A 120,056-nucleotide genomic window follows, 5' to 3' on the forward strand; every position below is an offset into this window, starting at 1 on the left:
TGTCTGTTAAGCTTCAGCTAAAGGTGTTTACTGTTAGTTATATTTTTATTGTTTTTCGTAAATTTATAATTATTATTCCACATTCTTAAATATTCCAGAAATTTCAAGAGTACGGGTCAGTTACTTTTCAATACATCGTGCGGACAGATGAATATACAGACGAATAAAGAGAAATAAATATTTTCCAGCCCCTTGAGTGAGGCTTCACTAACGCTGCTTCAGTAACTACTAGTTATTTCAGAAGTTCAATAACCCAATTTTAAGTTTCTACAACAAATTGTACAAATGGTTCTAATGAATTATTGTTTATTTTCAATAAATTAGACAACTACAATATTGGATTTTTGGAGTGCCGACTTTTGAATTGAAACTTGAGGAGAACATCTTTGAGTCTCGTCAAACTCACCACTCGAGCGAAAGAGAGTTGGTTTTTTGCAACCTCACCCCACTTGGGATAACGGGACTGACAGGGGCAACATCGAGCGACACGTTCCATAACCGGTTCTGTCACAAGGGTGGAGGGTGGAGCTGTGAGAGTAGGCCTAAGACCTTGACACCGTTGCCAATTCTCATTGCTGCAGTGTTGTCAATTCGTTGCTGCCTCTCACTCAGTCCGCGCACCTTGGTTCGGTAAAGCACTGCTCCCTCTTTGCCATTATTCGTTCACACTGCTAAATGAGCATATAGAGTACTGCCCAACATGCGGGCGAAGTAAGATTAACTAACTAATAAATAGTTAAATAATCTGTGAAGGAAACAGGATTTTTCCGGACATTTGCCATCGTTAAGTGAAACAAGAAAACAGTAACACTGTGTTACTGTTTTCTTGTTTCACTTAACGATGGCAAATGTCCGGAAAAATCCTGTTTCCTTCACAATCCTTCCATCGTCGAAAATAACCTTCAAATAATTAATCTGCTTAATGATTAATATAAGAAGACATTTGTGACAAATACTAGTGCTAATTATGTTACAAAAATTAGGATTTTAAAATTGCATAAATGTGCTACTTTTATACTTAAATTATTAAAATTAAACAACCTATAAATTCTGAAATGAAATAAAACCTATTAAGTGACGGATCACGTTAGACGGATTTCCATACTCAGAGGTTTTTTCAAAGGTATTCGGAACGGATTCGAATGGCAGTTTAGAGATCAGTTAGTATAACATCTTCATAAAAACAACACCTTAAGTGAGTGTCAGTATGGATTGAGAAGAAATAAAAATATAAACGATGTCTTATTTAAATGAACAAATTAATGTCTGCATTCAGAAAGCGTTTTATGCTTAATTTTCTCGATCTTAAGAAAGCATTTAGGCCCATGTATGCCTTCCGTGATTGTATTATACTCGTATTATAATATTATTGTTTATATTGTGTAAAGATGTATACATTACGTATTGTCTGTGGAGTTATGAATAGCCTATTTCAAAGAAATGAAATTAAATAAATGAAATGAAATATGCCTTTATTCAAGAGGCGGAGTTAGGGCTATTTAGCCCTCTCTACCACTCAACCTCACAAAAATTACTTGTTGGAAAAGTTGACATTACTCATACATACATTTACAGTGTTTTTGCTTCACTAACATAAATAATATTTATTTTAGGAGGTGCTTGAAAGAGTTAAGCTATTGGGGACGGTCATTGTTTATTTCGGGCAATGAGTATAGCGTTGTGGGGTACACAACATAGGCACGCGGCAGTCAGGACAGGCATAGTGAACTACGTAGTAACAAACTGGCAGCATTACTATGAGAGAATACAATATACGCTTGGAGAAGAATTTAACTCTCCTCTAAAATATACAAACCTAATGGGAAATGTTCAGAAGCGAATATATGGATCGGAATTTGAAATTACAGTTTTTTTGCGAGGTTTACAAGAGAAATGGGACTGTATACAGAGAAAGAGATGTTAAACAAAGGATTTGTGGGAAATATACAATATTTAAGGTTGCTAATTTTAATATCAATCAAGTGTATAAAACATACGATTTTGTATTTCAAGGAATAGAAAAAGGTCAAGAGTCAGAGGGCCATTATGATCTACTAATAAAAAGAGATTTACTTGGGTTGGAAGTCTCCGATGAACCCCACAAATCTAACAGCAGACATGATACGACCATTGATAAAAGTGGCATCGCAGAAAACAGTTACATTTCGTCTAGTCAACCAGAAATGTAGAAAAAACACATTACAGAGTCTGCAACTGAAAGAGAAATCGTTGAGTAGTTCAACATATCCTGATGTGTTACAGAAATTGATTGAGTTTTTAGATAAGAAAGGATGCTGTAACCAAAAATTAAAAAAAACGTAGCAAGGAAAGACACGCATTATTCAAAGAGGCTGCTTTGTTGATATTTGGGGACTGCAGTAACAAACACATGTTATTGCTTAATAAATTGTATGAAAAAACGTTTCAAATGCGGAATTAGCAAACAGTGTTTTGAACACGCTCGGTGATGAAATAACAAAAGGAGAACTTATGGAAAAGGAAAAGATTGTTTATCATAAAGTGTACAATTACTATTGTCAGAAGGTAGGATGGAAAGTGAGTAATAAAAATAATGCAAGGAAATTCAAGCATGTTTGGAATAAGTTTCTAACACAATTAGCTGTGTGAGATATTAGAATAAAGCAAATAGCAGGAAAAGGAGAAACATTCGCTGATCGATTAACAGCAGAGGTCACCAGGACTTACAATTATCAAGGAAAACAGAAATCTTTATTAACAATACAATTCATAGCACTGTTATTTTGTGGGGAAATGAGTGTAAAAAGATCAGAGATTTGAACATTTAGTCAAAGAGTTTATTAGCTGTCATCGTAGGGTCGGTGGAATGTGAACGTGGACAGATTTTGATGACATTTATAAATATAAAGAACATTTCAAACAAATCGGATCTGTTAAATAACCCGTGATTCTAGTTTTTTTTTTTTTTTTAGTGCTTGTATAAGTTTTGCGACAATGAAATGATCGTACACTTAAGTACAGTTGGGGACGAATTAAAAATTGAAATAAGAGAATAAGAAAGAGGTAGTGACAACTACGACATCTGTGGACATTACCAGTATTATGAAGATAAAAAAAATACCCTTTTGATAGAATGGACGACATTTTATATCGAGATAGAATATGGATGTCAGTATTCGATAGTTCAAAAGATGTGTACAATGAATACACCAATTAGACTGACAATATGAATGTGGAAATATTACGTCAAAATATAAAAATTAATGTGTCGGATAATTGTTCAGATAATGAGGAAGACCTAAACAAAAAAAATTAAAAATATTGCAGAAAAATCAGGAAAATCATACATAGCAGTACCTAAAAGGAAACTTTCCTCGTCGTGCAAAGAGTTTAGATTTGAAGTTGAAATAACTGATACTGTTGATGTAAGAATAACAAGCAGCGGTATATCTGTCCCGATTGATACTGGAAAGAAAAGGTCTTACCAACTGAGATGAGAAGAACGTAAAATATACAAAAAGAAGTTGTTACTAGATCAAGCAAAAACTGTACAGAATGAAGACATGAAACATATAAGTATAGATGATGCTATTGATCTTAATATGCAGTCTGTCAGAACATTAATGACGCATTCATTGCGGGCACTTGTTTGGTTAGTCTCAGGAGTGACTTTTATTCGAGAACGCCCGTCTAACGGTGCATTTAATTTAGACGATAGGACCTCTGACTGCCGACTCCACCTTTTTGACGTTTGCATATTAAAATTCAGGTTATTGAGCACCTGTGCACAAAGTTTCATTGTGGGCGTTTGGTTTAGTCCCAGGAGTGACTTTTAGTAGAGAACGCCCATTTAATGATACATTTTCTACGGCTGAGTTATTATATTTAGGATTTTTATTTATTGTACATTTAACGGGAAACCTTTGTGGAAAATAATAAATACGAAAAACTGTGTAGATTTTGTGTAAAGTCTCTTTTTAATAATTAGTTTTATAAAATATATATCAGTTTTAAGAATTTTTGTGAGCGCCTTCAGATTGATAACTGCAACATTGATGCACGGATACAAACGGACGATAACTTCACGGTCTGGACGATAAAGTGACGTTAACTTCACGGTGGTTCAAAAAAGGACCAATTTTTTCTGCCTCGCCATTTGGCCAGTCTTAAATACTTTAAAATGGGGCCTCGATGTACACGTTCTTTACTTTTGTTTTTTTTTGTACTTTTATTTATCAATTTAATTTATTAACCCGGCAGTGGTCGCTGTGGGTCATAGTGACCCGCACGTGACTTTTGTCATCTGTCCTGAATATAACAAAAATATTAATTTTTTCCGGCCTTTCGCATACCTTCCTGCCTCCCCACCCACTACAACTCAGGACAGTTGTGTTCAGTTTAAAGCGAGACTGGTGTCCGGGATAGACACGTGTGGGTCACCGTGACCCCGCAGCGGACCGTTTTCATTGTCAAAGTGTCTTACATCAAATTATTTTTTGAACAGTGTTTTTTAGCGTTTATGTTGTTTTTATTAACATTTTATAGCATATAATATTTTATTTTATGTTATTGTCCCAAAAACTAAGTGAAATGGCTGAAGGCTCAAGTACAAGTGCTCCCTTTAGAGCGTCAGAGCGTGTAGTGTTGGATGAAAACAGAATTCTCCAGGCCCTGCAAGAAGATGTTGAATCCGATGTTGAAACTGGAGCTGAAACTGATGTTGGAAGCATGGGCGTCATTTCAGCTTTTTAACTGGGGTGGCAAGATCTACTGGGGGGTATGGAATACCCCCCAGGTGGAGGGGGGTCCGGGCCCTCCCCCCGGAAAATTGTAAGAAACTGGCTTTAAATTTGTTAGTATTTTAAGCTTTTTCAAGCTATTTTTACAAAAATTTTACTGCTAACAAACTTAGCCTAAAACAATAATTTTTAATGAATTGAGTTATTAACTAAAACCACAAGGTCCACAAGTGAGGTAATTATTGTTCACACACAACAACTCAAAAGTGTGCCCAATTTTAATTTATGTGTGCCCAGCCCGTTTTGTTTTTTATAAAAGGAAAAAATCAAGTAAACATGATCAAACAATTTCACTTTATTCTATGTAACCAGACTGCATCCACAAGTTAGTTTTAAACAAAATGAAGCCTTCTCTTCTGGCTTGAATTGAAGTCATCAATTACTTTTGAAAATGTCTATTTCTACACTCCTTTCAATAGCCAAAAGGGCTAACGAAGACAACCTCTCCTGGCCAATAGAGTTTCTAGTATATGTCTTTAAACCGCCGTAAGCATGAAAAGGATCTCTCACACGATGCGAGTTCATTGGAATTGTATAGTACAAACGAAAAAGTTCAAAAAGCATAGGGAACACACTTTTCAAAGATGTTTGTACAAAAACGTCAGCTCTTTCTTGGATACTTTTGCTTCTTGATTCCTCCGTTCTGTTAAAACAGTTTAGTTCAGACAGAAGAATGTCATAGTCTAAACTATAGTATTTACACACATACTGTACACTGGCTGTGTCTATATCACTTTCCACCTTAGAACTTTGCCTTAAGTGGTTAAGTACATCTAGGTTGTTTTCTTGAAGCCTGGCCTCTATCTCCTCGCTTAGGATATCAATAACTGGCCAGTGGATTGAAACTTTGTAAGTACTGTTGTACAGATTCAAATGGAGCTTTACTCCCACCCCCGATTTTTGAGGGAATTTTGCCCTTTCTTGGCAACTCGGCAGCTCTAAACCCGCACGTGTCAGCAATTTCTGTGCAGTGATTGAACAAACTTGGTGAAAAAACTCATCTGTTCTGAAGGATTGCAAAACTTCAAGTGTGCTGTTTTTTTACAGATTTCACAAACTTCATAGGTCACACTGCTTGACTGAAGGGTCTTTGACAGTATGTCACATTGTGTTAGAACTCTCCTGAGTAATAGAAGGTCAAATACAAAGTTGAAGTCCTCCATATTTTTCAACAAAGCATTGGCTTGTCCACCACTGTCAGGGTCTGTTTCAGAAATCTCTCGTAGTGTCGTAAGAGTGGCATCAAAATTATCTAACAAAGAACGCACTGCTTCGACACGGCAAGCCCATCTGGTATCACTCAAAGACTTCAATGTTGCTGTTCCACCACTAAAGCTTTTTGCACTTTTTTGAATGTTTTCAAAAACAGCATGTCTTTTAGTTGATTTCTCAATGAAGTTGTAAAGACTTTGAAGCACAAAGAAGGTGTTTCTTATTGAATTCACGCTTGTGCAACAGCTTACAATGCACAAGTTTCAATATTAATGTGCATTGCAGTGAATGTACATTGCCATGGGGGCTTCTTGTATAATTCTAGCTGCCACTCCTTTGTAGGGACCCCTCATGTTCGAAGCCCCATCATAGCACTGAGCACGCAGATGTTTAATATTCAAGTCCAGTGAAATCAAAAACGTCCTTAAGTACATTTGCCAGTGTATCGCCATCAGTTCTTCTAGCACGGTAAAAACCCCACAAACGACTCATGAACTTCTAGTTTATCATTAACATGTCTCAAGACAATAGCTACTTGCTCGTGCTTTGCTATGTCTTGGGTCTCATCAGCTATAAATGGCAAAAACATTTGCATCTTTAACTTCTTTGGCAATGTGCAACTTTAATTTGTTCCCCAATTATGGACAGAAGCTCATTCTGGAAAGTCGCTGAAGTATATTGAAAATTTTTGCGATGCTCTACAAAGAATTTGTTTACTAAACTATTATCTTTGGAACGAAGCCTCATCAGCTCCAAAAAAGTTTCCTCTGTTTTTTGAATCTGTAGATTCGTCATGACCTCTTAGAGCAATAGATTGTCTCCCACAAAATATCAGGGATTCACACAAAGCCTCTAAGTACAATCTGTTTTCTTGTACTTCTTCTGAATACTTTTGATTTACTTTTTCAATAACAGTGCCACTTTTGTCGGCTTCTCTTAAAGAACTGAGTTTAGTGTTACTACTTCGATGCGAGTTACTCTTTTCATGATTCTCAAATACTTTTACAGCTTTCTTCCATTTGGAAAACCCACTGAGTGTAAATACATTTTCTGCATTTTTTTCTTCTGGGCTGTAAAACGAAACGGCAGGCAAAACAGAACGCTTTGTCAGTTAGAGGACTGTATTCCAGCCAAGGATACAGTTTATACCACTCTGGCCTAAATTTCCTACCATCCGTTTTAGGGAAATTTAATTCTCGTGGTTGGAATGAGCCTTCCCTAAAAAACGCCTTAGCCAAACCTGGGCCATGAGCAGGATCACGTTTATTAATTACAGTGATTGTCAATTGGTCAGATGAACTAGAGGAACAGCTAGGACTCTGCAACTTCATCTGTAGGAGTAGTTGTGGTATCTTCATTTGTAGTTGTGGTTGTTAACTGAGCGATGACGAATCTAAAACGTCTACTACAGCCGGTTCTGGTTCATGTTCCAAAACAACTCCTTCTGGTAGTTCATCTTCTAACCGTTTCTTTTTGTTTGCTGGGCCTGAGCTAAAGTAGGACAGCAACGAACTCTGCCCTTTTTTGTTCTTCTGAGCCTGAAAAAACCCCATTAAGAATAGCAAAAGAACATTTAAATAATGGCAAAATGCTACAAGAACACAGAGTCCTAAACCTAAAATTAATACAAGTCTAATATAACATGCATAGGCTTTGCACAATTTTTTTTGATTTTGGGCGCTATTGTGTGTGACACTATTTCTCATCTCTTTGTTTTGACATCGTACCATTTGATAGGGGATTGAAAAGGGCAACAAAAAAGATGCCCTGACATTTGACTTCAAGTTTATGGTTTTCATACAATTTAGGTTAAGAAATTTTAAATGGCAATCATTTTGAAACTAATGATTGAATTAAATTGGTAATTCTTCTGAATATGGATATTGTATTAGATAAAAACCATGCCAAGTTTGAGTTAAATCGGTCAAAACATTCTCGAGATATAAATAAAAATTTAATAAAAACAAAATGGTAGATATCTCAAAAACGGTGTTTTTAAGAAAAACCATTATTCTTCATTTTTACTTTATTTTGATTTATCTACCAAAGTTTTGTTTTGTAATTTTGGGAAATTTTGTGTAAAATTTTGTATCGGAATAAACACAGCCTAACAGCCAATGAGTAAAAACAGTCATACTTTTTATTTGCATACTGTAAACTGTACTTAAGAAGCTGTAGGCGTACACGAAAACCCAAGTCTGCCTACATTACCAGGTTTCGAAATAGTTTAAAAATTTGCTATTAATCTGGTATTTTTATTACACATAATCTTTTTTTGCCTAAAGATAAAGTTCATTTAGTGCCTTACTCTACGAGTTGATTGTAAAACATGTATTTTAAATAATTGCAAGACCATAAAAGATCTGGATGTTTACTAATTATTTTGTATGACCTTTTTAGTCATTGGCTCTTCGACACAAACGTCTGCAGCCTGACAGCCACGGCATTGCAAAAAACAGCTGTCAAACACAGGAAGGCGGGAGTTATTAAAATGACAGTAACATAACCTAATTAGAGGTATAAGCTGAAATTACTTAATTTCAGGTGATTGGATGGTATCGTTGTTATTTTTTACATATATAGGTTAAAGTAGTAGTTGCGTTAAATGTGAGGTTATATGACATCGGTAAAAGCATTTAGGTGGCCAAACAAACAAAAATAAACCTTAGTATTCCATACCGTACTATAAAACAAGCTACTTCCCTTATATATGCAAAAACTTCTCCTATACCAACCAATTACACCTATAAAATGTTTAAACAACTAAAACCATAACCGTAACAATGCAGAACTAACTGGCAGAACTAATAAAGTTAGAAGTTGAGGTTATGTTTTTTGGGGGCCATTTATTGAAATCTAGTCAGTAAAAAGATTTTCTATTTTTTCAGCATTAGGCCTAGTTGGATGTAAACAAAGATGGGGAAACTCCAGAAACTGACCAACACCTAAGTTTTAACCTACGAAATAAGAAATAACTGAACTAAACTTACCATCTCTTAGTCCATGCAATCATACGACGGTTCACTTGAAATGTAATTCACATCGTACTGCAACTGCACTAATCGAATACATCTACTGAGGAGTAAGGTTAAAGTAGGCAGGCGACACGACAGACGTTGTCTGCTTCTAGCTGTAAAGACAAATATACTACAAACAGGTGCCCTGTTGCCAAATCTCCCTCGCCAAACTGTGTATTACAGAGTTGCCGTTTCCAGACGGCAGACGAGAAGCAGCCTACATTGCTCATTCTCGCTCTTCACGCATTTAATGTTCCTTATTTCATTTCGTAAATTCTACTACACCAATATTTCATTTTAAGTTTATGATTTACAAGTTTTTAAAAGACGTGCTATCTTTCTGTGCTAAAACTAAGCAAAATTAATGGAGAATTGATAAAGTTTAAAAGGTTCCCTATTGGTAGACTTGTATTTTCCAGTTTTAAGTAAGTTATATGTAAATTATTTAGACATTTACTTCAAAAATTCTGGGGTGGCAAAATACCGGGCTCCACAATTCTGGGGTGGCAACTGCCACCCCTTGCCACCCCCAAATTACGCCTATGGTTGGAAGTGACGTAGATGAAATAGAAGAAAGAGAGGACGATGCCTGCAGAAATTCAGATACAGAGCAGAGTGACGAAGATTCGGAAAATGATGGACCTGTGTCGGATGATGAAATTCCTCTTGCGTATAGAGGACATTACCTAGGATTACCTCATATTGTTTACTCATGTAATATAATTTTATTATAATAACAAGTTAAAGAGAAAATCTTTAAACTTTAAGTTTTATGAAAAATGTAATTTATTTTCAGGTCTCAATGAAGAGTGCGTACCCGACTTGTTTTACTTCAAACATTTTTCTCAAGATAATATTTTAAGAATAGTGATAAGTTTTGATTATTTTAAGATGTAGTTATTATAAAATTAATTATATGCAATATTAGGTAAGGTTTAAAATACTTCATAGTTGTTTTAATATTTTACTTAATAATTTTCTACTTAGGTTTTTAGTTTTTATTTTATTAAATTTGACAGGAGAATTTCCTAAAAATATTTCAAAATAATGTATGTGTTTTAAATTTTATTTTAGGTATTTTTGTATCTTAAACCAATAAATACAATCATTAAAATTTAAATATTTTGTAACTAGATTTTTATACAGACATTAGAAAATTAGTCAACACAAACTGCTAAGATTTGTGACATACATTTCATAATTTTAAAACAACATGTAAATAAATAAAAATGTTTCCGAAACATGTTAAATTCTATTAACTAGCTCCAAAATTAACATATATGTAATATTAATTAAATAAGTAATAGAGCTTTCAGATATAACAAGGTTTTAATTTGCGGGTCACCTAGACCCACGGCGACCGGATTCAGGTGCGACATAGGCGCGACCACTCCCGGGTTAATTGGCTGCCTTGTAACATTAAATTAAATTGTTAAATTTTTGTATTATTGTAGACACATACAGAGTGGGTTACCTTGTAGACAGTTTACCGGTCATACCAATAACAGGGCGTAATAAAAAGGGTGGTTAGGATTTGTATTTCTTCGTTAGTGGTTTTTTTGCAATTCACTGAAATAATGTTTCCCAGACTTGTTATGATATGGTTCTTTTTCCTCTGTTTAAAAATCTATTTATTGTTTTATAATTTTTAGTTCTTTGAGATTATGACTGTATTAAAATCCGTCGTTAGCTAACCGACTGAATAGGTTTTTGACTGCTATTTCAGAATGACAATGACTGTAATGTGGACATAAATACATAAAAAGGTTCCTACACAGAAACTGGGATACGAAAAGCAAATTGAAGTAAATTATTACATTAATAATTATGAACTATTACTTTAATTGAACTTGGTTTTATTAACGATAAATTTCTATTTAGCAGTATTGGATATGCCTATAAATAGTATTCTAATTATAATAAAGAATAAATAGTTTAATATAATTATTTACGATATATTAATTGACAAAACTTGTTGTCTGTCTTTGTTTATAACGAAATTTAAACCAGAGTCTATCAAGAATTATACGTTTCTTAAACAAAACACTGCAGGGACATTTGAAATGCATAACATCGTGATTTAGCTTCAATAAACACGATCAAGTTGGGACTAGAAAAAATCACAGACTTTTGAATACGAAGACGGTAGCCTTTCCAACCAAGATTTCTGATTGCAGTTCAAGTTATTAATTAGATCAGTTATTTCTAGTTGCATGATAAAACATTTATTCCCAAACATTTGTTTTTAGAACCACAATATTACTTACTATATAGAAAACTGAAAATTGTATAGAATTACAGTTTTTTCCATTTCAGTTGTCGTTGAAGATACGATTTTTAATTTGTGATGCCAATGTCGGTACTTTTCATCGCAACACAAATTAGTAATGGTTCTCAAATGTTCCTAGGTAAAAAGTACTATTGATATATCACAATCCCGTTTATTGACGTATAATAATATGTACATGAAATCATTAAAATATGAACATTATTTGAAAAGTGAAATTTCTAACACCTAAATCAATCAAGAAGAACCTATCGATACCTGAAGACCTCTGAATACTTAAAGAATATCGATGCAAATTGCAGTTACCGAATCCAACGTATCGATATTCCCACCCAGGTTTGACGATATAGCTGACAAGAACAATTCTGTTTGCAGTCGTATTCACGTAAATAATAAAGTAAACACATAATCGAGTTCTGAATCCATTGAAGTTTGTTAACATCTTTTAATTTCCTCAATCCTGTATCTATTACGTATTCAAATAGCACGTTGAACGACTTAAATAACACAGATAAATAATAAGAAAATTTATATCTTATAAATGAAGAGCCACGTTCTGGCATGTGCGATTATTTTATTGTATCTTTCTTGATTCTTCCTTATTTCTATAAAAAACTAAATATCAAACTGTGAATATGAAATATTATATTAATTGTGTACAGATTAAATTTATCTAATGAAAGTTAATGGATTTTAGTTACGAAATGTTCTTATCGAAAATAAGAGCTTTTCTAATGCCTAATCCCACCGATTTCAAACTTAAAACAAATTATTTGTTCAGAACATTTCGGTATAATAAAACATACAATCGAAACGCCCCGAAGGATTCCACCAATTCAGACAATCGATAAGAACATTTCACAATCGTTCACGTTAATCGTATATCGTATCCACAACAAGTCGACATAGTTACGGTTACGGCTAGGTACTAGTTCCATTCTACGAGTAGTTCTTTTTAGTACTTGTTCTGACGAGTAACCCATTCCTATTTAACGACGAGCTCCTCGTGGGCCACCTGCATGGACTGATCATACACCTAGGAGAGAAAGAGTAGGGTTGGAGGGGCCCCTCCTCCCAACTACTGATAGCCCGTGTATTGGAATAGTGGAATGAGAAGTCCCAGGCGTTCTCGCTCTATACTATTCTGGAATTTATGTAGTTCAGTAACCGGCAAATCTATAAAATGTACCATTCTGTTTTTAGCTTATACTCTGAGTTGAACACCTTTCAGTAGTTTGATACAGCATACATATATTTCAATTAAATTTTCAAGCCGAATGTGCAGGATGCAGCACAGTTACATTTATTTCATTATACCTTGATTTTACAACATAATTAATATTCATAGCATTAGAGATCAGTAGTACTAAAATATTTTCTTCATATGTATTACATAGATATTTCTACGCAACCATAGAAATGGTGTTTAAAATTGTAAACGATATTTATACTCGTATATGATCTTAAACTGAATTTGTCAGTTACATTACTATAATCTAATTAGAAAAATGTATTTATTAACGATGGCAAGTGCTATCTTAAGTATTTAAGTTAGGTAGTTGTGATCGATTTTGTCATATTTCTATATTTATGTTTTTGTTGAACATTTGCTCACAAGTTTCTTATTTAATCTAATTAATTTCCAGTTCTTAAAACACCTACTGTGATAACTCTTTATTACAGCTTTTGAAGCGTAATTATTAATTTATGTGCTACCAATATCTTAGTTAATTCCTTAATGTTAGAGTCCTTACTCTATATTAAAATATGTTGCAGTTATGCTTATGAATGTGTTGCTTTGCCCTATTAATTTTAATCGCTTTCCAATGAAATAAAAATAGATGTACTGTCTTTTTAAGCCTATATGCAAAATAAAATGAAATTATGACACTTTATTTGTTGCGGACCATCTCACATTTTGTCAAGTGTCTTTGGATGTATAAAGAAAGTTAAATATTAATACGTTTAATTGAATAAACATTATTGTAGTATACGTTCTATATAATTTATATATTTTTCAGATATGTTCGCATATAAAACGACTCACTAATTCGTAATAGATATAAAAATCAAAATCGTTCCGAACTGAGGTAGCTGATCAGCCGTATGTTCGGTAATTGTCGGTACTGCTCGGCTCTACCCCACTCTTCCACTCCTAGTTTTATGATCAGTCTATGCAAGTGGCTCTTGAGAAGCGTGTTTTTACAACGAAGCGAAGTAAAGTTGCGCGTTAGGTCAGGTAACAGTTTGGCTTGGTTGTGTGTTGAATTTGAGATTTGTACTATAATTTTAATAATTATTGTGAATTCTCTTTGTCCTGATGGAAGGTGAATAGATATATTTTTATTTTTAATACTGTCACTTTCACACTCGGTTGACCTACATTTCTTTAATTGAGTCGTATCAATTATTTTCAGCATTTTATTTGTTTAAATGAAATGAGTTTACTCATAAGTTCAGTGCAAAAAACTGGGAATGCTGATTCAAGCAGACGGGATTCTTCAAAAATGTCTCCATCAGTGGAAAATCATGGTAAGTTAAAAATATTACTTTTTACGTTATAATTTTATGGAATGACAGGTTTTTGTTTCACACTATTTTACAGGATAAATTGTGACACAATTTAAGTACCTAGACAGTTAGTTAACAGGTTTAATACCTGAAGCGAGTTTCTTTAGCTTGCTGCATAGTTTTGTCATATAGCCATATGTCACTATACAAACTTATTATGAATATAACCACACTCAAAAGTATGCTCTTTGGTTAGTTTCAGTAGCCCAGTTAATGTGCAATACTGGCATTGTACTACTACTACTACACTTTATATGTCTATGAGTTTTTTTTTGTTTTAGTCCTACCTTATTATACAAACTTATTATGAATATAATCACACTCAAAAGTAAGCACTTTGGTTAGTTTCAGTAGCCCAGTTAATTTGCAATATTGGCATTGTACTATTACTACATTTTGGTTGTCTATGAGTTTTTTTTTGTTTTAGTCCTCAGTTATTCTAGAAAGAACATTTAGATGAGGTCTTTGTACTGTGAACATAAAGTTCAGTGAAGCTTGTTAACCAATTCACATTTTGTGTGTAATAATATTGTATTAAATAAAAAGATAATCAGTATAAGTGAATAAAATACTTCTGATATGGCAGAAGGTGATATTAATCCTAACATGGACCGCCAAGGTAATATGACTTTGTTTATTAAAAGCATTGTCTTCTACATTTTGTCAGTGTATAGGTATTAGACTACATTTTGTCAGTGTATAGGAATTAGACAAATAGTGTAACAAAATAGCATTGCTTCGTTACACAATCAAATTTCATGATAACATGCACACTTATTCTACTATGTAGATAAAATGAACAGAAAATTATAGCCTAATATAAATTATGGAAGTAGGCTATATAGCCTGTTACTCTTTTATGGCTAAGTGAAAAATATCCAAAAAGGTAATCAAAAACCACCTTGAACAGATGGTTATATTGTTTTACCTATTTGTTATTCAATAGCTATACTTGTTTTTATTATGTTCCAGGAAGAAAGTTTGCAGTAATTGTGAACTTAACGGCTCAAGCATCAGAATACGAGTTGCGCGTTATTAACTTATTGCTATCATCCTCCTGAGCAAAACTTCAATGCGTGGAAATGACGAATAATGAAGTTTTATAGTATTAAACGTTGAACTACTTTTCTCATGCGTAATAATATTTTATTGTTCTATGGGCGTCACATGGTCTTTTTACGTTCTTTGTTTAAAGTTTGTTATTGACGATAGAAGGGTTGAAAGGATAACTGGATTTCGGACATTTGCCATCGTTACAGATTATAAAAGGTATAACACAATGTTTCGAGGATTGGACGATTCCAATCCTCGAAACGTTGTGTCATACTTTTTATAACTTATTACGATGGCAAATGTCCAAAATCCTGTTAATTTTTTATGATCGTAAGTGAACCTCCTATTGGTTGTTGTTGATGTCAGCCGTTACGCTATCTTTGGGTGCGTAAAATAAATTTTCTTCCGGCCATCAGCATGGCCTGCGGTCATAGCAACGAAACGAAAACATCCCTTGAGATAGTGTCTGATACTAATAGATCAAATTCTAGCGGGTCTGAATACAAATGCCTCCGGCCATTACTGCTACCTAGGAAATGTAACTTTACAAGTTAGCAAACAAATATTGTAAATTCAACTCACTAATATGTTGCAAGAAAAGTAGTTCCACTTTTATTGTTCTAAATTCATTAGGTCTATTTGTCATTTTTGTCTCCTAAAAACATATACTGTTTTTTCAGGCGGACGATTTTAAGAGGTTAATAATGCGAATCTTGTTATCGATTTTGATGAAACTAAATTTAAAAATAATGCAAACTAATTTAGTCATATTTTCTACAAATGAATAAATGTGTAAAAAATGTAATCCTTCTCATACTGTAAACGGATACACAAGGTATGTTCAAAAAGTATTGCAAATTTTGTGTATTTCCAAAAATTATTTATTTATTCGTGAATATCTATTTTGTCCCCTTCAAAGTAATCCCCCTGGGATATTATACACTTGTGCCAACGTTTTTTCCAATCATCGAAGCACTTCAAAAAATCATTTTTTTGTATCTTGTTCAGCTCCTCCTTCGATGCCGTCTCTATCTCGTCAATCGTGGCGTAGCGTCGTCCTTTCATGGGCCTCTTCAGTTTCGGGAACAAGAAAAAGTCTGGGGTACGGTGGCTGCGATATCATTAGTGTGTTGTTTTTGGCCAACAAGTCAAGTACAAGCAGCGATGTGTGAGCAGGGGCGTTATCATGGTGCAAAAGCCAATTTTGTTTTTCCACAAATTCGGGCGTTTCTGGCGGATTACTCCGCGCAAATTGCGCATAACTTGCAGGTAATATTCCTTATTCACCGTTATACCTTGTGGCAAGAACTCATGATGCACCACGCCCCTGCAATCAAAGAAAACTGTAAGCAAAACTTTCACATTCGACCGAACTTGGCGTGCTTTTTTCAGTTTTGGTTCGTGCAGCAGCTTCCATTGAGATGATTGAGCTTTGGTTTCCACGTCATAACCATAAACCTACGATTCGTCACCAGTTATGACCCTCTGGAGCAAATTCGGGTTGTTGCGGACAGATTCCAACATCTCATTAGCAATGTTCATGCGATGCTGTTTTTTATCAAAATTGAGCAATTTTGGTACGAATTTTGTGGCGACCCGTCTCATGCCTAAATTATCGATTAAAATCGAATGGCACAAGCCAATCGATATGCCTAGGTCCTCGGCAATTTCTCTAACGGTGATTCGACGATTGGCCAATACCATTTTCTTCACGTTATCAATTTTTTCGTCTGTTGTTGAAGTGCTCGGGCGTCCAGCACGTTCTTCGTCGTTCACATATTCTCAGCCTTCTGAAAACATTTTGTACCACTGATAAACGTTGCTTTTGTCCAAAGTAGCTTCTCCGTATGCCACAGTCAACATTCGGAATGCATCCGCGCACTTAATTTCGTTTTTCACACAAAATTTGGTACAGATAAAAATCGAAGACGAACCAAAACACGTGCAAGCAAAGCAGCTGTCAACAATTAACTGAACATTTAAAATGGCCGAAATTGTCAACATAAGTGAGAGACATATGTACCAACATAACGCCACAAAAAAAAATCGAAATTCGAATATACGTAACCCGAGAAAATTCAAAATTCGCGATACTTTTTGAACACACCTCGTATTCCAATTTGACCAAAACGCTAAAAACGGTTATATCTGAAATTATACATTGTGTCTCTTAGAGAGTTCTTTAGTTCACAAAAAGCCTTCGCAATGGCAGGCACATACTCCGTGTTTATCGTTGTTACTAAGAAGTATTTTTAGATGACCTACATTCCGTGGCAGGTGGCGCCCTTTATCTAGCTTCGTTAACCTGCTCGTCTGTTTGTTGCGTCCTATAGATCCATAACCATACATATCTGTTGTCTGCCAGATAATAGAATTTGCTCTAATAATTAGTAGTTTGTATAACTTTTCGGTTTTTTAATATTATACCATGAGTTTAAATTTACATCAAATTAACAATATTGAAAATTGTTATTTTTAGATTTTTATTAATAAATATGATAATTGCCACTAAAATTCTCTGTTTTATATTTTTGCGTTTATCTCTCATAGAATATTTACAATAAACATTAGCTTTGAACTTAAAGAAAAATATATTTTATAAATGTTTTGGCGTTAAAGGTAGATTATTGAATTCATTAGCGGGGTGTGAAGGGTAAATAAATGAGCAAAACTAATGAAAATATTACTTCTTAATTTTGTATTTATGTTCAATCTGCTTATAAACCACCTGATAACTCCAATTACATAAAATATATTTTCTTGATTTAAAAATAACACAAGATTACATGGCGAACTCATTCTCTCATTCTGAAAAAATACAATGACCTATTAAAAAGGAAGAAATTAATTTCCTATTATTTAACTGCTCACTTAATCTACACTCAACATATAAATTGCTTTCAAAACTAATTGGTGCTATTAGAGATAATATGTTGCGGTAGATGAGTAATGGACGTCATGGTTATCCACGAGGCAATGAAGACTACTGCACGGGGACGGTTGTTGGTGATATATTAAGCTGTTCTAACCACAGAACACTCGGATCAGGCTCAGTTAACACTGAAGATCGTAGATAATAAGAACTACAGTACACAAATATAACAACAAAAATACATTTTCATTTTAGTAATAAAAAATAGTTATTTGTGATTTTTACCTCCTTATATCATATATATAGTTTTGTTGAGGAGGAAAAGTAGAATACGTTAATAACGTTGAAATTTTGATTGGCGATTCCGGCCGTGAACTTTACCGATACCTCATATTGAGATAGGCCTATGTTACTCACAATGTGTTTCTAAAAGTAAACATGAATAAAGTCGAGTTATTTGTAGATTACCAATGATAACAATCCGTATAGCTATTTTAATTACATGCAATCTTGGCATTTAAATCGGTTATGTGAATTTGTATTAGTTTTTAGCTCTCAAGCATTCGTGACCAGACCCTCTAGAATTTTGATATTTTTCTGATAATACTATCTCGAGAGATTTTTTTTTATTATTACTGTCAGCCCATTCAACTAATAGTTTGTTTTACAAAAAGAAAATGTTTAGAAACTGAATGAGCCAAAAACATTATATTACAATAACATTTAGGAAAAGCCAAAAATTTTAAATAAATATCGCAAAAGGAGTTTTTATTTTAAATGGGCAGCTTGGGTACTATCCCTTACTGACGGCGGTGAATGAAAAACTGAAGATGATACCTACCTACCTAGATTGGTAAAATATCAAAATTCTAGAGGTTATGGTTAGGATCCCAACCATGAACCAATTATATCTTTTGTAGCTACATTCCCACTATCCAATTTACATATACATGAGAGAAGAACATTATGTTCTGTATAATAATTGTTACACTACATATTTTGGTTTTCTTTGTATTTCTGAGTTTTTATTGTATCCAACCGTCATTTTAAGAATTCTTTTGTTTATGTGGACAGTCAAAGAGGAATAAACATATTAAACTACAGTATATTAATTAGCTCAATTTCTTAATGTGAATAGTTGATCCTCTTATCATGAGATCCTCAGAATTAATATACTGCAAAATGATGTGCTTGTTTCTTGAACGAGTGTGTGCCCTATATAATTCAAGCATATGATAAGGTAATAATTGTTATGTAAAATTTTATTTCATTAATTTATAGAAAAAAGGAATTCACTGTGGAAAATTACATTATTATAAAAAAAATCTTTATTTGAGTTACTGTGAAAATGGCATGTCACGATAATCGGATCTGGTTTTCTGCCTCCCAAAAGGATATCCATGATGTGTGCAAGAAGGAGGTCACTCTGTCCCTATCTACTTTTTGTTATTAGGCTGTACATTAGGTAAATAAATAGTACATTTTATAAATATAAAAAGTTAACAAATGCTTGCGTGGTCTGAGCTTGAACTTGACTCTTCCGAGGTCAGGTCACGTCGGATGAAGTCGGGAAAGCACAGATCGGAAATGCCCCTGCCCATCAGTGCGGGCTTTAGTGCCGTCTTTGGCTTCATCCCACACTTCTGGCAATTAGAGAAAAAAATCAAGCTCAGATGACGTGAGCATTCGTAAAAGTTAACTTATGTTAACAGTTTGTGTTAGATACTCTAATAACAAACAGTAGATAGGGACAGAGTAGCTTACTTCTCGCTACCTTTTAGAAGGCTGAAAACAAGAACCAATCGTCATAATGACATGTAATTTGCACATTAAGTAAAATAAATTCTGTTGTTTCTAATGATGTAGTTTTTTTCGGTCCCTCGTAAGAAAAACTTACAAATATAATGGCTTCTGAATAATACCAAAGTACCAAACTCTTTAACTGGCAGCATGTTGTAGGTGCTTCACACAGATGTTTTCACATACAGAGGGAATGATTATTCATAAATTAATTAATTTATCGTAAATAGTAAGCAGACCATGTGAATGCTTCTGAAATTAGTAATGGTAATTGCACACAGTTGGAAGCCTGTAAATGTTCTCTGCTTATTCACTGTTTCTGGTTTGGAAGTGTCGATCTAAAGAAAATCTACTCCGCAAGATTCACCCAGGGCTTTAAAATTAATGTAGGTTGTTCAGAATAATATCTATTAATATAATAAACTTTGTTGAGAATGAGTAACTTTATAAAAAAAAGATAAAACCGTTCATTTGAAAAACACCATTTTGACTAGTAATGTTAAAATGTTTCCATAATTAGTTGTTTTTGCAGCCAGCTTTTTAAACTTTGAACTGAGATTGACATTTAAATAGGTCATATTGCTTATCAGATTAATTGGAATGTTTCATGTTTTAATTTGATCTACAGTTTATTGAATATTAACGATTAGTAAATGCATTAAACCGGTTACACTTACTTTTGTATATATATATATATATATATATATATATATATATATATATATATATATATATGGTAGCTAAATTAAAGGAACATATATTGGATAATAATACATTCCTTTATGTTGTATTTTTTGTTAGTTTTACTATTTAAATGCACAAAGGTCAGTATAGCAACATGTCGATGTGGCTGTTGGCTTGGCGGCAGTCAGTCAGGCGTCCTGTTGTCGAGCAAATTGGATACAGTGTTATTGTGTTTTGTCAAGCACTGGAAATTGGCTCCCAGGTAGGGTTGTTAGTTCTTGAGTAAGGCAATATGCCCTCATTTAAGGTGGTTGGCTCTCAGTTAGGGTTGTTAGTTCTTGAGTAAGGCAATATGCCCTCATTTAAGGTGGTTGGCTCTCAGTTAGGGTTGTTAGTTCTTGAGTAAGGCAATATGCCCTCATTTAAGGTGGTTGGCTCTCAGTTAGGGTTGTTAGTTCTTGAGTAAGGCAATATGCTCTCATTTAAGGTGGTTGGCTCTCAGTTAGGGTTGTTAGTTCTTGAGTAAGGCAATATGCCCTCATTTAAGGTGGTTGGCTCTCAGTTAGGGTTGTTAGTTCTTGAGTAAGGCAATATGCCCTCATTTAAGGTGGTTGGCTCTCAGTTAGGGTCGGTTGAACGTGTGCTTGACAGTCAGGTTGTTAGGTTAGGTCCGATACAAAACAATTGGTTCTACTGTCCTTGCTGGTTTTCTTTAGGTCATGTTTAACATAGTCCCCAACAATGGAGAGGGTGGAGGTGATTTTTATTCCTAACGCTGGCCCCTGCCCCTTGGGTGAGCCTAAATCTTATCGCTCCATTAGTTGAAAATCTTTTATACTTAAAACTATGGGAAGGATTGTTGGTCATTACATTAGGAAAGAAGTTCTTGTTAACTCTCCTCTTTGTCCAGAATGGTATGCCTTTAAAGCTTGGAAGTCTAAACTCAGTTGCTTAGTTTTTAGGATTGAGAGGTGATTTGTGGATAAAAAAATTGGCTCGTGCATTTTTGGGTATAGAGGGTGCCTTTGAAAACGCTTCTATAGACTCAATGTACGAAGTGGCACTTGGAAGGACCTTGTCAATCTTCAGTGGATCAGGTCGATGTTGTCCAGCTGTAGAGTAACGGCTAGGTTTGGTGGTGACAAGTTCGTTACTATGAACGCAGTTAAAGGTTGTCTTTTAGAAGGTGTCCATCACCCCTTCTGTAGTGATGGTTTATTGACTGGGCTCAGCAAATGAAGGCTACTTTGAGAAAAGAGTTACGCAGATGGCCTTGTAATCATAGTAAGGGGTAGACATGAAGTTTTATTCATTGAATGTATGCAGGAAGCCTCGTTTATGGTATGGAGTGGTGTGTGGAGGAGGGAGTATGTGTCCAACCCCTCCAAAACCCCTATAGTTCCATTTATCCAATGGAAAAGGCTTAATTTACAGCATTTGTCCTTCCCCTAGCCTTCTCCAGTACGGTTAAATATGTGTGGAACTTGATAAAGCAGTGGTCCCTCTAATATCAACAAACAGTTCTGTACTAGAACCTGGGGTATGAGATCCAAAATGGTTGTCTTGCTCTACAAAACCTTTGTGAGGTGGCAGTGATCACCTGTAGCTGTCTTGTTTGGAGACCAAAGGTGGATGAAAAACATCAACAGCTGGTCATCAGGGTATGTTCAGTGCCTAGCTTGTCTATTATTGTATTGGTGGAGACATACGCTACAGTCCCATAGTAATCCTAGAAGCCTGGTATGAACTGCCTCCCCTCCATGTCTCATGTTTGAATCAGTGTTTGGTTTCACTTATGAATATTACTAGTTTGAATTCAAAATATTTATTGTTTTGACTAATATTAAAAATTTTTTCAGAAGTCACGGAAGAGCAACTTCTTCAGAAAGAGTTCATCACTCCGGAAGATGTGTTATCACTTCCAAAAATAACTGAAGGTGAGATTTTAGTATTTTCTAAGTAGAATAGATTTTATGAATACAGTCAATTGCCAATCCATTTGGGTGGATCAGTTATGCTCGTGGTCAACCGGGTTTGCCCAATAACATGAAAAAATTATTAAAGTCCCATTACACAAAGTACCGAAAATTGTATATGTAAAACAAAAAGTGAAATAAAGATTAGCCTATCTATACTTTTGGGAGAGATCAATCTGTTACAAGAAATCAGTCTGTTACAATTAGTAATAGTTGACATTTCTGGTACTCATCTTTTCAATTAATTTTGTGCCAGATTTTTTTATTTGGCAGCAAACAATTACAGTATTTATGAAAGACCCCAGGTGAATACTTGTATTAAAAGAGGACTTTTTCTCTTTTTTGACTTCTTTACTCACAGTCTCCATATAATTAGGGTTTCATTATATGTTGTTGAGATGTAGTCCCTGTGTTTATTATGCATTCAGAGCGAGTCAGATGTTAGAAATGTTTGAAGCTTGTATTTTAAAATTGCTATTTGAACAGTTATTTCATCCAGATGGTGGTAATATTGTCTGGCTTTTTTGCTATTATTGCTGGTTTGGTATTTGTAGTCAACCTAAGTGATCTTACTCAGGCATTGCAAACATTTTGGCAGACAGGTTGTACAAAAATAATGTAATTAATAATAATGGTGCCTACATGGGGTTTAAACTTTCTGTCTAAAGAAACTGGACATTTTATTTCATAGTTTCATCGTGTACTAACTCTAATGTAAAAATTTCATTGTTAAAATTTTAAAGTAAATTATTTTGGCAGATTATTTTTGCCAATTTTAACTGTTTAATATGATATAAATGGTAGAAATGAAACTAATTCAACAGACCTTTAAATTTTATGCTTTAAAAATCTGTTTTAGTTTTGTTAAAATCACAGGTGTATTTCAAAACACTGAAGCATTAATTACTTTAAGTAAAAAAGTATCCATAATATTTACAGACACAATATTAATAAACCACATTCATCTGATACACAACCAGTGCCTAATACAGACTTTAAATAAACCCAATAACTTGGTTTGTTGTAGCCTCATGTTTCATCATAAGTTTGGCATCTTCTTTTAAATTTCTAATATAATCTTAATTTTGACTACAGTATACATTACATTGATGGAATAAAAATGTAGGCAACCATAACAATTTTAATTTAAAACTATAAAATTTCCGTGCAATGATACAAATTCTTGCCATTACAATTTAAAAATAATTTTGATTAAGTCAATCCCGTATATCATTTTACAACTCTGTAGAGACCTCTAGTTGTGGATACTATAGTGTATAATATCTTTTAGAATAATATATATTATTTATAATTAATATTACACTCAGACAATCTCATATTGTCTAAATAATGATTCATTGAATTCCAACATGTCATTGCATTGTTTTAGAATACCTGTGCTTACCTGAAGCAAACATCTATGATATCGACTTCGTGAGGTTCAAGATCAGGGACTGGGAGTCCGGAACAGTTCTCTTTGAGATCGCTAAGCCAACCGTGCCTCCAGGTTTGTTTTATATTTAGTTTAATTGCCGAAGTTATTTGTCCTTAACATTTGTGATTGTTAAAGTAAGTTCAATTCCAATTTTCTTTATTAACTATTTGTAAAGAAATGTAAAATGTTATCAAAATATGCATTTGGAAAATTGCATCTGTGTTTATGCATACTAAGCACTACGTGTCCATCTGTCTACCGTCGCCGCTCCCACACCGACAAACACTTCTCTTTTGCTCTCCCGTCTTACTTCATTGCAACCGGCTATATGGTTTCTTTTCATTACCAATTGCAACTTGCACTACAAATTTTACTAGTATTTATAGCTTTGTTAAGTGTTGTATTATTTATTCAATATAACTTACATTTTATATTTTAATTAAATAGTAAATTATTCAGAATAGTGTTCAGAACAGAACGGTTGGACAGTATTCAAATTGTTCAAATCAAATAGTCCAACATATATGAAGAGCCTCACATCATGTTGGAAGGTAGTCCATGAATATAATCTAATGAATACATTATTGCTTGAACCACAGTTTTTCTTGTATTATCTTAAAGAGCAGATACAAAATATTTAAGAGCTTGTATTTGATAACATTAATTGTGCTCATATTCCGGGGGCAACTATGAAATGTTCTGTTCTCTACTGGTGTTTGCTCATTCTACAGATCGCAAATTAACTGCACTTTGATGATTTCTGTAGCAGTAACTTTCTGATGCATTTTTCATATATTGACCGGCAGTGAGATATATTCGGAATCACGATACTTTTGCGAGAATGTAACCAAGGCTACCACCAACAATGATTAACTGCAAAACGTGAATTATGAATGCATTTCAAGCTCCGGGAAAATATGCTAGGATTATGCATGATTTTTTTATAATGTCCTTGGAACTTTTACAAGGGATGGATCGATTCCAATACTCAATACCGCGGCTTTTTCACTCGAGTCCGACACCAACAGAAGTGCTGAAAATACGCTTTTAAAATTATGATTTCACAATATTGCATCGAGTGATGTGTGGAAGCTGAATCTCAAATCCAGTTAGTCTATCCGCAGACTACAGCTGATCAGCAGTATATTACCAATTATAAAATATTACCTAAAACATGTTTTTGTAGTTCTTTGTGTATACAAACTATTTATAAACATACAGTAATAAAATAACGTGATGTATAAATAACATTTTAATTGAAGTTCCTATTTTCTATGTCTGTATTTGTTAACACCAGCGTGTCTGCTGGTTCTGTGTGCGGACGTTAGCTGCTCTGCGTTAGACAGACAGTCGCTAATTTTTATTTTATGTTAACGCTGTACTTCGTGTAGTTGTCTTGAAATATATTCTCTATAAATACATATCAATATATTTTTACGTAAATGGAATATATTCTGGAATCTCATTTTTAAGTTAACATTTCTATGATTTAAAAGGAGAAGGTAGAGGATATGACCTGTAGTTTTAAAAATATATTCATTTCCCTGAATCTCTGCAAATCCTTTTTAAATAGCGTAGCATTCTTAGGCTTGTTTTTCCTAAACGGACAAAGTTAAAAGTAGAGTTCATGTGAGAGTATTTGGTTAATTTGTCGGCTGTACCGAACCGACCTGGTGTACCAGCAAAATCGTCTTGTACTGAAAGTTCCTGCACCGCAGACCTCTGAACCACAATGCTGGACTGCAGGCTGACCCACAGTAGAACTCTGTTGGTAATTGTTTGTTCTCGTTAATTTTCCAGATTAAATACATGTATTTGAAAGAAAGTTATTAGGTATATACGACGTTGACACATTGAAAGACAGAGAGATAAAAATTAAGGAGCTTAAAATAGGTGGTAGCGATGAATCGTCACAGAATTTTTCGCTTATTGGTAGCGACGAAACTTGCTAATCACCTCAACTTCATGGCAGTTCCTGATAAACCCTTACCTTTCCACTCGGTGTGAGGGTTAAATACAGTATTGCAGTTGTTTATTTGGTTTGAAAATAGACTAGAGAATTGGGAATTTTAAACTGGGAAAAGCGGAGAAAACTGGGAATTCAAAAAGAGGTTTTGAGTGGTCACCCTGTAAAGATAGATGAAATTCTAATAACATAATATGATTTAAGTACTAGTAACATGTATTATTTTAAATACATATTCAAAAGTACTTAATATATAGAAAAGCAGATTCACTGACAAACTTTGTGTGTAGAATGTTTGATTTGATTACATTCAGTCAATTAGGTCTATTATTAAAATTAAATTGGTTTTACTTCTTAAGAGTTTACATTTGGCTCCCTTTTCTTTCCTGTTTTTCATTTTTATCATGAATGGCTTCCAAAATGTCCACAGTGTTTCTGAGTCTCCTATAGTCAGTTCCAAATTCACCATGTAGTACAGGTCTGATGAGACACACTCTTGTTCATATATGTTTTATTTATCTGTGATGTTTGTATCACCTAAAGTTTATAAAAATATAGGTGTGAAAGGAACTTTTAATTTATTATGAAACAATATGTAAATTAATTCATATCAAATTGGTTTAAATACTGAAACATTAAAATAGTATGATAGTGTTTAAGAGATAAGTTTTATTGCAGTGAAAGTAAAAAAATTGTAGCTTTTGCACGTGCAAATATAGATAAAAATATGATGTATTTTTATTTATATTGTACAGTTTATCCAATTCACTCTATTTTTAAACTTACATTGCAAGATGTCATGGTTCTGAACAGAGTAAAGGCAGGACAGAAAAGGATCTGTTATCTTATCTGGGACAGAGTGGTTTATGTATATATTATTAGATTTCATCAACCAAAACACAACAATAACAAACAGATCATTGCAAATAAGACGGCTTTTAAACAAAGTCAAAATCAAAGTATTCATCAGTTTGGTGGACGTGCTTTGCATAGGCCTAAGCTTGAGTACAGTGTTCAGGGAAAATATTTTTTTTAGTTTATTGTGTTTATGACCTAATTACATAGTGTAAAATATTTTAATACTTTTTCTTCTCAGTATTGCTGTGTTAGAGTAAATCAAGCAAGACAATCAACATAACATGTCATATATAAAATAATACAAAAATAAAATAAAATAAAAAATATATATATATAAACTGCCATTATCAATTTATGTAAATAAATATGTTTGTAGTTAAATAATTTGTAGTTATGCTAATATAGTAGTAACTATGATAATAATTTATCACAGTAATTTCATTTAACTGAAAAATTATGTAAATTGTTAAGTGTAAGTAGCCTATACCTGGAACAAAAAACCTGCTTCTTGAAAAATTCGTTGTCTAAATTCAAGAAACAAGTTTCAGATGGACAAAATTTGATTATGACCGAAATAATGTATTTAATCCAATGTGTTTATGGAGTGTGGCCCGGAGAGTCGATGTCTTGAGGACGGCTAGTACTACGAGAACTGCCATTTGGATAACATGACTTATGGTTAAATCGTACTGCATGGTAAACGTGTAATCGAGTATAGCATCAACCAATTCTGGAAGAATGCAATTTTTATTAAACTGTCCATCCTGATTTTCAGTAGCTTTATTGGGTGTAGTGATAAGTGAAATATCTAACAATAATACTAAATTTCAGTATAGTTATTGATAAAAATTGCATAATAACTTGTAATTTGTTTGAGTTTTTTGTGTAGCCCATCTGTTTGTCTTCAAATCCTTTTTTTTATTTACTTTATTTAAAATGTTTACAGTGCATTCTGAAAACCTTTTAAACACGTTTTATTTTTTTTCTTACTAAATCGATGAACATTGTATGAGATTACGTAGATTTCTTATATAAATCTCTAAACAACGTATTATAGAAGAAGTAAGAAACACGTATTATACATTTTCCTTTTTCAGCAGTATATTCATCATATTTGACTTAACCTCAGTTTGTTCTGAAATATTATAGTATACTAAAAATATACTATCCGCTAAACGATTTGAAAAGGAATGGTTACATATCAGTTATTACGCATTGTATGACAAAACACAAGAGATTTTTATAATTCCCAGGTCATTTACAATAATTTTTAAACTTAACATAGTTTTTTATATCTCATCAGATTTCCAGATAGCGGCCATGCCAAAGTTTAAATAGTATAAAGTAATCTTGAACAGTATAATTACCGTTATTTATAGCCGTTTGAAACTAAACTCGGTAATAACACAGTACTTACACATTGATTAAAATAAGTACATTAGTTAGTCTTAACCAATGAAGGATGTCAAGATGGTGGCCATTCATATTTGTGAAACATTTTTATCTCGAGTATTTCACTATACAAATCAAAATTGACACTTTTTATGCAATTGCCTGGCAATTCTAATGAACTCGACTCTTGTCGAGGTATGAAAGTGAGTGCACCTCAACACCACACCTGCACACGGTCTAAAGTGGAGTTCCAAGCACATAAATCAGACTAGACAAGAACAGCGAGTATGTTACATAAAGCCCATGGGCTTTGTGAAATGTAGTGACATTCAGTGTCTGCATTGTTTAACTCAATACTACATACTCCAACCACACCATTCTGGTGGGGGGGAGGGGGGAGAATAATTGAGTCACTCTGTGCGTTAACTTACTAAACTGTTCCATTTTATTTTGAATTTATTGACATGTTCCCATGGGTACTTCTTAGTTTACATCACCCTATTAGTTTACCAAAAAAATTACAAACTTCATGTGAAAAATCACTAGGTATTTTAAAACACCAACGAAGAAATTTATGACTGTTGCTTTGAAAAATTCAACCTTTAAGTTGATCTTTATGTATTCCATTTAATGTAATAACTAACGATTGTTTAATTTTCCCATAATTTTAATACAAATTTCACGTAACCTTGCATTGTCAGACCAGAAAAACTTTTTATAGATGCAGGCAACTGCTGTTTGCCGGTGCGGCTCACCGTGGCTGCAGCTCGTGGTATTATTGAAGTAACTGCTGCTTTTGGTGGGCTATGGATGTATGTTTTGCACAGGGGAAACTTTCTTTCGCGTTACGGAATGTCACGCTTGTTTGCTCTATAGCTGTTAGGGGCAGGACTATCGCGGCCATTTTGATGTCAAAGCGTTTCTCCATTCAGTTCAGGCTATCCAGGCGTGCTAGTGAGAAGTTACTGTTGCTCCTTGTTGAATTGACTACTGTTTTTGTCGTGTTTAGTATATGAATACCTATAGAACATAACCAATGTAACAATTTACCTTGAATTTATAAATAACCTTTTTATGTTTGCATGGGCGGTTGCTTCGTCGATGCGCGGATGTTAGCTAAATCCGTAAGGCATTAACAGACCATCACTACTTATTTTACGTTGTAATTGGTATAAATACATTTATATATAACTGAGTTTTGAATTTTTTTTTATATATTGCTGCAAAATGCTGAAAACCTGCCCCAACATGCACGCTTACTCTTGTTCATGTAAAATATATTTTACTAGTTTTAAGAAATTAAATCAAGGTAGATTATACAACTGTTATTTATTTATTATGAACAGACATAAATTAATTACTTTGGGCTTATTTCATTAGGCCTATTATACTAAATCCTTCAGATAAAATAACTGAGTGAGTGTTTTTATCATAAGAATAAATTAATGTATTTTCACGGTCAGATTCTGTTATGCCCCCAACGCTTAAACTTTTTTCAATCAACTTAGAACGTTATAAAACGATGTAGTTGAGTAACAGGACTAACATTCCATCAATCAACAAGCATTTCCAGGTATTGCGATCAGTATTGTTGTCGCTGTTATCTTATCTTTCTCGAGAATCCCGATTACGGCAGGCTGCGCGGCATCACATGATTATTTAAGTTTAGGTTAGTTTAGTTAAATTAGCGTTGGGGGCATAATGTTAGTTTTGTTACTCAACTACATCGTGTTATAACGTTCTAAGTTCATTGAAAAAAATTTAAGCGTGGGGGGCATATAACGGAATCTGACCTATTTTCGCTTAAGGGCGATCTGTTCCTTTTACTCATTTCGGCAAACTATACCTTATTCAATAATGAAATTGAACTGAAGTAATAAAAGTAGGAAACTTTTAAAACATTAATCAAAATGTCAACACAGCCACAATAGACAGCTAGCAAAAACAACTGAACATAAACAAAACGACTGCAGCGTGACAACAGGCGGTTCGCGCCACAGGCTTCTAGATATCAGCTACATAAAAATATTGTATACTATATATACAAACTATCACTACGTGAATTATGTCGTACATTTCTTGGGCTTTAATTTGATACGTTTTACGATATTATACGTCAATATTTAACAACAGGATGACCAATATTGGAAAGGCCGATCTAGTCGGCCCTTGGCAATTTTCGTCAATACCATCGGCCCTTGGCACTATGCGGAAACGTTGCTAGGCCGATTAAATCGGCCCTTGGCACTCAAAGGGTTAAACAAACACATTTATTATTTCAGTGTACTGTATACATTCATTTTATATTTAGCGTTATTTAGTGTAATATATTTTGTGTAACTGAGCAATTCCAAATTTTAAATAACAATTCTCCCACCATTTATGATCGTTGCAACAAATACATAGGAGTTACATGTTATGTATATGCAAGCATGTAATCCACTGACAATGTAAAAAGGTCTTAGAAGACTAGCACCATCACTTCACAATGTTAGACTGTCTGTCATAGTTCTGTAACTTGGTCTCTTAAGGTTTTTAGTAACTCTCACCAATGTCTTGTCACAATTATTATAAAAAAGTGAATATGTGGAAACAACCACAACATGGGCTTAACCTCCAGCTGATGTAATTGCTCAAGATTCTGCAACACATTAGATTTTTTTTAATGGAAGGAAAATTTCTCTTAATATTAAGTTTGCTTCCAATCTTGAATATTTCGTAGTCACTGTTTGTCTTTTCTCAGATTTTAAATATTGTGTTAAATTGGAAATTCAACTAATCAATAAATTAAAGAGAATGAAATTAAGTATTATAGATATAAAGGGAACTATCTACTGTTACGAAATTAGCAGACTAAAGTTACCATGAAAGATAATAATACCCTCAAAGACTTGATATTAAATAAGAGTTATTAAATTTATTTTAAAATTTAATTTACTTTTACTTTAACCCTTGAGAAGAACCAATTTCTTTTGATGTTATAATGTTATATGTCATGTGTGAATTGATATTGATTATGATTTGTATATCTTTTACTATAGTAGAATTGTAATGTACAGAACCAGATGAGAGTGAGCATGAATCGGAGGAAGAGGACCCAGATCCAAACGCGGGAAGATTTGTTCGCTACCAATTTACTCCACAGTTTTTGCGACTCAAAACAATTGGTGCTACGTAAGTATCCTTACATATTTTGTTGCAATAAAAATTGCTCTAAAACTCTGCAGTATATTTAAAATCTGATACTTAATTGAAAATTGATTTGGCTCTTTAAGCTATACTCAATTTTATTCTATTTCATAATTGCCACAATTCAATTCAATTCACAAATTTTACTTAACCAAGAAACAAATAACATAGTGGGTCAAAACTAATATAGATATTAGTATTAAAATAATTCAATCACTAACAAATTTTGGTATTCTGGCTTCTCGAATTGGCTAAAGTTTTTCCTGAAGCCTTTCTGTGAGACATTTACAGATCTTCAGTCATGCAGTATGCATTCGTATGAAAATCATGCACTAGCAGTATGAAAAAATCCTTGAAGACAAACATCATTTCATCAAGTTGTACCACTCCTGTTCTCTGACATTCTTTGAACTGAAGAGATAAGCTCTGGACTTTTCTGATTTACAGGACAGTTTAGCCATCTATGTTCCACTAATTCTTCTGCTTCTCCGTAGAGTCTGCATTCTTCAATCTGGCTTGGACCCACTTTCATAAAATGTTTCTTAAAGGGCCATATCTTGTCCCTAATAACTAGTTGTATAACCTCCTTGCTTTGATCTAGGAGTACTGACCACTCTATTGTATAACACCCCATGACACCAGTTGTTTATAAAGTTAAGGGCATCTTGAGTGAGGTGTTCCAATGTGCCTTTATTTCTTCCCCTGATAAAAGTGCGGAAAAACCGAGATTGGCCCACGTCTCGGGCAAGAGGACAGTGTTCCCGGCCTAAAATGTCTCTTGGTGATTTTTCGACAAAGTCCAAATTATCGAGTTACGGGACTTAGAAAAATTTCCGGAGGTTCATATCGGAGGTCGTCAGCATATCATTGTAGTTTTATACTCCTTTCTTCTACTTTAGTCAAGTGATTGTTCACCACCTTCGCCCATAGAAGGGGAGACGGTACCCCTCCTTGGAGGCACCCTGTCATAATTGTTTTTTCCAGGTCATAATTTTTGCAGGTTCCCCTCCGAGCTTTACTCTTACATGACGATATTTTAAGAAGCTTGACAGCATCTGTTAGTACTTAAACTTTTCCAGTGCCTTCTCAATGGATTTGTTTGCTACTCTGTCGAAAGCTCCTTCAATGTCAATAAAGACACTGACTAGGGCTTCCTTTTTCTTGAGTGTACTTTCCACCACCTCCACTAAACTATGGGGAGCGGCAGTAGTAGTTGACTTACCTTCAACGTACTGTATGCGTGTTGACATAGACTAAGTAAGCGTGGCGACAAGGTTTCATCCCTTATATGTCTATGTATTTTTTTTCACCATGAATAGTGAAGGAGGTTAGGCTGATCGGCCTGTATGATTTAAGGCTGAGACGAGTCTCTACCTTTTTTTCATAAAAACACACCACCAGTGCCGTCCTCCACTTCTTGGAATAAATCCAAAAGCGTAACTACTCCTGAATAGGGCTATTTAAGAGAATATATAACCCTTCTTGTAGAAAGGTTGGGAATACTCCATCCACCCCTGGTGATTTGAAGGGCTTGAAGGATGTCATAGCCTATTTAATCCTTTCTGCTATGAAAATTCTTCTTGATTGTTGTTTGGACTTAGCAACCTCCCAACCAAGCCTCTCCCCCGCCAGAGAATAAAAATTGTCATCTTATGGCAATAGTCCACCCGAAAAGTGCATCTCTAGCAAAAGTTCTAATATCTCCTTCCTATTCTCAGTTAGGGTGCTATCAGCCTTTAGCAATAACTCCAGAGGGTTTGAGTTGTCGGTTTGAAGAGTTTTATAAAGCCTAGCATCCTCTGGTAAACAGTTCATGTTTTTACAGAAGTTTTTCTAGGTTCTTCTTTTGTTTTTTTCTAAATTCTTTCGTATATTCATTCAGGTTATTATAATACAGGTACTATTCATCTGTCCTTCTTGCTCTTTTGAAGAGTTTTCTCGTTTTGTTTTATAAGTATTTCTAGCCTCCTTGTCCACCAAGGCACATCTTTCTTTAGCCTTTTGCTTCTGAGGGGACATTTCTTCTCATAGGCTTTTATTATTGCATTTTATACCTTGTGGGCTGACCTTTCTAGTTCAAACTCGTTTTACTGATAGGGATTTATTTCTAAGAACTCTTCCGCTAGGGTCTCTCTGTAACTCTCCAGTCAGTAGATTTAGAAACCCTGTATACCACATTTTTCTCTACCCCCGCCTCTGGATCGAACCTTATGAAACAATGGTCCGATAATAAGGCCTCCTGTGAGACATGCCATCTAACTAAGTTTATACCATTTAGGCCTTTGGTTAAGGTGATATCCAATACCTCTTGCCTTACTTTTGTAATAAAAGTGGGTTCTGACTCTTCCAGTTCAAGGTCATGAGTAAATATGAACTGGAGAAGTTCCACACCTGTAACATTTATGTTGTTGTGAGTTACTTTTTTGTGAATTCCATCCGTGTGTCTCTGGGATCGCCAACATAGCCTTTGTCCACTATTTTTTGTCAGATTCTGACCCAGGTTAAAGTTAACAAAAAAGGTGCATTTCGTTACAAACATCTCTTCCTTTCCCACATGCATCTTTACTCCAGTATACCTCTATAGGATATTTGAAAGGAGTGGACAACCCTCAAATAAATTCATCACAAATTAAAATTCCTCAATTGTCACAAAAAGTTAGTTTAAATCTAAGAATGATTGAGTTTACTTTGAGCATCTGTTGCTGGAGTTGCCAGTCGCTATCATGGGTCGCTGCTCTTGGGACCGGTCTAATCACTGTCACTGATTGATTATTACATTGTTTTCACTGTATTTGTGTTGTGGCAAGTGCTGACGCCAAACAGTTAATGAAGAATTTTCAATTAGATGATTTCCTGATTGAAGAGTTTGGGAAATATATTGCCTTTTACAATTCAAAGGATCCGCATATCCAATGTACGTTCATTGCCCACTTCTTCACATAGCAGGTATTTCAAAAATAACTTTTGTCGTGATCTCATTTTAACTGGTATCTGTACTCACCACTGAATGAGGATTTTCTCTGAGTGAATCGCTCAGTTCGCTCAGCTAGCATTGCTCTGCAATCATTACACCAGTCGCTCCAGGCAAAACATACCTTTCGATAGATATATTAAGATTCAGGTTTGAGTTCTGGCGGAGCAAGTACTTTTACAAATGAATCTTCATTGAAAAGTTTTTTTATGAAACACAAAGAACGATGTGTACAGGGTAGTTGGGGCATGTGGTGGTGGTTTAGAGTTGTCAATTCAATTGTAGAGAATTTTGACTTTTTAAAATATTCCCAAAAACTGTCAACAACTCAGCTGAAATTTGTGTTTTTAAACTTGTTAGGGTGAACATGCTGTTGATGAAGCCAATTAGTGCAAATGAAGTGATGGAATTGAATAATCAGTGAGAATACAATGGTACAACTTTAGTTAAACAATGAATATTCTAAAAGTCTTGCTTCATCCACTGTTGAAATATACTCTTCCACCGAATAGAATGATCTTTTATAAAGTAAATAATTTAGTTATAATTTAATGTTGAGATATATAAATGCCCTGAAATAACTTTTAATTAATAATTAAAAAGTTGTAATTATCTGTTACACTATTAAGACTCCTATTTGTTAGACTCCTAACGGTTGTAATTCCCAACAAATATTTGGAGCATTGTTATTTTTATACTAATTAAATTATACCATTGTGTGTCTAATGATGTTTTTTATTGCATTCTTATAATAATTTTATCATTTTAACTACAATGATAATTTTAATAAGTTTAGTATCGTTATAATAAAAACACTGAAATTATGAAAAATTGAAAATGTTACTGCGATAATTTGTAACATTGTTTTGTTCTTATAACAGAGTGGAATTCACTGTTGGGAACAAACCACTGAACAAGTTCCGAATGATCGAACGCCACTTCTTTCGGGATACCCTTCTAAAGACCTTTGACTTTGATTTTGGTTTCTGTATCCCGAACAGCAAAAATGTAGTGGAGCATATCTACACATTCCCCACTCTCTCCGCAGAATTGGGTAAGCTTTATTCATTTATCTTGTGTGTGTGTGTGTGTGTGTGGTTTTTTATAGTTAATTAATTTAAAAAATGTAGAGATTTAAATTAAATTTAACCCTTTTAGTGCTACAGCGTCTACGTTGTAGACGCTGCGTTTATGTCTAAAAGTGCTAGCATCTACGTCGTAGACACAGCGTATTTTGTATATATATATTGGTTCAGTTTATGCAAGTTACTGGATGCAAACGATGACAGTTCATCCAAAAGCCATAGAGTAACGATATTTGTATATTTAATTGCCGACGACCAGCTGTTTTACGTCATTAAAGTCAAATAAAAAGGTCAGTTCGGATGTTTACGTTGCGAGCAAACTGACGCTGCGCTTTGTTTACTCTGTTTTATCTTATTTTATCCATTAAATTGTGATATAATTGTGAAATACTACTTCATTAGTATTCCAAATCATTGCATTACTGCATTTTTCATTTGTGTTTTCCGTGTATATTATATTTTACTAAGTTACAAACTACTTCTAATAAGAACATTGCAGGTTATGATGAGTTACATCACCTTTTTTATAGTTTTATTACTGAATAAAACTATTATTTAGGTAAAAAAGTGTTAACTGTGCTTGAATTTCTTCTTTTATAAATAATAATAAAGTTAGTAAAGCATTTATGCTAATAATAGTAACTTTTTCTCTTGAGTGTTTCAAACATTAGGCCTATATGTAGGGCAAAATTTGGTGCGGACAACATATTATATTTTTCATCCACACTTCTTAGTTTTTGTGTAAAAATAAAATCAAATATATGGAATTTGTTTAGTTTTAGTTGCTCTTTCCGATGGTAGCCTCAGAAAAATAATATAAAATTGTTTGCATACTAAAATTGTATGCCAAAGTGAAAACAAAATTATTAAAAAATTGACATTATAAAGAAGATTTTTTTTATAACAATCCAAATATGTACAAATGTATTTTTTTGATCTTCAACACAAAAAAAAGTTATAAGATATGACCTCAAATAAGGAAATAGTAAGGAATTTACTAAAACTCTGCATTTATGCACTAAAATGCTTAGCACTCTTGGGTATGGCAATGCGCCAGACCACTTAGCACTAAAAGGGTTAAGAGTCAAGGGTGTGATATTTATTAATTTTATTCCGCTTACCTACAGCCTTATAATGTGCAACATCTTTATACAATATAAATAAAATTAATTAAGTCCTTGGTTAAAAGAATAATAAGTCATTGAGATTGGACATCACTGAAATTATGAAAGAAGTGTGCCAGTATATCATAAAGGTATTACATTTAAAAAGTTGAATTTTATTTTGATGGCTGGAAAAGTATGTCATCCTCAAAAGGGTCAACATTATGATCCAATTTATTCCTCCAGAAATTACAACTTTTCAAAATTGATTCAGACCAAGACGATAAAATACTTTGCTGAAGTTTAATTAGAGCTTAGAAATAATCTATAATTAGTATTATCAGACTTGAGAGATCAATAATTGTGGATTTTTTTAGAAAATTGGGACTCATCTTTTTACAATTTTCTCCTAGTTTAGCTCTGTAGAAACATTTTAGTTTTTCTTTTATTTTTAAGAAATGTAAAATTTGGATGTTAATAAAATGGAGTTGTAGTTTTCTAATTCAGTAAAAGCTCCTTTTGTGTATTTTGGTTTTACATGCCATATTTTTATGCAAGTGAAACTGAACTGAAAGACTTATTTACTACACTATGTAATGGCAGTGGGTAAATTGTTAACCACGAGATATTATTTTTGTTGTAGTGGATGAAATGTTGGCACATCCATTCGAGACCCGGTCAGACAGCTTCTACTTCGTCGATGACAGACTCATTATGCATAACAAGGCTGATTATTCTTATGACGGAGGGGAATACAACGCCCTGTAAAGTGTCATATGTATTTTATACTTTTATTGTTTTATTTGTTCCTTGTTTAGATAGCACAAATTTTTATTATGATGTTAATGTATTTTAAATGATCTCTTTTTAACGTAAATATTTTTTAATGTTAACTTGAAATAATGGGTGTGCGAATAGTGAAATTTGAAATCGAATAGTTTTTTAATGCAATTAATTAATAGTAGTTGAAGTACCTATGTCTCCATCATGAATTTTAGGAGTACAACTCCAATAACTATAAAGATAACTGTTCCCCTTATTTTGTTTGTGATATCCTCAAAACTGTAAGCATTATAGTGAGCAATATTTTATAGATAAGTTTACCAATGTGGTATCTACAATACATAAAAATTTATGAATTAGTGTTACACCTCTTTAAGTCTCCAAATTTACATCTCGAATTCAAAGACCATTGTTGGTGCATTTTAGTTATAGAGACATTGTTGGGCTATGGCCACATTAGACGACTTTGTTCTAGTAACTGACATGTAAGAACTAAAACATTTTTGGAAATATTTCTCTAAGAATCTTAGAAAAGAAATTTTTAGAATATTATTCTAAAAATGCAATGAGAAATAGTAAGAATATCACTCACTGTGATTCATGTTAACTGTAATTTTCCTGAAACTTTACCGTGGAGCACACATTTCGTTCTTTAACAGAGTCGCCTACTGTGGCATAGCCTAAATTAAACAATTGTCAGGAGCTGTGACGGGTTTCTATCTGAAACTAAAACTCAAGAAAACAAAGACTTGTTTCCAACCACCTCCCCTCTCAACTTCCCCAATCTTGTTACCAACTAATGTGTGTTTATTATAAGTAATTAAGAGGGAGGGAGGAAGATAATTCTTTCTCACCTTCCATTGAAGGTGATATATCTCTTAGTGTGTTTTCATCTTTAACATTGTCTCTAAAATTATTGTAACATCTAATATATTCTATATTGCTCAAATATCCGCAAGGTCTGACTAACCGTTTCTGTCCTGAATCGAATTAAATAACATAAATATTCATATTCGATTCAAAATTCTAGATATTCGCAGCCCTACTTAAAACATAACCTGCCGGTAATCGGTTGTGTTAAATAAAATAGTTTCTTACGACATTTCTGGTAGAAGATTTAGGCATCTAGTATTTACATTAGCCACAATTCCTGTTTTGTGTTCAAACAAATCAATGTAGCCTAGTTTGTTGTGATCACTACCTCACTAAAACACTGTCTCTTTCACATTGGTTTGTTTTAATACCATACAGGGTTCACAGTAATTATAGTGACTTAATTGTTATCAACTATGCTTTGTGTTAGATTCATGTCTGGAAACAATGGCCTCTTTTTGTGACGTTTAAAGTCTTTGTTGAGGTTTTATTCCAGTATGTTCTTGTGCCTATGGAGGTTTGTCAATAATTTAACGCTAAGAATTTACTGTCACATTTTACTTAATCGTCCTTGTTATAATGTCATGAATCCATTTTATTGTATTAAAATTAAGTATAGATTACAGCCAAAGAGCAAAAATATACTTAAAATTTAATTGAGTTCCTTAAAAAAAAGTATTTTTGTTTGTTTTAAAACAAACCTTGTTTAGTTTTAGAAAAAGATACCGTATTACTAATTATGAAATATAACACAATATGTTTAATTGACCAATTGAAGCTATGCGAAGATACAAGGATTCCAAAGGGGCTAGGCTCCTTTTTCAGTTGTGACTTTACTGGTCCCCATTTTAAATAAATACAGAAAAAAATATTTTTGAAATACTGTTTTGATAATTTAATTTGTTCATAATTACAGTTGGCTTAAATGTATGTTTATTATAATACAGTATTGTACTGTAATTATGACAAATGTGAAATTACAATATAGGTATAATGTTATTTGTAATGATTTCTATTATACGGTATCTTAGTTTTTAGTTGAAAATCATGTGTAACTGACTGAATGTTCTCAGTTAATTGAGAGAAAGCCTTAAATATTTTCATGATATTTACCTGTTTTGAAGCTACTATATCTGTTGAAAGTTGTGTTACCAAAGAGATCTGGTCATACCAAGAGTAAATAAAGATTTTTTTAAGGTTACCCAGGAGTTGTTCTTTGTAAATTACCCTAATCGTTCAAGCCTTACCATGGATAAGATATACAGTGGTCTTTAAACCCTTTGAGTGCTCTAGCATCACAAATTTGAACAATTAATATTTTGATAACATTTAACTCTTTGGATGCCAGCACCCGAGGATACTGCCCAACCCATGACCGCCAGTGCCCAAGAGGGAGGTACTTTTCAAAAACGCCAAGGCCTATAGGTACACTTTTGCAATGCTTTACATTTCACTGTGTTCTCCTTTTAGTTTTTATGTAAATTCTTTTTTGTGTTATAGCTTTTTAGGTTGGCTATAAATTAGCGTAAATTAAAAGTGCATTTTGTATATAAAGTATTTGGTAATTACTATGAAAGAAGAAATTTACATAAAATAATAGCTTTAAACCAACAAATCTGTAAAAAATATATTTTTATCTATCGGAAATATTTTTAATTGGTAAAGTGGTTAAATCTATACTTATTACGAAATTGAAGAACATGTTTTTAAAAAATAGATTGATGAGAAATTGTTATAATAAACATGAGGTATAGAATCAGAGTAAAATAACTAAAAACAAACAGCTGTGTCAAGGTTATAAAGTGATAAAAACCTTAAAATTGATAAAAGTAGTCCTTATTTGCTTCAAAACAAAAGAAAACCAAACCAATTGAAACAAACTTTAAAAGTTTGTAAATAAAGTTAAAAATATTTTTCTCTTAAAAGGCTGATCAATTAGATGTTGGCGCGCAAGGGTTTAGTATATTAAAACAGTGTTTGGCCAAACCAGATTGTGTTGTGGCATTCATCAGGTTCTGAACTAGTATATTAGTATATGCAATCTTTATTCATTTTTCCTTGTCCTTTGGTCTGTGAATCACTTTGTAATTGCAATAATACTCTCTTCTGACAGCTGGTCGAATAAGGTGGTGCAATTGGTATTGGGTTGAGTAAATGTTTTTTTAATATAGAAACAATCCTTGTAGATACCCTTCCTAAAGACAGAAATAGAACAAACAAAAATTCGGGTCACTTCACGAGAAATTATAGGCACATGAATTAGTCTTTTACAGTAATTATGTGAAATATGATTAGAGGGATTGGCATATTTTTTTATTTTGAAAATATGAATTAACTTTCCACAATGTTTAAAATGATACGGAAAAAATATTATCTATTTAATTTTTAATTTTATCTATTTTGGAATTTAAAATATGCTTACTCCCTCTAGGAGAATGGTATTTAAAATGTAGCGTTTTTTAATTATAATTGTATTCATATGGATTCTGTGTTAATTTTTAACAAGACACAGCGCACCTTCGGATTTTCAGTCTGCTTCCTGTCGCACAGATGGTGGATACACGAGAAGGATTGCACTCGCTCTTCCCCCTACCAACGGCAGTCCCCATGCTTGGCCATACACCTACAGCCCCTCAATTAGTTCCTCTCTTCCTTCGCTCTGCACTTGATGTCTCTGTTCTCGGCTCTTATCATAACGAAACAAATAGTTTTAGCCTTGTTAGAGGCACATCTCACTGAGTTTTGCTTATGTTAAGCTGAGCACACATATTTAATTACATTCTGAATGAAGATACATGTATATAATTTTATACGAATAAGTTTCAAATGACTTAACCATTCAAAACAATGTTAGATGTGAAAATTACAGTGGACTGAATGAACACGCTTGACAAAACGGGCGCTTTACACAATCTGGGTTACATGCTTTTGTTTTTTGGGTTCGTTCTTTTATCCGGTAACGTAAAAGAATGATAAAAATTATCATTTTCTTTGATAATGTAAAATAACAATTAAGAAACACTACCCTAATTGGAATCAGTCAGGTTAGAATAAATAGTCTAACCATCTAATTAATAAATTATCTATCTATAATTGTAGTGGCAAGAAAATTAGAAAAAACCATATAAATTGATCAATCGATGAGGCAATGCATTCGATGCAGAATATAGGATTATCTTGTACTTTGGCTCATAATAAGATAAGCATAAGATTTTTTACGAAGTGTATACAAAAGATACATTCAGTCAAGAAATGGACGTGTGTTTTATTTTAAAATAACAAATTTCATAAAGAATAACTTTAACAAATAGGCTGTGTCGTTTTCATAAAATTATGATTACAAAAAGTATAAGTATATTAGTAGTATAGTATAAAGTATAAGTATATATATTCTTCAGTCATAAATCACTAAAAAAGTGTCACTTCGTGAAGGTATAATAGTTGATTGTATTAGTTACCCATTCATACTACAACATTTTTTATTTTCAACCGTTTTTACTTGAGCTTAGTTACACAATTGCCTAAATTTTCTAATTTAAAGGTCTATAATTCCTGTAAAGTGACATTAAACATGTTTTAATAGATCACTTTTCAAAGATAGTTATTTATTCATTGAGAAGTTAACTTGAGGTTGAAGGTCTATTCTCGAGGTCTGTCGTTATTAATTTTTGTCTGCCTGTCTGTCCGAACGCTATCTCAAAAACAAACTGACTTATAGACATTAAATTTTGCATAAACTTCGTTTTTATACAAGGAACATCGAGTTCAATGTTGGTGTATATCTAATCATGGAATTTGACTGAGTGTTGTTGAAACTGAGAAAATTTTTTTGTCTACTGAGGGGAAGAAAAGTTTGATTTTTTTGTATTACAGTCTGCTTGTCCGCAAGGCATATCAATAATGTATTCTAAGAATTTCATAACTATGTGAGCAAATGTTTCCACGCAATGTGTACTGTAAAAGTTATGCCACCGGCCTTATAAGCCTAAAAACAGAGGAGGTTAAACATAGCGTTAACTCAACTAAAATGTTTTTAGATTTAAACACAACAAACGTACAATTTTCATTCAATACTAACAAAAATCTGATATTTTTTATTAAATTTGTAAAACTACCGTAGTATTGTATTATAAAGTGGTATTGAATGTCAGTAATTTGTTTTAGTAAACCAGTAAAGTGGTTGAATAGTGTGACCTTACTATAATACTCGAATAATTTTCATGTTAATGAAACAACATAGAATATTTTTTAAATCTTTTTTTATTTTCATAATGCATACAAATATGTATTATGCAGTATTTGCTTGCAATCAGAGCTGGAAGCCATGAATACTTTTCAACAAAATTTAAGTTTATAAATATAAAATACTGTTATAATTTATTAGTAATCTGTATGAGGGTAACATATTGCACTAGCATGAACACAAGAAAGCTTTTAAGTACTGAAGAGCTCTTCAACTAATATTAAAATATCAATATTTTTAAGAATATAGAAACTAAAACAACGAAGACAACAAACAATTAAGTATTATGCTTTGGGGAACAAATAAATGACTTTTGCATAATATCACAAGCATTACTTATTGAAATGCCAAATTAAACTTGCAGTGGAGCAAGTTTTACAACAGTCTCAAAATATATACAGTTGACTATAATATGCTTATCCTAAAAAATGTATTTGGCGTCTACAGTACAAAACATAGTCTTTACTAACAGATGATTATGTATAAAAAATTAATTTAAGCATGTAAATATCACAAAGTGTAGAGGAATTATGACGTGCATGGCAGTCTGTGTGAATGAGAGACGAGCTTGTCGTGAGGATGAGTATTGCGGAGGGTGATCAGGGGAACCAGCCTGTCACTGAACCGGTGGTAGTTGCGCTCCAACTCACGCTGATAGTCCCGCTGATCCGGTCCAATCAGGTTCTTGTTCTTCCTCAGAGCATCCGAGCACCTGTTTACAATACAAATGTCAAATGAGTAACAAAGAATACACAAGGACTGTCTTGAAGCACTAGAAGTTGTAATGCATTTCTTGTGTCGTTATATATCCCATAATGTGTGCATATGAGTGTATCATCCAAGAGATTATTTGGTCATTTTTGGTATTAAAACTGTTAATGTCACTAACCTTCAGAACTCAAGGAAATTTTTGAAGGGTTTGTTTAAAAATCCACAGTTTCCTTATAACTGAGCTTTATTTTGTTGCTATTGCAACAAAGTTTCTAGAATTTAAATGTTGTGTTTCACAATTTTGAATATTTACAGTTAAGTTTTTTATACAGCTCAAATTCAAACATGAATGCGCACACACACACACATGTATGTGAAGTCCTTTCTCCAATGAGATAACTATCACTATAAACATATCATAAATACTAAACAGCTGGTTATTAAAAACTGCATATCTGGCAGTGGCATCATAGCCAACCACTCTGATAGTTACTGAATTTAAAACTAAACCACATATGCTTAAAAATATGAGCCAACACTTGCTGATAGCGCACTAGTGAAGCGATAAACCATATCAACTACACTAGTGATGGAACTAGTTGAATACTTTTACTCCGTGGTCTCGAGTCAAGCGTCAATTCCAGTTGACTCCTAACATTGCTCGTCAAGGAGGAAACAGATCTTGAGACCTCTCATACATTGGCAACTGAAATAGGTAACCTCTTTTTGACAGAAAATGGCAAGCAAATAAATAATTTAACGCTTACAACTCATATCTTGGACAGCATCTAACATCGTCATGACGTTAGTTATCTTCCATTTGCAGCCGGTTTTCGATTGGTGCTGCGATTGCATGGTAATCTTTGGAACTAATACTAATAGCTGAACAAAAACAATCATCATCTGCTGTTGTTTTTGTTTTTTATTGGTCGATGTGTTAACCTCATTCGGTGTTCTTGCCAACTGATTACGTCCTTATTGGGCACTTCGTCTCTCTCCGATTCCGAGGTTATTGCTGAGTTAGAGAACGATGATGAATAAAGTAATGAAGAAGTGACCATAGTGATGGTGAAATCGTCCTGCCAACATTGGAAAACTTGTCAGGTACCTAGTGAAAGTTATGAGAGCCTAGACCCAACCTCAAATAATGGCGGTGGTGGAGATGGATTTGACAAGGGTTGGACTGTTTATGATGGACCTGATTCCCTACATTTTCCTTGTACTTTAGTAGGTGGGTATAAGGAACCTAATCGAAATAAACCTGTGAGTAGACTTTTTCATTTGTTTTTTTTTTTTACTGTTGAAATACTACATGAAATTGTTGCTGAAACTAATCGTTATGCGGAAGAGAAAATAAACAAGCAGAGACCACTTAGGCCTAGAGCTATCTGATCCACTTGGAAAATTGTTTCCTTAGAAGAAATAAAGGTTTCTTAGGTGTTATTGTAAACATGGCACTGAATCCAAAGCCATCTATACGAGATTATTTTTTGTTTGAATGGATATTTCACCAAACATTTTTTTTGTAAATGTATTTTTGAGAGATACTGTGAAATACACAATTTTTTAGTATAAGTTTCTTTTTTATATCTTGGAATAATAAACAAGTATTATGATTTAAAATCACTAAATATAAGTGTATTGTGTGTGTGTGTGTGTGTGTGTGTTTGTGTGTGTGTGTGTACAGCTGTTTACCAGACAGCTGTTAATCATTATAAATATAACAAAATAAATTCAAACTGAAGGGGTAGGTGGGTAAAAAAATTGTAGTGTAAAGGGTTAAAGATCTTGAAGTAATGTAAACCAATACTTGTAGCTGAACTTGCAAAACTGGTATATTTAGACTGGGAAAGATAAATACATAAAACTGAGGTCTTGCAAGAAAACTACGGAAATCCTGCTCAAACCGTAAAGGAAAAGCAATAAAAACAACTTCTTTATGAGGATGACACAAGACAGACCCTTTTACTTGATGGATGAACAGGAAAAATATCAGACCTGGAGAATCAAACCTTAGCCTGGAAACAATTACACCAAAGTGCCTGGTTAAAAAAAACGTGAACAGGTTGGTTTCAAACAATTTTCAACCAAGAATAAATAATTAAACCAAATTGACTTGAAAATCTAAAAATGGCCTTTCTTTTTCAAGCTCACTACCATGGTCTCAAGAATTTACAACAATGAGAGGCTGGATGGCTTGGAATGCTTAGTTAAGCTACAGGAAGGCCAATAAAATCAACACAATTCTTCAGGAAATGTACAAGCCCTGAGAAAGATAGGCACAGATTGTACAAGAATAAGGTATAAATCAATATTTGACCATGTCTAGAAGCATGAAAATACATGACAGCTCAAAAAACAATAGAACACTAATCTCAATGGAAGTTGCTAAATCCCAACAAGCTCCCATAACTTTAACCAGAAACCTGAACATTTAAACCATGGTAATAAACTACAGTCATTTTACTATTGCTCAACTAGGCTTCATAAACCTCGAAATACTAGTAGAAGCTTAGGTACATCTGCTCTCCATCAGAAGATCTGACATAAACAATGACCAGAAAAGTACAAAAACGGGTTTAACCTCTGAAATAGAAAAATATATTGCTCAAAGCATTTTAGTCTACTAGTAGTACAACTGAAAGGAATACTCAGACTTTTCAAACTAGCTTGTCATAATATTGAACCAACGTGCAGTACTTAGGCAGAACACCCACTTATGACAGATTAGGCCTTATTCCTCAAAGGGTTATTACATTTCATCACAACATCAACCGAACCTTGTTCAGTCTCTTCACACCAATAACAGAAGTTGCCATTGGCAAACATAACAACTGAAAAACGTATACGGCGACATAAATCTTACACGTCCATTTATGTTGAAGTATAAGAAACTTACTTTTTAGAAAAGTCTTTGAAGCACAACCTCAGCTTGTTCTGAAGTTTAGTTGGCGTTCCCTTGCCATCAGCAAAGTCTGATAGAAACACTATTGCCATCTCCATCGGCCCCTGGTTAACTGTGGTGCCTGCAATGACAAGATCAAGTTTTTATTTCAGGAGGATTGTATGTATATATGTACCTTGGTTAAAGATAAAGGATTTCACTTGTGGTTGGTACTAAAAAGCAATAGGCAAAGGCTTGTGTACTCATTTAAAACAATATTTTTATAAATAACATTAGAGCTGGTGAGTAAACCAAAGTGGCTATTAAAGTTTATTAATGATGATGGATATTTTCAGGATAACAAAATTTGTAACTTTTGCCATCATTTAAAAGTAGCTAGTGTTATAGAGAGTATTTTAGCACTATCAAAACTTGCTAAGGAAAAATTCCGAATCATTTTAACCTTACAGTTCAATGAACTATTGACCATTTTCATCGCTTGCTTTTTCTTGAAAATGTTGATACTACAGTATTTTCATAAATTAATTTCTGATAATAATTGCAGTAATAAACTAAACCTGACCGAATATTTAAAACTGCCAATGTAATATAATGGCGGATAAACAAAATACAAACAATCGTATTCAATATAGCAAACATGAAAACATTAGTTTTATCAAATATTACTGTGTATGATGAGAAAATTACTACTACTCGACAAAAACACAATAGGTAAACTTTTATACCTATGCAACCTTGCAGAACCATTTGCAGAATCTTGGGGTCAGGAGGATCTTGCTGGGTGGCTTGTGCAAGTTCTGCAGTCTTCTTCTGGATATCCTCAATAGCCACTTCTATAGGAGTCAGCACCACCTAATAATATTATACCAGTTTGAGTTTCTATTACGTTTTATTTTCCATGAGTTTTATTTTCCATAGAATAGCTGAGTCTTTTTTTATTATCTTGCAATATATAACTAAATAGAATACTGGAAAGTATATACAGGGTGGAAAAAAAGTATGGAAACGCTTTCATTAATTTTGTATGGCTTCACTTATACAAATTAAATTTTGTACATCACCACTTGTATTAAGAACCTAGTTTTTGAGACCAGTGGGGACATTTTATCTTTTCAGGGGGACGGCCCCGTGAGGAGTCGGACGAAAATCTTAAATGTAAGCATAGGCCGAGTTTGGTATCAAATTAAAGGTCTAGTAAAGAGAAACTCATTACCGCAAAACCGCACTTAAAAAGGTTGACCCTATCCAGAGTACGGGCCGTATGAATTTCATGACAAAGAAATTTAGTAATTTTGTCTTGTGAAGTAACTAATTTACTTTCAGTAGTATGTTTTATGTCGGTTATCGGTTATGTAAATTTGAAAAACAATTTCCAACAAAAAATTATTTTTTTACCTCTACATTTGTTGGATAACAGTAAATAGGGGTTTTTCCTGTCTTGTCTTCAAGAAACTGAGAGTATTCAATAATACCACCGTAACTCCTTATCAACATGAGGTCAATGTCCAGTCCCTCCAGTCCTTTTATCTCAGGCAAACATAAACTGGTTTAGGGCAATACAAACAGTACTGTCACAGTAAAACTCCACAGTTTTGTATTTTTAATATCAGCTTGGTATTTAGTCTACGTTATAATTTCGTCCACGTAAGATAAAGTTAAAAGTCTTCACTAGAAGGTACTCTGCGATAGTTATAAATTTTTTTACTTAAGTGTTTTACATTTTATTCTACTAGTTTTAAAAGCAATGTCACTTAGTGAGTTTGAGAGAATCACACTGCTTATGATGCCTGGGTATGGATATCTAGTTCGTCCCTATGAAGAAACAGCGCATTTGTTTAATGACACTTTTCTTGATAGACCCCCCAATTAGTAAGTCAACAGTGTTTAAGACAGTAAAAAGATTTGAAGAAACTAGAACAGTCAAAGATCACGAAAGAAGTGGGCAGGCCTAAATCGGCAACAAATGAAAAACATTTTTGGATGTACTCCAAACATTTGTTGAAAATCCAGCACCTCGGCCCAGAGTGGCTGCAGAAGATCTTGATATGAGCCATACCTCAGTGTTGAATGTTTTACACAAAAACAAGTATCAACCTTTTAAAGTAACCCTAACCCAAGAACTTGCAGAGGATGATTTTGATCGAAGGACTGCATTTTGATGACTGCGAAATAATGATGAGAAAGTGTGACGAAATTCAAATGTTTTAAGTTTGATATTGTTTTCAGATAAAGCTACATTCTTTGTTAATGGGACAAGTTAATAGGGCATAATTGCCGTTAACTGGGGCCGACCATAATCCGCACTGGATGATATAGAAGGCCACACACAAAGGCCTCAGAAAGTGAATATGTGGGCTGGAATAATAAACAATAACATTGTAGGACCGTTTGTGATAGATGGAAATCTAACAGGCGAAATTTATTTCAATATCTTGGCAAATAACATTTTTGCCAGCTCTTCTTGGGACAAATTTTAATGCAGTATGGTTTCAGCAAGATGGAGCACCGCCCCATTACTATTTGCGGGTGCGCAATCTGTTAGATGAAGTGTTTTTCCTAACCGTTGGATTGGTCGCAGGTGTGGTACCGTTGAGTGGCCGGGCTGGGTCATCGGATCTTAATCCACTAGATTTCTTTTTGTGGGGCTTCTTAAAAGATAAGTGTATAAAACTAAACCAGCCAACATTGAGGAGCTGACAAATCGTTTATTAGAAGAAGCAAGAAGAATTACACCCGAGATGCTTCAAAATGTGGACTGCAGTAGGTTTTTATAATAGACTAGCTCATTACCAACAAGTGTTCGGAGAGCAGTTTTGAGCACCTCATTTAAAAGGTATGGTTATTTTTTTGTAATACATAGATAATTTTTTAATTTAATTCTTTTGGATAATTGTGTTCCATAAAGTGTCATTTTCAGTCAGAACAGTTTACTTGAGACTGTGAAATTGCGGAGAAATAATAATTAATCAAACGTTACTTATGAAATTCAAACGGCCCGTACTCTAGATAGGGTCAACCTTTTTAAGTGCGGTTTGCGGTAATGAGTTTCTCTTTACTAGACCTTTAATTTGATACCAAACTCGGCCTATGCTTACATTTAAGATTTTCGTCCGACTCTCACGGGCCGTCCCCCTGAAAAGATAAAATGTCCCCACTGGTCTCAAAAACTAGGTTCTTAATACAAGTGGTGATGTACAAAAAATTTAATTTGTATAAGTGAAGCCATACAAAATTAGTGAAAGCGTTTCCATACTGTTTTTCCACCCTGTATACTGTTTCAGTACATTTTCACTTAACTGATTGATCTCTTATAATTAAAGGATATAAAACATGTAAAATTGTACTGTAGGACTTTTTCTAAATTGTGTTTGCTTTAAGCAGGTTCATGAAAAAAGCAAATTAAATTGCAATAATCCTTTGCTTCACTACCATGACCTAAACAATCCTTAACTCCTTCCTTGAAAATATTATCTTCAACAGTTTGAAATGCTTTAAAATGATTGAAGTTCCATTGAAATGCTTTAACCCATTGCGGATCACTGACGAGCTGTGCTTTAACCTGTGTGGCTGGGCCTAACAGCTCGATGACGGGCTCAGGTCGCAAAAGCGGTCTGCATTAAGATTGAATATTGTGCGGCCGATCACGTGATTCACCCTACCACCCCTTCTCATTTTTGGTCTGGCTCCCGTTCTTATTATAGTGTTACTGAAAGTCAGTAAAATAATATTCTATTCTGCTTTTAAGTTTCCCTCCAAATAGCTCTATTAATGTCTGATAGATTGGGCGATCGTCTTCACTTGCCAACTAAGAGTGTTTAACAACGGTCTTCGTTCAGACTTTTCAAAAGTTTTATAAATATCCTACAGATCGCAGTTGTATATCGAAGTTGAAAAATCATTCATATGAGTTTACCCTCTGCTTTTTAGCGCTTCTGATTGGTTGTTTTCCTCAGCTGTTATTATAATTGTAACTAGTATCGCATTTTATGGTATAATTTGCGTGTCATGATATGAGCTGATTGAAATGGAAAACTTACGATCGTCTGAACTTGATCTATATTTATTAGAGATATTTATTACAATAGTTTATAAACAATATATTGTATTTAATTATTTCGTTTTTAAGAATATGGATGGAGTTATTTTTATAAACCGGAATCCAGTTCAACGTAGATATGAAGTGAGTATACAATAGCGAGCGATAAGATGTGGCGCACCATTGCTGTTCGTTCGGCCGCTGACTGTAAATTAATTCGTGCCCGCTGGTGCCCGCACGCCAAAACAATACGAACCGCAATGGGTTAAAATGATTGAAGTTCCATTTGGTCAATTCAGTGCCAAAATCCTAACCTAAATATTCTATTGAAATCCAGTAAAGTATACATCAGATTGCATAAATGTGAATATGAGGTATGGTTAGAAAATAAACAAATTAGTATTGGCGGGGCCACAGAACGAATGCATTAAGACTGAATATTGTGCGGCCGATCACGTGATATTCACCCTCCCACCCTTTCTCATTTTTGGTCTGGCTCCCGTTCTTATTATGGTGTTACTGATAAGTCAGTAAAATAATATTCATACTGAACTTACTGAGGGTAAAGTAAGGGACAGTGTAGATGGTCAGTAGATGGATATTTGACAATAAGGGTTGGGAATGGAGAGATGAATTAATTTCAAAATAAATAACCATTGTTACTAATTCAAATTGCACTTTGAAGGCTCGGGATTTGTGCACAATTTACACTCTTAGACCCTGACAACAATTAGCTGCAGTAACTCAGCATTTCAAAGGAAGATCGAAATGTTGTAACTCACTTGTTTCCGTTGTATAACTTGAATTCTTGTCTTGACATATGGGAAGTGGTTTGCTGTCGTGAGAATTGTTTTCCTCTTGAACTGCTCGTGAAGTTCACCATGGGCTCGACCACTTGTAGTGAAAGGTGTTGCATACACAAACCGTTCTGCAAGAATCAGGGTTTTACAATAATGTTCTAACTCTCCCTCTTAAAAACTCCTGACCATGTCTAGTGGCACACAAATAGATAACTAGGATGGCATAAATAGATTTGAATTTCCAAAGGCAAAATAGTCAAACTCGCTTTATTAATATCTACAATAAAGTTTATCTACCTGGGCCCCAATTTTTGTCATCCAAAGATACAAGGGATGTTCTATACTGGCTGGTATAATTCTATCCAAAGCTGTGTGTAAATCCTTGTGTTCAGTGTGAAGTCTTTTAACTGTAATTTATTATGGTTATGTGTAAAGAAAAAAGTATTGCGTGATGAGAAACATTAGTAAGAATTACAAAATACCTTTAAGAAAACTGATACCTTCCAGTGAATAAAGAAGAAATTCAAGGATTATCATAACATCTTTTGGAGGCTAAACAACATGAATATGAAATCATTATTTTAGAAGCCATATGTACATTAAACCTGAACAACATTTAAACCCTCTAACAATTTTCTTTGTAATCCTAGAACTGGCCTTTAAAAATGTGATTTGTTCTGCCGCTATTTATATGACATGTATTAAACAAGTGTACAATAGTGTATACTTCCATTGATTTAACCAAATTTACAATATTTGGTATATTTAAGTTTATTGTTGAACAATTTACATTATTTTTAATGAGTAATTTCTAATCATGGTACATTTGTTTCGTTTTGCAATATTTTTCTGTTTGGTAATTGATTTAAAAATTTTTACTTAAAATAATAAACCATTAACACTTTTAATATTGATTTTAATAGGCACTTTGTACACTTCAGACTTAGTGAGATCATTCTCGAGTACAACAGATTCTGGTAAACAAATAATTAAAATATATTAAATGTGAAAAGTTTTTCAACAAATATTCAAATTTTGTCCTACTGGCACTTTTCTAAATTAATATTTAGTAAAATGATATTTAACACATCGTGCTTAGATTATACACTATAACTGTACCATATTATTTGGAAAATAATTGCAAAAATAGCCTACCAATACAGAAAAGCATCTACCAGTTTATATGTACGAATAAACAAGAAAGACTTACTGATGTTGAAGTTGCGATCAAAGTGTGTGAGCCGGTATCTGCACTCGTATGGCTCGAAGTACGGCTCCACGTATGTGATCTGAATGTAAGCTTTATCAGGATCCAAGTTGTTGGAGTCCACGACATTAGAATCCTTTATTATGACCATGTTGTCTGGCCCAAACCGTTCAGCATAGAAGTTCTAAAAAAGATGTTCCAATTACATCCTCGTTAAAGGCATGTACAAAATTTTCATTCAGCGTTTTTGTTTTAATTGAGTTTAATGTTCTTCAATTTAATTACCTTTGTTACTTAATTAAAAATAAGCAATAATCAATTGGATTTATCCAATACATAAAAAACAAAGGAGCACAGCCATATTGCAAAATCTGTAATTAATTACATTATTGGCAGGATAGGTCCACTGACAATTCAGCAATATATGAGTGAGAAATCAAAAATTCCACCTACTTATCATCGGACGAAATTAAAATCAGTTCACTCACAACAAGTTGATTTATGGTCACACTGAGATCTAAACACATTATAGAACACTATAGTTACAGCGATACTGTGAAAACAAATATTATCATGTCATACGTAATTGCTGAAACTTAAATAAAAATTTATTGCTTATGTTTTAATTTATATCATTATACTAAAAGCCTACAACAACTTGCAGTTCTCAATATAAAATCGAAACTAGTGTACCTGTAGGTGTGTTTTAGAGAAAGTATAATTTGAGAATATAGGTCTATTCCTAGAATAATTTGATGTTATATAACATATACCAGACGACCCCTTGCGGACCACTGGATGATATATCGCTCAATGTAGTATGTGTGAGAAAGACCACCTGAACAAAATATTGTCCACCCTTTTTAATTACAAATGAGCAGATTTTTAAAAACTCATGTTCCACAGCCTTGGAAAACTTTGTTTAACCTAGAAACTGGCGGTCATTTCATTCTGTAGTGGCGGGCTGGTTTTGGAGCTTCGCGCAAGGTTTTTTTTTAAAAAAATTATTAAAAATATAAAATAAAAGCAATTATAAATAAGAGTATATATTTTTGTGTTCAGAATTAAACGTGTAGAATTGCACTATATTGTAAAATTAACCATAAAAAATTTTCTAATAAACACTTTTTTTTATTCAAATATAAAATTTACGAAAAATATTTCTTAAATTTGGGGGGGACCATACCTAGCAAATGAAGTTATAGTGAGAAATATTTATAAGTGAGATAGCCATTTCTGTGTCAAATTTTATCTAGTTTCAGAAAAACATAAACATTATACACTTTTATGAAAGCATCATAAAGCTATAGAACAAAAAGCAGCAATGCGCATAAATTCTGAAATCGGTTGTATATGTAAGACTTTGGTTTTAAAAACAAGTTTTGCTAATACAATTGTCCATGAATACATTGTTATATTGCATAATTCTTACTCAGAATGAAATAAACTGTACAGTACTAATGAAATAATTTCCATAAATTATTTTTTGAAAAGTAAAAAATAGTTACATTTTGCCATTATTCAAAATTTTTTGCGAAAAATCTTTATTCATCAAAATATAAAATGGTTTCTAAAGCTTGTACTAACTCAAAATTTATAAATTTATGGTTTATAAGTAATAGGAAATATTATTTAGTTTTAGGAAAACTATAAATATAACCAAATATATCGAAAAAATACCAAGTTTGTAAAATAAAGTGTAATAAAGCGCACCAGTCAGAAAAAATGCAAAATCTACAATAAAATACACAGTGTTACTAAATTAGCTTATACTTCTTGTAATAACATTAAACTGCTGAATTATGATGCATACTAAGAGAATAAAACAGGAAAATCAATATAATAAGGTTACACTCACTCACTGGTTAGTCCTGCTCACTTTCAGAGCTCGGTGATGCGGCTCGCTTTTTTCTCCTGCCAGAATGTGTAGGACGCCAGTAGTGTTGAAGTTTTTGCTCACATACTATGTGTACTCCTACATTACATCCAGGGCACCAACGGTTAGCACGCTTTCCACATACACCACAGACCCTCGCCCGATTACTTGGAAGATGCTCCACTTGATGCGATGAACCAGCATCTCCGCCAGGGCCAGCACCACGAATGGGCTCAGGATCAGAGGCAGAAGCCCAGACTCTCTATCACCTCCAGGATGAAATTTTTCCTGTCCATGGGTGCATCAGGAATGCACTGATGTGCGTTACACAACATACGCATTCGGACACACACATGTCCAGGAGATTAAAAAACAATTTCTTCCAGTACCGACGAGTTGTTCGAGTGCATGACCAGTGATAAAGGGATTTGTCCTTACAATCTACTCCACCCATCAGCTGGTTGTACTTATCTATTAGAATAGGTTTGGTGGCCTCCAAACCACTTCCACGACTGCGGATAACCCTGTCTTCTGCATGGTACGCAGTCGAAATCAGGTAGACTGGTTTTCTTGTAGGTTTCTGCTTGTAACCTACAAGAAGAACCGGACCTCGCCTGAAGTACACAGACTGTTGCGGACCCAAGCACAGTGCTCAGCACAGTTTTTTGACAGGTCCTTCGAGTTTTTGTTCACACAGTCCCTGTCAAAAAAGTGTTGTTATCCAACAGTCGCTGGGCTAGGGGCAACTTTGTGTAGAAGTTGTCGGTAAAGACATGGTAACCTTTACCAAGACATCCTCCCTGTTCCAAACAGATTCATAACAAACCTTCTGTGTGAAAGGAGAATTTTCATCTGACAGATAGTCTTTTCCAGAATATATTTCAACATGTACGACATACATTGTTTTGGAGTCAACAAGCTCGAACTTCTTCACTCCAAACCTCGCATGTCGTTTGTTTGGCATGTACTGGATGTATGCACACCGATTCTTCATCCCTTACCATACTCTCGTCGATACTCAGGTCCTGGTGTGGCACGTAATGTCGCCTGAACGCATTGTTCACCGAATCCAAGAATGGCCGGATTTTTTACCCAAGGGTCGTAGCCAGGCTGACCTTTGGGCACCGTTTTCTTGGACGTCAGATGCAACATTGCATGCAACGCCTGGAACCTGCGGCAAGTCATGGTCTGACTTACCCAATGTATGTACTGAATTGGATTGGTAGACCAATACTCAGATACATTCTTGCGTCGGGTAAGTCCCATGTACAGTAACAAAGCCAAGAATTTTTTTTATTTCTACCAATTGATGCACTATGCCAGGAATGAATGCGTGAATATTGCTTCAGTTTACCAGTAATCTGCATTTGTTCATGCTTCTTCCTGGCATAAGCGTTTGTCTCCCTGGTAATGACATTGATGTGTTCCTCCGACACAAACAGATTGAAGTAATCAATCGGTTTGTGGTCGACAGGACAATCTCGAGGGCCAGGCTGTGTGACAGTGAACGATGAGCTTACATCCAGAGGCTCTTCCTCATATACCCTTACCCAAGTCGGTTGCCTGTATTCTGGCTGAAGACTGGTAGAAGGCTGGCCGTCATCATCCTGTGATGCAGGTCCAGGATGGCTTGCAGTTGGCTGACCATCATCGCCAGAAGTTTGAGAAGAAGGCAAGGAGCTCTCGAATCATCAGAATCGAAGTCCACCCCCGGCACATACAAGTCCTCACTCCCAGATGAGAAATCTAAAAGTGATGGGTCACCTAAAATATTTTCTATATCTGACCCATCACTAAATTCACTATCTGACAAGTTCTCCACAAGTTCTCTCAAATCACTTGAAGTCAGAGCACGATCCATCACTGCTACAATAGCCTACGGTTTCCTACAGTAAACAAACTGTTTTTATCACCAATATTCTAGAAAAAATTAATTTCTTATTACTGAAATCTGGTCAAGACTAAATTTATATTCCACAACCACAAGGGTTACTCAAATAACTGTATATATATGCAACTAACAATGATCCTAGAATAACCCAAACAGTTATTATATATAACCAAAGAAATTACAGGAAATATATATTTTGTTGTGAAAACCATCTATTTACCAAAAAATAAATAGTTACTTTAGAGCTAAAAGAGTGCTATAAATAACGTTTAGTACGTTAAAACAATAACAAACTATGTGAAATGAATTTTTAGCCAAGTCATTTTGCAATAGCCTACACAAAGCCGGTAATTTCTCAAGCATATTTCAGTAAATAGAAATTGATTTATTCTAAAATATATATATTTACACTACTACGACATCAAACACAACACACTACACATAAAATACGACACTAAAACACGCGTAAAACTATTAAAACTTACAAATATCCACAGCTCCGACCGAAACAATCCACAACGGCAGCGGCAATATGGCAGTCACAAACAAACTGCGTAGTTTTCTTTTACGTTTCAAAATGACAAGCTTGCTACGTCATAAACCATAATACAAAGAGGAATAAAACTCATTGTTCCTAGCATTTTTCTTCCCAAATCCAATGGTGCATGAATTATATCGATACGTTACCAGAGTATATTGTAAAAAGTAATTATACGAGAGAAATGTTTGACCGACAAAGTTTTGACGGTTAACAGTTAAAAAGCGGCATTAACCGACATAATTATGTCGCTTAACAGTTCTAGGGTTAATAAGTCTTTGTGTTTGTTCTGATAAGTACAATTGTTTCCTACTATGAAAAGGAAACAAACAAGCTTGTTTATCTTTTGATGAACAGCTGATGTGCAGTAGGGAATTAAACAACCTGCCTTATTAAATTTTGCTTTTGTACTCGATGTGTTTTGTGGTTATATGCTATATATTTTATTTTATGGATCATTTACTGTTTGCCCCAACAGAGTAAAGGATTTGAAAAACAAATTTGACATATCAAGCAGCATTAATACTAAAATAATTGTAATATATGCATCAATACCAGAACATTATAGACCTACTACACCTACCTCCAGTCGACTAAATATCTCGGGCAGTTTAGTCAGTGTCGGTTCTTTATAAATGAACTCTTCCCCATTCAGATCTCCGAATTTCGATCCATAGAATCCTACTCGAAAATATGTTCCAAACACTCTTTTGCCCTGTAATTGCTCCATTCTATTGAATGCATCATGAAGCTTCCTAAAAAAAAAAACAAGAATGCAACTGTAATAAACACAATAATTATAAGAAATTCTCAGCAAAAGTTTTTAGGTCAAGATTAGGCTACCACCCAACAGCTCCAAAGTTCGCCCATTTTTTAGGTATTATTATATTATCATCCATCCATGCAGTCATGTCAAATTAATCAGTATTCAAGGCCATTCCTAGAAGAAGGATAGTTCCTGAAACTATTAAGCCTATATTTCTCCTGATAGATCATGATGATGCAGGACCCTACAAATTAGGAAGTTGAAGCTATTTTTATAAATTAACTTCAATGTCCAGCTCAGAAAACTTCTAGAAAGGCTCAAGTTCCCAAATTCTTGAAGCATGTCAGTCCAGCAATAAGATGAAGGCTGGTGGTATAAAAGCAAATATTCTCCAGATGAAAAGTGGTATCATTCCAAGACAGGAGAATTCTTTGACCAAATGACACATGGATGTAGATCTCAAGAGGGGGGGTGTCCCCCTAGCAAAAATGCCAGGGCAATATCTAGTGTATTTAGATCTAAAACTGTACACAAAATGTCTGTAAGCAGCACTGAACTTTCTTTATAAAGTTGCTTTTTTGAGAATTTTATTTGTCAGTGGGTGCAATATAGACAGGAGTGTAAGTCCTTAAAAACTATTAAAATAATTAAATTTGAGATATACACATTATTTTTAGTAATAAAATGATCGCCAAATAATTCAAATTTAATTTGACATCCTCGTAATGAATTGCAATTTTATATGTTACACAAAGTTAAATTCTATAAGCAACACAAATAATCCCAGAGAAAAATTGTCTAAGAAAAACCCATAAAAATAATATCTTTATTGCTGAGAAAGACAATAATTGAACTGCACAGTAACCATTCATGAATAGATACCACATTAAAACAAATGTTGACCACAAATGCATAATTAATTATAAGATAATGAGAAGACAAATGAAACAAAACTTAAATAAACTCACCCATGAATGTTCGCAAGTTTCTTGTAATCTCTATTGGCTTCTGTGATAGGAATCATCACCTTATACACATTGTTCATAGCTTCATACATCCCAGCCTGCAAACAGAGGGTTTTAATAGCAATTAAGATTGTTTGGGCTTTTACAAATATTGAGTACATAATTGCAGAAATATAATTGATGTATGTTTAATTTACGGGTCAACAATTTTTCACTATTACTTATTACTGTTTTACTATTTAAAATATTTTGAAACATTTAGCATCATTTGAAATATTAGAGCAGCTTAAGTATAATGTATAAAGTATAACATAAAGAAGGTGTGGCGAGGGGAACCAGAGGGAGTGAGGGCATTGGGCAGACCTAGGATGCGATGGAGAGATCAGGTGGAGAAGGATTTAAGAACGATTGGCGCTACACTGGTAGTGGCTCAAGATAGAGGAAGTTGGAGAGACATTGTTGGCGAGGTCAAAAATCATCTAGGTTTCGAGTGGCCACAGGAGTAAGAGTAAGTAAGTATAATGTAAACCTACTAGTTTTCAATTGCATGTCTGCATGTGCATCAGGGCTCCTGCCATGCTTTGTTTATAGAACATAATTTGCATCGGTGTTGTTGCAGTGTGCTGTTTACAGTGTCAGTTTAATGTTTAAAACAATGATCAGCACATCTACTGTGAAATATATTTATTTATTTGGTTTTTGAGAACAAGCGAAGTTACAGCAGTGGAAATTCTTCAACGAATAACTGAAATGTGCAACCCCCATATGAACATAACTGAAGTAAGTGAGAGTTTTCATGTCCATTCCGAGGATGAAAAGATTTGTGAAAAACAGTGATTCACAGTTTCAACTTTAACATTGGAATTTACAAATGTGAGCAAAACAACTTTGCACAAAACTGTGTATGAAAATTTGCAATTTCGCAAATTGTAGTCATAATGGGTTTTCACGCTGCTCACTCAGAAACACCAAATGAAAATAAAATAGCTTGTGCTCTTGATTCTTTTGGAACAACATGGAAGGTGGTCAACTTTTATTGAAAATTGTCGCAAGACACGAACTGGTTTCTTAAATGAACCCAGGTTCTTAAAGTCAATCAATTAAATGGTGTAAACAACATCACAAGTCAAAGTCAAGACCAAGCAGACAATCCCGACACATAAGGTTACGTAACCATGATTTGGGATAAACAGTCTTGTTTGTACAACAAAACCAAAAAATGAAACGAAGGGTTTTAAAAAGTAAGTTTACAGTATAAAATGTAGTTGTAACAGGGAATACATAGGTGAGACAAAAAGACCATTAAACGTTAGGATACAAGAACAACAAAGACATGTGAAAGGAGCTAATAGAAAAGTCCTAACTTTTACTCTTGATTGATTGGTTAAAAGAATTTGGCATTGGTCACATTTTTTAGTTCTTTCAGCGTTATCCTAGGCATGTAATTTTGTAAACTGCCAGACTGCCGAGACAACACCGCCCTGGCAGTGTTGTCAAATATTATATAATGTAATTCAACGTTTGTTTTCTTGACTGTACAGTTTTGGTCTCAGAAATGTTAGCAAACTATCCTGCTCTAATTCAAGATCAACCAATAAACAAATACCGAGTAGAATGAGTTGGCAGCGTGTTCTAAGAGGCCGATAAGTCCACTCTCAGTGAAGTCCTTGCCGAGGCACACTCCCTCCTCTTCCGGGCTGAGGACATCCTCTGAGACAGCACACTCCTCCAGTGCATTTGGTGTCACACCTTCCAGACTCACTGCTCCCTTGGGTAGATAACACTGATCCTCTAGCATGTGCAGATACTCTGCCACCAGTGCTGCGGAGTGTACCAGACACATCGCTGCTTCCGTGTGGTTGTTGTGCTATTACATGATGACGTAAGTCAGAAAATAAAATAGACGTAAAGGTAAATTCGTTTCAGAAATTAATAAATGAAAAATTACAAAAATTCAATTGAAAAGCTCAAGCAACCACGATATAATCTTACTCAAAAATTTGTCACCCATTAAAAAAATGCAATTAGTGATGGTATAAAAACACTTGATGGAACTCAAAAACAGGCTCATTTTAAAATATCTTTCACTTAAGGTTACTTTCTACTTGCTAAGGCTTTTGATACTTCTTCAAATTTTCAAACACAACCCTTTCAGCCCTGGAGAATAATGATGTCAGAGGTAACCCAAACTTGTGAACTTCGGTTTTTCCATAACTGTTACAGTACAGTAAACGTGCATAAAAACCTTTATGTGGCAAATAATTGACTTCAGGGCATAACACTAAATTATCAATTTATATTGCAAATAAATCTAAAATTTAAGAAGAGAAATGACAGTGGTACCTCCATATGTTTCTGTGCCATGTTGGCCAACCATGTGAGTCGTAGGTCAGGAGAATTCTGATAACCTTTGGCTATCCGATACATGAGGTCTAGCAGCATTTCCGGGTCCTCTTGGAATTCTTTCATCTTCACTGTGTCCGATAGAATCATGTGTAAGTTGAACACCAAGTCCTTCACCTAAAAACAATATTCTTTGGTAGATTGAAGTTTCAATATGTCCACAGTATTTGGCCAACAGATTTCAACATCCTAGGAAGCTGTAAAAAAAACTTTAGTTACGTCCTATTTGGATAATCTGAGTGAAGCACTTGACACGATCTCACATGATGTTTCAGTTAAGAAGGTGACTCATTATGACACGATTAAAACCTTCCTTTAATTACTTAATTCCTTTTTTTTTAGGGAAAGACAGTAAGAATGCATTTATGCACACAGGTGGCCAGCCTTTAGTGTGGGACTCTCACAAAAGACGTGAACTACCCACTAAAAACCTCCTCTATACTTCAGGATCCTAACCCGGAAACCGTTGTTACATTACTTCAGGTAAGGTCTGATTTTAACCTAAGCCCTCAGGGCTCACGCTGATTTCTGATCTGGCCTTCTGATGGCGTGACGATCTCGATCAGCCTTTCTTAAGTGGAGGATGTCATGGATGAAGTCCGACATAGGCTCAGTGTTCCTTACCCTTGAGCATCAATCGGTAGACCGAGTCCACCAAAAAAGTACCAACAGCACGTGTTGTCTTGTGGGGGGCCTTTCCCAATGCTAGTAGCGGAATACGAATATTGTCCAATTTTGAAAAAGTCTACTTTTAACCCTTTGCATGCAACTAATAAATCCATTAACTTTCCTATAAAACCAAGGAAAGTTTGTTTTGTTCCTAAGTTCAAAGCTAATTTTTATTATAACTAAATTATAAAAGATAAAAGCATAAAAAGTATAAAACAGGGCATTTTACTTAAAATTTACTATCAATATAAATACTATTGATAAAAATAAAAAAGAACTATTTACAAAACTGTTTATTTCAAATAAATTTTAATTTAATTGTAAAATGTTATTAAACTGAAAAGGTTTATTACATTTTACTATAAAACGAGATAAATATTTCAAAACTAATCACAACACTACCACATGATGATGAATAATAACGAGTAGACATGCCCGCGAGCATGCACTCGTGGCAACCGAGAAAGATTATTGAACATTTTTAGATTTTATATTAAAAATAATAGTAAACTAAATCTGAAATTGAGTTGTTTTTGAAATCCTTAACAGGAGAGAACCAATCATAGGGTTTCTAACTCAGGTTTTACAGCCCAACAGCTGTTTACACTGTTGCATAACATTGGTTGATTCAACATTTAGTATTCAAATGAAGATATATATAAGAAAAAACGTTAGATAGAAGTAAAGTTATTTTGTGAGTATAGAATAAAATTCTTCTGCGTCAAGTGAAAAAAAAACCATATTGCCAATATTGTCTTTATGGAATATTTTAAAGTAAATAGATAGTACTTCACAGCATGTACTAATGTGAGGTAATTTATGAGGCAAAGTAAAGGCGGATTGTACAGTTCAGGTTATTTAATTCGAAAGAACCTAATCGGTTCCCTCTTATGGTCTCCACAAACCTGTTCTGGAAACGTGGTATCCTGCAGTTCCAGGTCTTCTTCAGAATAGAGTAGAATGGTTTTCAACGACCTGCGCAGAGAGGCTTCACTGAATGTCTGACTGGTGCCCACTAGAGAGCTCAAGGACATGGTTACCTGCATCTTCACTCGAGCAAAGTTCTGCAACCAACAGTAATTAATTTAATTAAAAATCTTTGATCAATCAAGTGACATAAGGATATACTGGATACAGCATACATAAGTTATATGACAGACTTATGTTCATATACTGTATAATACTGACTCTATGTATGCTATTAACCTTTAGAACGCAATTAATGTGAATCCCCGCAAACGCCATACTTGACCTCCACGTCATTAACAGTGCAAAATATATTTGAAGTTAGTTAAATGCAATAAGCTACTTTAAAAATTTTAACTGTTGCACAAAAATTGAAATCTAATGTCTTTTAGTATCGTCCTTCACAATTATGAGTGACTATTATTAGAACATTTTCTTATCTAAGGTCTATCATCTTATCATCTGGGCAGACAATGATATATTTGGATGGCTCTGTAGGACCCACAGAACAGACAAGCAGGTGGATGGAGCTAGACATAGGGTACCCCCTCCCCCTGCTGCGGAGTGAAGGTATAAATACTTTCTTGCCAACCGCGATAGGTACGGAGCCATGCACCGGCCATTTCAAAGGCCTTTTTTGAACTGAAAATCTCTCCAAGAGACACAATGTGTATCAGATATAATCATGGGCGTTTTGGTCAAAGTGTACACGGCGGATTAACCAGATTTCTAATATATCTGTCTACTCCAGAAGATTCACTTATGGCTGGTTTATACCTTCCAGTTGAACCCACACTGGGTACAGCAAAAACCGATGTGTCACTTAAACTTAAGCAACCTTATGGATGTCCAGTAGTGGCACATTACTAATCGCAAATGTCGAGATTCTGGGGCGCAAGAGTAATTCAATAGGTCTAGTCTACTGTGGAAGATGACTGTTGGAGTTGGTAGGGTTCGTTCCCTAAGCGTCAAAGTTTCTTGCCAGCCTTGACATAAGGGTGTGCCACCCCCTGCCTGCTTTGACTGGAGAGCCTGGTTCAGAGGTGGCTTTCCCTTCTTCCGAGGGGACATGACTTGAGATTAGTGGCCTAAATTTTTCCTCATGAATCTCAACAGGAGGCGGCCCCTACCACCAACCTTGCCCATCCAAGATATCCTGTCACTCTGGAAGCAGCGCAAAGGTCCTTATAGGACTAGGTGCAATTTTCTAAGCTTCTTGTCCTAAGAGAAAAAAAACTGTCTACGACGTAGGAAGGGTTAATTCACTTTAAAACTAAAATTTAATAAAATATTGTTAAATTCAGATTTAATATAACAATATCCATCCATCCAGCCATCTTTTAAGGAACTGGGAATCATGATAGTGGTCAACCTCTACATTCAAGAGGTAATCACTTATGCTGACAATAAAAATCCACCACCCAACAACATGCTTCATCCTTTGCTACACCTCAACATCGCCTCACTCTGTACGAAAGACAACCACTCTAAATTGGCTGCAGACTACATAATCATCTCCCAGAACAACAGAAAAGAATGAGAGGACAGGAATTGAAGAGAGAGCTCAGCAAATGGTTGATAGAACGACCCTACTACAGCCTAGCTGAGTTCTACAATGACAACTGATTTCATTGTACATTAAGATAACCTATTTTATTGTACCATGTAACTTTCTGAAGTTAACAACATTGTAATTTTAGTATTCTGTAAACTGTTTGACGCCTTTGTATTTCTCTATGAAATTACATTTAATGGAGAAATTGATTGATTGATATTTTTAATATTCATTTAATTTATCAGCTTTCATTTTCTCATTTTATTCTTCTATCTCCAAGCAGAAGTGTTAGAAAGTATCATGTGGGCCAAACTTATATTGTGTTAAGTAAAGGATTTACACGATAACAAAAACATAAAAATACATTTTATTTGCATTTGAGTTCTACGACGATTTAAGGAAATATAGTCCTGCTTGGATTTAAAGTAGAAATCAAGTTCTCATTTATTTCAAGCAAGAGTTGAATAAATTGCCCTTTCTTTCTGCTACAAAATTAGAACAGACATAATACGATGAACAATAAAGTGACGAAAAGAAAGATAAACTGACATTGCCGATCTCAAAGTTCTGGCGCATCAGCAGATAGAGAGAGGCTGAGGCATGGGAGCGGATGCTGCTCAGCAGAGAACTGCAGTGTTTCAGCAGTTGAAGGCAGAGGTCAGCGCACTGCTCTGTCTCCTCGTCAAACAGAAGGTTGGGGAACTACAACAAACAGCATTTGGTAAGTAAATGTCTTTCTGACAAAATACAATTGGAAGAAATTTACAACACTGTTGATTGATCCAATCAAAACAACTGAGTTACCTTAAAAACCAATGAGCGCTGAGTGGCAAACATGTTGTGAAGCACAAACGTGCTCTGGTTCCGTGAGAGAGCGTGAAGCAGCACTTTGAGTGTGGGGCCAAGCAAGCACTGCAGGTGGTCCGACTGGGATGAAACCTAGAGTATACATGAGTTTATCATCTGACTGATATCATACACATTCAACAGTACAGTGGTGTGGATATGAACAGTTCGCATCGGGGATAAAGTTATATACAAACGATAAAGTTATGCCAAAGGTTGCAACGTTCAACAGAAAAAATTCAAAATATAGTACATTTATACACTCTACAATAAGAATATAATGGTGATTTACTCAAATAAATTTCACCATTAACAACCTACCTTACCATACCTACCTTATTATGTTTACCTTATTTGCTATATTACTAAACATTGCAAGAAAGAATAAAAACAACAATAATATTGTGTACAAAAGTTTTTTTAATATATCACTTTAATTTCATATTTTAAAATCTGTTTGATGACACAATTACAAAAATATTTCCAAGGAGTTAATGCAAGGAGTTAAGAGTCTGTAAGTTAGTAATCACAAATGTAATTAATTAATACTAATATAAAATACTTATGGGTATTAAAAAGAACATCAAAAATAAATGTAATGAAAAGAAAATCAATTTTAAGTATTCCGGAAAAAATATCAATTTTTGTTTACACTGAGGCTAAGAGTCAATAATTGTATAAAAGCCTGTTTGTGTTATACATGTGTATTTATCATTTTATAAATATTTTTAAACATTACATAGATGGATGGATTTCAATAACCTTCAAGTATAGTGCTGATTTCAATAACCTTATAGTATAAATGCTGGTATTGCCAGTAACCAAATGCAATATTTTTACTCCTCATATTTTAAAATTGTTTACTAAATTTAATGTTAAAGAAAAAAAATGTTTCTCAAAAACACTCTACTTATTGATACAATTTCATTTATTCTCATACTGGGCATACCTGAACGATCTGCTCAAGTGTGTCGAGGATCACCAAGCTGACTTCAGTTGCAAGGTTTCCTTCTATATGGGCATCTGACTCTGCCTGAGACCGGCTTTGTCTGTCCGGTACATCTGTCGCCGGCCGGTATGCCATCTGCTCCTTGCGCCATCGTAACCGGTCACCGGTCCAACCTGGTGAAGGTGGGTTCCTCTCTACCCACCAAAATCAATTTACTTTAATAAATTTTTCAGTACAATAAATAACTGCATAGCTACTTGTGGTATTGAGAAAATTCAGAGAAGCTACCAGTATACTATGCAGCATGAAAACACCTATTGTTAATTTATTGTATTTACACCTTAGCCAAAATAGACTCTCAAATCGTTTTGGTAGGGTCAGAGCAAGGCTGTACAGTTACCTTCTCCTACAAAAAAAACTAGTATATGCCCACCAGGGGAAAAAGGGAGTCAGATCTGAAACATGAAGAAAGATTCAGAGCCCACGCAATCCAAAATAATGTTTATCTCCCTTAATGCTAAAGCATACATTAGGCTCCTAGATCTAAGCAAGGAGGATATACGACTAGGGCATGGCCCTCTTCGAAAACATCTGATGAAGGTGGATCTAAGCCATACTGATGAATACAGACTCTATAAAGAACCAGAAGTATCAGCAGAGCACATATGACTGAACTGTCCTGCTGTTTGTAAAACCAGGAAAAAGTTCCTAGGGCTTATTTCTTGAGCTCAAAGGATATTAGAGAACAGGAGGACAAATCTCATTGGTTTTTGCAGGAGCCACAGATTTGAGGAATAAACATAAGTAAGAGAGGCAAAAAGATCCTTATAGGACTAAGTGCATGGTACTAGACTTTTCCCACAGATAAAAAAATATTGCTTGGCAAACATAAAGGGTCAAATGTAAAGTTTGTACTATACGAGATACAATAAAACATTCAACAATATTAATTACATTAACTAGTCCTTTTTTTATCCTTGTCAATTCTACCCAATGCAGTATGAATAAATCATCTAAAATAGTGTTTTTAAGTCAAATGTCAAAAACTTGTCAACATTATACAACACATTATACGTGAGGTTAAGAGGCATTTCAAACAACTTTTTAATTGTACATTTGTTAAATCGACCTTTACACAATAATAAACTTGATTATGGCATAAATGTGATTTATACAAGTTGAAATGACTGATAATAACACTTCTGTTTCAATTATTATTTTCCTTATTAATCTTTAGGTCTTTAGATTTCTACATATAAATATAAAATGTGTTTAAAGTGCTCGTAAGTCTTTAAAAGTTTTTCAAATTGGGTTATCTCAAATACTTTTGGCAATGTAGCCAATGCTGTTAATAGCCTACATTGCTACTTCAAAGAATAAATAAATTACAAACCATGGGGATGCAAAGGTATGATCGCTACCAGACGTTGTAGTAGTGTGTTATGACTTCTAATGTTAAAAACTGGCCACATCGTATCCTTATGAGTGCATTTTATACTATGTCAAAAACAAAGGATACTGTAATTAATACATTGAAATTATGGTTTCCACTTTTAAATAAAAAAGCTCACTTGATGCAAATACTATTACTTGAATTCTATGAAGTGTTGCTTATGAAGAAATACAAACCTTTGCGACGCAGCATCATCTCACAACGTGCAGAACCCTGTCCCAAAATAACGTCTTCTAGGCGAGACTTGATGTCCAAAGTTTTGTTATTGAATTGTTGCACCGAGTGCTTGATCACTTTCTTGCCCTACAACAGTTAAATTACTCACTCGTATAATATTTACATTCCTTAAACAATACTAATTATTTAAAGACAGTAGCATATTCTAACTTAACACTTATCACACAAGTTTTTGCCGTTTCCTTATTAAATCTTTTTGAAGTTAGGATGATATTTGCTTGTAACAAATTTATATTGCATTGTTAGTAGTGATTTCTTGATGTAGATTAAATACAAATTTTAAGAGGTTGAAAGAATTAATTTTTAAGTCATAATAATCTCACTAGAAGGTGGGTTTTACAGAAGCTTGCTGCCAAAACTACTGTATAACCAACACTGTCTTGAGATTATCGAGATGCAGCAAAAACTGGTAAAACCTTGATTTTTAGTAAACTATAGCAGCCTTTTCCCGAAAATTGCCTCTGTAGGAAACGCCTGAATATTTTAAACAATTTTACACCATTAGACTCATACACTATTTAACACTTGAAGTTTAACACGATCATGTCAGTGGAGAAGTTCTCTCACCTTGTACTCGAAACACGAAATGCAGATGTTGAGCACTTCTAGCAACTGGCGCAACCGCTGGACAGGCAGATCAAGCCACCACTGGCGCAACACTTCCTTGTCCATGTTTTTGACGATCCACAGGAAGCAGATGAGCAAATTCCGAGTGGTCTCATTGCTCAGGCCTGCTCGGCGAGTCTGCAATCATCGTTTTACTCTCAACTTTTAATAATTTTATGTATAAAAAATATGTATAAAGGAAGATACCTGATATGGCACTCCTCTCTTGTGATTTCAAAACAGTAACAAAATCGCTCAATTAAGTTCTCAACCACAAAAAGTCTTAAGGTCCTTGATAACCTCATATTCTCAATCCATTTTTGGTGCAGTGTTCAATCCTCTTTTAAAACCCCCACAGTTAAGAAAAAACAGAAATTGATCAGTAGTTATTTTTTGTGCAATAAAGCTTATTTGTATATTTTCAAGAAATAAATAACTTTTAGAAAACACTACGAATACAAATTAGTTTGATTTAAACTTATTAACAACTGTACCTAGAATGACATACAATAGAAAATCACAATTCATTGCAGTTATAACACATATATTTACTAGTGTCATTAAAATACAGCCAATTAAAATTTAGACATCATATATACAAAATGTTACTATTTGTGCAACATCTTATTTACAAAAGAAAACAACATTTATTGACAAACATTCCAAGAAGAACCTCATGTAGACCCTATTTAGAATGAACAGTGTACTAACCATTTATGGTTTAAGTCTAATAAATGGTTTAGAATCTCTAAACCATTTATTAATGGTTTAGAGATGAACATACAAAAATGTAAAGTAATGAAAATAGAGAGAAGGGAAGGAAATAACAAAGACGTGTTAGTTGAAGGAAAAAGACTTGAAAAGGTGAAGGAATTCTGTTATTTAGGAAGTATCATAACAGATAGGGGCACAATAAGAGAAGAGATAGGAAACAGAATATGTAAGAGAGGAAAGTTTTTTAATATGGTGAAGAAGATTGTGTGGAGTTGGAACATTGGGAAAGAATCAAAAGTATTGATGTATAAATCTTATTTCCAACCAATTTTATTATATGGAGCATAGACGTGGATTGGACTAAAAATGATTTAAGCAGATTGCAAGCTGCAGAAATGAGATTTTTAAGAGGGATAGAGAAGACTACAAGAAGAGATAGAATAAGGAACGAAATAACCAGAGAAAGATTGAAGGTAGTTTCACTGCAAGAGACAATGGAAGGAAGAAGAATACAGTGGATGGGGCATGTGAAGAGGATGGGAGATAATAGAATGCCTAGAATAGCACTGGAGAAGGAGGAAGGAGGAAGAAGACCAAGAGGAAGACCGAGAGGAAGATGGGAGGACCAAGTGTGGAGAGACATAGAGAGAAGGGGACTACAGAAAATACAGGTGGAGGAAGAGGAGACCTGGAATGATAGACAAAAGTGGAGGAGGCTGTGTACGACGACCCGTGATAACGGAAACGTCAGATGATGATGATGATGAGTGTACTAACATTGTTCAGATTATTCATTTACTGTGTGTCAGTAACAGTCAAGGCAAAAAAGACTGAAATATTTTGCAGGTCTCTTAAAAATATGAAACAAGGTAAAAAATAACACAATAAAAACTCTGGCTTACAAGTTAAGAATTTTTAAATAGTCTCCATAAGATAAAGGACTAAAAAATAACAACAACCTACCTACTGGAAATTAAAATATTAGAGATGTAAATTAATTTTTTTATAAGAAGGAGAGGTTGATTCCCTGTTCAGCCTTATTATGCCCAATGTCTTGGGCCTTTGGCCTGTGCAAGGACCTTATCCAACATAATAAGGAGGAGAGTTGATACAGTACAAGGTCGATGGTATTGGTACTGGTAAAAAGTGCAACGGTCAAAGACAGGATTTAAACCCGCACTATCTCTAACTCAGATCCAAAGTCCTACATTTTAGACCACGGTTTTTCAATCATTGGTTCTCCAAAAATTTAAATTCAATCTGGCTGCTAAGCAACCCATTTTACCCCATCACATATTTTTTTCTCAAATTGAATACTGTACAACTCTGTACTTAAATGGTTACATCTTAGTGCTGTGTTAATTTTATGACATGAAGTGATCAATACAGTTATGTTATATAGTTTAATTTGTAGCTTACTGATTAATCTCTTGTAACCTGTGTACTTTGTGTACTAACTGCATGATTAAATAAAATGTAATAATCGTGTAAATGAAAAATAAATAAGTAAACGTTAATACAAAATTTAATACAGTAAATCTTTAACATAATAAATGTGTGATACACTATAATAAATGCCAATCTGTCCACAGATCAAAATTGATAAGCCTATCAACCTGAGAAAATCAATTATGATCTGACAGAAAAGGGTCCTGTTCCCCCTTTATAGGCTTTAGTGGTCAACGATCTCTTAACTAAAGCTGAACAAAGAGGTATAAAGCTATAACTATGCTGACAACCTAGTGACTATGGCCAGAGCCTGACATAGAGGTATTCTACAAAAGATAACAAAATAAATTTGAATCGTTCCTCAAATGCCAAAGAGGTATGAGGCAAGATGCTGCACATACCATTAGGTTGTTAACATAATTTTCATAGCCTACTGTGTTTTAACTTTGATAGTTTGTTGTAGAGATGGGTATTCAGATTAAATTTCGTTGCATAATCTGAAATTTCAATTTGTTATTTCTGTAGAGCATTGGAGTTTATAACTCTGCTACACCAACATAGATATTTACAAAGATGATTAACTACATTTGTTTTCACAAAGTGTCTGCCACCCACCCCAAGACCACCTGACCTTTCTTGGTCTTAGTAATAAAACCTCCTTCCCTTACATGGAGAGCCTTCTGCTTATTTACTAGTAATCACTTTTATTGACATAACAAACCTGCTGAAATATCTTCACTTTGTCCGGTGGAGTGACTTTGATGCCAAACATGGACGTACCAGCAATGGCCATAGCAACTGATTGGTTGATACCCGCATCTGGTACCAGCTCCTCGTTCTGCTGTAGTCGTCCTACACAAACAACATAGCCCATCAATTCTAACACTTGAACACCGTACTGTGTTACTTATGAGCAGAAGTGGTCTGTGCAACATAGTACAATTATGACTGAGACACCTATTCTGCGAATGTTTTCCTTACAATAATCTATGCACCTGATCAAAACTGGTTGCATATAGCACAAAAAAGCTGATTTATTAAATAATTTTATAATGTTATAGCAACTAATCTAAAAGTATTGATTACATTTAACGTAACGCTATAATAATTAACCAAATCTGAGTTTGGTATAGGATATTAATATATTTAAATATCAAGCACATTACTTAACCAAAGTCTGGTGTAATAGTAGTTATAATTAATATCTTTGTTAACTGCACAGACTGTGGAAATCTCATACACTAATTCAACTAATAATTGAGTCTTTTTAATACAATTGGTTAATAACTGAATTAAACTAGTCTCCAACTGCATTTAATTAAAGAAAATCCCCATAATTAATAACCTTAATAGATTTTATGTTTATTTATCTAGTAGTATACAGTTCTGTTTGTACACTGACATAGAATCTACAGACAGTTTTCAAGAGTCAAGAGATATTGAACATTATGCAACTATATTATACCAGTTGCCCCAACAGACCCATACCCCATTTTAAATATTTTCTCCTCATTTAGGGATATCATTGCTACTAAAAACTATCCCCTCCCCCCGAGGAGGTTTGTTCAAACGGTATTTCTTTATTTAGAGTGATAAAAAATTTGTTTTCTTGGTATTGTTGATTTTGTACCATCATAATTTTTAATATGAAGTATTAATTTAATTTTAAAATGTTCAGTTGTCTATCACCACAATTGTTTGGAAATGGGATGATTTGAAAAGTCATAAAGAATTTTCTCAGTTGATGTTACATAGGTACCTCCAGAGATTATTGAAAACTCTCAACTGTTGAAAATTTAGGGTGAAAAGGGAGGGTTGGTACTTTTAGGACAACCACTGTAGTGTGGTAATGCAGAATGAAACATTGTAACAATTTGAAGCCTGAAATTATTATAATTCATTTGAACAATAGGTACTGTCAAAAATTTTTTTAGTACAGTCAATCATAGAACTGACTGTAATAAAGCGGAGTGAAGCATTGTAGCAATGTAAAATGATTCATTTGGACAGTAAGTTTAGGTTGGAACTCGCATTTGGATAATCTGTGTACTAAATTGGCTTGATACTACATTAAATAAATAAGTTACTCAAGCCATGAGTAACTTATTTATTGAATACAAATGAAAGACTAGATGGTTATAATATATAGAGAGACATCTACAGTAATTGTGTTAAGAAGAATTATTTATTAGAAGGAACGATGAAGAACAGGATGGGATGAACTAAATTAACAATGTGGTAAACATGTATTGGACCAGTTAGGGTTCACTGCGCATAAGACAGCAGGGTTTTGGTTACTGAGATGTATATCAGTGGTTACTAAGAGTTAGGATTGGTAGGTCATTTGGAAAATCAGGAAAAATAAGGGGTAAATACAAAAAAACCACAAAACGAACTCAAATCATATTTATTTTTGTAAAAACTATTTTACTCAGTGATAGGAAATCCACTACAACTTGCTTACACTAATTTATAAAATAGGTTTACTAGTTTATCAAATTGTATCCAAACTTTCTTTAATGGCATAAATCTTATTTTAAACTATAAACTGTGTTTGAGTCTTCCTGAACATTATTTACAAACATGTCTACAGTAGGACAATTATTTCCTTTCCATTTTAAACATGGGCAATCATTTTAATAAATTATATTGCAAGAAAGTTGATTAGATTATTAACCCTTTCCCGCTCGTATTGTTTCCAGGCGCTCACGGTGCTTCTAACCTCAATTAATTCGCTCTGCCGGTCGTGTTCGGTCAAAATACGCGGCGGCTCAACTTACACACGTTCTGTCATTGTAATTAACTATAATTATATATATTAATTATTTTACTATATATTGGTTCAATGAAGTTGATTGTACGAGACCAGGGAGGGGGCACATGGACAGCTGGGTGCCGGTGGCGCGGGGTTGTTTGTTGCGCAGTTACTTGGTGAAGGTCATTGTCTGGCTCGCTGTCACTGCCACTGCCACTGTGATCACTCCGAACTACATCCTCAATGCCACCAACCACTTCACAAAGCTCTGGTACATCACTACACTCACTTGATTCGTCACAATCACTACTAATAACGAGATCGATTTCACTGTCACGAAGTGTACGACTACAACCCGCCATTGTTTCCGCACAACTAATATAAATAGCAAAATAATGGAATAAATCTACTGTAAAAGTGAAGTAAATGGTCTCCTGATAGCAAACAACCCGTAGTAGTACCAAATATTGCTACTCGAGAGCAGCACTTATCGGCTCTAGGGGGTAAAGCAGTGCGTGCCGATCTGTGCTGTTTAAGCTGCAGTGGCTATGTGGTGGCCGTGCCGATTCATGCCTTGCGAGCGGGAGAGGGTTAACCCTGAAACATTGACCTACAATAGCATGGAAGCGGTATGCCATCTTTTGTAGTTTGGACAAGGGTGATGAATTTCCCTAGGAGAACCTGATAGGTTGTTTTCGGCGGTTTGTGGAACTGCTGAAATCGTAGACTGGTAGACCTCATGGTGTGTTTCCGGGGTGCGCAAAAAGCCCTTGAGGCTTAAGTGCATGGCAATAGGCCGCCCCATAGAACCCTGGAACCGGTGATCATATTTCCCAAAGTGGCGGAGTGTTTTATGTACCTCGGACTTGTAATAACTCGCCAAACTTACTCACTACCGATATCATCACTATACAGAACTAGGGTTAGCACAGCAATGCTATCGCAGTAACTGGAAAAGCTCCAAAAAACTTTGCTAGGTGTCATAATATGCAGTAGACTATTACATTAGTTCTCAATAATAGCACACAACAATAAAAAACAAAACTGCAAATGCTGTGTGCAACCTTATGGGTATCCTTTGGCGTACTCATCAACAAGAGTACTTATTAAATACCCAAGTGTTTGTGATATTGGTTAAAACTAACACATACGTTTGTATGAACCAAATAAGTGACAATATAACAAATGTTACTATGAGTTTAGAATAGCTGATAATGTTCTTTATCTATTAACTTAGACTAAGATATTTGATTTTATTCCTCTTCCACATCTCTAATTATCACTTTTCCGTTGAACTAATATTTTAGGCTTTTCGGAGGGTAAATTGAATAATAATGTATGGATAATTATAAGAACATAATCAGGGTATAAATCCTGTCTACTGAGATGCCGCTGTCCAAATTTCCACAAACTTTCCTTTAAAGGCAGGAGTCAACTTGAAGATCAACTGAAAAAATATCCATTTTTTAATTAAATAGTTTTATTTTAATAAGCTTACAAATAAAAATATGATCTAAAGACATTTAAAAATCAATAGAACTGCATAACATAATTTCTACAAATACATGCATGACCTGATTCAACTGTAGGATTTTGTTTTTTGGCAGGTGTAAATATTTTCATAAAATAACTCCATATACTGCTCTGTGTTGGTTTAGCAATGGGTTCGGCTTCATCCTTTTCCTCCTCTTCCTCTTCTTCTTCTTCTTCTTCTTCTAGGACTGAAAACATAATGGAATAAAAACCACTTAGGCAGTCTTCACTTAAGGATTATTTTTCAATAAGATTTTGATTCTCTTCCTTAAAATCTATAAAACAAAATTAGTAATGGAAGGGATACTAGGCACTTACAGTCCCATAAAAATGAAACTTTAAGAAAATTAAGTGAAACAACGTTTCTAGAACATTTCAAGATAACAATTTCGATATATTAAATCTGACAGATCATGTCAAAGTGGGCTGAATATTGTTTTTTATACTGAAAGTAAGATTGACTAATATAAAACTAGACGAGGATGAACTTGAGGTTACTTCATATATTATACATGTATCCTATTCAGATATTGTGCATGGATATCTGACTGCAATCATTTTTGTTTCCACACAGAGAAACTGTTATTTGTAGTTAAATAAACTAAAGAGTTAAATAAATGTAAAGATATAATAAATGTAAATAAAAATTGATAAACCAGTGGGCTTAAGAATACCAATAACCACCATTGGGAAACCCACCTATTGTTTCACCCATTGTTATTTTGTACACATTTAAGTACACATTTTCACAAAGAAGCGTATAAAGGAAATAAAAGTAAAAAGAAATTATTATACAGAAATAACTGGTGATTGTAAATGAAGAACTGTACTGAATCAAGACTCAAATCTTATGGACAATGTAAACAACACTGGAAATATAAGACTGATATGTAATGAAATAATTAAACTGTTTCATGTCCACGCTTTTACAGCCTAAACTGCAACGTACAAAATTAATAATTAAATTCCTCCAGTAAAAGAGTTTAAAGTATTTGTTGCTGCCAGTTTTGAATTTGATCAGATGACATATCTTTAATATGGATTAATCTGCTTTTGCATTTAACTGCCATGTGCCCATGTTGACATATTTCCAATAACTGCTTACTTAATGCTGAAAACTAGAAGCCCTAACAGCGCCTGCCTGAACTAAAAAACTCAGCAACACTTTTTTTATTACTATTGCACTAACAAAGAATAATGTTCAATGTGATTTTCTCTTGCAGTGTTCTTTCTTTTTTCATGTGATTAGATGATTTATAAAAGACAGGAACATCTTTTTTACACATTGGTTTATAACAGCTAACTTTTAAAAAGCTAGGATGATAAAGGAGTTCACAGAATCATCATTCTGAGATATTGAATGTCTTTTTCAAAGGACAATAATTTACTGCTATCTATGAGGTTTTTAATTTTGAAACTCGTTGTAACAATTTTTTATGACTGCTTCACTAACGTATGTTGTACTGTTAAATTGTGTAGCATCTATCTAGATGAATGAAATCACTCCATAAACTATGGCTAAAACATAAGGTCACATACATATTTGAAAGTAAATTGTGAAAAGAAAAGTCTTACCTTGATATGGTAGAAACATTGATGTAACCGAAAGGTGTGCACAAAAAATAAAATCTTAAAGAAAGAAAAACAGGAGAAGAGATGAGTCATGGGACAGGACAGTTGGTCAATAGGAGTAGCTAAATAAATTTTAAATAGGAATAGAATAAATCAGGGTTAAATGGTGAGAGGTTTAGTAAAGAGGTGAGAAAAGAAAAGACATGGCGTTGCAGCCTGGTAGTGAACATCATATAAGCATCTTCCATGGTCTTCTTGCAAAACTTCAAACATAACTCCAAACCAACATTTTATTACTGGAGGCACAAAAACTGAAGATTTCATATTTAATGGAAACTCTTGTGTACAAGTACTGGAAAGAAACTAAAGAACAAATTTGCTTCAAAATATAAAAAGAAATAAATTGGAACTGTGAATTCCAGCCAAAAATTCTGGCGAGTGTACTATGAATAAAACACATAAGCTAGTAAAATAATACATGTTCATAAAAGAGTGTCATAAACTTTTGTTGCTAATAGTACTCACCATTTCAAATAAAAAATATCCTTTAAACGCAGGTTGATAAATATGTCACTAAGCCGGGTGTAAATTAGTATAGAACAAAATTATTATCTCTAGAACTAGTAAAGCTGCAGATACCAAACTTTGCACATGTGTTGTGATAAAAAAGAGGAAACTAAAAAAAGTTGTGATTTGCTTTAATATTAACAAAATAGTACCTGTAAACAATTGTTGAAGTTAAATTACAAAAAAAAACCAGTATAGTAAGAAAATATTTACAAGATACCAACTGTTTCACAGTTTCTTTTACAATGCCAAAGGAACTTTTTTTCAACACAATCCGTCAATGTATAAGCGAGCACAACCAACTTAAAGGTATGCTTGCACAAGCCGGAAGCAACAAACATACAAAACGGCTAATACCTGTCAATTGACAACCATAATACCTAAGTTCTAAGGGTGGAAAATGCCTTGGCCTTTTTGTCACCGACCACCCATTAAAACATAGCCTTATATGTACATTATCCTCAAAAAGAGTGAGTTTCACCCCGAAAATGGGTTACATTTTTAAATATATTAAAATGATGTTTTTCACATTTTTCCCACTTGATAACAGAAAAACTGACAATGGATAGCCATAAAACTTATTTTGGATCACCAAGATAAAAGTATTTTTCTGTTATTGTTTTATTAATCACATCTGATAAGGTTGCAGTCCATTTGGCTAATAATTGTCAAATAAACCATTTCAGAGTCCCCAGTTATATAAAAACTTGTAGGCAAAGTTTTATAATAAAATATAAGTACAATCTTATGACCATATGTTGAACGCAAGAGAGAGATGTTATGTACCTCTGGTGTCAGCATTGCAGTTGTGCAGCTGAGGCAGCATGTCCATGACGATGACAAGCAAAGGGAGGTAGAGGGTTGCCACTCTGGCTTTGCACTCCGGTTCAGCAAATCTTGCGTCCGAGTCATGACAAGTCATCAAATTGCGTACTGTGTTCACCGCCTTTATGTGTAGACTGGGGTTCCTGTAAAAAATGTGTACACTCAAGTGATACACACGTACTCTAGCAATACTGATTATGTGGTAGTAGATGTTGCTTCCTAGATTACTCAACTGACATTTCACTGAGAACTGAGAGAGCTGATTATGCAATTATACAATTTTTATCTATAGCTGCATTGTTGTAATCTTATAGGTGTTTTAAAAACTGAACAATTATGTGCCACTGAAATCTCACCACAGATAAGGTTGAGTGACTAATCAGAATCTATTTCTTCCTAATCTGACTTTCTTCCTGATGTATTAGAGACAGAATTCGATCAGCCTACAGGCATGTGATATGGTAAACAGGAAACTTATGGAAGACTATAGAGATAGACTATCCTGCACTGGTCCTGAATACAGAGTAACAGACACGATACAGAACCAAAGCACCACTACCAATTAAACAATAAAGCTCCACTACTAACACCATCTAGAAAAGATCCCCCTCTCCATGGTTGTGTAACTGATAGTGTTGTTTGCTGTTCTCTCTTGTTAAGAATATAACATGAAATCAGACACTTAATGTTATAACACAACCATTTTGCATCACCTGTGAGACCTCTGCACCAGTAACATATTAAGAGGGTCTCTCTGAAAGTTTTCAGATACCAGCAGACAGTGAACACTGCAATAATCTTATCATTCTTATCTGATTGTCTAAGCACCTTATCAGTGCCTGACAGCAACTTGGGTTCACCAGTGTACTTGTGTCGTCCATTCAGAAAGATCAATTTTATGAAGTCATGGAGTTATCGAGAGAGTATTTTCGGGCTATGATTTAAAATTGGCTTGTCTGAACAGGATTGTGAACGTCTCAAAACTGCCTTTGGTTCTAAAACACCATCCCATTCTACTGTGTTTAGGTGGTATTTAGAATTTCAAAGGGACCCTAATTTCTCTCAAGATGATTAATGGTCAGGAAGGCCTCATTCCGCTGTCACTCAAGAAAATATTGATCAGGTGCGCGTTATGATCCAAGAGGACAGACACAGCACTTATCAAATGAACAAAGCTTTCCTAGGGATTAGATCTGCAGCAGTGCGAATAATATTGAATTATTCTTTTAAAAAAAAGGAAAAAGATTTTCTGTAAGGAAACCTCACAATTTGTCAGATGAACAAAAAGCTGAGCGTGTGAGAATCAGCCAACAGACCCTCCAACTGTTTAATAATGGTAATCATTTGATTATTTACAAAACTGTCACTGGTGATGAGACGTACACACCATTTCATGACGATTTAACTCCAGGAGAGAGTAGAGTATTGGTATTTGAAGACAAGCCATCCATCCCCCACAAAGGTCAAAAAACAGTGATCAGTAAAGAGAGTAATGTAAGCAACTTAATAATGATCAGTAAGGAGTATGCAACTGCTGAAGGGCTATTAAGATGGAGGTAAAAATGAGTGTCACAGCAAGTTGGTACAACTGAACAATGCTTGCCAGAAATTCTTCAGGACTTGAACATGAAAGGTTTAATTTTGTGCCGTGACAATGCCTCTGCTCACACTGCTGAAAAAACTTTGGGAGTTTTTGGCCAAAAATGTACCAAAACGATGGAGCACCTTACTTATTCACCCAATCTTTTTAAGTGTGACTTCTGGTTATTCTTCAATTTGAAGAAACATTTGTGCAGTCATTGCCTTACTTTGGGAGCCGAAACGGATGATGATATTCGTCCGTAATATTTTGTCTCCATTCCAAAAATTGAGTGACTGAGTGGTTCCAACAAATAGAAAATGTGACTTCAAAACTGAATTGATGCTGGAAAGGATTACTTTGATCATACCTAATGTTTGGTAAAATAGCAAAAACACTTTTTATATATGATCCTCTTGTTTGATTTCCCTTTGAGAAAAATATAGTGTGTTATGAAATACTTAGTGTATTTTGTAATTAAAAATAATAAAATAACTAAATGGCACTGGAAGTTGATATAAAGTTGTCATGAACAAGCTGTAACATATATTATGATGAACTTATAACAATAAGTGGTGGAACTTACTGCATATCCAGTACAACAGCCAGGTCTGTGAGCACCAGGCCAGTGAGGTAGTGCTGCTGCTTGTACTCGTAGGAGAGCTCAGCAAAACAGGTTTTGTCACGCGCCTGGCTAGTAGACGATGCCTGTGACGGTGTGGGAGAGGCTGGTGCAGAACTCCACATCAAAGGTGTTCCAAACGGAAGATTTAAAGCAACAAAGTGCTCGTGTGAGCATAGGATTCGAACAAAGTCCAACTGTAACATAAAAATTTCTTAAATTTTCATTTTACAAGTAACTACTTTATATGCGTGTTTTATATATATATATATATATATATATATATATATGATACCACTAACTGAACTAATTGCAATAGTTGTTCCTTGATTCAATTCAACTTATGCATTTTCTACACTTTATATAAAATATATCTATGAAACAAAACATATAAATAATATAATTTAACCCTTCACACGCCACTAATAAATCTATTAACTTTCCTGTAACGACAAGACAAGTAAAAATATTTCTTTCTTTAAGTTCAAAGCTAATTTTTACTTTAACTAAAAGTAAAAGCAAAAAAAGAATAAAACAGGGGATTTTACTTAAAATTAGTGTATTTATTGATAAATATAAAAAATAACTATTTACAAAAACTGTTTATTTCAAATAAATTTCAATTTCATTGTAACATGAAATTAAACTGAAAAGATATGTAATTAAACTTATCCCAGATTCAATAAAACAAGATAAATATTTCAAACTAATCACAATACTACCACATGATGAAGAATAATAACAAGATACGTAGTAGATGTGTACTTTTGACAACCGAGAAAGCAGTAATAAACGCCAAGGATATGTTTGGTTATGGCTCTGTAGGAGACGCAGAATTGACGAGCAGGTGGTCAGAGTTAGACAAAGGGCACTCCCCTCTCCTTGCCGCAGAGTGAAGATCGTTTATAAATACTTCCTTGGCAACCGTGATAAGCACGGAGCGTGCACTGGGGATTTTGAAGGCCCTTTTTTAACTAAAAAACTCTCCAAGAGACATAATCTATAATCGGATATAACTGTATTTGGTATTTTGGTCATAGTCTACCATTCTAATATATCCAACTACAGCGTGGGAAGGGTTAAGACAACAGAGCTTTTTCTTGTGTATAAGTAGTAATATAAATAAAACATCTTTCAGAAAATTGTACATGAACTGACTACAAAACAAGTCGTCTGATAATTCTTCAAAACATTACAATTTGTATGAAATGAATAAACTTCCTTGAAAATCAATGAACACTTGAGGTGGAACAGTAAGATTTTAATAATATGCAATATTCAGTTTTTTGTTGCTGAAAAACCAATCTTAGGATACTCGAATCCGACCTACCTCCTCCTTCATCATAATTGTATATAATATACTGCTGGTATCCTGACAAATTAATGAATTTCACAGCATATCCTAGTCCTACCTCAACAAACAGTAAACTGTGGTGATTTCCACATTACTTTATAAATTTACCAATGTTTAGCACTACCATAGAATCGCTAAATTCAGGGACTAATGAATAAATAGTTCATTAATAATAGCTATAAAAAGCAAAATAAACAATGAACTAATCGTACATCTTACTCCAATGGCAAATCAATGGGATTTACTTAAATTAAATTGTACGAGCAAAATAGTACAAGATTGAAGTTTAAGTATTTACATGTGTTCACAATAAAAGGTCCAGAGATAGACTTTACCAGTTTGGTATTCTTAATTTTTGTAGCAGAAGACCAAATTGTGTAAAACTTCAAAGTTAAAACATTTACTTAAAAAAGGATCGACAGATAAAAAAAAGCTTGAAAGAGGTTATACTTTTACATATTTGCTGTTTCACTTTAATTGATAAGTTAAAAAACTAAATACAAAGAACAGTATTAGATAAATTCTACATAAAACAAAATACCTTGAGACTGTAGAGGGTGGCTCCATCTGGCAGTGAAGATATTTTGGCAGACATCTGCTTGCAATACGCTTTGATGAGTAGGAACACGTATCCCCGATCCAGAATGGACAGAAGGTCGTACAGGAAGAAAGCTAGGCTTGCATTCATGCTGTGGATCAACTGGAAAAAAATTATGAAATTGAATTAGAGTCAGAGAATTTGAAAAGGACAATTTCACTAAATATTATACACTTAAATGAACTATTGAACACAGACTTATACAATCAGCTTTTCTAGACTCAATTTTATTTTGTAGATAAATGTTCAAAATAAAAAATATCACATATTAACTGATTGCATCCCTAATATGCCTTTTCCTGTCTGAGTATTGTGATATTATGTTTTATATTTTTATGTTGTAAACTCTGTTTCTGTTCACTATATTTTAATAATGCTGTTATTATTTGTTAATAATAGTTCTGTTATTACTGTACTATGATATTTAATTAATATATTTACTTATTTCATTTTAAATGCTATTGGATGTTAAAGGGCCAATTATTATATTTATATTGTTACTAGCAGTTACAGACTGCTTCGCACACAATTTTGTACGCTTTGCACATGTACGAGCACTTCTGGTTCAAGTGAATTATAATTTCCAACGCCAATGTTGAGTTTGCCTTGTTGCCAGGATCAAGAAACCTGTCAAAAAGTGTATATATTTATGGCCATTGTAATTTACTCCGGTCTTATTATATTCTGTTCCATAGATTATTTAGCCTTGTTTCCTGATAAAGAAAATATAGATATGCAGATCTGAGAAGCCTATTTCTGTCAAAAGATGACTAAAATTGGTTTTTATAACAGTCTAAATTCACAGTAAAAGTTAGCTAGTAACTTTGTCTGTTATATCTGCATTACAGTACTGACCAGACACTGCTCAAATGTACAGTTAAAAGAATATTTGTACTACAATTTTTAATTTTCTTATCTAGATATTTTCTTACTCTGTGCTCAACAGTAAATAGAAAATTCTCACATTTTTGTTGATACATAATAATTGCATCCTACTGTGAATGTTTATCGAATTTGTCATAAAAATAATCTAAATAATACCTAATAAATCTCATGGATTCCAAGCTGAAGTAACATTTTGCACATCAACAAGTAAGCAGATTGTCTCTAAAGCTAGGGAGCTTGGATCATGTTACGTGTTCAAATGACAAAGACTCTTGCATAGTCCAGAACAGGTCTTTTTTTATGCAGTGTTTGAAATTAAACATTTGTTTGGTTAAACAATTTTAAAATACTGAAAAATCTTGATTAGAGGTTGTAATTTCTGATATTCTAGATTAAAACTCAAAATTTGAAACTCACAGTTCAGACAGAAGATATTTTCCAATAAGGTGTTTGGTAAATGTAAGGTAAATGTAATGTTTGGAAGAGTTGAAGTCCATTAGACAACAAAATTTCTTGAAGTATTGCTGTTAAGCCATTCAGATTCACTTTTATGCTTAATCACAACAAACCTGGATCCAATACTCTGATTTACTCACTTTCCTAAAGATGCATAACTTGCTTTTCATTAATAATACTGCACGATCTTATAAGTTGACTATACCATCAGTTTAAAACCCATGACCCATGACAACCGTACCTTGGGATCTTTGTTGTAAGAAGCGATGATCTCTGATATGAAAGTAGTGACTAGTGTAGAGACATCATCTGTGAACTGCTCGGAGAACCGCAGTTTACGTGGCACTTCCAGGCTCTGAGTGGCCACCATATGTTCAATCATACTCTTGATCATTAGGTCAAAGAAAAACCTACAACAGCGTATACATCACTACTATCATTGCTACCTTGTAAGGAAAATAATTGGCTAACCAGTTTAATACAAGGGGGAGGTGAGTCAGATAAAATAAGGTGCTTATTCGCTTGTACAAATCATGAACATTAAAGATTTCACTTACTTAAATGTAATTTTTTTGTTTTTTTTGTGACATTGCATGATGGAACATTTCCGTAACAATAACGTTACACATTTTAATCATACTCCTTTTTAATTTTAAAGAAAATATCAAGAATCTATTTAGTTATAGTCATCTTTATAGCAAATAATCAATTGTTACTATAAAATAATGTTAGAGAAACGAAAATTTACTAAAACAATTAACAAGTACAACAAACTAAAACTATAAATGTACACAATCAAAACAGACTCAAACAAACTGCTACAATCATTAAAACTCTTCTAAATTTACATGTATCAGTCAAGGATATTAAGGTTTATATATACAATTACTTTGTGACATCAGTTTCTTGAGCACCAGCTGTGGTTCATTGTTCGTTATCAGTGTTGATCAACAACAAGCCGTCGTCTTTTCCCCATTAACCCTTTCCACTCGTATGTCGGACGCCATCCGACATTGCAGCTTTGACGTCAGCTTTACTTTATTTTTAGCCGGCCTACGATATTTCCGATTGGTGCTGCGATCGCACGGCATTCTCAAGAACTAATAAATTACAGCTGAACTACGATTGGTCGGCTGCTGATTTATTTTGCTTTGTCATTGTAGTCACGTTTCCTAACCAATTTTCAGACGCGTTCGCATTAGTGACTCGATATGTCGTTACCAAGTACATCTTTTCTTTCTGATTCAGAAGTTATTGCTGAATTACTTAATTAAGGCAAGGATAATCAAATAAACATACAAAAGCCAACAGTTATCTGTCAGTATAACAAATATATGGGTGGCTTGGACCAAGCAGACCACTATATTGCTTCCTACAAATTTTCCCGTAAATCTCTGAAGTAGTGGAGAAAGCTATTTTTCTGGATGTTGGAAGTGGGAATAGTAAATAGCTTTCTCTTGTTCAACACGAATAAACAAAACCATGGAGAAAAAACAATTCAACACAGGAATTTCAGAGAAATCCTTATCACTGAACTTGTAGGCCATGTCCGTAACCCTATGAGTTTGAAGCGGGGTCGTCCTTGATCAGTAGAAAAAGAAGAAAGGCTAAACAAACAACCTCACTTTCTTGCAGCTCATCCAACAAAAAAAAACTAAAGACTGTGCTGTTTGTAGCAATAGAAAGGTGCCAGGAGGAAGAAAGGAAACACTTTACTATTGTAAAACCTGTTCAAAAAATCCTGGTCTTCATCCTGCAGTGTTTTGAACGATATCATACCATGCTAAAATATAAAACTTATTAGTGTAAGTATCAAATTTTATATCTCTATAATATAAATTAGAAATAAAATAAAATTATTATACAATATAATAATGTATATACTTTATTGACTTCCAGTTTGCTAAAAATGGGTTTTTACTGAAAATATGCTAAAATAAATACGAGCTGAGGGGGCAGACTAGTGAAAAAAATCCGAGTGGAAAGGGTTAAGCTATTTATATAAGTAGTCCCAGATGTGTTTCATCAACAAACTAACAAAAATAACAGGAAAACTTACACTTTCTACTAACTTTGAGACAAAACAAAAATATATAATATATTTTGCAATTACCATGAATTGGCCATCGAGAGTTCCCGGGCTAGTCCACTGGCGACCACCCACTGCAGTGCCACCTCCTCGTGTACAAGCTTACAGCAATTCATCTTGTAGATCACATTCTCCTGACACACCCCTACACACGTTCACATTAGAATAATCACTTTATTACAGTATAGTACCATATATTACAATATTCAAAGGCAACAAATTACTTTTTGTTATATCATATAAGGGAAACATACTTTTTTCCACAGATAAAATGTTTTAACCTAACTGATGTATTATTTCTATTTCTTTCATTCAACATTGGGTTCTTGCAGAGATATTGAACTTTTTGGCTTTTCTTATCAAAAAAACTAAATGTTGGTGATACATTCAAGTAATATAAAAGAAAAAATAACAAAGGATCAAGTAAATCTTGAAAAATTAAAATTAAATCGATTGAATTAAGGAAAATTTCTCTTGTTCTTAAAGTTATAAAAACATAGGTTGAAATAAAAACCCATTTGAATTATCTAAAACTACCTCATATGAAGACTGCAAACCCTGATATTTTAAATCATTATTATTCATTTCTCCCCTACTTTAGGCATGGAGAAGAAATTAAAATAAATGAAACACCTTAGGATACTGACCTACTATACCACACATCCAAACCTTGGTCAAAATTAAGTCAATCAGTTTATCCGTGGAAATTTGATCTCAATCAATTTGGAGATGATTGAATACACCTATGGGCAGGCATGTTCATGCACACATACACATGAATAGACAATTTTACAAAACTCACTTTTTTGGATCCATGGGAGCTCAAATAGTATTTCCTCTAAAAACAAAGAAAACGTTTGTTGAACAATTACAACTCTTTCTTCTGTATGGGACAGAGAAAAATGAGTTCCAACTCCTGAATTCTATAAAACTCTGTCTGGATTTTGTGAATTTGTAAAACATTTTATTACTCAAATGAGGTGCAAAATTGGAAACATTTTAACATAGGGGTGACACATTCCTAATTTAATTAAATTTAAGAGTGTGAGAAGGAGTGAACTGACCTGTCTTCATGCTGGATGTGCGATCGAGACCTCTTGAGTAAGAGTTGACCTCTGAATCTTCAGGGGCAATGTTATGTAGGGAACTGGGTTGCTGTTGCTTCTATAACATATACACAATGGCACTGTAAAATCAGGATGTCTAAAGGACTTGGGCTTAATATTACCTGACTTCAGGTGTAACATTTTAAGATACATATAAAAATATAAATAAAGATATAACAAATAAAAAACATAGTTACCACTTATATTTCAGCACTTTTCGCATTTAGGTATAATCTTAAAATTCTGTTGACTATGTACGTAACCAATCACAGCAGTTTTTGGTATAAAAAGGTGTGACCCCACTCCATTGATTCTCTTTTATTTTGACATTGACATAAGAAATAAAACCAGTCACTAGTGACTAAGTGGTTAAGAAATTAATCACCTTCTTTACAAAACCAGATAAGAAATGGAGCTGGTCTCATTCGCTTTGTTTTGAGATAACCATTCACCTATATCCGTCAGGCACAAAATTAACGATATCAAAGTTTCTCAGTTTCATACAGTAGTTCTTGATATCTGATGAAAATGTCTTAAAAGATCTGTGATTGTGTATTTTCAATTTTCCCTTAACTAATGAATGATTTTATTGATGAGGTCATTGGTAACCACATGCGATTCCACAGGCCACTTCACTTTTCACGTGAACATAAGTTTATTCTTCACGAAAAAATGGCACCATTTTTAACTGCAGCATCACCCATAATATATTCTTCATAAACAAAATACCTATAAATCAATAACACGTTATGGGTTACATGATCTAATCGGTAAGGCATGATGAATTTCCACCGGTTGCTTTTTCTTTACCAAAAGAAATCTAATGACACTATGTACTTCACAGTCAGCGGGGGAGTTGATTGTAGTGGCCACTTTAAACATTAATTTAGAGTACATAGAATGGCGTAGCGATCTTAACCGTGACACTGCCAGGTGCATACTGAAAGTAATTGTGATTGATATAAAAGATGCTTGGATAATTCCGTTGACACAATACAATGCACTTTGATTTTTTATGAATAATTTGAATTATGTAATTATTTTAATTTTTTGTACCCAGGAAATAATATAACCATATAGAATAATCCAAAAACTTATGTGCCTGTAAAAATGAAATGTAAAATACCTAAAAGAAAATACTAAATTGTTCTATACTAAACAACTCATTATTTAGCATTTACCAACAAGGATCATAAACAAAATAAATTTGATCCTTAACATGAACATGACCAGTGGCAGTATTATGTAGAAATTTTAACACCTGGTTTTTACAAAGCACACATTGTTTTAGACACCAGAGTTTTTTTTATGTGGAAGCTCTATATTCATGTTTTAATTTAGTATGTATGTGTGGAGTTGGAACATTGGGAAAGAATCAAAAGTATTGATGTATAAATCTTATTTCAAACCAATTTTATTATATGAAGCAGAGACGTGGACGTGGACTAAAAATGATTTAAGCAGATTGCAAGCTGCAGAAATGAGATTTTTAAGAGGGATAGAGAAGACTGCAAGAAGAGATAGAATAAGGAACGAAATAACCAGAGAAAGATTGAAGGTAGTTTCACTGCAAGAGACAATGGAAGGAAGAAGAATACAGTGGATGGGGCATGTGAAAAGGATGGGAGATAATAGAATGCCTAGAATAGCACTGGAGAAGGAGGAAGGAGGAAGAAGACCAAGAGGAAGACCGAGAGGAAGATGGGAGGACCAAGTGTGGAGAGACATAGAGAGAAGGAGACTACAGAAAATACAGGTGGAGGAAGAGGAGACCTGGAATGATAGACAAAAGTGGAGGAGGCTGTGTACGACGACCCGTGATAACGGAAACGTCTGATGATGATGATGATGATGATGATGAATTTAGTATGTACAAACCCTAAACCAGGTCACAGCCTGAGATATAATACATTTACAGACTTATCTAAGAGAACAAATGCTACATCTACTTGTATACAATTTATGACGTGTTACCTGGCATAAGGGAACTGGTTGAGTTGAATCTTAGTCTCTGGGTGGGGCAAGGCGCACTGGTAAGCAACATAGGCAGTTAAGAGAGGGTGTCGCCCCATTGCGTCCTGGCTTACTTCTTGAAGGGCCTGTAACAAGCCACACTGAAATTAACAGGACAAGATTAAAATGTTAAGGCACTGTTAATAGACAAAGGTTTGCCTACAATGAACACTACACCTTTACTGCAGACTAGAAGTGAAATTAACAGGGTGGCACTCATAGCCTAGTGCTGTATTCCAATTGTTAGCATATGTTCTGCTTTTGAACAAAATCAAACATCCCTTCAGATGACTGGTTCAGGCAGAAATAAAGATCAACATAATTCAATACTAACATAGTGGTGCTTGAGGTGAAGTGAGTTCTCTATTCTGTAAGCATTATTGTCATCTAGTAGTAATTTTAAATTAACAGAAATTCTTTGTAACATGTAAAATCATACTGATTTTCCAGTTTTTCATTCATCTTGAATATCTATAAGTATAACTGGGCTCCAAATAGTAGTAATGTATAGTAGTAATTGTAGTAATATGTATCAGTTTACATATTACTACAACTGTGCAAGAAAGTGCGTGTAAAGTTTCTATGGACTTACAGTGATGTTTTTCACAATGTTGGTGATAGCTTCGAAAACCGTCTGACTGATGTTAAGAGTGAGACTGTCGAGAGTGATAGGCTTGACCAGGAGTGCCACCAACTTGTCCAGGATCAGCGGCAAAAACTTGGTCAGGGGCTCTGTCTTGGCATGGCTCAGGTTTATGATACTGTAACACAATTAAATTCAGAAACATCCTACACTATTGACAGTGAGACTGTCCAAAGTGATATGCTTGACCAGGAGAGCAGCCAAAACTTGGTCAGGGGCTCTTTCTTGGCATGGCTCAGGTTTATGATCTACTGTAACACAATTAAATTCAGAAACATTATACACTATTGACAGTGAGACTGTCCAAAGTGATATGCTTGACCAGGAGAGCAGCCAAAACTTGGTCAGGGGCTCTGTCTTGGCATGGCTCAGGTTTATGATACTGTAACACAATTAAATTCAGAAACATTATACACTATTGACAGTGAGACTGTCCAAAGTGATATGCTTGACCAGGAGAGCAGCCAAAACTTGGTCAGGGGCTCTGTCTTGGCATGGCTCAGGTTTATGATACTGTAACACAATTAAATTCAGAAACATTCTACACTATTGACAGTGAGACTGTCCAAAGTGATATGCTTGACCAGGGGAGCAGCCAAAACTTGGTCAGGGACTCTGTCTTGGCATGGATCAAGTTTATTTTGAATATTGAAACTGTAATGTTGCGAAAACCAAAGACATACGCTTGACATTGATCAGCAACAATGAACTATTTTAGTCTTGTTTACCTTTTTTAGGGCTTTTGAGTCTGTAAATCTTACTTTACTGATTGCAAAATTGAAACATGTGGAGATTTTCTGCTGCAAGGTTGTTACATGTTGATGACATGGTTGATGACATTGATTCTGATTGGAAACCTGTTACCAAAACATAGATGTAAATAAATATAAATAACAGCTACTGGTGGTATATTGGCGATAAGTACAGTTCTGACACATCAGGTGCCAGTGACACCTATGATTTTTGTCTGTTTTTAAGATGAAAAATGGCTAGGTTTACTGCAGTTTTCAGATAATGACAAATTAAAGGAGAGTATCAATAAATGGCTTAGACCACAGCCAGTGAAATTATACACCAAAGTCACTAAGAACATTGTTCATCAATATGACATGTGTCTTCGTGTTGGAAGCTATTGTACTATAATGACAATAAAAAATAATGGAAACATTTACCTTAAACTGTTTACATTATAACACCAAACTTCTAATGATTAGATTTAGGACTACTGCACACACCCAACAATGATGCAGCGTGCCATTTAAAGCTGTACAGAAAATAGAACTTAGACAAGTATTAAAACCTGTAATTAAAAAAAATTAAGTCCTTAGTAATTTTCAGATTCAGAAACTTACCTTATTTTAAGCTCTCCTTCGACACTAGTCTCTTGCATCCTCTGTGGGATACGCCCTTGCTCCAAGGTGGCACACAAGTTCAAGAAGTGATCTAAATAAATGTCCTGCAAAAATATTGCATGATTACAATTTATACATAACATAGATATGGTGGGAAGGGTTGATTCAATGTGAACATTTGGTTTAGCTCCAGTTCATTATCCTCTTAGTACAATGTCTGTAGGGAGTTCATTTTGAGCTTCTTCATCACTTACTTTCTTTGGACCTCTTCGGACGAACATGGTTCTAGATTCTAGGAGTAAAGTCTGTGACAATGTCAGAGCCTGAGTATCAATTAAACACAGGTTGACACCTCTTGTACAGACCATGTCATGCTACACACTCTCTTATCAGAGTTGAACAGATGTTATTGGCCAAGTGTCATACAAAACCACAGCCAGTGTGCCACATTCAGCATCATGTTATTTGACAAGGTAGGAGTACATGACACCATGTATCACGTAACAAGCATTACTGAGGTTGTATACTCATTTCATTCTCTATATGTCCTGCGGACAGATACAAAGATGGAAAATCATGAAGAAATCTTTACATCCCCTCCGACAAGAAGAAAGAAACTGTGTCAACCTACTAAGTCATAGCCTTCAATGATGCTTAGCCAGGTTCTGTGGTTGGACATGCACCACCACAAAAGACATTCTTGTGTATGTATAAATGAAGTTTCATGCAAAATTAAAGTCAACAGATGAAATGAATTCCCATTTTTTCATTAAATTAGGTTCCATATCAGTGTTTAAATAATACAAGTTCCAATAAGCTAAGGATAGTACTACAATGCAAGAGTGCACAGAAATAAAATCTTGTCATCGACTTTTAACATTGACTTTCTACTCTTTCCCTTTTTACTCTATGAATATGAATAAAAGTCACATGTTGGAATTTAAAATGATTGGATTCAGCTTATTCACAAATTTATTTATTCTGCTTTTACTTGTTGCCATCATGGTTACCCATGAGACCAATGTAATAATATTCGCTAACATTCAGTCAAATCTCATGCAGTGACATGCACCATCATCGAACTCAGTGTTACTAATATATAACTGAAGCTTGATACCAAATTTCAAGTCTATTGGTCAGATTGTTTTCGAGATATTGTACTGACAGACAGACAGAAATGAAATATTTCCAGCTACAGAAGTGATAGGCTTCACTAAGCTCAAATAATAACACCACCAAAACTATGTTCCTTTGTAACCTTGATTTCCAAGAATGGCGATCTCTAACAGCAATTGGCCCAACACAAACAATGATTTAGTTAATTTTTCTTTTAACAAATTTTTCCATTTCCAACATAATTTACATTTATATTTTTTGTAAAATAAAGTTTATGAAAACATAATACTTTGTATGTCTAATGGTAAATTAGGAACTCACAGAAAGGTGATGAAAACTCAGTTACACACGCACCATCTAAAAGTTCACTTTGGTCAGTTTGTTCACTTGAATCACAAAAGAAATAAAGGTCAGGTGTGTTTTCACTGTCTCTAGGCAGTTTTTAAAGTTGGGCAATGAGTAGATTAGGTATAATATAATAACTCCAGGCCACTTTTCTTGGTCCTAAGCTGGTCTGCAGAATTGGTCAAACTTTTGCTGTAAGTATCACGCTTAACTAGCTCATTTTCAGTGCAAGTTGGCAAAAGATGGCCTGAGAAGGATTACTTATTTTACCCTTTTACTTCATGTGCTGAGCTTTCCTACATTTCAATCAATCTCAACGCTTATCCTGTGGTAAGGTAAAGCCCTTTTACTTCATGTGCTGAGCATTCCAACAACTCAATAAACGTCAGTGCTTATCCTGTGGTAAGGTAAAACCCTTTTACTTCATGAGCCGAGCTTTCTTACATCTCAATCTCAATCAACCTCAACACTTATCCTGTGGTAAGGTAAAACCCATTTACTTCATTTGCTGAGCTTTCCGACATCTCAATCTCCTCAAGACTATTCTGTTGGGTGGTACAATAAGCCTTTTGTTTGACTCACTGACCATTCTGATATCTCAATTTACAATCTGAAATTAATTACTGTTACGAGATAGACACAAACCTGAGTGTGTACAGAGGTAACGGCCTCCACGTGGACTGTGAAGATGCCCTTGTGGTTGTCCACCCACTTGATGCCAGGCAACAATACGTCCGGTGTGATGTATGAGTAGTTGGGTGGAGGGTGATCCATCATCACAGGCAAGATAAACTCTCCCAGCCTGCAATCTGTTGTCCTGAAATAGCGGCAGCCACTGCAACAGAGTTTCTCAATCAAAATATTATACTTGCTCAAATGGATTCCTCAATCAATTAAAAGGAGGGTTTAACCGTTTTGACTGCCCTTTCATAACTTTTAATATAATTGTTTAAACATTTTATGTAAAATACCTAATAATTTGGACCCTTAAAAATAAAATCATGTTATAAATTATTTCATTAGCTAAAAACACCTTAGGCATTGAAATTGAATTTTAAATCAGTACTGATTTTGCAAACTTTCCTTTTTTGGAAATATTTAATGGAATCTGCCCAGGGAGGTCAGGAGCAGAAATTATGAATGCGTGATATAAGTTAGTTGAAAGAAAACTCCTGCCCACATTTTATTGGCCCTATTGATGGAAGAATTGCAATTAAGATTGACATTAAGCACCCACCGTGTACCCGACAGGAGTCTCAACTGTATTCTGTTCCAGTTTCCGTTGGCAGCTGATGTGGTAGAAGGTGAAAAGCAGATGGTGTTGATCCGTCAAGTTCGCTGGAAGACTCATTTTCACTTCATCATAGAAATTCGGACACCTGAAATTAGTCACATGATGCACCACATCAGGTTATGTTAAATCAAATTTCAGTTAAATTAAAATAACACTTGGTTTATTTTATGCTTTCCAACACCAATTTTCTTGTAACTGTTTAATTTAACACAGTGTGTCTTATTCGTGTGAATTTATTTTTAAAGTTGCAGTTCATTCCTTAATACTACAATATTCTAGTTTTAATCAATATTATGTGATAAGGAGTCAAGAGATAAACATATATCAATGAGCATAATTTGAGATGTCAGCTTTTACAAAATCCTTTACAGTACAACAGCAGAATCTAAAGATAACCTAGTGGAATAATTCATAAAGATTATTTTATATGAATTACAACAAAAATAATTAGAGTTTAGTCAACATACAAAATTCAAGACTTGACAACTACATCAAAGATAAGAATCAAATTTATTCGAAAAAAACTTTAAAGATTATTCTTATCTTCCGTTTTAAATACAAGTGTTATTACGTATGCTTTAATTATTTTGAAATAAATAATGAGTAAAATTCATATTAATTAGATCTGTATATCAGAGGTTCCAAAAGTGTTGTAAAATTTCAATTGGATAAACTAATGTGATGGTTATGTGTTCAGGTGTGTTGCCATGAAGGTAAAACCAATCCACTTTCTGCAACAAAATGGGTTGGGGAACAAACACTGTTGTTCAATCTTCTTAAAACATCCAAATAAAAAGCTTAATTAATGGTCTGGCCTGGTGGAACAAACTCTGAATGGAGTTTTCCCGTATTATTACTTTTATACATTCTTTTCAACAATAAAACTGCTTCAGAAGTATTTTTACCAAGCACAAAATAAAATCTCACACCTCCAAATTATTTACTTAAAACTTACTACAGACGAACAGAACAAGCCAGGTTGACGACACAGACTTGCGCTATATATGCCTAGTGGGAGAATACATATTACACAAGCAATGCCCCAGGAATAGTTATTGTGGTTGTTTTGGGTACCTGCTTGTATCATCACTGAATAGCATAATTTGATTTTTACTATCACAATACATTCTCCACTATGTATGGGGGGAGGGGGGAGTGAATCATATTTACTTGTTGTGATAGCTGACTGTAGAGTAGGCCTCCGGACAGTATTCTGGACAAGAGGACTTGCCGAATATGACTGGTAGAGCATGGTGATCCTCCTCTCCACACATGAGCTGTACTTTAACTGCGATGTTTCGCGCTGACCCTATAACGCAGAACAGGATTAGTGGCTGCGTGGCTTACAGAAAACAGAACGGTCCCCTTACCCGCTAAAACTATTCACCTGACTATATTCTATTAGGGCTGGCTAAAAACAGAATAACTGTATCAGTTCTGTAATTCACAACAGTTTACACAAAGCTAAAGCAGTACAAAATTTCTTAAATATGAAAATTTGGAGTAGACCTATTGCCCATTGCTTTTTGATATTTTTGCTATCCACTAGGGATGATTTGGTTTTAAGTCTCAGGTTTCAGTCCTACCACTTATTAGAGGCAACAATACCTGGCAACCAACAATCACTTAATTTTGAGAACCTGCATTTATAATTGGAAAACACATAAATTATTTTTTAATTACACATTTTTCTTTCAGAAACTTTAATGTCTTACTGTCAGAAATGTAGAAGTACTTGAGTCACAGCAATACAATATATTAACAGACAATTAATTTAAATCAGATAACTACAATATGCACTTTATATGGACTTTCCATCTATGTGCCAAGGCCATACTAGTTTATGAAAAAATACACATATTTAATTTCAACTGTGGAGTAAAAATTAAGCCTTGAAATTCCATTTATAAAGAAAACATTTTCATTAAAAAAAAATCAATTTCCTGAAAATTGCTACTTTACACCTGAAAAATTTAATACAGGAAAAATTACTAACAATAATTCAAAAATAATTATTTAAGCTATTTTTAGACAGATCATGAGGAAAATTGTGCTAAATTTATTACACACAACATGTAAAAAATGTAAAAAAGTAGGTTATTAAAATTTTTCAAATATTTATAAGCATTTCTTACACTGAGATAGTGTTAAATATAATTACAACAATTAAGGCAGTAGGCCTAAAACAATTTTTAATAAAATAGCTAATTGGTTTACGTTAAATTTACGTTATGTATTCCTAATGAATACCAAAATTCAAACTGTTAGACCATTAAGATACTTACTATTATACTATGTTTTGAAAAACACAGAAAACGCAAGCCCGAAGTAGTCGGACACTATGAGCTACGCAAGAAATAAGCAAAGTACGACAAACGCATATACTTAACCACAGTAATGCCGGCAAATTTTACATTAGTACTAAACTTTTTCTTTGGAAGCTGCCTATAATACTATGCCCTAAATAGACATTTAATATTTGACTAGTTTTAGTGTTAGGATTTATACCTGTGACGATTACTTATACCTACACATTATTTTCAGCGACAAATCTATTGATGAATTGACTCACAATTTTTCATATCTAATACCTGTATTGTTAGGATTAAATTTAATACTTCACGAAACTAATTCAATTTAAAACAATAATTAGTGATACTTACCCGTACGGCCAGTGAAATTCAGTTCTTTAGGATAGACGTACAGAAGGTTTCTGTAAAAGAAGTGAGGCAGAAGGACTTCTTTCGCAGGAAACTCTAATATTTCTTTTATTGGACGACTCTTTCCTTCTGAAAACAATAAGAATAACTTTCAACTTATTTTGTGCACCATGCTGCTCTAAATGTATTACCATAGTTCTAAACCTTTCCCATCCAATAATCTGATCCTCTACTTCTGTTACATTCTAATATATTTTTAGCCAAAAATGCAATATTTTAAAATTATGCCTTAATAAATAAGCATCTACTTATTTTTTGCAAAGACATTTCCAATGACTTTTTAATGAATCTTTGTCAACTTTTACACCCTGTAGTTACTGAAATTATAATAAATAAATGAGGCTACTAAAAACCTATAGACAAACTAGTTTTTATCTTAGTCTTCCAGTAATACTCTATACAAATAATTACAACAAATTTATTACTTTTAAACATTTTTTGATGTTTGTTAGTGGTTTTATTTAAAGTATTCTAATGCGTTCAATGATATGTACCAAAATAACAATAAGAGTACACATCTATTACAAGTATTTTAAATAAAGTATAACAAAATGTGCCACTACAATAATTATATGGAAGATAGCTTATAGATTTCGCATGTTTTATTTACTTCACTCATTGAGGATCAAGTTATTTGAATATATATGGCCCTGTGGGTACAAATTATAAATATGGCACTGCATGTTGGCTGAACTACAATGGCATATAACACTACATCACTTATAGTCTTCACTCAAACCTATCTTTAAAATGAAGTAAATTTTGGTTTTAAATACATTACTTGTGCCTTTACATGTAAAACAATGTGAAATGTTACAAAAATAATCATGTACAGCAAAATAAAAATAACAAATGAGGTAACACTAGCAAACGGCTATTATTATAAGATGAATTAGTGCTCTTTAACTTGAACATACTAGTGAGATGTGTTGAGTAATTATTATAAGTTTAAGAAGGTAAAACTAAATGTAGATTATTGTTAAAAATATCACGTTGCAATCTAAAGATATTATTATAATTGTTAGCAGGCAATATTAACTCTTTGACAAGTGTTGATATGTCTAATACGTCTTCTGCTTTTCAGGCTCCTCTGACACCCCCACCACACTCTAGGTCATGTGTCCACCGACAGCCAATCGAAACTTGTCGGTACAAGTATATTTTCTAAGTAATTTTTAGTTTTAATCATTCGAATTGCATACTATGTTGTAAAGAATTTAAAGAGCAATCAATTTTTAGTACTAAAACGATAATGAAATAAATTCAATATATTTCATCAGTCTTTGTGGTGTAGTTTACGTTGCACTTTCTAGAATGATTAAAGGAAAAGAATAGTTACTTATTTGGTACCGTTTTTTTTTCAGAATAAATTGACGTTTTGTTTCTTTCATGTGCTATATTTTGTTTTGTGTTCACAGCAGCTGCACCTCTGCAGTGCTTGATAAAACTTTGCTGTTATTCACAAAACCTGCTAACCTTATTGAAATTATGTTGTTTATAGTGGTTTGTTTGTAAATAAAACTAAAAAACATTGGTATTTATTGTGTTATAAATTTATGACATAATTAGCTAATTAAAAAAAGTCAGTGAAAACACAATTGGTTAGTAGAGTGAAACGCCGCCTACCGCATCAGAATACGACGATCCAGTCAGAAATGGCAGCGCATAATGTACTTCACAATGTGTACCTAAAACAACCCGCCATTTCTGATTGGATAAACCTTTTGAGATGCGGTTTGCGGAATTCAACTCTACTAAGTGAGCTCTTTCAAATGAGGTATCACTTGACCCACGCTTCAATTTAAGATTTCCATGTTTTCCTCTGTGGGCCGTCCCCCCATGGTTGGTATGTCATGGTAATAGCAAGGGAAAATAGTTTACATAGCCATACGACATTGTGCAAAGTTTATAGATGTTATCTCCTATGGTTTTTTAAATATTAAGCCGTACCCATACTTTTCAAACACCCTGTATATACATAACAGTAATGCAGTAAATCTATTTATGAGGTATGAATTTTTACAACAGACTCTAAATAAGATTGTTGGTTGCTTTTGTTAAAAATTTTTTTATATTTAAGGTAAAAAACAATAAGGTGGGATGAATTTAAAATATCCTGAATAGTAGAAAACACTAATGTGGGTAATAATAATTACCGGAGCCAGAAAGAGTGTCAAAATCAGAGACAGGGATGAGAGGTTCAAGTTCAGGGGTGAGGCAGCCCTTCACATCTTCAGAGAAGGGAGAGATGTCCAGTTTGAGTACTCCAGGGATAGATTTAAGTTTCTTCAGCACTGAACAAGGCCTCTTGAGGTCCTGCAAGAATTTGTAGAGGTCCTCATCCCTCAACTTGTCACTTTCCTGCAACAAATCATTATCTCACACATCCATCAAGAAAGCCAAGTTTTATTCAATAAATTGAGTATCATTGGTGTTAAATGTATAAAGAACTTGAAGCAGATTACAAGATATGTTTTAAGGAATATCAATGAAAATACTCATTTCCCTGGTATATATTCCTCTTTTTGTACATATACAGGTACCAAAAATACAGTACTCAGATGTTTCTTAAACTTAAAAAAAATCACATTGGTTAACCCTTTTAGTGCTAGAAATAAATCAATAGTTGCTCTAAAGAATGTAAAAGTACTTAGTACTAGTACTACTGAAGGATTACAGGCCTATTTTGAATGTTTTGGACTGTTTCACTAAAACGTTTTGTAAAAACTGCAAATACAAATATAATTTACAAAACCCTTTCAATTTGAATATCTTTCGTTTTTATACATCTCTATATACAGATTTTGGCACCAAATAGGTTAATATAAAATGTGAGAAATAATGGTGCAAATTAAAGAGCCGTTTGGGTAATTTACTTTTCTCAGTAGTAGCTTCCCTGACTATGTTCTGAGTTTGTGACACGTTCCTTCAGCTTATCCAACATGAACCAGGAGCATAATACTTAGTTGTTACGTTTCTTTCACTTTGTTTAACAATTACAGAGAAAGGTCAGTGACAACTAGTAATAAAACCGCCCATACAATGTATACATCATTAGATAGGGCAATAAAATAATGAGATTGATGCGTCTACAGAAGAAGTACACATGCTCTAGTCTAGCCACGTTCTAGTGTAGTGTAAATCTCTATTTGAATACGGTACACCCCATGTTAGTAAACAAACATGATAAGTATAATAATAGAATAACAAATTGTCATAAAATTTCACAAAAACTTAAAAGTTTTCTGCTGAAACTTAACTTTTCTTAACTTTCAAAGAAATTTATGCTAATGATGTTTCTTAATATTTATTTATAGTAGTAATTTATGTCTCTCCACACAATAAACAGTTGGAAACATTTTAAAAGTTGGTAATTTATTTAAATCTGAACATCAATTTACTACTCATGCTATTTCTGAAACAGGAGGAATTTATAAAGAATATGTAGGACAAATTTTGCATAGCAATTATAACATTAAAAAATTGTGAAAACCTTGCCTATGATTCTATTGAAGACAAAGAAGCTTGCAAAAATATTTGTATTGATATTAAGAATGTCAGAGAATATGACCAGAGCTTATTGAACAGAATGATAACATGTAGCGAATCTTAGTTTTATCATTATCTTGACATTAAGCACCATTCCATGTAATGGAAGAACCCAATTCCACTAAGAGCTAAATTAGCTTGAATAAGCAAATCAAAATTTAAAGAGATAATATTTTTATTCAAAGATTTGCAAACCTTCATTGGGATTTTTTAACCCTTATAACGTCAGTATATCTTGTCACGACTTCCAGCAAACGGCACAATATTAAAAAAAAAATTTTAATGTGTAAAGTTCATTTTTATTTTTACTTTCTATAATTATGGTAAGTATAAAAAAGTAAAAATTGTAAAATTATAAAGTCACTGTACTCAGGATCGTCAATGTTACGAGACATGTTATTTATCACTAATAATGAACACGGTACTTTGGAATTATACCGACCACACCCAGACATGAATCGTTATTTGACATTTTGCTTCTACTGATTACTAGATTAGATTAGCGTAGAACAATATTTCGTCAATATAAAACAGGAATTGTCTTATCGCAAACCCCTCCCCATCCTCAGACAGAGGTCAAAGTCGAGCGGTCTAGTAGATAACGTGATTGCAGAGTCTCGCCGCCCGTTCAGCTGGTGCGTCGCTTTGTTGTACTTCCGTGTTTTACCTCTACATTTCTCCAAACACAAAAATTCAATAAAAACAAACATGATCAAACTAAAACTAAACTCTTTATTGAAAAAACACTCAAAACTTGTTTTTATTCTTGATCATACTCCGCCACCCAAAATGCGAGTGCCATGCCTTCTCGCTGATGTCAACGAAAGAAAAACATCCCTCGAGATAGTACCTATCAGTAAACTATCAAATTCTACAGGATCTGATCAGAAATATAAATTGAATTGTAATGGAAAGGCAATTATGTACCACGCAAATCATGTGATGCCGCGTGGCCTGTCGTAATCGGGATTCTCGAGAAAGATAAGATTACAGCGACAACAATACCGATCACAATGCCTGGAAATGCTTGTAATTTTGTAATTAAAGAGTTGTTTTTTCGTTCTATTATGTTTGTTTAGCTATAAATTTATATTTTTGTGTTCTTCATACTGGTGTGGTCGGTATAATCCCAAAGTACCTGAACACTAAATAGGTGACACTAAACACTAAAATGACACTAAAAACACTAAATGAATACTAAAACTAAGATATCAATACTTTTAACAAATAAATAAAAACCATATAAACAGAAAACACGACGAAAGAAACCGACTCAGCGATGGTTAGACACGCACTACCTGAAGCCAAACTGCAAACAAAAGCGCGCGCGCTGTACGGCGTCTGTGCCGTGTGGCGGGGAGAGTGTCTAGACACCGCGTCTATTGTTTCAAACAATGTAACGCGACAGCTATATTTTGACGCTTGACATAGGTCAATAACCCACACACATGGTTGACGCATACCGTTAGTGACATTGATCGGATTTAGAAGGAACTTAAATTTGCTATAGACGCAGTTTTGTGTCGATGCGCCGTACCGCGTCTTTGCCGTTTGGAGATAGTTTGTCTATGCGCCATACGGCGTCTGTGACGTTATAAGGGTTAATAAAATTACAATCTTGAGGTTCTTGCTACATTGCATGAAAGAATGAGAAAAAAGACCCAAGATGGAAGAAACAGTCATGGGTTTTTCTAATAAGACAATGCATTGTCTATGAGACAATGTATATTGTCTCTAAAGAGGTTCCTATACTATGTCCAGAGTCTGGTAATACATGACAAAGAACTTACTCACCTGTTTGAAGAAGCTTGTAACCGTAAGTGTGACAGGACGGAAGGTGTCGAGGCTGGAGGTGAGGTCCTCAGGAGACCAGGAGTACCGTTTGTCTGCACTTGTCCGCCGCTCTAACGAGCCTCGCCGTGTAAGTGACCCCATGTCACTCGCACGTTTCCGCAGCTGTTCAAAGTTGCTCATACTTGATTTCCGATCTGCAAATCACAACGCAAAAACTTTTACACGTGTGTTGAACATTCATCACAGTTCTCTAGGAAAAAGTTACAAAACCGTTAATTGCAACACTCTCCCTTCAAGGTTCTCCATGATTTTTATTATTATAAGCTTTAAATTTGAGTGTATATACCTCAGGCCCAGGATACTTACAATTACATACTTTGAAATTCTTCCCAGAGAAAACTATGAAAGTCACAAATACCATTATAAAAGGTTATAACTTTTATTTTTTTCTTTCCTTCTCTACATTTCTCCATACACAGTGCCTTTCATGTCTTATCCGACACTTCTGACAAATGTTAACATTTGTCTATTTTTACATTTTTTTAGCTTCCATGTACATTCTATTGATTACAGGTTAATATGTTGAATGACAATGCTGATCTCATTTTTGGACTTCCCTGTCTAGTGGACTTTTTGATTGAAAACCCAGATACGACATTAGAATTTTCATGAGAAATTATCAGCCCTAATTTCAGTGTATTACAAAGTTAATTGTAATTAGCATTATCTGTCATGGAAGAAGAAAATCAAAACAGTTTCATGAAATTAACTAGTTTTATCACTTTTATAATTACTCACATTATAATTTTTTTTTACTTTAAGTATTTAAGAATAAATTACTACTTCATACTGATTTATGCTACTGACTATAAACTAGAATTGGTTTAATATTTTTACTAGGATATTTAAATGCATTGTTTATTGAATTTTGAAAAGGCTTGGAAATGTCATTAAAATGTTAGATTAATTATGATAAATTCAGTTTTTATGTTATAAAAATGAAACCAACAAAAACCAACAAAAGGAAAAACAAAATTCATTTGATTGGACTTTACAAGTTGACTTTGTGTTTTAATTTTTTGACTGGTATTTGCTTGGTAATACAAGTAATATTTTGCATGCTCAAACACAAACATTTACAAAACAAAATATTTATTTATTTGCATTTCTACTATTTATTTCCAGTCTCTTTCATTCGGACAGGAAACAAAATGTCAACTGATACTGGGCTATTTTCCTGTATATCTGTATTTCCAGTCCACAGACCTCCAGGGATTTATAAATATAATTCAGGAACAAAATTGTGATTGTGAGATAGCAGAAAATGTACAATATGTTACGGTTTATGAAATTAACTTATGATTTACTTTCTTGGACAGAAATAAGAAATAGTCCATGATGCTTTTGTTTGTGGATTTATTGTAGGCTTGGGATGGAAAAGTTTGAAAAATATTTCGAGCTCAAACCAAATGCTTCAGAGCTCAATGAAAAGCTCACATTTAAAACTATTCTAACATTTCAAGTTGTTTAGTTTTTTTCACTACATTGTTCAAAGAAACATAACATTAAAAATACAATTTTTTAATAAACTAAAAATTAGCTAAAAATTTTTCAGTTATTTACTAACATTTTTAAGAGTTCATAAAAATTAAAAAAGCTCAACTTTTCTTTACCTTGTTTTGTTCATTTCTGAATTTTAAAAATTTATATGTAATATCAAAATAATACTTGAGTGTGAGCGTAATCTACAAGTAAAAGAAGGTTTTGAGTGGATTGCATAAGAATTTTTTTTATAGGTAAAAAATATTTAGGTTACCGGAATAAAAATAAAAATGACTGTCTAGATTGAATGAAGATGTGAGAAGAGAGACTAACCTAAACTGTTAGAGCCAGTGCTCTCCTTGTCGCTGCAGGAATCACGCTCCAGGCTGTTCACTCCGGATACAACATTCATCAGGTAGATGGCGGTCCATGCGAACGGCATGCGATACTTGCCTAACCGCTCACAGCATTGTACTGCGTTCACTCTCACCTTGTCCAGGTTCTATACAACAACAGATTCACAAAACTAACTGAACTGAAAATCATAATCACTCAATTTAATTTATAAAAAAAATTAACAGAACCTTGAAGTATCACAATAAGATGTAAATGGTTTCTATTACTGTGCTAAATCCACAATCGATTAGTTAAGTCTTACTATTAGTTAAATGTAGAGTAATTTATTAGTCGTTTCGATTTGATAAATTTATTTAAAATAAATTAATCAACAGGAAACGTCAGTTACACACATAGTCACGAGCAGAAACTTCAGACTCTACTCACATTCCCTCCAAATAGCAAGAGGGATAACAACAACTCTTCTGGTATGTTTGTGAAAGAAGAATATTTTACTATTTTCCCATTATAAGAGATTCTGTGTTTAAAAAAAGTTATGAAAATTTTTCTCATACTCTATTTAAGGACCCTATTACTCTATCGCAGATTATTTAAGGAAAGGTGTTGATAATAATACCAAAATATAAATTTTAACAAGAGTTTTGCGAACAATATATGACACAAACTGTATTGGTATGTAAAACACACATGTATGAAGCTGCAGAAACATATCCCTCTCAGTTTTACTGTTTATTTTTTAAACTTTTTATAAATACATACTTATACTGTTGAAATTTTTGTTGTAAAAATGATAGTACTTAGGGAGTTATGTCTTTAGGGTTTAAAAGGGTGAAAGAAACTTGATTACTCTACACAATAGACAATATTCTTTACTTACAAATTCATGGAGAATTGTAACTGTATTGTTAAACTAATAATAAAATTAATATTTAAAACTCTTAAATTGGTCTTCTGTTTTCATTATATAACTTATAGAATGATTAAAGTTAAACAAATTACTGTCTAAACCCTAAGTATTTTAGTGTTGATGATAGGATCAACTTTTTAGAACAAGAGTAAACATGTTATACATTGATTTGTATGCTAAAACATATTTGGACACCATTTTAAAGAGTAATAAGCTTAAATAATACAAAAACACAACTTGAGAAATGAAGCACATGTTAACTCTTTGAGTGCCAAGAGCCGATTAGATCGAACTGCCAATACTTCCGAGAAATGTCGACTAGATTGACTTTTTGATTATTTGTTATTCTATTACCAAATTTTAACATATGACATTGATCTTACTCTAATGTTATAAATAATAAATCAAACAACAATAGATGCTTCATCTTGGTTTGGTTTGTAAAAGTATTTGCCAAATATGAGTCGACTTATGTACAGGTGAAGATTTTCAACACATAGAAAAGTAAAAACTCGACTATATAGATACTTAGGTACTATTTTTTAACTTGATATGTTCATATTCACAAAGGGAACAATAAAAAGGGTGCATACAAACAAATTAAGCTTATACAATTTAAAAAAAAAATATTTTAAAATTTATAAAATAAACAAATTTCAATTTTTAAAATATCTTTTTAAATTTAAAATTTCAACACATTGTGTCATTCAAATAAATATTAAAAGTTATAACCTCATTTTCCCCCTACATAATAAAACAAAGCCATCCCTTATGTATATTCTTGAATGAGTTGTGTTTTATCTGGTGGACACTACACAAATACCACAAGTGCTTGGCAACAAGGGATATGAACTGTCACAAATGCTTGACACTGACCATGCCCCCCCCCCCCCAAGTGCCCAGTATGTGTGGCACTTAAAGGGTTAAATCCAATATTAACTGATTAAAACAATCTCATCACATTTTACTCTTGTTATGGCACTGACAATCAAAGAACACATATGTGACTTGGTATGACACAGTAGCCTACTTTCATCATCACATCAATACAAATTTAAAACGATTTCATAGTAACAATAGACTTATATAAGGAACTCATTTTCATGTTTCTTAAAGTGATCATTAGCACAATTAATAAAATCTATTGAATACTTCAGTCATTGGCCTTCATCAATACGAACCCCAAAAACATCAAACGTGTGCTGTTCGAGGTCGAAGTGGACAATCGTTTTAACAGTGCACAAGTTGGAGGAAGATTTGAGCATACCAAAAACCATCATGAAACTCTGAAATTCTGTCCCAGGATTTCAGTTTGAAACAAGTGGTTGCAAAATTCGTCCCTAGACATTCAAAAGGTTCGACTCTAGAAATGTTTCCGATCTTTTCTTTTCCATTTCAAATGTACATGTGTACTTGTGTGTATTTTTATTTATAATGTTTAAATTATCGTTCAAAATAAAATGTATGTTTTTATAAATCTTAATAAAGTATTTTAAAGTGATCATTGAGCTACAATAAATGAATTTTGATTTTTCAATGAACATGAAACAAGTAATTAAATTATAATCGAGAATTTTAAAAGGTGAAATAGGGTTACGCCGTTTTAAAATAATATTTATGTTTTTCAGGTAAATCTCTTTTACACCTAAGCTTGAATAGTGCATAACACACTGATACACCTACTAACCTTTTCATCCTTCATGTATGGTTCAGCACACTCATTGATATCACCTTGTAGCACCTTCTCCAGTTTGATGACAAGGAACAGGTCGGGAGAGGGATAGGTCACGTTGAGGACACAGGCACGACTAAGTGTGCTCACGTCAAACGGGCCCACGTGGGGCTCCACCATCTTGCGCAAACTGTCAGGGTTCATGTCAAAGTAGAAGTTCTCTGACACTTTCTTCTTCTCTTTTGCGTCGTACAAAGCGATAGACGCAAATATCGGTTCCACCTCTAGTTCCAACCTGGAAAAGCAGGACAATAAAGACAAAATTCCTTACTAGTGAAAATAACACAAATTACTTCAGCTTCAATGACCTATAAGAACCCTTTGAGAACTATATTTGTAGCACTTTGCTATTCTCATGAGGACTGAAAAATAAATTCAGCTATTGATTTTCATGTCTATTGACAATCCTGAATATTGAATGTTACCATTTCAATAAATCTACAATGAACGGTACAATCATTAAACAATTTGCTATCAAAATATCATTATGGAATAATGGTACTCACTTGAGTTGTAGGCACTTGACTAGAATTCGGTGTGGTTGGTGTTCAGAAGGCAACTCGGGCATTAATCTCCTCTCCACCAACTCCTCTTGCTGTTGCACAGGGTACAGAAGAAACAGGGAATCCTGCACAACCATAAAATATTATATAAACGAATCTGCAGTCAGCAAGTTGATTAGTACAACATTGAATATAGCAAATCCTCAGTGAACAAACTGTAGGTAAAATACAGGTTGGACAACATTTGTGTTGAACTTTTGGTCACATACGTGGTTGAATTTTTAATCTTAAATTCAGATTCAGATTCTTTATTGAACATATTCTTCGAGAATCTTACTTTTTAATCGAAAAACAAACAAGACGTTTTGTAAAAATTCTCGTACTTTTATCGAGAGTCTAGTAATTAATAATGCTGTGATTAACATACCTGTCGATTCTCCTGACGCTTGCCTTGATTGATTTGGTCAATGGTGTCAGGTGGCATACGCTCCAGTAGTGGCGGGATTAGTGGATCACTCACAGAGTTCAAGAGGTCAAAGCTTGCCCAGCTGCCTCTTGGCATATCTGTGGTCACAACACGGTCTGCCCCAACCAACTTGACCTACAATCAAGATGGTTAGCTAATTGCATTTTAATATGCCTAGACATTTTGAGACTATATATATTTTCCAAAAAAGATTAGATAGACAAGATTATTCAAAATTCTTTGAGGTATAAACGTCTTGAAAACATTGTTTTCGAAGATAAAATTTACCATTACTTACATGAAATGCAAGTGGACAAAAGTTGTCACAATATAAATACTAATATAATCACTTAATAAAAATTATCAAAACACAACATTCAAAGACTAAAAATTATTTAACTAAAACATATCCCATAAAAGCTTAAATTGTATTCATAAAAATAGTTCAGTGAATGGTTCATTACATTGACCAATATAGAATATCTTGATAAATGTACAATAGTTTGACAATAATAATTTTAACAAACGGCTGTTACCTAAAACTTTTACTAAGCTATCTTATACGTAATATCAGAAACACTGGAGTATATACCAACTAATAAAATAGTAAGCGACATCAATATTAACCCTTATCGCACAACATAAGGATATGTCCGTATCATCGGAATTGTGCTAAACTTTGCCTACAGGAATATCAGTATTTTCTTATTTTAGTTAATTGTGTACATTATTCATGAAAATCCTGCAAATACGTAGCAATGTGTAAATTTATTGATTTATGGCCGTTGGGAAACAAATTGGGTTGTGTGTCACCTGAAAAATAAATAAAAAACCAGTGCTACTCTTTTATTGATGTGATTGTGATTTTTTTCCTCTGTTCTTCTACTTTTATCACGACCTTTCAAATGAGGTGTCACTTAATGGGTCTTTACATTTAAAAATTTTTAGGCGCGCCCCCACCCAAAATCCCATTTTGAGGAAATGAGCAAATGAGCAACAAAGAAATAGAAGTGACTAAAAAGTTCACTTCTATTTCCTAGAAAGGTGTCCCGAGTTCCATCCCTCCAACTTTATCCATCAAAGACTAAGAGTGTACCCATACTTTTAAGTTACACTGTACATATATATATATATATATATATATATATATATATATATATATATATATATATATATATATATATATTCTTCAAACCTGTGGATAAGAACATTTTAAGACATTCCAATCAAACTGAAACCCTTTACATTCCTCCTTCCACAAATATGTATACCTTGTAACTGGTGTCATCGGTTGAGCCGTTAGAACTTGAATGTTCCAAATCAATTTCAAACTCCTGGTGAGGAACCAGTTGTACGAGGGCCTCCTTCTCGCTATGTCTGTCTCGCATCCAGTTGCTACTGGAATGGTGACGGTAGTGGTAGTCCACCACCACATAGTCCCTGGTGTAACACTCCACACAGTCTCTCACATGTGGGCTCAGCTCTCCTCTACAATGTCCACACAATGGTATCAATGATCAAGGACGATCAATATAATAATAATGATCACCAAAGAAAGAGGGCTAGAGCTTACGGCACATGAATGTTCTAATGACAATTGGAATAATGCATAAGCTTTCTACCTGAGAGACTATTTGATTAGTGTAAATACAATTACAGAGAACTAAAATAAATATTCTGTAGTAATATACTGGAGAGTTAATTGCACAGAGAATATGAATAAAGGTGATATTTACTTTGAACTGGTTACTGCAAGAAAATGGCCACATGTTGAAAGATTAACAGAAAAGTGCACTCATAAACCACTTATCCAAATTGGAGCTTTAATTTCAAGCAAACTTTCCAAAGACAAAATGAAATTAGAATATTGGGTAAGTGACCCTATGAACCCAAAACACCCAAGACATTAATAAAAAGATGAACAGCTCATTGAAATTCTACAAATCAAATCAAATCACATTTATTGCCATAATGTACTGAAAAATAGAAGCAAATATTTTGTATTGAAAAAGAAAACAAATTTAGCATTTTGATATCTAATGGTAATAAAATATACAATAATGATCAAGTAATACAATTCAAAATAGTTAACATAAAATAACTAAACACTAAATAATATTTAAAAAATCTTATATCACAAATAAATAAATCTATGTATTGAAATAAAGAGAAAAATTAAAGTAAAAAAAAATATATATATATATATATACCTAGTGAAAACAGAATTTACGATTCAGTTAATTTGCTACTTAATTTCTGTATAATTAAAAATAACATGGGCCTTAATGGCTCATAAAAATCATCACGAACAATGGATTATGCAAGAAAGGGATATTGAGGAGCAAAAAAAAATACTGCCTCCTGTGAGGATTGAACTCACGACCCCTGGTTTACGAGACCAGTGCTCTACCACTGAGCTAAAGAGGCCTATGGATGTTAATGGGCCTTAAATCATATCCAACTTTCAAATATATAGTTACTAGTCTGTTTGAATTTTGGTGCAGCATCAAAGATGAGTGAGTATCAAATAGCAAGAGCAAGAAGGCTCTTCAGGCATTAATACATTTTCCAGTTCTTACCTGTATTAGTGTAGTTTTTAAGCAGTTGATGCTACACACCTAAATGTAGAGCTAACCTCAAGATTGAAAACAAAATTCTTATTGTTCAATAAAAAATAACACCAAGATTTCTTGAACTGATCACAGATAAACAAGCTCATTCCCCTCAGGGCAAAAACACATTTGGAAAACAATTATTATTTTTATTTTATTCAATATTTTATCATTTATATTTTTGTAACAATAAATTCATTGATTCTGTCCCAAATAGAGTCTGCCTTTATACTTCATAAAATGTAACTCTTCCATTCTTCTATCTTATATTTGTTGTACAAAATAAATAAATAAACCCTTCCCGAGCAAATTACGGAAATCCCATTCAGCGAAATGACCCACCCGTGTATGATTGTAACGGGTAACTTGTTTGATTGAACTTTGTTGCAATCAAAGTTTTTGTCCTTCATTGTGAACTTTATCAACAGTTCATAAAACTGGTGATAAAATGCGTTACAATGTTAACTGAATGTCAGATGACAGCTGCAGTCAGTCATCTGTTATTAAAACTAGTTGTCATAGCAATGAAATAATTTTTTTGCTGTACGCTGGCATGTTTGATGGCTTTTTCCATGTAGGGAGGATGACTGTGCTATTCTTGAGATCTGTGCGCAAGCTCTCTTCCCAGATTGAATTGTGTTATATTTGTTAATCTGGACATTGTTTACATCTGTAGTGTAAGTTTAATTGGAATTTGAATTTTGTTTCTTTAAAATTATGATGTTTTTTTTAGGCAAATTCCTTGTCTTATTTATTATCTTATACATATCTTTGTACAAAATATAAATGTATTTTTTTAAATGAGTATTTATTTTTTACACCATATAAAAACTTTAGAAATTTTAATTCAAATAGAACTTAAAGCAAATTAATATTAAATTTTTAAAGTTAATTGAGCATTAGCGTGACATAAAGAAATTTGTATCCAGATCTATAAGGATTAATAAATATTGGCAAAGTACCTACAAATAATTAGTCTCATAAAACAACAATTAAATATAGACTTCATAGTTTAAATGTATACAAAATTTATTTAAATTCAAAATATTATTTTACTTACAAAGGCTCCTTGGGTATCGGTAGTGTTTTCGTTCTACTTTTGCGAGGAACTATGCATACTTCAATATCGTTGGGAGGGAAGTCCAAGATGTTTCGTAATGGATCTCTATCAATAACTAGCTGGTGTTGTTGCATAAACTCTTCATAATCCAGAGGATCCACAACGTCTGATGGCTGTAACAGTTTAGTGTCAAATTTCAATACAGTGACTTGGTGCTAACTTAATATATTTTCCATACATGCATTAAATATGCATGACAGTGGAATTCTTTAGGTCAACAGGGTGTACTAGTCATTTAAAATTTTTTGAACCACATGCTTAATTTTCAACGTTAAAATTTGCAGGCTAAGTACTTTAATTGTATAATTTGTATATTTTTAAATAAACTAAGGCCTCAATATTCTGAAATGATGGTACTGAGTAAATTTTGGATAATAAAAATTTCAGATAAGACGGATCACCATTAAAAACTTACTCTTCACTGGTATTGATAAACAAAAATTGAGCAACATCACACACAAGTGCATGACTACAGAAGGGGTCGGTGTCTGCTATTTATGCCCTTAGAATGTAAACAATTTCTAATGGAGAGCAAGCTAATAACACAATAGTATTTATGCAAGGCTAACTTAGTTATATACGAACATTTGCAAAATAGGACACACTTATTTGTTACAATGTGACAATAATCCGATGAACATGCACGGAAACATCACTACAGCCACTAACACAGTCTAGCTTCTAGCAGCAGTCACTTATGAATGGTTCACTGCAGTAATACTCTCAAAAAACATTTTATAGTCAGAAAGTATTACTTTCATGCTATAGTAATGTTGCCTATAAAGTGATTTATAAAAAGTTTTAGTTGACTAACTTTATATTTTGAAATAAATATGTACCCATAACAATTACAAACATTTTTATAATGCACTTCGAATAATTCAGAAAATTCTGATATCCACATTCTGGATAACTGCATCCTCAGTATACCATAATCTTGTAACAAAAATTAACATGGAATAATTTATATTTTAGACTAGTACATCCAAATTTAAACTAAAATGTTTTGTCCAAATGAACTGAAAATGTAATAATTTAATTTGAAATAATCTATTATTTAAGAAAAGAATGATGGTATTGGTTGTATATCTGTTGTATCCCACAATATTCATATCTTTTGAGAATTATTAAATGTCTTTCTCCTTATTTTACACCCTCACATTGTCTTGTATCCAGAGGTTCATTGCAGTAAACCTTGGAGACTAAAGAACAAGATCAATTTAAATCTCCAAACCAACAACATACACGTCTGCTGAGAATTATTAAATGTCTTTCTCCTTATTTTACACCCTCACATTGTCTTGTATCCAGAGGTTCATTGCAGTAAACCTTGGAGACTAAAGAACAAGATCAATTTAAATCTCCTAACCAACAACATACACGTCTGCTGAGAATTATTAAATGTCTTTCTCCTTATTTTACACCCTCACATTGTCTTGTATCCAGAGGTTCATTGCAGTGAACCTTGGAGACTAAAGAACAAGACCAATTTAAATCTCCAAACCAACAACATACATGCCTGTTGAGAATTATTAGATGTGCCTTTCAATTATCTTTTTCTCCCAATTTCCTGTCTCTCTAATGGTTTACAAAATGTCTTACCCAAGTCTGCAGAACGTACTACACAGGATTCTACCCAGCCACCAAATCTCCAAACAAACAACTGTAATCCTTTGAAGATTACATTGTAATAACACATTTGATTAAATGTTTTCATTTCATAGGTTGTCCTGGATCATGATTTAGACATACTGTAGGTATATTTTAATGTAGCAACGATTAGATCTATATAGTTGATATGGTAAATAAAACTACACTGGCTATGTTGAACAATCATAGTACAATATAATAATTTTGACTTTACAACTGTTACTTACTGATGAAGTATTCATGATCCGGTTCTCAGTCTTGTTTAGATCTCTGCCAAGTGGAGAAGCAATCTGCCGTCTCACCTCCGCTGCATGTTGACTGCAAACATTCACAAAACACTCCCATTAATATACCTTTTTAAATGCAATAAAATTAAACATCTATTCTTATACATTTATTTCAACTTCAAAATTTACTGACAGCTTTTGAAACTATCTATACAGGATGTACCAGTACCAGCATTTATTTATATTTAAAAAGTAAGCAGAAATGATTTCTTTATTTTTTAACCACAATTTTTTTGGTACTAAACTAAGTATTTCATGTATGCACATTATTTATAAATTTTATCTTTGCCTTAAAACTACAACTGTGTTTTTCCTCGTGATATACTGCATTGGATAAGAATATCAATCATATAACGTTTTTTATATGAATTGTATATTTTTACATACACCTAACAAAGTTATGAACATTTAGGTCAAAGAAGAACAGGGAATTTTAGTGTGATGAACAGGTCTACCAACTGTGTTTGGGTTTAATCAAGAGTTTTCTGTTACTCTCTCCACTCTATTACTCTGTTTTTGTTATTTTGGCCACAGTTTTTTCCTCTTTGGTGAAGTTTGTTCATAATTTTTTCTCTCTTATTTCAGACTTATTTGCTATTAGAGGACATAGGAGACATAGCCAAGTGGTTCTGTGAGGTATGCTCTGCCAAACTAGATGCAATGAGAACACAGAATATTGGTGCAGAAGAGTACAAAAATTAACAAGACTCAACAATATTGAGGATTGCCATTTGAGGTTATGTGAGGTAAACAAGACATCAGATACCAGGCGAGAATATTACGAATGACTCACACGATTGTTATGATAGATTCTCAGAAGTAACGAATGAGCAAGTCTCCACTCAGTCGTACATAATTGATGACTCAGATGTAAACAAAAACAAAATGAAGAGGAACAGAAGAGGAGACAACAACCTAAGTGGTGACAGCCTAATTGACAACTCCATTGTTTTGGTGGGGAAAGAATTACTTGACACTACTTCAAACAATGACTTTCTTGGACAGGGAAGGAAAATTAATGAAACAGGTAACTGTTAATGTAAACTGTTAAAGTAAATGGCATTTTTGTCAGCAATTCTGACAATTTCCATAACCTAAAATTTGTGAATAAGAAAGTGTTTATGTTTGTGTCCAGAGTGAATCCTGAAATATCCGAAAATATCTCGAGGGATTATTTTTGTTCCTTGCCATTGGTGTAGAGCAGCACCTTTGGCAGATGAAGTGGGTTTTTAAAGTAATTATTTAGCATTACCGTCAGCCCTTTCAACTCCTAGTTAATTTTCTCAGATGTTTTTGAGCTTTTCCCACCTTCATTTTTGTTATTCACTTTTTAAATATTTTCCTTTAGAAAAAAAAAAAAAAACAGCAGGTGAAGTGGGTAAAGTAATTATTTGGTATCAGTGAAGTTAACGGCCGAAGTTGCCAATCATAATTTTAATGTTATTAACGTATTCTGCTTGCTACCTCCCAACAAAAATATAAATGGTTTTAAGAGGAGGATATCCCAAATAACCGACGTGAAACTGGCCATTGCTTTTTAATAATTAAGATGGAAATGTAATTTTGTGATTATATTTTGAACTGGACTTCTTGTTCTCTATGATTTTCAGCCTTATCAGCACCTGACATCTTATCTGAGTGTTCTGTAGTCAGAATAGATTAGTACACCAACATCCTTCCCAGATAGTAGCCTTCACTGCCTTGTGAATAACCATATTTATCCACACCAGTAACAAGATTCGTGTTATTAAAACTATTGGAATCGTCCTCCTAAATAAAACAATGTAATATTTTAGAGGATGGAAATGGAAGATAATTTTAATGAAGTTGTAGAACATTAGTGGAACTACTTTTCTTAAAAGATAGTACAAAGTTATGAGTAGGTGAATTTACAATATTTCTTTGCTTCAATAAATTGTGTTACCTACCTCACAGTACAGCCATTCTTTTGTTACGTATGTGACACTTAGACACATTTATGGTGAAATATAAATAAAGTAAAATTATATAAATACATTTATCACAGTTCAGTGTATAGAAGGTGATTTAATTCAAAAGTATACAAAATTGGGCACAAGAATTTTTATTATTTTCCAAGCAATACATGTTTTTATGGCTGTTACGTTTGTGACATGAAAGGCACTCATCCTTAGAGTGTTAGGTACATAATGGTAAAATTCTGTTAATTTTTCCTTCAATAAAATTTAAAATAAAATTAATTGCATTCCTAATTAATATTTACGTACAACTCTTAATTAATCAATGTACCAACATGTTTTGAATACTTGTTAAAAATTGTGATTTGTTGTTACGTATGTGACAGGTTGTTTGTTACGTATGTGACAAGTATAACTAGAGTACCAAGAACACTATTTATGATAAAAATAACAACTTATTCTATCTAAAAGTGATATCCTTACAACTGAACTGAACCAACAAAATAGGTAACTGTTATCAATTCACATAGAAAACGTTACAATAAAACTTAGGTACTAAATTCACACATACTGTATATTAAGGTTCCTTATAACTATTTCTACAATATTAATTTTTAAATAAGTTGGGTACACTTTTGTTCTAAGTAAAACTAACAGAACATAGTCACACTTCTTTAACATGTACAGTTTTTGGAAACTGATAAAGTACACGAACTCAACGGTTTTAATTTTAGGTTGTTCCAACACCCGAATAATGTCTTTAGTAGCCACGAGCCTTTCATCATTTTCATCAATTTTAAACAGTGTAGTATCCTCCCCATACTTTCTCAAGTAAGTGACTATAATATCTTCATTTACTTTGCTCTGGCAAACTGCTACATAGCGAAATTCTTTCATTTTATTACTTAATAATTTCACTAATACAAAGTCACCAGGATTTGGGTGTTGGACATTTCTATCAGTGTTTGATAATGGGCTCTTCATCTGTCTCCATCTGTGCATGCATCATCTGTTCCAGTACTCTCATACTTATCATCATCAGATTCATCACTGTAAGCATCTTCATAGTGTAGCCGTCGTCGGGTTGACAGTTTTGTAGCGTCATATTCTTCATTCTTAATGTCAACTTTAAGCATGAGTGATTTTGATGTCCTGCTAATCAGTATCTCGTGATCACTATATGCTTGAAAGTGGTGCATTGCTTGAATACTAGTTATTTGATGAATTTTACCCCATCTCTCCTCAAGATGTTTTCTATTACGATCTATTTCTTCCTTTGAAACAAACAATAGCCGAATTTCTTTGCATTTTTTCCAATGCCACTCTGTAGAAATCTTCTGGGGTATTAACAAAAGCTTTCCGACCCTTTACTGCTCTCCATACAATCCTCTTTACCATCCCTTCGATACCATCTACAGCCCCCTTCCCATGGCTGGAAGCAAAAAATTCCAGTTCATTGCAATACCAAAGTCTTCCTCTGCAAAACAAATATTTGACATAGTGTACCGGCTTTTAAATTGGCCGGCACAGTTATCAGAAAATATATGTAAATGTTTTACTTCTGGAGCTATTTGATTAATTTCTTTTACAAGAACTTTTATAAATGTCTAAACAGAGTTCTTACAATGCTTCAAATCATCACTAACACAAGCAAAACTATAAACTTTATCATTATGCCAACCTTTTATTTTTTGAACATAAATCAGTCTGGGAGGCTTTAAAATAAACAAATAAATAGATTAACTTGGTAGATAGGCTAGGTTAACTAACTTCCTAAGTTAATTTTCTTCTTCAAATTGACAGTTTTTGTATCATAACTTAATGTGTCACATACGTAACATTTTGATGTCTCACATACATAACACAGTTTACTTGCCAAAGAATAATATTTAAAATAAAATAAAAAATATCATATTAACAATCATTAACTTAACCTTACTTTTACAAAATGTTATCCATGTCAACATTCTAGATGAGATGCAGTTTAAACTTTTTCATGTTTCTTGTTACGTATGTGACACTGTGACATACGTCAGAATTATTTGGAAATAAGGACTTGTTTACTTACCAAGTTTATTTAAATTCAGCTCAAGTTTATGTAAAATGTCCAAGCTTCCTCTCTCTAACCTCAAATCTGAGAAACACTTATACACTATGTAAAATCAGCTGTTTTTAAAAACTAGATTATTGTTATTTAGTAGACTGTCTCATCAACAGGCAACTTTAACCTAGAATAAAAATAAATATACATCTTCTATTAAACTATTTTCTTTGGATTTGGTAAATTAAAGTATTTTACAACATAAATATGTCTTAAAAACTAACTTTAAATTTATTTCATTTTTTAACACTGAGGTGTCTGTTATAAAAGAATGGCTGAGTAATGGCTGGAGGCATTTGTGATCAGATTCTCTAGAATTTGATCTTTTAGGTACTACCTCAAGGGATTTTTTTGTATGTTGCAGGGTAGCAGCGAAGTGCTGCCATAGTCCTTGATGATGGCAATTGTGTCAGCCCCAAATGAACTTTTGTCCTCAGGTCTAAATTAACAAAAACTTTGTATATTTGGGTCTAATTCCCGTATTTTCAGTAGGCCTATTGTTTTTCTGTGTACATCAAAAGATAGTGCAACGGCTGACATCAGCAGCAACCAACAAGGTTAACTCACTGTCACAACAAGACCATGTGGCATACAGTGCAGAAGCGGAACAAAGAAATATTACTCCATGCGAGAAAAATTGTTCCACTTTTAAGGTTCTATAATTTTATTATTTGTTATTTCCACCCCTTGAAATCCAAAATTGTTTTGTTTTGGAGGACGATAGCAATACTTATATAATGCAAAACTTGTATTTTGCTACTCCAGCTGATAATTTCAAATTCACAAATTATTTACCAACATTTTTTCCTAAAGCACTTACAAACGTGTTTTAATCACTGAAAAAGCAGTCAATATTGTATTTCGATGCTCAGCAAGTGTTCATTTAACTAATTAGTGTTAATCAGTAAACAATTTGACTGTTGCAACTATTAGTCTATATTAACATAATAGCCTAATATAGCCTAGGAACAAAATTACATTGACTGTCAATTAGGGGTTACCCCAGTAAGAATCTACAAGTAATAGGTATACCTTGACAGTTTCTGAGCAAATGCTCTTTGGACAGATCCCATCATGATTTAGATTTAAAATATGGTTTAATTTATTCAGTTGAATTCTTGAAAAGTGTACTAATTTTAATACATCCAGAATAATAGTGAAATGTTTGGGATCTGATACATAAAAGTTTAAAACTATCCATTGCTTAAAATGTTTATCCACAAACACATTCACACAAATATCACCAACAAACACTAATTAATATTTTAGAATCCCTTTCAAACAATAAAAATAAAATTTTCACGGATTTTCACAAATACTTATTTTGACTATTACTAGCAGAACAAACCAAATTCAAGTAACATAATCTAAACACTAACATTATGATAATATTATTTATTTCACAGGTTATAATAACCATGCCCAGGCCGCGGCGCACCGACGCACAGTGAAATATAAAACCCTAAAAGTTGGCATAAATTCATATATAACAATTTCTATTACTATATAATGTTTTAATTATTTTTCTGTGAGTAAAGAAAATAAATAAACACCATTGAAGCCATAAATAATCATATTAGACGTCATTAATGATATTTAACAATATTTTCATCATCTCATTTTAAACATCCCCTTAAGATATTTTCGATATATATTTCTTGGAAGTCGTCTATAATTGATTATTAAAGGATCTGATTTTATAATTATCACAATTGAAATATCCCGATTCCAATTTTCCCACGAAGTCTTCCTGGAGTAACCTTTGCAATAACTTTTGAAATGTTTATTCCTCCTCAATTCGAAGCAAAGCAACAGAAATCAGCTCAGGCACATGAATCGATCGTTTATGAATGACTGGAAGCAGGTAAAACCATGGATATAAAAATTACAATTAACTTTAACGTATCAGCTCTGAATTGTAAAAGTCACTTGAAATTAGTAAAACCAGTTAGTAAAACTGGTTCGACCCTGGTACTTAACTTTGCATTAACACCAGTTGTTTCTGAAAACAAATTAGACTTCTAAAAATACAGCCTGTCTGTGTACTACCCGTCGGAAAGAGTTCTTCAATTCTGGCTTCGGTCAATCCACAATCAACCATGTTTTATCTCTGAATTGTCTCTGTATTTTGTCTTATTGTGGACTACTACTTCAATATCTTCAGACCACACCTGCCATTTTCTTATTAGGAATCGAGAATAAACGAGGGGAAGGGCATTTAATACAACTGCAGTACAGATAAGCCAAATTCGAGGCTCATTTAATTAACTTATTTTACAGGTATTTTATCAAGACGATCGAATTCTTATGAACGAGCCCCACAAATGTAACATCTTAAAGTTGACGTAGTCTGATGAGTTCAAAAATTTGCCATCCATTATCGTGAAACTGAGAGTAAAATATATTTCAATACTCTATTCACCTGTAATTAATAATTTACTCCACAAACTCGCTATTTCATTGTCTTTCCTATTATTTTGAGCTAAAGAAACGTTCGTTGAATTCCTTAACAATACGAATTTTTACTGGCCGGATATACCACGGAGGACGTAGGCGATGATCGAGGATTTTGAGAAACCAAAAGTGAATCCTTTATAGCAGTATCCCTAGTCACCAATCGCAAAGGCATAAGTGATGATATAAACCCGCTATAATAATCAGAGTCCGTTCCAAAGAATATTTGTTTGTAAATATACTGGCTGCTTGCCCCATGTTGAGGACAAAATCAAAGCCAAAGTCAAAACAAAAGACATTTATAGACAAAGTAGCACTTGATCTTAAGGCAGAATATCTCAAATGTATGAAAAACATCAGCTTACAGGCACTGATCAAGATAAGGTAAAAACAGTTAAAGCTAAAAAGGACTATGATATCCAACTGAAAATGCTAAGGCAGCAGGCGTCAGCAGATTACATAAAAAAATCTAATTATAAATATAAGGTTGTGTGGCAGATAATAAATTCCGAAAGACAAAACAATATACAGCAGAAAACTCAACTAAATCTGGAAGTGGATAACAGGGAAATAAGCAACCCAAGGGAAGTGGCAGAACACTTCAACCATTTCTTCACCAACATAGTAGATAAGACACTTCCCAATAACACACATCACATAAAAATATCCAACAACAAACAAGTACAGCCTATGAAAAGCCATCTCACTCATCTGCCAGACACTGACACAGAAGAAATTCAAAGTATAATCAAGAGCTTCAAGCCCAAAACTTCATCTGGAGTGGACGGAGTCTCATCCAAGTTATTACAATAATGCTGTGAAACTCCTATACCACCTCTGATTTTCATAACCAATATATCATTATGATCAGGAAAATTCCCAATGGCCTTAAAACTAGCCAAAGTATATCCCAAGTTCAAAGCGGAAGTCCAAAGCAAACCAGTAACTACAGACCAATCTCACTCATCTCAATCTTCTCCAAAGTAATAGAACGAGTTGTACTTAGAGATTGATGGACCGTTGTGAGCGACATAAGTTATTGACGATAAGACGACATGGTTTCTTAAAAGAACGATCAACTACTACTGCTATAATTGAACCTGTCGAGTTTATAATTGACCACCTTGAGAAAGGAGAACTAGTTCCAGGTATTATGCTTGATCTTAGTAAGGAATTTGATTGCCTTGGCCATAACTTAATCTTAAACAAACTTGACAATCTGGGTATCAGAGGTCCTGCTCTAAACTGGTTTAGGAGCTACCTTGAAGAACGCAGCCAATTGATCGAAGTCAAGCATATAGAGAGAGGACTAACTCATACTATAAGACCCAAGCCACTTGCTATAGCCAGGGATCTGTCCTTGGCCATGTGATGTTTATCTTATTCACAAACGACATGCCTCAATACCTGAATGGGCTCTGTCATACGCTTATGTATGAAGATGACACCACCTTTCTATCTTCAGGGAAATCTGCTGACAAACTGGCAGTAAGCTCCTGAATATGGCTTACCAATGCCACACAAATGAAGTGGTTAATAGTCTGCTAGTGGTTAATACATCAAAGACAAACCAGTTCGCATTTGGCAGAAGACGAAACCAAGTCCCAACTCTTCCAAAAGTTTAAGTGAAACCACAGGCCAAATTTCTAGGAGTGACTATTGACGAAAATAAGTCATGCATACATCATGTTGACATCCTGTGTGAGAAAATGAATACAAGGCTTTACATCTTATAACGAATAAAAGCCATCAGCAACACTGTAACAACAAAATTAACATACTTTGCCGTATTTGAAACTCACATACGATATGGTATAGCTATCTGGGGAGGAACATCTCAAGGGAACTTACAAGGAATTCTGCGTCTTCAGAAGGAAGCGATGAGGATCCTAAATTGCCTGGGACCAAGAGACACCAGCAGATGACCTTTA

General features: G+C 33.8%; 2 protein-coding genes and 1 non-coding gene across 4 annotated transcripts; 1 reads left to right on the forward strand and 2 right to left on the reverse strand.

Annotated features, from left to right (window-relative positions):
* The first annotated feature begins 13,475 nt into the window (after positions 1-13,475).
* On the forward strand, positions 13,476-37,467 carry LOC124369878 (protein unc-119 homolog A). 2 transcript variants are annotated; one of them, XM_046828013.1, is made up of 6 exons: positions 13,476-13,826; positions 22,134-22,211; positions 23,641-23,757; positions 30,961-31,075; positions 34,943-35,115; positions 36,893-37,467. In XM_046828013.1, exons 1-6 carry the CDS (start codon positions 13,733-13,735, stop codon positions 37,015-37,017), a joined length of 702 nt encoding a protein of 233 aa, XP_046683969.1. In that variant the 5' UTR covers positions 13,476-13,732; the 3' UTR covers positions 37,018-37,467. The 2 variants fall into 2 exon arrangements, with proteins under 2 accessions (XP_046683969.1, XP_046683970.1); XM_046828014.1 differs by lacking the exon at positions 13,476-13,826 and adding an exon at positions 14,331-14,484.
* A 4,680-nt stretch (positions 37,468-42,147) lies between these two features.
* On the reverse strand, positions 42,148-117,050 carry LOC124369633 (dedicator of cytokinesis protein 7). Its single transcript, XM_046827685.1, is given in 41 exon segments — positions 42,148-42,860; positions 45,759-45,885; positions 46,490-46,616; positions 50,583-50,728; positions 51,811-51,991; positions 56,696-56,867; positions 57,847-57,941; positions 59,450-59,710; positions 60,187-60,363; positions 61,821-61,979; positions 63,986-64,138; positions 64,241-64,375; positions 65,232-65,425; positions 66,861-66,987; positions 67,489-67,665; positions 70,412-70,542; positions 76,904-77,085; positions 79,108-79,340; positions 81,039-81,197; positions 82,678-82,846; positions 84,550-84,670; positions 85,328-85,361; positions 85,599-85,689; positions 87,606-87,730; positions 88,237-88,405; positions 89,640-89,743; positions 91,746-91,904; positions 91,906-91,935; positions 92,338-92,479; positions 93,565-93,703; positions 95,058-95,183; positions 97,271-97,475; positions 100,458-100,651; positions 102,333-102,501; positions 104,951-105,230; positions 105,502-105,623; positions 105,926-106,099; positions 107,236-107,452; positions 109,637-109,809; positions 111,574-111,664; positions 116,704-117,050. Coding segments are annotated over 41 exon segments (6,198 nt in total). The 5' UTR covers positions 116,748-117,050; the 3' UTR covers positions 42,148-42,676.
* On the reverse strand, positions 108,320-108,391 carry Trnat-cgu. The gene has a single exon. It is a non-coding gene; the product is annotated as a tRNA-Thr (tRNA).
* Positions 117,051-120,056: the final 3,006 nt, after the last annotated feature.

The sequence above is a fragment of the Homalodisca vitripennis genome, chromosome X (genome assembly GCF_021130785.1).
Source record: "Homalodisca vitripennis isolate AUS2020 chromosome X, UT_GWSS_2.1, whole genome shotgun sequence".
Lineage (NCBI taxonomy): Eukaryota > Metazoa > Arthropoda > Insecta > Hemiptera > Cicadellidae > Homalodisca > Homalodisca vitripennis.

What these genes read in the sequence shown, in the direction of transcription:
- LOC124369878 (XM_046828013.1), top strand. Translation starts at nt 13,733, where the DNA reads ATGAGTTTACTCATAAGTTCAGTGCAAAAAACTGGGAATGCTGATTCA. An exon ending in ACTTCCAAAAATAACTGAAG is followed by an intron (nt 22,212 to 23,640) that starts GTGAGATTTTAG and finishes GCATTGTTTTAG; the next exon opens with AATACCTGTGCTTACCTGAA. An exon ending in CACTCTCTCCGCAGAATTGG is followed by an intron (nt 35,116 to 36,892) that starts GTAAGCTTTATT and finishes TTTTTGTTGTAG; the next exon opens with TGGATGAAATGTTGGCACAT.